Here is a 142,828-nt window from a genome sequence, read left to right as displayed (position 1 = left end):
TAACTTCGACCCCATGGCTTGGTTTTTGCTCTGACATGCACTGTCAACTGTGGGACCTTATATAGACAGGTGGGTGCCTTTCCAAATCATGTCCAACCAATTGAATTTACCATAGGTGGACTCCAATCAAGCTGGAGAAACATCTCAAGGATTATCAATGGTAACAGGATTCACCTGAGCTAAATTTGGAGTTTCATAGCAAAGGTTATGAATACTTTTTAAATTAAATGTTTAATGTAAAACAAAAAGTCAAGGAATACTTTCCGAATGCACTGTATACACCTAGCTAGCTGGTTGATGTTTTCCTTTTGCAACCAGGGCAGAGGAAAGCAACATTGACCTCCACATTTGCTGTGTACATTGATATGATATCCATAGTAAATGAAGCACAAGGGAACTCATGGGCACCCTTAAGTTTTTCACTTTATTTAAGGGGGAAATTCACCTTAAAATGTTTTATGCAACTGACTTAAAGTTAAGGAAACTTTAAGGGGAAAAGATAAAGGGGAAGATTTTTTATGCAGGCCCAAGACAGCAAAACAGGCAATGCACCTACAGGCTGAAACTAATGAAACCCAAATTAACCATATCAATTGTTGGGTATGTGTGTGAAATAACTTGGTTTTTATTTTATTTTTTTAGAGAAAAAAAGAAGATTTTTCTCTCAAATAGCTCTGTCATCTGAGGCACAAAAATAAATAATTTTCTATGACTGAGTCATTAACATTTACTAACATTGATTTGTCCCATTTCTTCTGACGGAATCTGAGGTAAATATTGTTTCTCGAAGTAGTGGATTAAAAATAAAAGAGGGAAATATTAAACATCTCTTACAATTTCCACAGAAGCCCTTTCTTAAAGAGAAGTTGTCTACTACTCTACATACCAGTGTTCTTCTTATTGAATATGTATTGAATAACTTTAAAAACAACCACATCACATGACCCGAAATTAACTACATACAGGTACATTTTAGTCTTATATATATATATGGATGGATAAAGGCCTCTTATATAACCTCTATTATGCATGTCTCTTTAACACATTGATCATGAAAATGGTCTTGCAAAAAGACATTGGCACAGCAAAAGGCAACAACAATGGCTTAACATCATTGAATACATGATGCACTCGGATACCACCATCACATATAGAATGTGGTGAATGCCAGACAATACAAACACTGTAAATTAAGTAATACATGCATCGTATAGTTCATATGTGATATCTGCAGTTGAAAGGCGGGTATAGGGAGCAGCCCATTTCCACGGTATCTTTGATTACATTTCTCTCCTCTTCACTATAATAAAACTATGGAGTCATTATGAGATCTCTCTGGCCATTTCCACATTCGCTTGGCTGATCATGCTGGGCTGCTCTACTTTCTGTGGCGGGCTGTCACCCTCCATCGGGGACTCATTGACTGAGCCCGATGGCCGCTCATCCAGCATCTCCAGTGCATCCAGTGTGGTTTGGACCCTCCGGACTCCGTCACGTCGCGCCTGTCGCACGTCCACACGTCCCTCTGGGTCCACTGAGTCCAGTGCCAAAAGCTCTTTGGTCAACAGCTCCTCCAGCAGCAAGTACCTCTTATCATTCTTCTTCCCATCAAAGCATTTCACCTCTTGCTCCAGTTTCGCCACTCTCTCCTCTATCTTTTGCACTTTAGCCAAGCCTGGGTGACACTGAGCGGCGGGCTCATTTTCTGATTTTGGGGGCAAGTCCTCCTGTGGAGCAGGAACAGCCACTGGCTCCTGGGCTTCTGGTTTCGGCGACATCTGGACTGTGATGTTTGCTGTCTGTTGCGGCTGCAGTTGCGGCTGTGGCTGGGGTTGTTGTGGAGGTTGTGGTTGTTGCTGGGACTGTTGTGGTTGTTGATACAGCTGTGGTTGCTGTGGTTGTTGGTACTGTTCAGGTTGTTGGTATTGTTGTGGCTGTTGGTACTGTTGTGGTGGTTTTTGGTACTGTTCAGGTTGTTGGTATTGCTGTGGCTGTTGGTACTGTTGTGGTTGTTGGTACTGTTCAGGTTGTTGGTACTGTTCAGGTTGTTGGTACTGTTCAGGTTGTTGGTACTGTTGTGACTGTTGGTACTGTTGTGGCTGTTGGTACTGTTCAGGTTGTTGGTACTGCTGTGGCTGCTGTGACTGTTGTGATTTTTGGTACTGTTCAGGTTGTTGGTATTGTTGTGGTTGTTTTGGCTGTTGGTACTGTTGTGGCTGCTGTGGGAGTTGTGGCTGCTGTGGCTGTTGTTGTGGTTGTTGTGGTTGTTGGTATTGTAGTGGCTGTTGTTGATAATGTTGTTGTTGCTGTGGTTGTTGTGGTCCTTGGTACTGTTGTGGTTGCTGTGAGATCTGTGGCTGTTGACGATGCTGTGAGTCAGCCTCTCTCTGCGCTGCTTGGGGATACTGAGAGATCTCCTGCTCCTGCTCCATTCTGTGGGGTGATTCTCTCTGTGGCACATGGTGGTGGACCTGGACCTGTGGAAGTAAGAAGGAATTATTCATCCTGAATAAACATTATGTCAAATTTGCCAGACTGGCATTTGTGGCTATGTATATGAGACTTTTTATTTTGAAGAATCCTACTGCTATTGGCTGACTGGCAATAGGCGTTGTGATGAGTGGGGAAAAAAGGTACCTGTGGTCTCTCTGTAATGACCTGTGCTCTGAGGGGAGACTGGCTCCTTATTTGCGGTGGGATATGGATGGCGGCAGTCTCGCGGTGCTGGGGAGGCACGCTCGGGGACGGGGAGGCTCGCTCCCGGGAAGAGGGTGTGGCTCCATGATGACTGCTCCAGTCCTCTGGCTGCAGTCGGTGGAAGGAGGGCTGGTGCTCTGAGTAAGCCGGAAAGCGCTGGGTGTAGAGAGCGGGATTGACAGGGGCTTGTTGTGGGTGACCTCCGGCCCTCTCGTGGATCACTGGGATGGGGATGTAACCTGCCTGGAGGCCTGTGCTGCTGGGTCGCGGGGGCTGGTGGAGGGGATGGCCCTAAGGAATGAAAGTCCAGTGTGAATCAGAGGAAGTAAAATTGCATACTCAATATTAGAAGTAGTCTAGAAGTAGCTAGAAGTTTTGTTTGATTCCAACATCAAACACGTGTGTAACTAGAACTTTCCCTGCAAATCCTCCAATGACATCAATGTATGGTTTTAGCAAATGGTAAGAGTTCATGCGCAGTAATCTCAATAGATAAAACAATCTCACCTCAGGTCCTTGTAAACTAGGCGAACAGGACATGCAAGGCTCAGGAGTAGAGCTCTCGGAGGAACCCTGCAAAGGAGATCTAGGCCTGCAGTGGAGCGTCGGGGTGGGGGAGGGTGTCCGCCCTTCTGCCCGTATATTTTGCAGAGCAGTCGGCTGGATGTAGGAGAAACACGGGTGTTGCTGACGGAGATCTGCGCCTTCATGGCAGACTGGGATTGGGATGTAACCCTGGCGGAGGGTGGGGTGCTTCATGTCCTTCACAAAGGCCTTCTGCATCTCCTGAGGACTCGGCTCTGGTGGCACACTTGGGCCATTTTGAGACAACTGGCTGACCTGAACAAGAAAACAAAGTCTGAATTAATACATGAATTAATACAAAATAAGTATGCGAGTGAAACTCTAACCCCAGAGGGAAGCAGTTACTGCCAATCCATCCATAAAACATTCAGTTAATGTATTCTACAAGGGAATGGTGTCCAACATCCCGGAAAGATTAGTTCTTTCTTCCAAACTGAGGAAGAAAGAGCAATTTAATATCTTAGGCTACTGAGATTAAATTGAGATTGATTGAAAAGAGCTGTTTGCTAGAGGCTGAAACAAATGAGTCTTCAATAGAATCTGCTCTGGCATCCAGGCTATAAGCAAACATCATTAGGTGCAATGTGAAATATCCCTGGGAGATGTAAAAAGTATCACCTCCCTGGACAATTGGAAGCGGAAACTAGTTCTTATCCAATTGCAAGTATGTGCCTGTCATAAGAAGCATGCCATCACTACTTGTGGATATGAAGATTATGCATTTGTTGGTTTGCTAGGCAGTATTTGCTATCATAAAACATAAATCCTATTTATCTTATGACCTCATATGGGTGTCTCACAGTAGAGACAAACTACTCCATGATGCTGCCTTGGTGATCACCAGGAAAACCAATTAAGAGTGAGACACCTGACAGTGACAGTGGAAAATAGTCTCTCTGTGATATCAATACATGACCAGTTTTGCTTTACCATGCAAATCTAATTAGCAATAAAGTATATTTAATTGTGAGTGATTTAAGAATACTCCAATATTTCCTTGCTTTCAGGCTATACATGTGTACTGGAGAGCACAAGCCATACTGCGCATACTGCGGTCCAACAATAACAGATTCGGTAAGGCCCACAAATACAATGTTCCTCAGCTCAAATATTTAGAAAAAAGATCTAGGTATTCTTGTTTGTGGTCAGAATATAACTGGTTCACCAACAATTATAACCTTAATGCTTTGTTGTCTTTTATGATTATGCTGTCATCTTATGCTTGCTTATATAAAGGACGTCACACTGCTTGCCTAGCAAGTATCGCTTCCTCCTAATTCGGCGTAACACTGTAGGCTCGAACCCAGGACCTCTGCCTTGCTAGCACACGTGACCAGTGGTGTAAAGTAAAAAATACTTTAAATTACTACTTAAGTTGTTTTTTGGGGGTATCTGTACTTTACTATTTATATTTTTGCCTACTTTAACTTCACTACATTTCTAAAGAAAATAATGTACTTTTTACTCTGTACATTTTCCCTTACCCAAAAGTACTCATTACATTCTGACAGGAAAATGGTCCAATTCACACACTTATCAAGAGAACATCCCTGGTCATCCCTACTGCCTCTGATCAGGCAGACTAATTAAACACAAATGCTTCATTTGTAAATTATGTCTGGCTATCCATAAAAAAAAAGATTTTAAATGTGACATCTGGTTTGCTTAATATAAGGAATTTGAAATAATTTACACTTTTACTTTTGATACGTAAGTACATTTGAGCAATTCCATTTACTTTTGATACTTAAGTATATTTAAAACAAAATACTTTTGCTCAAGTAGTATTTTACTGGGTGACTTTCACTTGAGTCATTTTCTATTAAGGTATCTTAACTTTCACTCAAGTATCATAATTGAGTCATTTTTCCACCACTGCACGTGACCACCCTACTGAAGCATCTTACCAGTCAGTGCCAAGCAAAAAGCTAGCTATTCACTGGTGCAAGTGGGAACATTGCAGGCTGAGAAGTAAGCTTCGCACATCCCCATGTGCTACACTTACATACTTCAACAAGGTGTGGCTCAAACTAAAATCAAACTGTCCAAACTGGAAGCATGTCCTACAGACAGAGCTGAAACAACAAACTTTATGTGTGGGTAGTGCGTGACAAAGCACCAGACTCCACTGGTACATGATGCAAAATAGCCTAGGTTTAGACAAGTGGGAGCAACCCACTGAGCAAAAGTCTATATAAGTCCAGTCTACACAGTTTAGCACGACAAAGACAAGTGTCCACAAGACTATGCAGGCCCATTGGACCTACCGCATTGGAACAGTCCCAAGCTCCTCATGACTATTTAATTTGTCTGGTAATAAATCATTCAAATTAATTAATTCAAATGATTCATTATTCAATTAATTTGAAATAAGTACTGTGTTGTACTTTTTAATTTACATCATTCCCATTATGCTTTTTTGATACAACAACAGTAGTTGTGAAACTCTGAACGACCTTTTGCCCTCTGCCATTTTGGCAGGGTCCCTGTACACTGCCAGCATCGCACCAATTTTATCTCCTGACAGCTGTGTCTTTCTAGCAGATTCTTAGTGACACTAACTTTGGACGGCAGCAAGTGTTGATCTTCCTAATGCAAGATGCCAACCTAGGGTCTGCTTCCCCAACCCTTCAACACTTAAGTTGACACAGTTCTTCAGGACACAGTTTAATGGTGTAAAACCATATCACCAATTTTTGTGATTTGTTCATTTCATGGATTGTAGATTACTTGGAGCTGTTATATATGCGCAGTAGGCTATTGGAGTTGGGTGGGTGATGAGCCCACCTCAAATCCCTTTTAAGGAAAAGTTTTAGTAACGGGTATACGAAATATGAACAAGCGCATTCTACATGGCCTAATAGGCTTTAAATAAACATTATGGAGATGTCCAAACACTCAAAGCCATGGCTTTACATATGACTGCAGTGCGTCATCAACCAACCAGCCACGCTTAGATCATCACACAAGAACATAACCTAACAGCCATTGCCCGTTATTTAACCCGTTATAATGGACGAGGGAGAGGGCTGGAGCCTAAAAGAGACAACATTCCATTGCGTTGGCGTATATGAAGTCTAAGCAGATACGAAGTTTGAGCAGTGGCAAGTTGTAACATATGGTTTCTAAATGTTAAAGAAAAGGAGAGAGAGAAGTTTAGCCTACTATAAATAGAATATGCCCACTCTGTCTTCCTATAATAAAAGCCAGTGCGTATCAGAGGCAGTGACCATAATTAACCACTGAAGCGCTTGGTCGACGGCCATGCCATATACTATATATATATATATATATATATATATCTGTGTTGTGTCTACCATGCTATCAGCAGACATTACATTTTCAATCCAACTTTCTATATCACACTAGCCCTCCCACGCTACACATCATTTTTACTCAATCTATGAGCCTACCTTTTTGACATCGTGTCTGGGGTCATTCCAGCTTGTTGTGCGATTAATGTGATCCACAAAAAAAGGCCATCCTGTCTGTGGGTCAATTTTAATTTCCCATCCTGGGGGTAGAGGGTCGTTGTTATTGGCCATATCTACCATTGGTGACTGTGTCTTCATGCTGCTCAAACTCCTTGATCCTTTATACTGTGCCATGTTATACAGTCAACGGATCCTTTAAAGATTCCGCACGGTGACGTGTGGGAAAGGGGGCTGGAAGTTTCTCGAAATAGCACCGTCAATGTTGGGATTGGGAAAAAAAATTGCCACCTCCAGTGTCTCGAGATTCAGGGAGAAGGTTCCAGCCTAACAGTGAGGCGATCTGGTATTTACGTTCAGGAAAGGAACACCTGTTTGTTTGTATGTATATTTTCCAATTTAACGTTACGCCATAGATTCCAATAATAGCGCTACTTCACACGTGGTGGTACAATGTATTCAGCTCAGAGCGTGGCTACAGTCATAAATGTATCGTTTGTCAATGGGTGGATTCGATAATGCTGAAACGCCGGGAACCGGTCTATGGCCCGTGACGTGAATTGGCAAAGCTGTGAGGGAGGAATGCACTCTTCTCAAATCGAACAGGAATCTGCGCCGCTCGGTCATGTTGTCAACAAGACAGCACGGTGCATCATCCAGAAACATAAAGCATTTGTTTTTCATTAAATATACGTTTGAATCAAAATCAATCACTTTTGCATGTGAAAACACAGACACCTACTCATTATTCTACGTGTAATTACGTGACTTTTGTTTTGAGCCGATTTCACCGTTGGCTTTGAACGGGCTCCTGGCTCACGTCCGGGTGGCAGCCCGGTTCCGAAACGAATGCAATCAACTTTCAACTGATGCAATTACATGCCAACCAGGGTGCTTTAGACAGATTAATCGAATCCCCTCAATGTTTATACAGTATCGCTTTAATTGACATTTTCAAAATAAAAGCCCCCAATTAGGTTTATGATGTTTGACAGATGTTGGCACAACAGGGATTCCACCTTCATCTCGGCTAGCGTATTTTACCGAGATGTTATAGTATAAGACTAGCCTACTCGAGATATCGGAATTGATTTTATTTTAGTGCTGACTCAAGTCCCCCTGTAGACTGCATGCGCATGGGCATGAGTCGGCTTCCTGACTCTCCGGTTAGCGCCATTTTCTTCCTCTTAGTTAGCTAGCTTAGCTACCGCATAAATACATTGATTAGGCCATCTTCTTGTTTATTTCAGCATACTCAGTTAGTTAGTCGGCATTCATACCAATCGATTTTTGAACATGGAAGACGAAAGCCACCCCAAAACGCTGTAAGTTGTCAACACAACAGCCACGACTTTGCCTCCTAGCTAGCTTGGCAATGTTAGCTAACTAACTGTTAACTAGCTAGATAACTATCGACCTCAACAGCTTCCTCATTTTAACCTCTCACTAGGCGAATCGGCATACTTTTTTTCTCCCCAGTGAAACAACGGTTACAAGACTATCCAGTAGGCTGATGAAAATATTCGTGAACTTATGCAATATTACATTGCATGGCACCATCAGCTCGCTAGCTAAGTTACCCAGCTACATAGATGACTAACGTTAGCTATCTAAATGTTATTGAAATGTCCCCATCATGGCTGGGATAATGTTCTAGTAGTTAGTTAGCTGATAGCTAACTAAGTCATGTCTTTCTTTAGCCGACTCAACTCCACGATTTACGAGTTGCGTTTAATGGACTAGCCTTTCTCTTGTCTGCATACTGAAGTGATGAGGAAAAGGTGTTATTTGAAACGAAGCTTAGCTTCCTAGTATCAAGACAAGTTGTTATTTATAGCTAACTATCTACTTTGGTTGGTCAACAAATAATAGCTACATAATAATTAGGCTATAATGAATTGCAAGAAGAGTGCCTTGGTCCTCGTCTTTTGTTGACTAATTAGGCCTAATCCCTTAAACCAAATAACACGTTCAATCTAACAACATTTCGTCCGATCTAGAGGCTATACACAGACCTTTTGTCTAGTGCCAAAAGGGGTCCCATAGACTCCAAGCCAAAAGATGTTCCCTAAATGGACAGAATATATATATATATTTTTCAGAAATGTCTTCATTGGACAGATATGGGCACACCTTCCCACAGTCATGAGCAAAATCATATTTGTGTGCTTAACTAAATGTTTGTGTAGTTAAATTTGATATTCAATAAATAACATTAAAGCCAATATTTGATGCAACTTAACTTATCCTATTCTCGCCTATCCTTAACCAACCTCCTAAGCAGTTGCTTGAAGTACTTAAGTGAAAATACATTAAAGTACTAAACAAGTCGTTTTTTGAGGGGTATCTGTACTTTACTATTTATATTTTTGACTACTTTTACTTCAATAAAATTATTTTTTACTCCATACACTTTCCTAGACACACACAAGTGCTCATTACATTAGTAATGCTGAGCAGTACAGGAAAATGGTTCAATTCACACTAATCATGCAACATCCCTGGTCATCCCTTCTGCCTCTGATCTGATGGACTCACAAAACACAAATGCTTGGTTTGTAAATTATGTTTGCGTGTGCCCCTGGCTATCTGTAAATTAAAAAGATTTGCTTAATTTGAGGAATTTTGATACTTATGTATATTTTTGCAATTACATTTACTTTTTATACTTAAGAATATTTCAAACCAAATACTTTGAATTTCACTGAAGTAATATTTTACTGGGTGACTTTTTTACTTGAGTCATTTTATATTAAGGTATCATTACTTTTACTCAAGTATGACAATTGGGTACTTTTCCCACCAATGCTCCTGAGATCACTAATTTGCCCCATCTTTTCCCTAGGTATGTTGGTAACCTGTCCAGAGATGTAACAGAAATTTTGATTCTTCAGCTGTTCACCCAAATTGGACCTTGCAAAAGTTGTAAAATGATCACTGAGGTAAGATGTGTTCTGCTCTATTAGCTATGATGACTTATGGAGACATTTGTGTTGCCGAGTTTCATTATCATGGATTATGCACTAGGTCAAGGAATTCAAGTCAGTAGACAGGGTACTACTGTTTAACTTTTTTTTTACTGTAACAGTGGTCATTGGCACATACCAGTTTTTCACATAATTCCATCCCTTTTTCCATTAAGTTTGAATCCATGTTGCCATTTGGTCTTTATTTTCGCACATAAAACTGAAAAGATTTGCATCATGTTGATAAACACACCATTACATTTACATAATTGCCTTGACATATCAAGGACAGGAAAGGTCATTTGTAATTAGCCTTACCCTTTTATAAAGCATTTTGCCTATATCCTTGCATAACCTAGCATTTATTTTTTATGCAGTTCTTTTTTTCAATAATTTCACTGTCACCCAAAATGGGTCAGTTTCAGCACCTCCCCTAAAACCGTCTAATATCCTACTTCTTGCAGTTACCGTAGTTACAGGGGGAGAAGGGTAAACATGATCTACCATGGGCTGCTGATATAATGGTTTCTAGTGGACCTGACCAATAGTTTGTCGACGTCTCCAGCGTAGCTGGGTGAGACGGTATAGGCTACCCTCATGACCAACAGTGCATTCGGAAAGTATTCAGACACCTTGACCTTTTCCACATTTTATTACGTTACAGCCTTATTCGTAAGTATTCAGACGCTTTGCTATGAGACTCAAAATTAAGCTCAGGTGCATCCTGTTTCCATTGATCATCCTTGAGATGTTTCTGCAACTTTATTGGAGTCCACCTGTGGTAAATTCAATTGATTGGACATGATTTGGAAAGGCACACCTGTCTATATAAAGTCCCACAGTTGACAGTGCATGTCTGAGGAAACCAAGCCACGAGCTCGAAGGAATGGTCCGTAGCGCTCCGAGACAGGATCGTGTCGAGACCCGGGTACCAAAAAATGTCTGCAGCATTGAAGGTCCCCAAGAACACAGTGGCTGCTATCATTCTTAGATGGAAGAAGTTTGGAAACACCAAGACTCTTCCAAGAGCTGACCGCCTGACCAAACTGAGCAATCCGGGGAGAAGGGCCTTGGTCAGTGAGGTGACTAAGAACCCGATGGTCACTCTGAAAGAGTTCCTCTGTGGAGATGGGAGAACCTTCCAGAAGGACATCCATCTCTGCAGCACTCCACCAATCAGGCCTTTATGGTAGTGGCCAGACTGGAAGCCACAACTCAGTAAAAGGCACATGACAGCCCGCTTGGAATTTTCCAAAAGGCACCTAAAGGACTCTGACCAGGGGAAACAAGATTCTCTGGTCTGATTCTCTTTTTATTTATTTTTTGTATTAAAAAACTAAATTAACCTTTTTTTAATTTAACGAGGCAAGTCAGTTAAGAACAAATTCTTATTTATAATGACAGCCTACCAAACCCAGATGACGCTGGGCCAATTGTGCGCTGCCATATGGGGCTCTCAATCACGTCCGGATGTGATAGAGCCTGGAATCGAACCAGGGATTGTAGTGGTGTCTCTTGCACTGAGATGCAGTGCCTTAGACTGCTGCCCAACTCGAGAGCCCAAGATTGAACTATTTGGCCTGAATGCCAAGTGTCACGTCTGGAGGAAATGTGGCACCATCCCTACGGTGAAGCGTGGTAGTAGCATCATGCTGTGGAGATTTTCAGCAGCAGGGACTGGGAGACTGGTCAGGATTGAGGCAAAGATGAACAGAGCAAAGTAAAGAGATCATTGAAGAAACCCTGCTCTTGAGTGCTCAGGACCTCAAGCTGGGGTGAAGGTTCACCTTTCAACAGGACAACGACCCTAAGCACACAGCTAAGATGGTACAGGAGTGGCTTCGGGACAAGTCTCAATGTCCTAGAGTGGCTCAGCCTTAGCACGGACTTGAACCCGATCAAACATCTCTGGAGAGACCTGAAAATAGCTGTGCAGCGACGCTCCCCATCCAACCAAACAGAGCTTGAGAGGATCTGCAGAGAAGAATGGGAGAAACTCTCCAAATACAGGTGTGCCAAGCTTGTAGTGTCATATCCAAGAAGACCTGAGGCTGTACTCTCTGCCAAAGGTGCTTCAACAAAGTACTGAGTGAAGGGTCTGAATACTTAGTTAAAGTTGGAAGTTTACATACACCTAGGTTTCAGTCATTAAAAAAAAAAAATTAAACCACTCCACAAATGTATTGTTAACAAACTATAGTTTTGGCAAGTTGGTTAGGACATCTACTTTGTGCATGACACAAGTACTTTTTCCAACAATTGTTTACAGACAGATTATTTCACTTAGTTCACTGTATCACAATTCCAGAGGGTCAAGAGTTAACATACACAAAGTTGACTGTGCCTTTAAACAGCTTGGAAAATTCCAGAAATGATGTCATGGCCGACGCTTCTTATAGGCCAATTGACATCATTTGAGTCACTCGGAGGTGAACCTGTGGATGTATTTCAAGGCCTACCTTCAAACTCAGTGCCTCTTGGTTTGACATCATAGGAAAATCAAAAGAAATCAGCCAAGACCTCAGGAAAAAAATTGTAGACCTTCCCAATCTGGTTCATCCTTGGGGGCAATTTCCAAACGCCTGAAGGTACCACGTTCATCTGTACAAACAATAGTCCGCAAGTATAAACACCATGGGACCACGCAGCGTCATACAGCTCAAGAACGAGACTCGTTTTGTCTCCTAGAGATGAATGTACTTTGATGCGAAAAGTGCAAATCAATCCCAGAACAACCGCAAAGGACCTTGTGAAGATGCTGGAGGAAACCGGTACAAAAGTATCTATATCCACAGTAAAACGAGTCCTATATCGACATAACCTGAAAGGCCGCTCAGCAAGGAAGAAGCCATTGCTCCAAAAATTAAAAAGCCAGACTACGGTTTGCAACTGCACATGTTGACAAAGATCGTACTTTTTGGAGAAATGTCCTCTGGTCTGTGGAAACAAAAATAGAACTGTTTGGCCAAAATGACCATTGTCCTTCGGCTTGCAAGCCTCCCCATTTCCCTCCAAACATTACAACATCCCAACCGTGATGCACGGGAGTGGCAGCATCATGTTGTGGGGGTGCTTTGCTGAAGGAGGGACTGGTGCACTTCACAAAATAGATGGCATCATGAGGGAGGACAATATATCCACATAACAGAGTCATCTCAAGACATCAGTCAGGAAGTTAAATGCTTGTTTTCAAATGGGTCTTCCAAATGGACAATGACCCCAAGCATACTTCCAAAGATGTGTCTGAAGGACAACAAAGTCAAGGTACTGGAGTGGCCATCACAAAGCCCTGACCTCAATCCTATAAAAAATTTGTGGGCAGAACTGAAAAAGCGTGTGCGAGCAAGGAGGCCTACAAACCTGACTCAGTTACACCAGCTCTGTCAGGAGGAATGGGCCAAAATTCACCCAACTTTATTGTGGAAGGCTACCTGAAACGTTTGACCCAAGTTAAACAATGTATAGGCAATGCTACCAAATACTAATTGAGTGTATGTAAACTTCTGACCCACTGGGATTGTGATGAAAGAAATTAAAGCTGAAATAAATCATTCTCTTCTATTTTATTCTGACATTTCACATTCTTAAAATAAAGTGGTGATCCTAACTGACCTATTTTTACTAGGATTAAATGTCAGGAAATGTGAAACTGAGTTTAAATGTATTTGGCTAAGGTGCATGTAAACCTCCGACTTCAACTGTATGTAAATGTGATATTTGTAATACATTTCCAAACATTCAAAAACGTTTGTCATAATGGGCTTGTGTGTAGATTTAGTTTCTCAATGTAATAATTTTTTAATAAAGCTGTAAGAAATCAATATGTGGAAAAAGTCTAGGGTTCTGATTACTTTTCGGATGTACTGTAGTTGAGTTGAGACGTGTTAGGTTTGGTGTCTTTTTCTTCCCCTCCTGAGTGACTCGTTCAGTCAGATGTTTCAGGTTATGTTTACTAGTCGAAATGGGATGTATTCCATTTCAACAAGTTCTTTCTCCTTTAATAAATGTATGATTCAGCCTAGTTCAGATATAAATTGTGGTGGGTTCTATATACAGTGGGGCAAAAAAGTATTTAGTCAGCCACCAATTGTGCAAGTTCTCCCACTTAAAAAGATGCGAGGCCTGTAATTTTCAACATAGGTACACTTCAACTATGACAGACAAAATTAGTCTTCCCAGCCTGGTGCAGGTCTACAATTTTGTTTCTGGTGTCTTTTGACAGCTCTTTGGTACTGGCCATAGTGGAGTTTGGAGTGTGACTGTTTGAGGTTGTGGACAGGTGTCTTTTATACTGATAACAAGTTCAAACAGGTGCCATTCATACAGGTAATGAGTGGAGGCCAGAGGAGCTTCTTAAAGAAGTTACAGGTCTGTGAGAGCCAGAAATCTTGCTTGTATGTAGGTGACCAAATACTTATTTTCCACCATCATTTGTAAATAAATTCATTAAAAATCCTACAATGTGATTTTCTGGATTTTTTTTTCCTTCTCATTTTGTCTGTCATAGTTGAAGTGTACCTATGATGAAAATTACAGGCCTCATCTTTTTAAGTGGGAGAACTTGCACAATTGGTGGCTGACTAAATACTTTTTTGCCCCACTGTACATACTGTGCGATGAATGCAATCAGATTAAATTGCTTCTTTTTTTTTTAAATAATAATAAAACAGACTTTGGCTAGTTAACCTTTGGCACACGTCCAAAAGAAAGAGGTTAGGGTTATGGAATCCCAGTCTTTTAAATATGATTGACATGATTTGAATTGGATAACATCTGTTGCATATAGCAGCACTATTCATAATACATGATAATCACCCAATAGAGTAACATGGTCACTCAGTACTTGCAATTGTATTCCAAATATGTTTGGCAATAATATATTCTCCTAATTTATTTATTTTCTTCTCAGCAACCCGATAGCAGGAGGATGAACTCTTCTGTGGGATTTTCTGTTTTGCAGCAGTCAAGCAATGACCCTTATTGCTTTGTGGAGTTCTTTGAACATAGAGATGCTGCTGCTGCCCTAGCAGCCATGAATGGGAGGAAGATATTGGGAAAGGTAATTTTTCCACTCTGCAATGAAATACTTTCTCTGGCTTTCTTCCTAAGAATTGCTGGTTCTTACCCTTTCACACAGGCTTTTAGGGACATGGAATGAATGCCTTTGCTCCACTTACATTTGATTGTTCTGTGACATGTTTTATCTTCAGGAGGTCAAAGTAAATTGGGCCACCACTCCAAGTAGCCAGAAGAAAGATACATCAAGTATGTGTTTACATTTTTAACTTTTTCCTGTTTTGCTCCAAAGTCAGTCGCTACATCAGGGACTAATAGTCATTATTTCTTGGCCGTTTCAGATCACTTCCATGTGTTTGTGGGAGACTTGAGCCCTGAGATCACCACTGAGGATATCAAAGCTGCATTTGCACCTTTTGGGAAAATATCGTAAGTTGCTTTGTGTTTTTAAGAATTTGATTTAGTATGTTTCCTCTGACTTGACATCCTCTGGAGATTGTTTTACTCAGTTATCTTTTTTTGATCATTTTAGTAACTTTAGAGTTCTTCTCATAAAAATGTTTTTGTAAGTGGTCCATAAACAGAATAGATGTGTAACCACGTACTATGTAATATATTATACATTGTAGAATAATAGTGAAGACATCAAAACTATGAATTAACACATGGAATCAGGTAGTAACTGAAAGTGTTAAACAAATCAAAATATATTTGAGATGCTTCAAAGTAGCCACCCTTGGCTTGATGACAGCTTTGCACACTCTTGGCATTCTCTCAACCAGCTTCACCTGGAATGCTTTCCCAACAGTCTTGAAGGAGTTCTTTAGTAGTGGTTCCTTTGCAGCAATTTGACCATGAAGGCCTGATTACACACAGTCTCCTCTGAACAGTTGATGTTGCTGTGAAGCATTTATTTGGGCCTTAATCTGAGGTGCAGTTAACAATAATGAACGTATACAGAGGTAACTCAGCAGAGGTAACTCGGGGTCTTCCTTTCCTGTGGCGGTCCTCATGAGAGCCAGTTTCATCATAGCGCTTGATGGTTTTTGCGACTGCACTTGAAGGAACCTTCAAAGTTCTTGAAATGTTCCGGCTTGACCTTCATGTCTTAAAGTAATGATGGACTTGGTCTTTTAACAAATAGCCCTATCTTCTGTATACAACCCCTACCTTGTCACATCACAACTGATTGGCTCAAATGCATTGAAGGAAAGAAATTCCACAAATTAACTTTTAAAAGGGCACACCTGTTTATTGTAATGCATTCCAGGTGACTACCACATGAAGCTGGTTGAGAGAATGCCAAGAGTATGCAAAGCTGTCATCAAGGCTTGGGTGGCTACTTTGAAGAATCTCAAATATAAAATATATTTTGATTTAACACTTATGGTTACTACATGATTACATATGTGTTATTTCATAGTTTTGATGTCTTCACTATTATTCTACAATGTATAAAATAGAGAAAAGCCTCGTGTAGGTGTGTCAACTTTTGACTGGTGCTGTAGATATAATTACTTTGACTATTGGTTGAAATGTAATTTTAAAGCATGTCACTCCGTCTTGATACATAAATCACTATGCCTTTCATTAGCCATTCAACTGTTTTGATCATTGTGAGAAACAGGATGACAGAAGTGACACAAGCTCTTCTCAATTGTCACGTATAATATGGATTTTGACTTTCAGTCTGTATCACCCCCAACTTTTTATTTTTATTTGAATGTGTCCGCTTTCTATTCTCCCTCATTCTTTTTTGATAAACAAAATGATGATGACAAATAGGCTTATAGGATTGGACAGGAGCTTGAAGGCTAACCACAAGGAACTGTACACACTGGAAACTCGGATGTAGACTTTTCTCATCTTATTATTCCTTTCCATTTGTAATTTTTTGTATTAACATGACCTAGTTTAGAATAACAAATTCCAATATTCAATATACAGTGGGGACTGATATTGACACCCTTGATAAAGATGAGCAAAAATGACAAAAATAAATAATTCAAATATCCACCATCATATTTTACCGTAGGTATGGGGTTTCTTTTCTGCTCATGCATTCTCATTGTCGTGAAACCCAAGACTGGTGTGCGTGGCCAAAGAGCTCTATTTTCATGTCATCTGATCAAAGCACCGGTTCCACTCTGTGCCAATGCCATTTAGCAAACTCAAGGTGTTTACATTTGTTGGATGACATGAAAATGGAGCTCCTTGGCCACACACAACAGTGGTGGGCTTGGCATCGAAATGAGAATGCATGAGCAGAAAAGAACCCCGTACCTACTGTAAAATATGGTAGTGGATCTTTTCATATTCTGGGGGCTATTTTGTTTCCACTGGTCAAGGGGCCCTTAAGATCAACTGCGATGAAGATCAATGATCAACTTTACCTAGTACCAGGACATTTTAGCCAACAACCTGGTTGCCTCTGTCAGGAGGCTAAAACTTGGCTGTAAGTGGATCTTCCAGCAAGACTAACTCCAAGCACACATCAAAATGAATCCGTAAAGAAATGGTTATTTGGCCACAAAATCAACATTTTGCAATCGCCATCTCAGTCTCCGGACTTGAAACCGATTTTGAAAACCTGTGGTTTGAATTGACGGGGGCAGTCTATAATGCAGATAAAGGATTCTGTTTGTAGGAATGGTCTAAGATCCCTCCCAATGTGTTCTCCAACTCATAAAATATTTGAGAAAAAAGCTCAATGCCAAGGTGATGTATTGAAAACAGGGGTGTCTAACTTTCACCCATACCTTTTTTTGGTTGAAAAAGTATAACTTGTTAAACAAATTGGCGTATACAATATAGCTCAGTATTTGAATTATTTTATACATTATCAAGGGTGTCCATTTTGGACCTGACCGTATATACTTTAGAACATTCTGGATTGCTTAGAATTGTTGCTAGTTTTATGCTCCGTTCCGAAAACTCTGAAAATGTAAATATTTTAACATTTACAGCTCTCCAAACTCCATATTGGTGGTAAAGAATTGACCAGGAAAAATAAAGAAATCTGTTATCGGGCCTTGTATGCTGGTTTAATTCCTTTTTTTGTCTTTGATATTTCTAATGGTAGAATGAGCACCATCAGCAAATATTAGGAATGCATGGTAATCCATAAGAAGTGTTTCTTTTGAGTTTGAGGATTATAATTGATGTAATATTTGACAGAGAACCCTTAACTGAATTAATCTGAAGAAAGAAGCAATTAAAATATCAGCATAGGTCGCATGTCTTTGTACTTACATTTTTTTCAAATGCAATATTACCTGTAAGCATTTGAGGATATAAAAAACAAACAAAAGTAAATAAGATATTTATGGGAGAATGTAGTCTATTTGCAGTTCAGTGTGTGTGGTTTTTGTTTTATGGATGCTATTGTCTTGTCCTTCCAGGGATGCTCGTGTTGTGAAGGACATGACGACAGGAAAATCTAAGGGGTATGGATTTGTGTCCTTCTATAACAAACTGGTAAGGCTCCAGTGCAGGAACACAAGATGAAGGTTATTTCTGTTTACTATTTTCTATTTTCAGTAGATTTGAGCTTTAGATAATTTAAACTTTAAAAAATAATTAAAGTAAATGCACATCGTGTTCTCTGTTGATCAAATTATTTTACTTAAGTACAAGTTGTAGTTTGTTTGATAGTTCATTATTCCTGTTGAATATCTATTCTAATCCATCCATCTAGTATGTAAAACATGTTATTAATTACACAATAGCACTTAGTTTATAGAATATGTATAGAAGCATGTAGAATCTGGAGAAGGAATTTTGTCTTTTGTTTAAATCGACAGGATGCAGAGAATGCCATCGTGCACATGGGGGGACAGTGGTTAGGAGGACGGCAGATCAGGACCAACTGGGCAACTCGCAAGCCACCCGCCCCCAAAAATGTGCAAGACAGTAAGTATGAGTGAGGTATGACTAATGTGTTTTATTGGAGTTGAAATGGGCGTTATGAGGCTGAATGCTCTATTGGCCCAGTTGGCGTATAACTGAGGGGGACATATTCCAGAGAGCTATTTTGTCTCCCCCAACCATTTTCATTCCACGGACTGTGTCGCTTAGTTCATAGAACCACAGTTACATGAGCAACCTCCAAAATATCCCCTAAATGCAATTGTCTCCAATGGAGCATTTTTTTGTTTTCTTCCTACAAATTTGGCTCCAACTTTTGAACAGTTGGGGCTATTATGACCCCATCCCTGAAAGCCACGACTCTCAGGAACACATACATTTACATTTCCATCTACGACCTTCACAAGTTGCGCAGGACACGTTAGAAGCTGGGTTCTCTTGTTATATTAGTCACTGACACACTCACCCATGTCAGCATTTTTTTTTTTTTAGCCTGATGACTCACACTAAATTCTTCCACTGCTCTGTCGTTTCGCTAGATACCCTAGTCTGAGACTGACATCATTAACTTGTTTGTCGTGATGAGGGGCGTTGTACAAAATAAAGTAATCAGCAATTGGATTGTCTCTTAACTGCCGCTTTACCCATGTGTGTTCTGGTTTTGGCCCAACCCATCTGTATCTGGACCAATCAGACGGCCCCCGAATGTGTGAAGAAACGAATGTCTGAGTGTGGCGTAGCGTTTGGCTGGAGCAAGGAGTCCGGGTAGTCAGGCAAAATTAATTTACCAATCTAAAAATGTCTCACCGGCTATCTGAACTTGTAGTACTCATGGTCGAATTACCGACCGGGGGGCCCCCACTGATTTTTGTTAGTCACTCTCAATCTGATATCATATTAAAAACTGCAAACATTACTCTACATGCCATGGCAAAATGTGTAGGGTTGCAGGAAATTAAGCTTAAAACAAAAAATGTCTCTCTGTTGTCGAGGGGAGTCTGTTTCCAAAATGTTTCACTTAGGGCCCCTTGAAAAGGCTCTGACTGCATGTGTGAGTGTGGATTTGGGGGCGCGGACACGTGAGCCACTGGCAGAGAGATTTGGAACTCTTTGTTGCTGGTCTATTAACTAATTTACCGCCTGGTAAATTTACCGGCAGGCCAAAACAGTCAGACATTTCTGGTGGTCTATTCAAACAGCTCTTAGGGCATTACCCCCCCCAAATGTTCAAATCACGACTACACCACTGGAATGCTCATATTCCTATTTTTTGTATGTTTATACCAGATGGCTCGAAGCAGCTGAGGTTTGAAGATGTAGTGAACCAATCCAGTCCCCAGAACTGCACTGTGTATTGCGGAGGAATCCAGTCAGGACTGTCAGGCAAGTTTGTTTAAACCTGAAAAGATACACACAGACTGTTTAGAATCATTAGATGTTGCTAACAAATACATTTTGGCAAACAAAGTTGACACTGGGTTGGCTGACAAAGGATGAATGTTATATTGAAATCTTTTTCGTTGCAGAGCACCTCATGCGACAGACTTTCTCACCCTTTGGACAAATAATGGAAATCCGAGTTTTCCCAGAGAAAGGTTACTCTTTCATCAGGTAATGTTTTGTTCTAAGTGAAGATTCCCTATTTTGTTAATGTACGATGTATTGCCTAATTTTTCCTGTAGATGGCAGTACTGGTACATGACTTAATGATAGAGCTTCCAATACGACACCAAAAGCCCCCACAATAATGTCTAGAATCAATCAGATTTAGTTGTGGAAGTAGTTAAATTATTTTATTACAACCTTGTTTGGTTATGCTTTATTGTAAATTTCATGCATAATCCGTTTTATAAATACATATACAGCTTCAATACAGGACTAAGATTTAATCCTACTACACCGACTCTGACGCTTGTCGGATGTGGCAGGGCTTGCAAACTATTACGCACTACAAATGCCTTTTATTTTCGCTTCGAGGCAAGCAACACTGAAGCATGCATGGAGCACCAGCTGTTCCAGACGACTGTGTGATCACGCTCTCCATAGCCGATGTGAGTAAAACCTTTTAAACGGGTCAACATTCACAAGGCGCGCGGCCAGACAGATTACCAGGACGTGTACTCGGAGCATGCGTGGACCAACTATCAAGTGTCATCACTGACATTTTCAACCTCTCCCTGACCGAGTCTAATACCTACATGTTTCAAGCAGACCAACATAGTCCCTGTGCCCAAGAAAGCCTAAATGACTTCCGCCCCTAGCACTCATGTCGGTAGCCATGAAGTGCTTTGACAAGCTGGTCATGGCTCACATCAACACCATCATCCCGGAAACCCTAGATCCACTCCAATTCGCATACCCGCATACCGCCCCAACAGATCCACATATGACTCAATCTCAATCGCACTCCATACTGCCCTTTCCCACCTGGACAAAAGGAGCACCTATGTGAAAATGCTGTTCATTGACTACAGCTCAGCGTTCAACACCATAGTGCCCACAAAGCTCATCACTAAGCTGGGACCCTGGGACTGAACACCTCGCTGCAACTGGATCCTGGACTTCTTGATGGGCTGTCCCCAGGTGGTAAGGGTAGGCAGCAACGCATCTGCCATGCTGATCCACAACATGGGGGCCCCTCAGGGTTGCATGCTTAGTTCCCTCCTGTACTCCCTGTTCACCCACGACTGCATGGCAAAGCACAACTCCAACACCATTAAGTTTGCTGACGACACAACAGTGGTAGGCCTGATCACTGACAACGATGAGACAGCCTATGGGAGGAGTTCGGAGACCTGGCCGTGTGTTGTCAGGACAACAACCATTCCCTAAACATGAGCTAGATAAAGGTGGATTGTGGACTAGAAGAAAAGGCGGGCAGAACACGCCTCCATTCACATCGACAGGGCTGTAGTGTAGTTGGTCGAGAGTTTCAAGTTCCTTGGTGTCCACATCACCAACAATCTATCATGGTCAAAACACACCAAGACAGTCGTGAAGCTGGCACGACAACGCCTTTTCCCCCTCAGGAGACTGGAAAGTTTTTTTTAACGTTTATTTAACCAGGCAAGGCCCTGAGTCCCCTGATCCTCAAACAGTTCTACAGCTGTACCATCGAGAGCATCCCGACCGATTGCATTACCGCCTTGCATGGCAACTGCTCTGCATCCGACCGTAAGGTGCTACAAAGGGTAGTGCGTACGGCCCAGTACATCACTGGGGTCAAGCGTCCTGCTTTCCAGGACCTATATACTAGGCGATGCCAGAGGAAGGCCCAAAAAATGGTCAAATACTCCTGTCACCCAAGTCCTAGACTGTTCTTTCTGCTACTGCACGGCAAGCGGTACCGGAGCGTCAAGTCTTGGTCCAAAAGGCTCCTTAACAGCCACTACCCCCAAGCCATGGTGGCCATTAATCAAATGGCGAACCGGATTTACATTGACAGCCCCCCTTTTTGTTTTTACACTGCTGCTACTCATGTTTATTATCTATGCACAGTCACTTTACCCCTACCTACATGTACAAATTACCTCAGCTAACCTGTACCCCCGCACATTGACTCCGTACCGGTCCCCCCGGTCTATAGCCTCGTTATTGTTACTTTTAATTATTTATTTATTTTTCAGTTTATTTAGTAAATATTTTCTTAACTCTATTTCTTGAACTGTATTGTTGGTTAAGGGCTTGTAAGTAAGCATTTCACGGTAAGGTGTTGTATTCGGCGCATGTGACATAAAATGTGATCTGATTAATAAAGGAAAAATCCATTAAACTAGCTTTTAGGTCTTTTTTTTCAGTAGTCCACTGTTGATACATTCCCAAAATGTTTGTATGCCAGCAGTCAAGTTTTCAACGTCTTGGACTTTCAAGAAGCAAAGTGTCACTTGCCAAGTCCAATATTTATTTTTTTACTTGACTGCTGACATGCAAAAAAAATTGGACTGTATCAACAGTGGACTAATTTTTAAAAATACCAAGAATTTTTGAGTAGAGTTATAAATTCTCTTGAATTAAATAGTATTTACTCATTATAAATAGTTTTTATTTTGTTCATGAAAGTTATTGTAAAGTGTGTTATTATTTGTGTTCTTGGAACTGTACTTATTACTTTCTTAGTGAACACTACAGGTAACTTCCCAAATTAAAAACATTGTCTTAATAGGCGCTGGGCAACCACAACCCGCCAGAACCGCTTTAATGCACCTTGGCATAGATTCTACAAGTGTCTGGAACTATATTGGAGAGATGAGAAACCATCATTCCACGAGGAAATTCCATCAAACCATTCAGTGCCCCACCTATGCCTTGTGGATGGGAGCATTGTCATCCTGGAAGAGATCACTCCCATCATAATATAAACGCTTCCCCATAGGTTGAAGGTGATCACTCAGAATGGCTGTGTATTTATTGGTGTTTACCTTTCCCTCCTAGGGGTTGAGTGACCATGCAAGATAAATGTACCCTAACACCATAACGTAGCCTGATTTACTCAAGGGTTTTCTTTATTTTTTACATTTACCTGTATATAAACCACACAACAACAAAAATCATCTTTCATGCTGCAAGTTTTTACTTTGCATTTTCATTAAACTGCTGAAATATATTTCTTGACCACAGTCTCTTGTTGACGTTTGTGTTCTTCTGACAGGTTTTCCTCCCATGAAAGTGCTGCCCATGCAATTGTCTCTGTAAATGGAACGTCCATTGAATGCCACATAGTGAAGTGCTACTGGGGCAAAGAATCCCCCGACATGGCCAAAAGCGTACCACAGGTATCTTGAATTGAGATATTGCTCAAATAAAATCGCTACATTCCCCATTGCACATTTATTTGCTTTACTCATCCAGAAAAAATGTGTCCTTCTCTGTATTTTTTTTCCTTTTATCTTTCAGGTGGAGTACGGTCAGGGTCAGTGGGGACAGTGGAACCAAATGTATGGGAGCCCCCAGGCCCAGCAGTATGGGCAACAGTACATGGCAAATGGTTGGCAAGTGCCTTCTTATGGAGTATCTTATGGACAGTCATGGAATCAGCAAGGATTTGGTGTAGAGTAAGTATAAAACATTTTGGACGTTGTGTAATGCTCTTGAAAGGAGTAGTCTTTCCAAAGTTGGTAGTTGGTAGAATATTAGGACAATTGGAGGTTTACACAGTTACAGCTACAGTAACCTTAACAATGCAAATATTATGGTACAGCTAGCTATATGGTCCTTTTTGATGGTAAGTTTACAAACATTTGATTGTGTTATGTACAATTGAAACTTGTATCTCATTATGGTAAGTGGTGAAATAAGTATAGCTAGTTCTAATTGTAATGGCTTAGCAGATTAAGAAAAGACTAAGTATTTACCTGGCTAAAAAAGGAATATAATATCTACTGTTTACAGGAAACTCTGTCTACAGATATATAGATGAGGTTGGGATGAGGTTGGGTGGGGAAAAAGGTTGGGTGGGGAAAAAGACAAATCAAAAACTCAAAAGGGGTGATTTTATATTAATTGGCAACAATTCTGATCAGATTGTGCAAACCGATCCTCAAGGAAGATTAATCCTTTGAAATATGCTATTGGACCAAAAACAGATCTCGCTAACTAATCTATAAAGGCCAAATAATGATCCCCACTTTTTCAAAAATGTATACAGTGCATTTGGAAAGTTCAGGCCCTTGACTTTTCACACATTTTGTTACGTTATAGCGTTATTTTAAAGTTGATTTCAAATGTTTTTTTCCTCAAGCTACACACACTACCCCATACATTTTTGAAATTTTTGCAAATTTATTGGAAATAAACAATGGAAATATTAGATTTTATATAAGTATTCAGACCCTTTACTCAGTACTTTGTTGAAGCACCTTTGGCAGTTACCCAAAAAGATCAGGACATTCTTCTCTGCAGATCCCCTCAAGCTCTGTTAGGGTGGATGGGGAGTGTCGCTGCACAGGTATTTTCAGGTCTCTCCAGAGATGTTCAAGTCCGGGCTCTGGCTGGACCACTCAATGGCATTGAGACTTTTCCCAAAGCCACTCCTGCGTTGTCTTGGCTGTGTGCTTAAGGTCTTTGTCCTGTTGAAAGGTGAACCTTTGCACCAGTCTGAGGTCTTGAGTGCTCTGGAGAAGGTTTTCATCAAGGATCTCTCTGTACTTTGCTCCGTTTATCTTTACCTCGTCCCTGACTAGTCTCCCAGTCCCTTCCGCTGAAAAACATCCCGCAACATGATGCTGCCACCACCATGCTTCACCGTAGGGATGGTGCCAGGTTTTTTTCCAGATGGGACGCTTGGCATTCAGGCCAAAGAGTTCAATCTTGGTTTCAAGAGACCAGGGAATCTTGTTTGTTTGTCATGGTCAGTCCTTTAGGTGCCTTTTGGTGAACTCCAAGTGACCTGTTATGTGCTTTTTACTGAGGAGTGGCTTCTGTCTGGCTACTCTCCCATAAAGGACTGATTGATGGAGTGCTGCAGAGATGGTTGTCCTTCTGGAAGGTTCTCCCATCTCCACAGAGGAGCTCTGTCAGTCACCATCAGGTTCTTGGTCACTTCCCTCCCAATTTGCTCTGTTTGGGAGGGCTGCCAGCTCCAGGAAGAGTCTTGGTGGTTCCAAACTTCTTCCATTTTAAGAATGATGGAGGCCACTGTGTTCATGGGACTTTCAACGTTGCAGACATTTTGTGGTACCCTTCCCCAGATCTGTGCCTCGACACAGTCCTGTCTCGGAGCTCTACGGACAATTCCTTCAACCTCATTGCTTGGTTTTTGCTCTGACATGCACTGTCAACTGTGGGACCTTTTATATAGACAGGTGTGTGCCTTTCCAAATCAAGTCCAATCAATTGAATTTACCACAGGTGGACACCAATCAAGTTGTAGAAACATCTCAAGGATGATCAATGGAAACAGGATGCACCTGAGCTCAATTTCGAGTCTCATAGCAAAGGGTCTGTATACTTACGTAAAGGTATTCCTGTTTTCTATTTCAAAACATTTGCAAAAATGTATAATAAACAGTTTCATTATGGGATATTGTGTGTAGATTGATACATTTTAGTCAGGCAGTAATTTAACAAAATGTGTAAAAAAGGGCTAGAGTCTGAATAGCTTCCGAATGCACTTTATTGACCTATTGAGCTCACAAGTAATGAATTATATTGGGAGATTTATATGTACCTCAATGGATCATAAAGGAAATCTCACTACAAAGTATCACCCTTGTGCGCTTAATGAGATTATGGATACATTAGAACTAGTGGATATATGGAGGCTGGAAAACCCTGACATGGTGAGATATACAGTACCAGTCAAAAGTTTGGACATGTACTCTTTCAAGGGTTTTTCTTGATTTGTACTATTTTCTACGTTGTAGAATGATAGTGAAGACGTCAAAACAAAAATGACATAACACATATGGAATCATGGAGTAACCAAAAAAGGGTTAAACAAATAAAAATATGTTTTATATTTGAGATTCTTCAAAGTAGCCACCCTTTGCCTTGATGACAGCTTTGCATATTCTTGGCATTTTCTCAACCAGCCTCATGAGGTAGTCACCTGGAATGCATTTCGATTAACAGGTGTGCCTTGTTAATTTGTGTAATTTCTTTCCTTAATGCATTTGAACCAATCAGTTTTGTGACATTGGAATACAGAAGATGTCCCTATTTGGTAAAAGATCATGTCCATATTATGGCAAGAACAGCTCAAATAAGCAGAAGTGTTTGATTGCAGCCCAAATAAATGCTTCAGTGTTCAAGTAATAGACACATCTCAACATCAACTGTTCAGAGGAGACTGCATGAATCAGGCTTTCATGGTCGAATTGCTGCAAAGAAACCACTACTAAAGAACACCAATAAGAAGAGACTTGCTTGTCCCAAGTAACACGAGCAATGGACTTTAGACTGGTGGAAATCTGTCCTTTGGTCTGGAGTCCAAATTTTAGATTTTTGATTCCAACCACTGTCTTTTTAAACCAAGGAGAGTGATGGTGCTGCATCAGATGAGCTGGCCTCCACAATCACCCAACCTCAACCCAATTGAGATGGTTTGAGAGCTGGTTGAGAGAATTCCAAGAGTGTGGCTGTTTTGAAGAATCTCAAATATAAACTATATTTTGATTTGTTAAACACATTTTTTTGTTTACTACATGATTCCATATGTGGTGTTTCATAGTTTTGATGTCTTCACTATTACTCTACAATTGATTAAATAGTCAAAATAAAGAAACTTGAATGAGAAGGTGTCCGAACATTTGACTGGTACTGTACATGGAGACCGACTGCGATCAGACCACCATATAATTGCTATCCATAGATCTCTTATACAATTTCCATTAGGATTGGGGTATTGGAAATGGAATCACAGAGAAAATAATTCATAATTAAATATTTTTTTGCACAACATGGGTACAGCACATGCCCTTAATGTATGGGACACTTTTTTTTAAATGGACTTTTAGAGGCCGTTCAATGTAATTACTCGTCATTACAACAAAAGCAGTTCAGGTCAAACGAGATTATACTAGACTAATAAAGAAAATAGGTGCATGTAGATGATAATGGAAACTACTAGAGGCACAAAATGGGTTGGAGGAAAAACTCAATGAATTGGAGGTACTTATTCAAGAAAGTGTCATTTTATTAAATATAACTGGAATTGGGTGGAAAATTTTGAAAATGCACTACATTTTTCTTGAATCCTCCACATAGAAATGCTACCAAAAATCTCCAGATCTCAACCCCATAGAAAATCTTTGGAGGGAGTTGAAAGTCCGTGTTGCCCAGCAACAGCCCCAAAACATCACTAAAAAAAATCACTAAACATCACTAAAAAATAAATGTCATTCATTCAGATCTAGGATGTGTTATTTTAGTGTTCCCTTTTTTTTTGAGCAGTGTACTTTTTTGTGTGTGTGTGTGTGTGTATGTATATATATATATATATATATATAAGAGAGAGAATGCCTGGATTGCTTTAATTCTGTTGAGTCTCTTATACAATGGGTTAAAGTTATGTACAGCAACCCCAAGTGTAAAATAGTCCATGGTTACTTCTCAAAGTATTGGGCTTTTAAGAGGAGTAAAAGAAGGCTGTCACGGAGCGGTGCTCTATTGTCCCTCTGAACTCAGAGGCTACTCAGACTGGTCTGTGCTCTTGGTTATCAACATTGCTCGCTTTGTGCACTGCTCCAATGTAACAGATGTACAAATCTAAAAACGGGGTCTGCATCCCTGCTCGCAATTACGGCTCAATTATATTTATAAAAACTGACAGAGGAATGGACGCGCATGGAGAGAATCAGGTGTGAGACTAGTGGTTGTTGCTTAAATTCAACTGGATGTATCAACATTTTATAACGGGGACCGGCAGGTTCTTTGGGTCAGTAGGGCTGGAAATGTTTTTTATTTTTATTTTACCTTTTAGGCAAGTCAGTTAAGAACAAATTCTTATTTTCAATGACGGCCTAGTGGGTTAACTGCCTGTTCAGGGGCAGAACGACAGATTTGTTCCTTGTCACCTCGGGGGTTTGAACTTGCAACCTTCCGGTTACCAACGCTCTAACCACTAGGCTACGCTGCCGCCCCGAATATGAAACGGTACTACGGTATTCTAAAACGTTGGTATCATGATGTTTTGATACTGTGATATTACCTTGGTGCTGGTATACCTTGCAACACTACATTGTGCGTCTTAACTTATTTTGAGAAATGCTAAGAGAATTGGTCAAAAGATTGATTTTTCATTAACTCAGCCATCTGATTTTACGTGTCCATTTTTAAACCACTGTAAATCAACTCCGCAGTGGCCTTGCTTTATTCTCGGACTGCTGTTGTCTTTTGTGTCATCCTCTGATCCCGTTCATTTCTGCTTGCAGCTATATTTTCAGTATGCAGTTTAAATTTTAACAGTGTGGAAGTTATAAAGTTCATGTGACTTTTACTCCTACTTTTCTGTCAACAATTCTCTCCTGAAAAACAGCAGTTTAGAGGCATTTTAAGGACAGTCCTGATTTTGTTTCTTGTTGACATTTGCTAGCATAGGTTTTCCAGTGTCATAGCAAGCCTGGGGAAATGGTTTGACTCCGGAGCCACACTAAACTATGACATCTTGTTCACAGGGATTCCATTCTGGCCGCAGCAGCACAGAACATTTCAAGGTGACTAACGTACTCGGTGCTTCACAGCCCAAAGCTTTCACTTACCAGCCTTTTGCATCGTGCTGTGACCCTTGTTGTGTGTACCTTCTCTCTTGCAGACAGTCCCAGTCCCCAGCCTGGGTGGGAGGGTTTGGATCCCCGGCGCCGTCCCAGCCCGGTCCTGTGATGCCCAACCAGGGAAACTTCAACATGGCTGGCTACCAGACACAGTGATCAGGCTCTCACTCTCATCAGTGGGAATCAGTGGACTTTCAGTTAGGAGAACATAAAGTAATTAACATTGTAATCATCTGGAGAGATTGTGTTTTTAAAGCAGAGAAGATCAGGAACAACAATAGTTTACCTCTTTTGAGGAAGCAAATGTTATTTATAAAGACAGGTAGGGAGTTGTTTTTATTGGCTGAAGATGTGTTGTGTACAAATTAAATGTCAAGAAGAAGTATGGGAGAGAAAAAAAACTCAGACTGAATTTTCACGCTTTTATATAGGGGATATCTTGGTAAAGATTTTTTGGATGAGTTTCAGTTGACCACTTAATGTAGTTAAATACAGACTTAATTTCATTTATATACCCTAGTTTGTCAGGACATTGCACAGGTACATATAGAAAGAAGTTGTACATTTTCAGAACATAATGCTCTTTAAATTGTTTAAAGAGTTTCTGATTTTTAAATCACTTTCTGAACATTTGATAGATATGAGTGAACACATTTTCTGTCTCCTGCTTTGAGGTTTAGCATTTTGGCCCAACAAAGCACATTAAAAGCACTTTTAGGGTCAAATTTGCTTTAAATCTTCAAAGGCATATGGATTTGTGTGCCATTATGTATATTTACATTTATTTACTTCACATTCTTCATCTCCCAACATTGTACTAGCTGAGTTTCTTGATAATGCGTGTAAATCTCTATGCTATTTTTTTTTTGCTTATACCTGTAAATGTCACGTATAATGGAGAAGGGTCATGGAAGGCCAAACGTGTGTGTGTGTGTATATAACCCTCGAACACCTGATTTGAATTGAGGGTTTCCAAGCATGTACTCTTTAGTATCACAGGAGCTCCACAAACCTAATGTTGTATATACTGTAGATGAGTGTGCAATGCAGGGCTGACATATTGAATCTATTCAATATAATTTACAAAGAAGCCTTAATTTAAATGTCAGTTACTGCACCAGTTTATTTTATTCAAGGAAGCTTCTTAGAAGGTTGAACTCTAGATTTTAGTGATGACTGATGATTTTATCATTTTCAAGTTGTGCCATTTTCAGCTAATAGCAGGAGACGAGTAATGAGCATTTCCTGGAGACATTGAGGGTGAATTGCACGTTTTTGAAAATGTATTATCTTGGTTGCTCAAAGTATTGAATGTAAAATGGCAATTGTTTTAATGACGAATAAAGTTCAGCAATTGACAATTCAATTTTCAATGTAAAAGGGTCTCAATAAAAATAATTATTGGAAGAAAATAATCTGTGTTCAGTGCGTTTACTGTAGTCTACAAGTCTCGAGCTATGTTTGCCTCAATCAGGAGTAAATATTCTAAAGCTAATGTATTATAACAACTTTCAAGATTAAGCCCAAGTAACTACTTGAAATACTACACTGCTCAAAAAAATAAAGGGAACACTAAAATAACACATCCTAGATCTGAATGAATGAAATATTCTTATTAAATACTTTTTTCTTTCCATAGTTGAATGTGCTGACAACAAAATCACACAAATGATCAATGGAAATCAAATTTATCAACCCATGGAGGTCTGGATTTGGAGTCACACTCAAAATTAAAGTGGAAAACCACACTACAGGCTGATCCAACTTTGATGTAATGTCTTTAAAACAAGTCAAAATGAGGCTCAGTAGTGTGTGTGTGGCCTCCACATGCCTGTATGACCTCCCTACAACGCCTGGGCATGCTCCTGATGAGGTGGCGGATGGTCTCCTGAGGGATCTCCTCCCAGACCTGGACTAAAGCATCCGCCAACTCCTGGACAGTCTGTGGTGCAATGTGGCGTTGATGGATGGAGCGAGACATGATGTCCCAGATGTGCTCAATTGGATTCAGGTCTGGGGAACGGGCGGGCCAGTCCATAGCTGCTGACACTCCAGCCACATGAGGTCTAGCATTAGGAGGAACCCAGGGCACCAGCATATGGTCTCACAAGGGGTCTGAGGATCTCCTCTCGGTACCTAATGGCAGTCAGGCTACCTCTGGCGAGCACATGGAGGGCTGTGCGGCCCCCCAAAGAAATGCCACCCCACACCATGACTGACCCACCGCCAAACCAGTCATGCTGGAGGATGTTGCAGGCAGCAGAACGTTCTCCACAGCGTCTCCAGACTCTGTCACGTACTCAGTGTGAACCTGCTTTCATCTGTGAAGAGCACAGGGCGCCAGTGGCGAATTTGCCAATCTTGGTGTTCTCTGGCAAATGCCAAACGTACTGCACGGTGTTGGGCTGTAAGCACAACCCCCACCTGTGGACGTCGGGCCCTCATACGACCCTCATGGAATCTGTTTCTGACCGTTTGAGCAGACACATGCACATTTGTGGCCTGCTGGAGGTCATTTTGCAGGGCTCTGGCAGTGCTCCTCCTGCTCCTCCTTGCACAAAGGCGGCGGTAGCGGTCCTGCTGCTGGGTTGTTGCCCTCCTACGGCCTCCTCCACGTCTCCTGATGTACTGGCCTGTCTCCTGGTAGCGCCTCCATGCTCTGGACACTACGCTGACAGACACAGCAAACCTTCTTGCCACAGCTCGCATTGATGTGCCATCCTGGATGAGCTGCACTACCTGAGCCACTTGTGTGGGTTGTAGACTCCGTCTCATGCTACCACTAGAGTGAAAGCACTGCCAGCATTCAAAAGTGACCAAAACATCAGCCAGGAAGCATAGGAACTGAGAAGTGGTCTGTAGTTACCACCTGCAGAACCACTCCTTTATTGGGGGTGTCTTGCTAATTGCCTATAATTTCCACCTGTTGTCTATTCCATTTGCACAACAGCATGTGAAATGTATTGTCAATCAGTGTTTCTCCCTAAGTGGACAGTTTGATTTCACAGAAGTGTGATTGACTTTGGAGTTACATTGTGTTGTTTAATTGTTCCCTTTATTTTTTTAAGCAGTGTATATATATGACTTGATACTACTTATAGTGTAAATACAATTAACAAATTAATAAAATAAAAACATTTTAATTTAAAGCATTTTTCTTTATTGACAACATTTAGGACATCAAGCACATAGTCTTATAACAGATACACAACACCATTGCAGTAGCAAGTAGGCCTACAGAAAATAGAAATCCCATTATGATGCTTGTCACAGTGCCAGACAAACAGAGTATCCATCTTCGTTAAAGCCCTTTTTCTACTTACCCAGAGTCAGATGAACTCATTGGGAGAATCTCCTGATTTTACTCGCCTCCTCAGCTCTTTGAAAAGGTTAAAGGTATACGAGGTGCGGAGTAGAAGAAATGTTGAAACAAATTCACTCTGCTTCACTTGCACGTTATCAGGCAAAAGATGTTGACAGTAGTGGAATCCCAAAATAAAGTGATTAAAAACTAATTGAGCTAGTTGTGCAAGACATTTTGTAGTAACGTTTGCTCAATGGCTGTAAGGTACAGCATAGCTCCTTTAATAGTCAGGTTACCTGACACAAAAAAAGGGTAAAACAGCTTTAAAGTAGTTCTGTCCTTGAGCTCTGTCTTTGAGCTTGTTCTTGTCTATTGATGTTCTGTATTATGTCATTCTGTATTATGTTTTGTGTGGACCCCAGGAAAAGTAGTCGCTACTTTTTCAACAGCTAATGGGGATCCTAATAAAATACCAATTACCAAAGTCAAACCTGCAGAATATTAGTCCCTAGGCTTGGGGTTTTGAAGACACGGCAGTTTTCCAAACTGATACAGTTAAAAAAAAAAGAATAGAATTAGAATTAATTAATAGAATAGAATTAGCTTGGAAAGGACAACGCATAGGTGACTGAGTGAGCTATGCAAACCTTGTTGTACAAAAGCACTTCATTCAACAGAGACACGACCCGATACCGACCACCAGCACGACCACGATTGTTCTGAACGCCCTCATCTTTGATTGGTCACTCCCTACCCCTTCCCCCCCAGCCCTGGACCATTCAGAGATCTCAGAATGGCCAAGCTGCAGAAGCACATGATCGTAAAAGCGAGTAGGAACATTCCCTGAAAAATGGTTTGGTTGGAAAGGATGGAAAGTACCACGCTACCACCCCCACCCGGCCCAGACTGATTCGCCAGACAACCCCAGGCTCTGCCCACTCGTTCCGGGGAGCTCTGAGCCTCAGTTAGGCCACAGGATGGACCACAAGCAGGTAGCGCTCCAGGCAGGTACATCAGTGGAACAGAGATCTACCAGATGTGATAAGGCCATTCTCTACCACGGTGATGACCATCAGTACAACCACATTCAGGTAGTGGCCAATTATTTTGCAGGACATTTCAAAGCTGTTGATTATCTCCATAGCAGCCAGGTTACAGGTGAATATGTCTGTTGTCGTTGCTTGTGCTGTGGAAACTGTTGGCCTGGTTCCGAACCACAGGACCCAGGTATTGAGGGGCAGGAGGAGGAAGTTGGACAATTAGAACAGCAGCATTCCGTTTCTGGAATCTGAACACTCGTAGACAGGGTGGAGGGGGAGAGAGGACGAAAACCCCTCCATAAAGAGGTCATCCATGGTGTCCTTGGACAAGGAAGGAGGTGAAAGAAAGAATGTGTGTGTGTGAACAGCCTTCATGTCTATTACTGAGGCAATCAATGTTATGAGTAACTAAACTATGGAAATTGCACTAACATGAATATAAAATTGGTCTGTCAAACATGCAAAATAATACCATAGATTTGAATTAAATAGATTTGAACAAACAGACTGTCTCACTCAAGTGTGAGTGACGGATTGTTCTCTATAAGTGATTAAATAGGGAAACCTACCCAAACAGATATACTGATGTTATAGCGTGCACGCACGCACGCACGCACACACACGCACGTCCTTGAAACATTTAATTGAAATATTGTAGAATTCCATTAAGTCCTATGGAGGACTGCTTCTTTTTGGGAGTGCCAATATGGCGGTGGCTTCAAAACATCTCATTGGCCAATACATAGCATTGGCAATCCAGGGTTTATGTACATTATTGGTGCCAGCTGCACTCCAAGAGAACGTAGAAAGCACTGGCATATGAATCAGAAACCAGGTTTCCATCCAACCATTTCATGCGCATGAATTACTTGACGCATGAAAAAAGTCACGACCGGGATGATGGAAACAGGATATGCCGTTACAATGTTACAAATGCCGACAGACAATTCCTTCGTTCGACGAACGAATGTCGGTACATTTTATTATGCGAGAAATGGCAGTGGGAACGCATCTATGTGCAAATATTGATACAATAACCATCATATCGAAGTAACTTGTGGTCCTCCCACTACGACTCGGGAAAACAAGCTGTTTTTTCAGGCTGCAGATTAAATCAATTATGATGAACTTCACAGGGTGGTGAAAGTGCACTTGATGAGCTCGATACTCATTCAAATATCGAGGGTCTTATTCTGATTTTTACTTCTATGAAAGGTATCTTTTATTTCATTGGAAGATTTTGCGGCCCACATACATTGATCCCTTCACCTACGGGAATAGTTTTGTTCTTCTATTATATTCTTAATGCCGGTAAAATTAGATGTAGCTATATTAAGTAATTAAGTGTTTTGGAATTGAAGAAGGAACAAATATATATTTTCTTTAAAGACTGTATTGGGCAAGAGAGATGGATTGAGTTGGGGAAAAAGAAAAGGAATTGTAAAGAAAGGAAGCATATAAAGTAAAGTTTCATGAATAAATGTCAAGATTTTCATTATAAACATAAGCATCTATAATGACTTACACTATACATTGTTATGGTGTAATCTGAAAAGTAGTCAAACAGTGGTTGTAACGTGTTATGATTAGCCCTCACGGGGTAAAAGATTAAGAAGGAAAAGCAATCTTACTATCTGACTTTATTCAGAAACATTGAGAGACACTTCATTGAGTAATTAGTTATGTACAACAGATACAATGAGCAACATCTTTGAATTGAGGCGAGTCTAGATCTTTACAGGAAGTCTATATACAGTGCCTTGCGAAAGTATTCGGCCCCCTTGAACTTTGTGACCTTTTGCCACATTTCAGGCTTCAAACATAAAGATATAAAACTGTATTTTTTTGTGAAGAATCAACAACAAGTGGGACACAATCATGAAGTGGAACGACATTTATTGGATATTTCAAACTTTTTTAACAAATCAAAAACTGAAAAATTGGGCGTGCAAAATTATTCAGCCCCCTTAAGTTAATACTTTGTAGCGCCACCTTTTGCTGCGATTACAGCTGTAAGTCGCTTGGGGTATGTCTCTATCAGTTTTGCACATCGAAAGACTGACATTTTTTCCCATTCCTCCTTGCAAAACAGCTCGAGCTCAGTGAGGTTGGATGGAGAGCATTTGTGAACAGCAGTTTTCAGTTCTTTCCACAGATTCTCGATTGGATTCAGGTCTGGACTTTGACTTGGCCATTCTAACACCTGGATATGTTTATTTTTGAACCATTCCATTGTAGATTTTGCTTTATGTTTTGGATCATTGTCTTGTTGGAAGACAAATCTCCGTCCCAGTCTCCGGTCTTTTACATACTCCATCAGGTTTTCTTCCAGAATGGTCCTGTATTTGGCTCCATCCATCTTCCCATCAATTATAACCATCTTCCCTGTCCCTGCTGAAGAAAAGCAGGCCCAAACCATGATGCTGCCACCACCATGTTTGACAGTGGGGATGGTGTGTTCAGGGTGATGAGCTGTGTTGCTTTTACGCCAAACATAACGTTTTGCATTGTTGCCAAAAAGTTCATTTTTGGTTTCATCTGACCAGAGCACCTTCTTCCACATGTTTGGTGTGCCTCCCAGGTGGCTTGTGGCAAACTTTAAACGACACTTTTTATGGATATCTTTAAGAAATGGCTTTCTTCTTGCCACTCTTCCATAAAGGCCAGATTTGTGCAATATATGACTGATTGTTGTCCTATGGACAGAGTCTCCCACCTCAGCTGTAGATCTCTGCAGTTCTTCCAGAGTGATCATGGGCCTCTTGGCTGCATCTCTGATCAGTCTTCTCCTTGTATGAGCTGAAAGTTTAGAGGGACGGCCAGGTCTTGGTAGATTTGCAGTGGTCTGATACTCCTTCCATTTCAATATTATCGCTTGCACAGTGCTCCTTGGGATGTTTAAAGCTTGGGAAATCTTTTTGTATCCAAATCCGGCTTTAAACTTCTTCACAACAGTATCTCGGACCTGCCTGGTGTGTTCCTTGTTCTTCATGATGCTCTCTGCGCTTTTAACGGACCTCTGAGACTATCACAGTGCAGGTGCATTTATACGGAGACTTGATTACACACAGGTGGATTGTATTTATCATCATTAGTCATTTAGGTCAACATTGGATCATTCAGAGATCCTCACTGAACTTCTGGAGAGAGTTTGCTGCACTGAAAGTAAAGGGGCTGAATAATTTTGCACGCCCAATTTTTCAGTTTTTGATTTGTTAAAAAAGTTTGAAATATCCAATAAATGTCGTTCCACTTCATGATTGTGTCCCACTTGTTGTTGATTCTTCACAAAAAATACAGTTTTATATCTTTATGTTTGAAGCCTGAAATGTGGCAAAAGGTCGCAAAGTTCAAGGGGGCCGAATACTTTCGCAAGGCACTGTATATATACACCTATCTAATTTTTTAAAGAATATTCTAGATGTAAACACATATAAAGTAGTCAAAAGATAAATAGTCTTAGTTGCATGTTCCAAGGGACGCTTGTCAATATTAAAGCACTTAAACTCAATTTAGAAGTTCCTGTATATTTAGGAATTATGCACATTAAGTCAGGTGCAAGGTACTTATATAGTATAGAATATTGTACACATACATTTAACTTTTGTCTTATACACAAATTCAGAAGATAAAATTGTTTTTAGAAATGGCATCGACAACAAACAAGATTAACACATCAGTCACAAAGCCCAGCACAAATGTATGGACAGTACAATTAATATATTAAGTTCCATGTTACATTATCTTATCCTCTCTCTCTCTGACTAAAATGGAATACATGTACAGTATATAGCAGAATTTTGAACATGAATTGAAGTGTTAATAACCTGTTAAGCCATTCACCATTGCCTTTAAATCAGTTAAATATGCTTCACATGTGGCTGTTGGCCATTGTCCAGCCTGTCCCAGGACGATCATAGGGGGCACTTCCTGCAGGAATGGTTGATCTCCAGGGTGCCATCTCAGCCCTCGTCCCTCTTTCCAGATATACCATAACATTCCCATCCGAAGCTGATTTTTCATTCTGGGGAAATGTACAGTAAACAAGTGGTCAACTCTTGCAAACTTTATTGAATAAATACCAAAAATGCACGACAGACAACCTGATTGAATACCAAACATGCTCGAGACTGAAAACCTGATCGAATACCCGAGCAGGAAACTTAGTTGAATATCAAACTTGCTCAACACAGAAAGCTTAATTGAATTCCAAACAGTCTCACATAGTTTTTGGCCACACTTGGTTTTCCCATTGTCTCCTTCCCATTAGTCCTGTTGCTCTCCTGCAGTTCCAGTTTCTCCATGACTATATCCATCTTGGTCATGATAGCAGCTACTGAGCGTTCTAGTTGGAGAACCTGTCTGACCAACCTTTGACTGAATAGAGGAAAAATAATTGCCATTAGAGTAGATGGTACACAATGAAAATGGTGTAATGCTGGACATGACTGCATGGATGTGTGGTTTGATATTTACTTCCTCTGATGCACTATAGATACAAAAGTATGTGGACACCCATTCAAATTAGTGGATTTGTCTATTTCAGCCTCACTCGTTGCTGACAGGTGTATAAAATCGAGCACACAGCCATGCAATCTCCATAGACAGACATTGGCAGAAGAATGACCTTACTGAAGAGCTCTTGTGGCTGAATGGAAGCAAGACACCACAGCAATGTTCCAACATCTAGTGGAAAACCTTCCCAGAAGAGTGAAGGCTGTTATAGCAGCAAAGAGGTAGGCCAACTCCATATTAATACCAATGATTTTGAAATTAGATGTTTGACAAGCAGGTGTCCACATTATTCTGTTCATGTAGTGTATTTCTAGAGTCTCATTTTAAAGATAATTGTTGTCTGACAACTACAATGCATGTACAGTTTACATCTCGACCTCAGTATGTAACCGGCTCTTGATGTTTCATAAGATTATAAAAAAGGTTGTGGATCTCATATGACACAAGTCAATTAGGAGTCATTCATGGTGCACGTACGTAGATGTTTGTTTGGACATATTTTTTACAAAGTGTCCATCTTTGTAAATAGTATCAGTTTCCTGAGCTTAGTCTCTCTTGATAGCCTATCTGATTTTGATCTGGGAGCCGAGATTACCCTGCGTTATACTCAATGCAAATATTCAACACACCTCTGGAAGTCCTCCTGTTCCACCAGAGGGTTACTTGGCTTGCCATGCTCATCTATATCCATCGTGGATTTCTCCAGAGATTCATTCCCATAGTTTTTTCCAAGGTTGTTGAGCTCGGCACAAAGAGCATCCTGAGGATAATGACATGAGAAAATGCATGAATGGATTTCTTTTATCATATGAATAGCAGAGGGGTTAGGTTAAATTGCTTGTTTAGCCAAGTCCACTAACCCTCTTCTCTTCCAGCTCCCTCTTCATCCTTTCTTGCTCCTCTTGGTCTAGAATTTGGTTTCCATCATGGTCGAATTTGGAGAAAGCTTCAGATATCTCATGGTCGGCATGTCCCAACCTGTAGGGTTAAGACAAGAGAGGAGAGTATAGACTAGAATCTGAACGCTATTGATTTATGTCTATGGATTTTTCTTCTGTCAGAGAGGATAGTGACCTACTCTTTCAGAGTTTCTCTAAAGTCTTTGAATTCTAGTTTGTTTGATCCAGATCGTAGTACTTTCTGAACGTCGGATATCTTCTCCTTTTTCAATTTCAATTTCATAAAGGTCTTCATGTAGCTCTGAAACACAAACATGTATGCATGTTTTTTTTGTTTTTTTTTGCATATGTCATATACACTGAGTATAGCGAACATTAGTAACATTGTTGAGTTGCATCTCCCCCTTTGCCCTCAGAACAGGTTCAATTCATCGGGGAATGGACTCTATAAGGTGTCAAAAGAATTCCATGTCGACTGCAATGTTTTCCACATTTGTGTCAAGTTGGCTGTATGTCCTTTGGGTGTTGGACCATTCTTGAAACACACGGGGAACAGTTTGGTGAGAAAAACCCAGCAGCGTTGCAGTTCTTGACACAAACTGGTGCACCTAGCACTACTACCATACCTTGTTCAAAGGCACTTACAATTTTTGTCTTGCCCATTCACCCTCTGAGTGGCACACATACACAACCCATGTCTCATTTGACTGAAGGGTTAAAAATCCTTCTTTAACCTGTCTCCTCCCCTTCATCTACACTGATTGAAGTGGATTTAACAACAATAAGGGATCATAGCTTTCACCTGGATTCCCCTGGCCAGTTTGTCATGGAAAGAGCAGGTGTTCTTAATGTTTTTGTATTTTGTATACTCAGTGTATATTTTATATTCTGATTTGTATCATATGCCATCTTACATTGGTATAATATATACCTGTTTACCTGTTTGATGATGTCAGTAATCTGCAGCTCATCCTTCTGGGATGACAGCTCTTCCTTGACCTCAGAATATGTGTCGTTGATGATAGCCAGAAACATGTTCTAGGGAAGAAATTCCATGAACATAAGATGGCAAGGTGTAGTTTACACTTCAAAAATCTAGTAGAAAGTATTTTGTTCAGTTCAACTTACAAGCAGCACAAAGAAGACAAAGAACACATAGGTGACAAAATAGATTGGCCCCAGGACTCTGTTGGCACGTTCAATGGCATCATAATCAAAATCTCCAAGAATAATCCGGAACTGTGTAAAGCTACAGAGAAAAAGGAAACCAATTAGAGTAATTGATCGATACTGTTTTCAAAATCTGGCCAATTGCTTGCGTGGGTGTTGGATTGTTATTTATTTACGAGAATAAGAACTATTTTTGGCGCTCTCTTACATGCACTTGACGAAGGTGCTGAAGGAATTCACCTCCGTACCAAAGAGCAAGTAGCCAAGCTGAGCGTATGCAAAGAACACGATGAAGAACATAATGGCGAATCCCATGATGTCTTTGGCACAGCGGCCCAGAGTAGAAGACAGCTGAGTCATAGTCTTATTGAAACTGATGTACTTGAAAACCTAGAGGCAAGAACAGAAGGAGTCAAACTTTGGGCACTGACAACAATGAAATGAAATGCATTCAAGTATTGATACATTCTGAGGAAGAAAGAAGTCATCTACCTTGATCCAAGCGAAGAACAAGTTCACTGCATTCATGTTGTTGTATTGTGTTTGCCAGAATGCAAGAAATTCAAAGTCTGCATAAATGCCAGGCTGTTCTAAGAGTTTACCAAGTAATTTGTCCACTTTAATGGTGCGAAAAACATTGAAGACGATTGCGACAATGGCAAGCTGTGGAAAAACAGATTTGTGTGATGTTCAGGTTAGGTTTATCATAACTCGTAAATCAGCATCAATCATCCCCTCTCAGCTATGTAGCTCACCAGCCACCACTGGTTGATATGTGACTGATGTGATTCTTGTGTTACTGAGTACTTTGATTGAGAATTATGTTTCAGCCTGTCCTCTCACCAGTATGACAACCACATCCAGAGTGTTCCAGATACTGCTGAAGTAGGAGAACCCGTGGATTCGGAGCTCAAGGATCTCCTCCACAATGTAGTAGAGGATGAACAGGCAGAACACCATCTCACAGCCAATGATGAAGTAGTCCCAGTAGGTGATGTAACGAATCAGCTTCACCGTTCTAATCTGATATGAGGGTATCGCTCCACCAGTGGCCGGAAATTCAACCAATAACCTGCAGAAAAAGGAATCACTTTTAACCACTGGTCATTTGTGAAAGAATACATGTATAATGTCCATATTTGGACATCCACGGAAGACATCCAAAGTCACCTGACTCAGTCCTAATATGGACACCATATACAGTGTCTATAGAAAGTCTACACTCACTTTGGATTTGTTCACAATTTATTGTGTTTTAAAGTGGGTTTAAAATTGATTTAATTGTCTTTTTTTGTCAACGATCTACACAATATATTCTGTAATGTTAAAGTGGAAAAAAAACAATGAATGGAAAATGAAACACTAATATACCTTGAGTAGATAAGTATTCCCTCCCCTGAGTCAACACGTTAGAAACACCTTTGGCAGCAATTACAGCTGTGAGTCTTCTTGGGTATGTCTCATAAGAGCTTTTCAAACCTGTATTTTCACACCTGTATCATGGCCAGACAGCAATTTTCATGTCTTGCCATAGATTTTCAAGCAGATTTAAGTCAAAACGTTAACTTGGCTACTCAGGAACATTGGTAACCAACGCCAGTGTAGATTTGGCTTTATGTTGTAGGTTATTGAAAGGTGCATTTGGTATGGTATTTTATTAGGATATTTCAATCCTCTGCCAGTGTCTGGTGTCTGGTGTAAAGAAGACTGAAGTAGGTTTTCCTCTAGGATTTTGCCTGTGCTTAGATCCATCACGTTTCTTTCATCCTGAAAAACTTCCCAGTCTTTACCGATGTCAAGCATACCCATACCCATACCATACAGCCTTATTCTGAAATTGGTTAAATACATTTAAAAAATAATCCTCAGCAATCTACACACAATACCCCATAATGACAAAGTGAAAACAGATTTTTAGACATTTTTGCAAATTTATAAAAAATAAACAATTGAAATACCTTATTCACATAAGTATTCAGACCCTTTGCTATGAGACCCGAAATTGAGCTCAGGTGCATCCTGATCAATGTTTCATTGATCATACTTGAGATGTTTCTACAACTTGATTGGAGTCCACCTGTGGTAAATTCAATTGATTGGACATGATTTGGAAAGGCACACAACTGTCTATATAAGGTCCCACAGTTGACAGTGCATGTCAGAGCAAAAACTAAGTTATGAGGTTGAAGGAATTGTCCGTAGAGCTCCGAGACAGGATTGTGTCGAGGCACAGATCTGGGGAAGAGTAGCAGAAATGTCTGCAGCATTGAAGGTCCCCAAGAACACAGTGGCCTCCAACATTCTTAAATAGAAGAAGTTTGGAACCACCCAAACTCTTCCTAGAGCTGGCCGCCCGGGGGAGATCAGGGAGGTGACCAAGAACCCCGATGGCCACTCTGACAGAGCTCCAGAGTTCCTCTGTGGAGATGGGAGAACCTTCCAGAAGGACAACCATCTCTGAAGCTCTGAATCAGGGAGGTGACCAATAACCCCGATGGCAACTCTGACAGAGCTCCAGAGTTCCTCTGTGGAGATGGGAGACCCTTCCAGAAGGACAACCATCTCTGAAGCACTCCACCAATCAGGCCTTTACGGTAGAGTGGGAAGGAGGTGGAGCTGCAGGTCAGGGAGGTGACCAAGAACCACAATGGCCACTCTGACAGAGCTCCAGAGTTCCTCTGTGGAGATGGGAGAAACTTCCAGAAGGACAAACATCTCTGAAGCACCCCACCAATCAGGCCTTTATGATAGAGTGGCCAGACAGAAGCCACTCCTCAGTCGAAGGCACATGACAGCCCACTTGGAGTTTGCCAAAAGGCACCTAAAGACTTTCAGACCATGAGAAACAATGGTCTGATGAAACCAAGAGGAAACTCTTTTGCCTGAATGCCAAGTGTCATGTCTGGAGGAAACCAGGCACCATCCCTACCGTGTGAAGCATGGTGGTGGCAGCATCAGGCTGTGGGGATGTTTTTCAGCTGCAGGGACTGGGAGACTAGTCAGGATCGAGACAAAGATGAACGGAGCAAAGTACAGAGAGATCCTTGATGAAAACCTGCTCCAGAGTGCTCAGGACCTCAGATTGGGGTGAAGGTTCACCTTCCAACAGGACAACAACCCTAAGCAAACAGCCAATATAATGCAGGAGTGGCTTTGGGACAAGTCTCTGAATGTCCTTGAGTGGCCCAGCCAGAGCCCGGACTTGGAGAGACCTCCCCATCCAACTTGACAGAGCTTGAGAGGATCTGCAGAGAAGAATGGGAGAAACTACCCAAATACAGGTGTGCCAAGCTTGTAGTGTCAAACCTAAGAAGACTTGATTCCGTAATCACTGCCAAAGGTGCTTACATACTTATATAAATAAGCTATTTCTGTTTTTAAAGTTTTTTAAATTAGCAAATATTTCTATAAACCTGTTTTTGCTTTGTTATTATGGGGTATTGTGTGTGGATTGATGAGAAAAATATATATTTAATACATTTTTGAATAAGTCTAACGTAACAAAATGTGTAAAAAGTAAAGGTGTCTGAATACTTTCCAAAGGTACTGTATGCATGTTTTGGAATATTTTTATTCTGTATATTTGTATTCTTTTCACTCAGTCATTTAGGTCACTACAAGTCACTACAATGTTGTTGATCCATTCTCAGTTTTCTCCTATCCCAGCCATTGAACTCTGTAGCTGTTTTAAAAATCACCAATTTACAAGCATTTCGCTACACCCGCAATAACATCTGCTAAACACATGTATGTGACCAATGCAATTTGATTTGATTTGACCTCATGGTGAGATCCCTGAGCAGTTTCCCTCCTGTCCTGCAGCTCAGTTCAGAAGGATGACTGTATCTTTTATGTGTTTGGGTGGTTTAACACATCATCCACAGCATCAGTATTAACTTGACCATGCTTAAAGAGATATTCAATGTCGGATTTGTTATTGTTACCAATCCCTACCCTTCTTTATAAGGTTTTCGAAAATGTTCCTGGTCTTTACAGTTGAATGAATCTGTACTTCAAATTCAGTACTTGACTGTGAGACCTGACATACGTTGTTTTTATGGGGGACAGAGGAAGGGGTAGTTCTACTTTTTTTTAATGTAAACCCCTACTATTTCACATAGAGTGAGTCATTATCAATGCTTGTTTGATTTGTTAAGCCAAATTTTACTTTCGTTTTGCCTCAACAAAGGGGGTGAATACTTATGCAATTACTATATTTAGTTCTTACATTTGTATTAATTTTCACTTTGACATTATGGAGTATTTTGTGTAGATCAATGACAAAAACATACAATTAAATATATTTACATTTACATTTGAGTCATTTAGCAGACACTCTTATCCAGAGCGACTTACAGTAAGTAGTGAGTGGATACATTTTTGCACTTTGTAACACAACAAAATGTGAAAAAAGTTCAAGGAGTGTAGACTTTCTATAGGCAATATACATGAGAACTTGTGAGAGAGTCTACAGTGGCGTTACTGCGTGAAGTGGTCTGTTCTCCCTACCTGATGACACAGAACAGATTGATGTTAGCGTTGTAAGTGGAGAAGTCGATGAACACGGCCCTGGTGCCATGGTCCAACCACAGGTTGTTATTCATCTCCATCAGGATCTCAGCACTCTCCTCCTTGGTCCTGTTCAGGTCCTGGTAGTACCCTCCACCGCTGTACGTGGTCAGCAGACCCCAGTGGGCCGAACCCTTTATCTCTTTCTCATTGTGGTATTGCCAGCTGCAGACATAGAGGAGAGAATGTATTTTATCATAGGCCTTTCAGATCTACAGTCAATCTTTTCAAAGTTGTCTTAATGTCTATTTGATTGACACCCAAATTGGTCTGAAAAAAGAAATAGGGTTCTTCGGCTGTCCCCATAGGATAACCCTTTTTAGGTCCAGGGAGAATCCTTTTTGGTTTCAGGTAGAACCCTTTTGGGTTCTATGTGAAAACGGTTCTACATGGAACCCAAAAGGGTTCTACCTTGAACCAAAAGGGTTCCACCTGGAACCAAAAAGGGTTCTTCAAAGGGTTCTCCTATGGGGACAGCCGAAGAACCCTTTTAGGTTCTACATGGCACCTTTTCTTCCAAGTGTATGGTGCAATAGGAGTCAACTACAGCCATGGCAGGACAAACAAGCATTGAAAAGAACATTTGAACTCACGCAGTTCCGTTAACAAGGCCAAAGTCCACCTCATCCTCCTTCTTCTCATTATAGACATCAAAGCATCCGGAGATCTCGTTGCGGAAGTCTTTGTGGACCTTACAGGAGTTGTTCATCACCTTGATCTGTCTCATCCTGGGTACCCCGAGCAGCATGTTCTCATAGTAGATGAAGGAGTGGTCCCCATTCTGTAGGGACTGGTCGTTGTACCATTTGGTCCAGTAGAGGCCGTCCAGCATTGGGCCTTGGGCATACTGTTCAAATAGAGGTAGGTAGGCCACAGCATGAACAGGTAGAAGCATTTATGATTTTTGTTGGTTTATAACAACACATTAGTATTTCCTTTAATGTTGTATTATTATTACTATCTTCTGATATCTTGATGTCACTTATGGACTTATGTCACATTTGTGCTATTCGTGATCAAAGTAATTGTATCGGTACAAGTTGATATCAGACAGTTCAATATTTCGGCAGGTTTAGAGCAGGGAGAGTACGTACCGTCCAGAAGTCTGCCATGCTGCTAATGGACTGAAACGTAACTCCGTTGCCACTGGGCGTAAGCACAAACAGGTCTGTCATGACTTTGGTGTAGTAGTAGGTATTGGAGCTGGTCATGCCATATGTCACTGAAAGACAACATGTAGCGACATTGTTATATCCAGCCATGGATTCATAATATCAGACTTTGCTCAGGGCTCAGTCAGACCACGTTGTCCTCTCAAAAGTCCAAGATAAGGAACGTCTGAAACAGACACGCAGGCCAGAGCGTCTCATTCAAGATTTGTCATTTAGTGAAAATCACATCACAGAAGTCAAATCACGTCACAGAAGTCCAAGTGGCACCGATTAGAGCAGGTCATTTGTTGAAGAGATGGCACACTGGGGCGACGCAAATAGTCATATCAAACAATGTAAATCCGCTGCAGACAAAGCAACAATGGCTTAAGCCCCATGCTCTTATCAGTGAAAGGCAGGAGCACTCTGTCTGTGTTCCTTTCAGTCGTAATGTCCCGCTGTACAATGCCTTTCAGCCAGAAGGGAGGGGGAGGGTATTTTATAATAGGGCACTAAAGCAGATTGAAAGAGCTGATGATAAATCAACACATTACACAGGTTTCAGTTTGCCAAAGGCACAGTGATCATTGAGATGCAGATTACACTCAGATAAGGCATACTTTCTGACTGTGTTGCCTATTGTCAACCAGTCTGCATCGTTACTAGATCTATGTACAAGGCACAGATCATACGTTTGCTTTGCTTACCCATGACCTGGCACACTCTGACACAACAAAAAGGGCAGGTCAGACTTCCAAAACAGAGCATTATATAGAAAATCATAAAAATACCAAGCTAATCCCTGCAACAACGTTTATTGTTCCTGAATTGTACCCGAACACTTGCTAAGTAACTCAAATAACACAATTACTGTTAGTCATAAAAATGAATTATTGTTTGAAAGTCCGTTTTTAAGACACGTGTACAGTAGCGGCAGACTTGAAATTATCATGTTACTATACAGTCATATCCTTACATTGAAATGTGTATTCACTCAATATACATAGCCATGAACAAAAAGAAACATGTATTGTTGACATACTTACATAGACATATGTCCACAAGGAACACCAAATAGACCAGTAATTCCCTCAGAGTGGTCCTAACAAACAGTTCCCGGTTGTCCGATGTATTCTCAGTCAGTGTCGTGCCCCACAGTCCTACATAAATGAAGAACATCCCACAATTTCAGAGAACTCTGAAAAGATATACTAATTTAAGGCCGTACACATTTCCTTCCATGACATGCCAAGGAAGGGAATAATTCCGGCACAGCATTAGTCTGTACATCATTTCAACTTGATGACATTGCCAGGTAAAATAATTCAAATGAAGCAAATACAAAATACAACAACAACCCAACGGTGGTGAACCAATTCCTACCTTTAAAAAATGAGCAGCATCCACCGCGTTTTTTACCAGAACCTGTCTCCTGCGGCTTGACCTCGGTTGGGAAAGGGCTCGGCGTGGTCGGTTTGCACATGCTGTCGAAGGAGCCTTGGGGGTACAGAGGCTGGGGGTTGTAGACGGTGCTGATAGCCCGAGGTATGGGTGGAGGAGAGCCACAGTACCCCTGGTTCACCCAGGAACCCTTCCCCAGGCTGTCCAACTCACACTCCACCTGTCCACTGAGGTGGCTCTCCGACCGGTTGTTGAGGCGCTGCATTGGTGCCTGGTTGGGATCACCTGGCCCCCACACTCCAATATGGGATAAAATTGCCGTAGGTTCTCAAGCGAGATGACAGTGAGGCAGGACCAGTCTAGCAAGCTTGTTAATAACCATCAACTGTCGGTGGGATCACTTTAAAGGGCCGATGACATAAGCATGGAAGAGGGAGGAGCTGGTGCTTTCTTGTGCACAATAAACTGCCCAGTTTAACATTGAATACATGACACACAATGCTCATTCTTCTATTAAAAGAGAGTTATTAGAATAGTGCACTTTTCTCATGTTCACTTTCTTCGGCAATAGGGGTGCTGAGAAAATGTTTGGGATGATTTGTTTCATGATGTTACTTCAAACTGACATAAAAAAAATTGGTCAAATAAACAATGACACATTTTCCTTAGAAAATGTAAGCGTAATGCCGATGTATCACTTTTAATGTTTGTTTCTGTGTAGCTCTCAAGAATTTCCATATTCCATAAGATGTTTATTTATTTATTTTAATTTCACCTTTATTTAAGCAGATGGGAATCTCCAGCTTCAGTGATTTTTGCAGTTTGTTCCAGTCAGTGGCAGCAGAGAACTGGAAGGAAAGGTAACCAAAGGGGGAATTGGCTTTGGGGGTGACCAGTGAGATATACCTGCTGGAGCGCGTGCTACGAGTGGGTGCTGCTATGGTGACCAGTGAGCTGAGATACGGCGGGGCTTTCCCCAGCAGAGACTTGTAGATAACCTGTAGCCAGTGGGTTTGGCGACAAGTATGAAGCGAGGGCCAGCCAACGAGAGCGTATAGGTTGCAGTGGTGAGTAGTGTATGGGGCTTTGGTGGCAAAACGGATGGCACTGTGATAGACAACATCCAGTTTGCTGAGTAGAGTGTTGGAGGCTATTTTATAGATGACATCGCCGAAGTCAAGGATCGGTAGGATGGTCAGTTTTACGAGGGTGTGTTTGGCAGCATGAGTGAAGGAAGCTTTGTTGCGAAATAGGAAGCCGATTCTAGATTATTATTTTTTCCAAACGTCACAACCTGTTAACCACTCAGTCATTCGCAATGGCAACAAATGCCTGCTAACAAATTAATTGACTATAGCTGCTGCAGTGTGCCTCTGATCTCCTGCCCGAAGACATGGAGTATAATAGGCCCTGGTCACCTCATTAGCATATACATTTTTGACCAACTGTCAAAAAGCATATTAAGTTTGCAAACAATCCACAAAGCTTCTGAATTTACCATGACCATCTGTGTAATTTACAGTGCCTTGCGAAAGTATTCGGCCCCCTTGAACTTTGCGACCTTTTGCCACATTTCAGGCTTCAAACATAAAGATATAAAACTATATTTTTTTGTGAAGAATCAACAACAAGTGGGACACAATCATGAAGTGGAACGACATTTATTGGATATTTCAAACTTTTTTAACAAATCAAAAACTGAAAAATTGGGCGTGCAAAATTATTCAGCCCCCTTAAGTTAATACTTTGTAGCGCCACCTTTTGTTGCGATTACAGCTGTAAGTCGCTTGGGGTATGTCTCTATCAGTTTTGCACATCGAGAGACTGACATTTTTTCCCATTCCTCCTTGCAAAACAGCTCGAGCTCAGTGAGGTTGGATGGAGAGCATTTGTGAACAGCAGTTTTCAGTTCTTTCCACAGATTCTCGATTGGATTCAGGTCTGGACTTTGACTTGGCCATTCTAACACCTGGATATGTTTATTTTTGAACCATTCCATTGTAGATTTTGCTTTATGTTTTGGATCATTGTCTTGTTGGAAGACAAATCTCTGTCCCAGTCTCAGGTCTTTTGCAGACTACATCAGGTTTTCTTCCAGAATGGTCCTGTATTTGGCTCCATCCATCTTCCCATCAATTTGAACCATCTTCCCTGTCCCTGCTGAAGAAAAGCAGGCCCAAACCATGATGCTGCCACCACCATGTTTGACAGTGGGGATGTTGTGTTCAGTGGCTTTCTTCTTGCCACTCTTCCATAAAGGCCAGATTTGTGCAATATACGATTGATTGTTGTCCTATGGACAGAGTCTCCCACCTCAGCTGTAGATCTCTGCAGTTCATCCAGAGTGATCATGGGCGTCTTGGCTGCATCTCTGATCAGTCTTCTCCTTGTATGAGCTGAAAGTTTAGAGGGACGGCCAGGTCTTGGTAGATTTGCAGTGGTCTGATACTCCTTCCATTTCAATATTATCGCTTGCACAGTGCTCCTTGGGATGTTTAAAGCTTGGGAAATCTTTTTGTATCCAAATCCGGCTTTAAACTTCTTCACAACAGTATCTCGGACCTGCCTGGTGTGTTCCTTGTTCTTCATGCGCTCTCTGCGCTTTTAACGGACCTCTGAGACTATCCCAGTGCAGGTGCATTTATACGGAGTCTTGATTACACACAGGTGGATTGTATTTATCATCATTAGTCATTTAGGTCAACATTGGATCATTCAGAGATCCTCACTGAACTTCTGGAGAGTTTGCTGCACTGAAAGTAAAGGGGCTGAATAATTTTGCACGCCCAATTTTTCAGTTTTTGATTTGTTAAAAAAGTTTGAAATATCCAATAAATGTCGTTCCACTTCATGATTGTGTCCCACTTGTTGTTGATTCTTCACAAAAAATACAGTTTTATATCTTTATGTTTGAAGCCTGAAATGTGGCAAAAGGTCGCAAAGTTCAAGGGGGCCGAATACTTTCGCAAGGCACTGTACCTCATCCCACATACACATACTCATTACAATTTAGTGTATGTTGAGGATGAGATACACTCGGAGCTGAAATAATGAATCATATCATCTTTGCACTGGCTTGGTTCATTTGTAACGACAAGCTTCCGTGAAAAAAAAAGACATTTTTTTGTCACATACACAGGATAAGTGCAGTGAACTGTGTTGTTTTACAGGGTCAACCATAGTTGTACGGCGCCCCTCGAGGAAATTAGGGTTAAATGCCTTGCTTAAGGGCACATCTGGAGCAGCAAATAATTCATTTTTAATCAGATTAATTGACTCATTGAGTTTAAATGAAATTATTTTTGACAATAAATATAGAGGAGACATAGGTACACTTATATGCATACCATCAAAGAGTGGGCCATCGACCAAAAAATGTAACAATGGACACAATTTTTTTTTAATTAAAAAATGTACATGCATCCTATGACATTTTCACATGCAAATCTATTGATTTCTATGATATATCTGTAGTGGTCAATGAATGTCATTCCATGAGAGGGAAACATTACTTTTCTAAACATAATCGTAAACTATACAAGTCTCATAACAACGGAAACATAAACAATAATATAGCCCACATTTTTGTGTATGGTAAAATAAAAAAGTTGTACTAATCTCAATCTCTAAAGATACGCTGTACTTCAATAGTTGAAATTACCGGAAATGATACAGACTTTGGCTTTGGAGGGACAATCTGCAGTTCAATAACAAAGGGCTACATTCAATTCGGACCGCTGCGTTGTCGTGCGATTGAAATGTGGAGTTTTTTTCCCAATTGAGCCGACATATGCAGCGTTTACCGTGCATGCAGTCCCCGTTTAAGGGGGGATTTAAAACACGCTATAGCTCCGATCTTCCGCGGTCCGGAGGGATGTGGTAGAGAAATGTAACCACATTCAATATCATAGACAGAGCTATGTACTGTATGCAAGGACTGACCATCCATTCTATCAAAATGATAGTATTATTCATGTTCTGAGGCTATACTGTGCTTGTTTACAATTGCATTGTTTACAAACACTGATGTAAAACAAGGTTATGTTTTGGGTTCTGATGGGGTACAACAGTTGAACTAAACTCATGAGGCATTTGTAAGTTATATTCTTAAGGAATCAATGGGTATATAGCATTATTTTAAGTAAAAAATGGAAGTTGCAATCGCAGATTGCCCCCCTTAAAATGAAATAATTATCGGATTAAATGCTATATGAAGAGATTGGTGGTAGTAACAGATTCTGTGTTTAGAGTCCAGCCATGGAGGTCCGTGCATCAGTGCCCCCGAACAGTGGAATTAGGCACAGCCATTGCCCAACAATAGAGTTTAATATCTCCTCATTGGTTGAACCTTTGGCAGGATCTGGCACACAGGCTTCAATAATCAGATGCCGCTTGTACCACGATGGCAACATTTAAACATTTCTAACGATCACTTTCCATCCCCAATTCTTGGTATTCAAACGAATGCAGGTTTGTTGTGGTCATACGACTATTCTAGGCGTAACTCCGTACAGTTGTGTTAAAGTAATATGGGACTTTTTATTATTACTGAATTATTACTGACCTGATTTATGTCATTTCTTGGGTGTGAGTCAGAGGTACAGTATAGGCCAACATCACCTCCTTATTCTGGTGCCAAAATATTGACAAGGCATTTGTGAAATAATAATCCCAATTACTAGTGATCCTGATTCAACCGTTCTGTTTAGCACTTTGTTCATTTCTGATAATGAAAGATTGGTTGATCAACGACATGACATGCATTATTATTAATGATGATGATGATCAATTGATTAGATTTGTCTAATGTTCTTCACTCGTTAAAAAAACGACATCACTCTTCACCTATTCTCTCACATTTGTGGGCCCCAAAAACGAGGCCCTTTTATTTGTTCATATGTTGGTCTACCATTGACGTAATCCCGTCTTATCTCAGGGCACAGGAGCTCCGGACAAAAGGACGGCGCACTGATCAGGGTGGTGCAGGACCAGACTGACCCGCCATCACTCTCACGTAGAACCTGACACATCAAAAGAAAAGAAATGCTGTACATTTTTAGGTCCCCTTTTGCACCCCCTGTTGTCTGGGGATACAACATAGATGAGATGGGGCAATTAAGATAGAAAGAGTTGAAATGGCTACGGTTAATGGATGTTTTGGGTACAGGATGTACATTCACATTTAATTCCCCAAATATATGTTATGATTGGTTACCATAACAATCAATTTACCTCCTTATTAGATGATAGACAAATACTGGCTCAGTTAAATGGAAAGTGACCTTCACCTGTAAAGTGCTCTGCTTTGATGTCTCCACTCAAGCCAAACAGAATGGTTGTTGGATGAGAACCATCGCTTGCTGACTTGGTCAAGGGATCCATGAGACGATCAAATATGTGCAAATGTACAAAAGAACAAAACTTGACACAACTCAAAAGCAATTTCAATAAAATAGCTAGCAACTTTTATTTCAGTAGAAAAACTATTATTAAACAAACACAGTTTTAAACACAGTTTAGACAAACTGAAGAGCACAAAAAAAACATGTAGAATTTCCAAAATGCCTACATTTCGTGGCTAGAGAACATTATGTTAACTAGACTCTATGGCAAAAAGTTTAACATTTACAAAAATAGATTCAAAATGTATCTTACCGAAGTCGTAAAATGTCACTGTTTTTTTTACACAATAACAATTGGGGCAAATAACTCCACTTGTAATCCTATGATTCGCATTCACTATAAATTACACAAAATTATGTCAGGGTCTCATCTGGAAGATTTGATACAAATCAAATCAAATTTTATTTGTCACATGCTTCATTAAAAACAGGTGTAGACTAACAGTGAAATGTTTACTTACCAACAATACAGAGAGAAAGAGAAACTAGAGAAAGCCAAGATGTCTGTGTTTACCAGGGAAGAGTTTACAGAGGAACCAACTCTTTGCTAAATCAATTACAGTACAGTACACTGAAATGCAATACAAGCTGTCAATTGCTTTGTTTGGAAGAATTTTAGATTAAACGTATGTCTAAACTTAATAATCATAAAATATAAACAAATGTCAATAAATAGATTTTTTATAAATTATAAATAAAAGCAATACAAATCTATTTATTGACTCCTGGGTTAGAGAATACGCCTGCATCATAAAATCAAGTACAGATTGTTGTTCACCTCAAACAACATGACTAGTTTTTCAGTTTTCCATCTAGTCTATGTAGGAACTTGGAGGCCGTCGTACTGGTAGGGAAAGGACGAATGCATGTACTCCTGTTCAACTGGAGAGCTGTACCTGATAGTACTGAAGCACTGATAGTTCTCTGGCTGCACAGAGTCAAACTGCAGGTCCAGCCACTGTCTGTGGGGGGCTTTGCGCTTCTGGGCGTCTGTCAGGATCCGGCTGAGGGCCATGATGTAGCTGAGGGCCATCTGCAGAGTCTCGTACTTGGACAGTTGCTTATCCTGGCCCCACTGGGGGACCACTTTACGGAGACGGTCAAAGGCTGTGTTCAGCCCCTGCATCCTCTTCCTCTCACGGGCGTTGGCTGCCATCCTCCGCCGTGTGGAACCATCATGCTTCTCTGGAGATCCAGACTTGGAATCAAGACTCTCGGACTCGGATCCAGAGTCAGATCCAGTGCAACTGGGCTGGTGGGACACCATGGTTTTGGTCACAATTCCACGATTCAGTTCACAAGTTTTCTGCTGGTTCTGTATGTTACCAAAACCTCCCAAAATGTGACGATGAGTCAACCAAGTCAAGTGGTGTGTTAACTAACCGCCAGACTGTTTTAAGACGTTTTCAAATTTCGCAAAGTCCCTCTTGTAGCTGTCCAAAATGGTCTGGTGTCGTGGTAGCTGTCCAAAGTCCTTGTCTAATTAAGCTGTGTATCGATGAAGCTGTATGTCTAGTGAACAATTTGAAGTTAATCCAAAGTGTTGGTCCTCTGCTAAGCCTAAACAGTAAAACAGCTTCTGTGTCTCTGGTCTTGGAGAGACTGAGGAACACACTTTTATATGACTCAGGAGATGAACAGGTGGCAGCAGGTGGAGTCCCATCCCATCCCTCATACCCCCCATCTATCCCCAATATTGCTTTTAACCCCCCTCCCCAATATTTCCCTCCCCCATCCTCAATATTGTTTGCTGGGATAGACACCAACGCAGACACACAAACACACACACACACACACACTCACAAAAACGCAAACAAATCCTTAATGAAATTCCAATTAAGTCAGCCTGTTCTATCTGGTCATGGCTTCACTCTGAGCCATCATGGCTTTACTAACAGCCATGCTTTTCAAACACAGAAATCTACCATCTGGCAATGAAACCTATAGAGCTGATTATCTTGGTTGAAATTCTAATCAGTGTAAAGACAGTGACATCAAAGGAAAATCTATAAGTAACAATTGAAAGTCTTATGTTCACTTTACTTCAATAGGAAATCAACATGTTGCAGTCGTACTTTCCATGATCTTTTTTTAAATTTTTTTTACGTTAGGCCTTTGTTTGCTGTGTATGGCATACGTTGTATTCAATGATTATAATAGCAGGTTATTTTGTCCCTTAAGTAAAAATGAGTAATTGAATTGCACAAGAGCTGAAGGAACAACAGATGTTAAATATAACATAGGGGAACTTCATTCGATGTCAACATTCATGACATTTGTTGTAATATAGATTATTGGGGCTTTTATGCAGCTTCTTTAAAATATCCATTTGTCAGATTTCCTTTAGAAAGTGAATTAATTATCATTGCTAAATATTATTTATTATCATGATTTAACATTTTCTTTGCGTGTGTTTATTGATTATGTATTTGTGATTTGCATTGCATACCTACATTTAGAAAGGACATTTGGGGATAATATGTCACTATAAATGACATATTAAAGGAAACACCACTTGTTTATTTACTCGCTTATCACAGGTTTCGTTCTTAGTCTCATAATGATAATATGGATAATCTCATTTATAATCTGAGACAGATTATCCCCAGAGAAGTAAGTGTAAGTGTGACCCCTAACCCCTAAATGGTTTAAGAGTGACTCCTAGACAACACCCTGCTCAGTTGCTCTTTTCACCGGCTGGGATTAATAAAATAAAAATAAAAAGATTTTGAGAAGGACAAAATCACGTACACACAAAATATTCTGACATGTTATTGGTCTTGTGAAACATTTTGTTTTGAATTTGATATTTTGGGTAGAGTTAGTGACGGGACATACATCACATGAATAAACAAGAAGTATATTCATTATTGCTATGGTTTATTAGAATGTACTAAAAGAGATTGCTCCAATATTGGGTGGCTATTGCTGGTCTGTTTACCAATGCTGTGTTCTTAATCAAGCACAGTATGTGGTATACATTAGTGTCCTTGTACTTACTGGGGACCATGTGTGAAGTAAATAATTGATCTGTCTAGTGGTCCGAGGAAATGAGACTTGACAGAATAATTTGTTTAACTGTCTGTCCTTTCCATCTGGTGCAAGTAAGTCCAACAACCAAGGGATGAATCTGACCAGGTCAACAGCCCCTCCCCTTCCATCCAAACGAACCCACTAAACACGAACCCACACAGTACATACCAACATCCCACGCATAGGCCTATAGCTAGCTTTAAATGCACTCAAATGTTAGACAGTCTTATTTCTGAATGGCATTAACAGATATGCAGAACGTTTGCATAAAATAATATGAGTAATGACTACAGCAATCCCGGTCAATATTTATTAGCTCTTCTCGTTGTGTTTACTTCCTGGAATAGATCATGTAACGTAATGCCGTAGAAAGGGATTTATACGTGAAAACCCAGGGTACAGAAGCATTGTGTATGAATCATGAATTACTGCTAGATGCCCAAGATGCTGCCTCATGCCTAGGTCATATTGGGTCATGGACACAAGCTCATGCTGTTTGGTCATTTTGGGGATGGACTGGTTTGCTGTGCAATTAGGCATATAATCCCATCTACCAGTTTGGTTCATTGATTACAGATGGATGTAGTTGGCCAGCTGCTGCTTGTCTTGTCTGTGGCCTATGTCTCAGACCGTCTCCGACCTTTCCATTTCTTCCAGCCTTGTTTTCCCACTCATTTGTGTGATTGGCTTGTCTGACAAGGACTGGTGGCTGGCTTACCCCCTCTGTCAAAAGCCATATGTCACAGAAAAAGGAGTGACCCGTCCAGATGCATGTAGATCTACTTGGAGATGACGGCCTCTGAAGTTTAAGAGTAGGGAAAGTGTAAAAAGTCAGTATTAGGGGCCGACAGTATGTTCGGTCAGATTTCGTCAATCTGATTAGATTAAATAATATACTCAAATTTAATTTAGAAATGGTTAAGAGCATGTTAGCACCAAGTTTAAACGAGGCTCCTGACTCCCTCTGTAGATGGCCAGGAAGATGTGATCCCAATCAGCTCACAATGCGTCTTTTAATCGTCTACACCTGTCTAAAAATGTGGGCACAATAACAATGTGGACAGGATCAGGATGCTTGTTAGCACCAGGTATAAACAGGGCTTCTATCTAAAAAACGGCACTTGAAACCACGTGACTCTTTACTCTCCTAAACCAACCACTAGCAAGTGTCCCTTCACAGCCAATTCATCATGGACATATCCGCAGCAGAGGGCCTATTACCTGAGACTCAAACGTCAGGGTTCAATCAAAGATAGAAACAGGGTCCATTATAGCCCCGTCCTGATCTTGTCTACATTTTGATTGTGCCCACATTTTCAGAAATGTGTCTACACATGGTTTAAAATGTACTTTTTTTTATCCCTCCACTGTGTCTGCAATACAGACTATTGTGGGTCCCTCCCTGTATGCAAATGATTTCATAGCAGAATCCAAATGCAGACAAGATCAGGATATGATGGATGTCAAAACCAGGTATAAACAGGGCTTATGAGGGGCATGACAAACATTTTAAAATTAGTAACGGTTTGAATAAAAGTACAGTAATTAAATAATGGAGTAGACTAAATCAAATTTGGTTTGATTAATTCATTATCACATTAATTCATTGCATAACGTTTTTGTCACTTCCACCCCTCATACCCACTTAACACAGTAGGACTATAACAACCATGTACCGAACCCCAGTATAACATGTTCATTTACCAATCAGCCCAACAAGTAGCAGCTGGTCAAATGAGGCTGGGGACTGCAATTAGGTCAAGTAAGGTGAATGCAATTTCATGCCTATTTGAACTTTTTTGCTCGTCTAATTGGTGTGATTAACATTGCTTAATTGGCTTAGCTGAGCATTGTCTCCTGTCTGGAATTGTGTATTGGTCTCAGAAGAAAATAAGTAAATAACAAGCTAATAAGCCTGAAACAAGATCTCACCTCATATTTGACAATAAACCAAAGGGAAGAGTAGTTGAGACCTAGCATGATATCCAATTAAATTGGATTATTGCACTGTATAACAGAGGTAAATGTAAATGATACATGTGTTGATTATCATGTTACAAATGTATACTCCATAAAAATGAATCTGGCTGATAATGAATTAGTCAATAATCCATATTAATAACAATTGTGAATGAGTGGATCAATGTTTGTTTTTTTAAAGGTAGGTGGAACAATACATTTTATTTTGCTAGACTCTGATTCTACGTAAAATTGAAATAATTAAAAAATAAAGATATTTCCATAAAATGTCATGCATTCATAATGTGTAAGACACATGTATGTACAAAAATATACATTATATATATATTTTTTGGAATAAATATAACTTTATTCTCAGGGGGAAAAAACTATTTTACATGGTGCAACTTGACATTTATTGAATATGTGTTCAAACATTTAATCTGTTATTCAATAATCGCATGTTAGCTACAAGGGTGTGTACAGTTCCATCAAAACGTCAAAACATAATCTCTCCCACACATACATTTCATTCCATCAGTGAATCCTGTTAAAGCACATGTGCCTACCAACAAACAAATATCTTTCCTGTCACTAGACCCACTAACATTGAAACACATGAGTATATTTTTCAAAGTACAACTATACTGCTGCATGAACATTATTGCATAAATTCCTGTCAGAATTTAGTTTTTCTTATTAAAATAACTTACATATTCAGTTACCTATCTCCATACAGCAGAAATAGCAGCTCAAATCCCTCACCTTAAAAAGGCATTTCTGTCAAGTAAACATCATGATAGTGTTTGAAATGCAATCCTTGGATAAGGCTCCTGGTGTACTGTTAAGCTACTGTAAGCACAACTATCCATTTACGAGGCAGTGAGAAGAAACAGAGACATTTTCATAATGCAAAAAGCATTGAGCAAAGCGCAAAAATGACCATAAACCCCATTCCAATCTGGCTTCATTTCAAACTGCGTGATTAAGAGGCGACTATTTATCTATTGTTCGGTTGACTAAAATCTTGTCAAATGATCGCCACCTGATAACACACATTTTAGCTGAAACGTTTCAAATGTAATCACACTGCAAGTTTATAATGAGGATTACAGTGTATTTTTTGCACTTTGCACAATGCTTTTGCACTACGAAAATGCCATCCTTTGCTTACAGTAGTTCACTTGCTTTTCCATATGCTATCAGTATGGACTCAAAACACAACAGGATCACAGTGCAAAAGTGTGCATTTACAAATCATGTAATTCGATGTGAAATATTCTGGTTTAATTGAACATCAAGGTGAACTCAATCATATTTTCAAACCAATTCTAGATATCAAATTGTAAAGACATATTCATAGTAGAGCTGGCTATATACACTGAGTGTACAAATCATTAAGGACACCTTCCTAATGTTGAGTTGCAACAGCCTCAATTCGTTGGGGCATGGACTCCACAAGATGTCGAAAGCGTTCCACAGGGATGCTGGCCCATGTTCACCAATGGTTCCCACAGTTGTGTCAAGTTGGCTGGATGTCCTTTGGGTGGTGGATCATTCTTGATACACACAGGAAACTGTTGAGCGTGAAAAACCCAGGCACTTAAATATTCTGTCTTGCCCATTCACCCTAGGAATGGCACACACACAATCCATGTCTCAATTGTCTCAAGGCTTAAAAATACTTATTTAACCAGTCTCCACCCCTCCATCTACACTGATTGAAGTGAATTTAACAAGTGACAACAACAAGGGATCATATCTTCCACCTGGATTCACCTGGTCATATTCATAGTACTTGCTACAGTGGGGAGTACAAGTACTTGATACACTGACGATTTTGCAGGTTTTCCTACTTACAAAGCATGTAGAGGTCTGTAATTTGTAATCATAGGTACACTTCAACTGTGAGAGACGGAATCTAAAACAAAAATCCAGAAAATCACATTGTATGATTTTTAAGTAATTAATTTGCATGACATAAGTATCTGATCACCTACCAACCAGTAAGAATTCCGCCTCTCACAGACCTGTAAGTTTTTCTTTAAGAATCCCTCCTGTTCTCCACCCATTACCTGTATTAACTGCACCTGTTTGAACTCATTACCTGTATAAAAGACACCTGTCCACACACTCAATCAAACAGACTCCAACCTCTCCACAATGGCCAAGACCAGAGAGGGTGTAAGGACATCAGGGATAAAATTGTAGACCTGCACAAGGCTGGGATGGGCTACAGGATAATAGGCAAGCAGCTTGGTGAGAAGGCAACAACTGTTGGCACAATTATTAGAAAATGGAAGAAGTTCAAGATGACAGTCAATCACCCTCGGTCTGGGGCTCCATGCAAGATCTCACCTCGTGGGCCATCAATGATCATGAGGAGGGTGAGGGATCAGCCCAGAATTACACGGCAGGACCTGGTCAATGACCTGAAGAGAGCTGGGACCACAGTCTCAAAGAAAACCATTAGTAACAAACTACGCCGTCATGGATTCAAATCCTGCACCGTACGCAAGGTCCCCCTGCTCAAGCCAGGGCATTTCCAGGCCCATCTGAAGTTTGCCAATGGCCATCTGGATGATCCAGAGGAGGAATGGAGAAGGTCATGTGGTCTGATGAGACAAAAATAGAGCTTTTTGGTCTAAACTCCACTCGCAGTGTTTGGAGCAAGAAGAAGGATGAGTACAACCCCAAGAACACCATCCCAACCATGAAGCATGAAGGTGGAAACATCATTCTTTGGGGATGCTTTTCTGCAAAGGGGACAGGATGACTGCACCGTATTGAGGGGAGGATGGATAGGGCCATGTATCGCGAGATCTTGGCCAACAACCTCCTTCCCTCAGTAAGAGTATTGAAGATGGGTTGTGGCTGGGTCTTCCAAGAACCACAGGAAACGTATAATCTCTGTGATTGCAAACAAAGGCTTCTGTACCAGATATTAAGTTCTGCTTTTCTGATGTATCAAATACTTATGTCATGCAATAAAATGCAAATTAATTACTTTAAAATTATACAATGTGATTTTCTGGATTTTTGTTTTAGATTCCGGCTCTCACAGTTGAAGTGTACCTATGATTAAAAATTACAGACCTCTACATGCTTTGTAAGTGGGAAAACCTGCAAAATCGGCAGTGTATCAAATACTTATTCTCCCCACTGTATATACACTTTGTCAGTTTGGCTTTCCTTTAGTGTATTTCTTTGATTTACATTTAATGCACATATATTTTATATAAACATTAAAATAAACTATCTTTATTTGACACAAATATATACGTTTGAAATAAAAACAAACCATACAACAACCACGTCCAAACGAAATAGTCAATTTGCTAAAGATAAAGAACAGGTTGAAGTGTATGATGATGAAAGTATGTCATGATCATCTACATTCAAAAACCTTCTCAATATCAAACTAACTAATCAAAAAGTAGAACAAAATGAACCATAAACAAATCAGACCTATCAAAAGATGATAGTGAACTAAAACTTGGCAAGTTTGTCTGTTTTGTGTGAATAAGACGCTTCAAATGATACAATTCAATAGGAATGGCAGAAAAACAAACAGAGCATTAGGTTGCCAGTTGTAAATCTAACCGTTTTTGTCATTGTAATTTCAATGTATCACATCAAATGTATCACACAAACCAGATGACACAAACTGCTAAGATTATAGTCCTGCTCTTCCATCCCACTGGCCACCACAGATTAGATGAACTAGTAGATTAGTCATTAGGAGGTGTTAGAGCAGACTCAACTCTGGGACCCAGTTTCCCAGACACAGATTATGCCTAGTCTTGAACTAAAAGCACTTTCAATGGAGATTCTCTATTGGGCATGCTTTTTAGTCCAGGATTTGGCTGAATCTGTGTCTGGGAAACCAGCCCTATGAGACTCCAGAGAAGAGAAGTTTGTAGACTCAAAGGGCCAGTAGTGATTAAAGTGGTGGTGGTGACAAAATTCTCAAACTTTCCTAAACTTTTGGAATTTCAGAAAAACCTGTGCATTATGGGAAGGTTACAGACTTTTACAACCCTCTGGTGAAGTGTGTCTGCTCCTCACAGCTCCTCACTCTCCAGCTGTGCCTCCACAGGGGAGCTGGAGAACAGGATGGGGCTATTGTCCGTCGTGGGGAAGGCAGATTTGATGTCCAGGCCTTGGCCGGTCAGCACTGCATAGCGACTGCCCTGCCGCGGAGCTTTTTTCATAGGCAAAGGGACCTGCTTATGCCACTGGGCTGCAGACAACAGAGACACAGTGCCTTCAGAAAGTATTCATACCACTTGATGTATTCAAAATGTTGTTGTGTTACAGCCTGAATTCAAAATGGATTACATTTTAACTTTATTATTTTGTGTTAATTTGTATAAGAAATTCTAAAACCATAATTCCATTTTGACATTATGGGTTATTGTGTGAAGGCCAGTGACACAAAATCTCAATTTAATCAATTTTAAACTCCGGCTGTAACACAACAAAATGTGGGAAAAGTCAAGTGGCGTGAATACTTTCTGAAGGCACTGTAGCGTTGGGTATTATTGTGCATTTATTTGATATCTTGATATATTTTAAGCACAATCATTAGCAACTATTAACTAATTCAAAACTATTACAATAAACACTGGTGGGTAAAATAAAGCTGTTTGAAAGTTGTATTGAATTGAACTTACCATAGATGTCTAGCCTGGCTGTGCATGAAACAATTCCAGCCTCATTCTTTGCTGATACGGTGTACCAGCCAGCATCCTCTTTCCTGGTAGGCTGAATCAGGAGGCAAACATATCCAGTGGCATCCTGGTGTATGCTAGAATCAAAATTCATCTCTTCAATTAAATGATCATAATAAATGTATATATTCACTGTGATCTATTTTTTTTAAATGTTTTTTTTTGTGTGAATAACAGGCAACAATATTCTAATCTCAAAAAGTCTAAGCTAATTTGGCATGTACCGACATCGCTAAGCATGGTTTTGTTTTGCCTCTTGTCTTCATGTGTTTTAATATAAGTGCACCCACAGGATGGGCAGTCACCTCTCTGGTTGGAAGGGGAGAGGTTAGTTAGGGAACACTAACCTGACTCTGGCCTTGGTGTGAGGAATGGTGTCGTTGTCTTTCTTCCAATAGATAACAGGTGGAGGCATGCCCAGAACCCTGCACTCCAGTCGGACGGGGGTGCCCTCTGCGATGCCTGTGTTCTGGAGCTTCTCCACAAACTGGGGGGCCTGCTTCATCTCTTTTTCTGAAAGGGCAAAGAATAGTTCTTCTCTGTCATGTACAATTACTACTACTTATTAATTCTAATGGCACACATCACTACAACAACCAATTCATGGTTTGGACTTTGTACTTATTCAAAAGCTCTCACTGATTACCTAGTCATCATAAATGCGTATAAATCTTTAATAATCATGAAATACTCATTTGTTATCATGAGGTACACTATTCGGGTTCATTGAAAATGCTTCATTGCTTTGAGAACTCTTACCCACAACTCTTAACTCCAGACCGAAGGAGCTCTGTCCTGCTTTGTTGCTGGCGATGCAGGTGTATGTCCCAGCGTCGTCCTGTTTTAGAGGGTCTATGACAAGGGAATGGACGCAGTTCTCCCTCACCAGCATCCGGTGGTAGACGTCTGGGTAGATGGGCCTCCCGTTGATCAGCCACATCAGCTCTGGGTTTGGTAGGCCACTCACCTGGAAAACAGAGAAACACACAACACTTCTTGTGAGATGTGTGCAGTCCTATCTATCTGCAAAGGCTATCCTAACTGGTTTATAGTAATGATCTTTTTTAATAGTCATTCTAAAATGTATTAAATGCCCATTGCTTATTTACAAGTCCAGGGTTATTTCATCCAGAGAGGACATACCTTGCAGTCTAATCTACAGACTCTGCCCTCGTGAGCCACCATGTCCCCTGGAGCCTGGAGGAAGTGAGGTCGGAAGAAGCGCTCCTGGGTTGGTTCACCCTCTTCTACTTCCTGTATGCGGGCCCGCACCCTGTAGGGATGTGCTGAACATGTTACAGTACATGTATATTGGCCCTGGTGTTGCTGAGATATCTTGTCATCTGCAATCGCTAATCGCTATCGCTAATTTTATTATGATTTTAAATGTTTTACTTAATTAGGCAAGTCAGTTAAGAACAAATTCTTATTTAGACCGCTGTGCCACTCGGGAGCCCATACAACGATGCATGAGATTCATGTTGCTATCATAGAGATAAAACAATGTATTTTTCTCTGATGGGTTTAACGATATATTGGTTTATGGTTGCTATGAGGGCTGTTCAACAGTAGTCTGGGCAATATGTACATCTGGGATCTTACTGTAAGTAGCCTCCACAAAACATTAAGAGCTGCAATCATGCTGGCTCTCCAACCTGAAGAGGGTTCTTCTTACCTCTGCAGATCCCAATGCACACTCAGTCAGTCCTGCTCACCTCTGAGAGTGAATCATAGGTGTCATTCGGTTTCGGAGAGGACCCGTTTGGATGATCAAATGACCAGAGCAGCTGATTCGTCCCTGGTGAGCATTCATTCATTAATCAACAAATCCGATTTAGTGAAGGGGTAAGAAAGGTGATTACAGGTGGTTCGGTTACCTGGGGGTTAGCTGCCATGACAGTGTAGTTGCCATCATCGTCGTTATTGGTGACCTCTATGTGTAGAACACAGGTTCCGTCCCCCTCTCGTATCTTCTTATAATGATCATTTTTCCTCAAGATCTGCTTGCCATCCTTGAACCAGTAAACCTGAAGTGGTGTTGAAGCGAAAGGGAGATTTCTAACAAACTTTGAGTATATGTCCAGATCCCGGGCGACCCCCAAATATGATCCAACATTTTTTATTTGCCTGGCGTTGGCAAATAAAACATTGACCGTCTGTGTGGTCCTGTGTGGCTCAGTTGGTAAGAGTGTTGATAGCGCAACACTAAGGTTGTGGGTTCAATTTCTGATGGGATCACATACTAAGAACCTTTGTACTCACTGTACTGTAAGTTACTTTGGATGAAAACAGTGTGGGTGAAAACATATCTAGAGACAATGGGCGTGCTGTCTCACCTTCGGTACGGGGATCCCCACCACTTTACAGGAGAACGTCATAGGGACACCCTCCATGGCCCTGAAGTTCCTCAGCTTCCTGTCGAATATGGGCGCGACGCACTTCCCTGTCGGGCTCTCATCGTGTTGTACCTCATCATCAGACTCTTCGACTGGCGTGCGCTCCAGACGGAACTCTATCTCACTCAACAGCCTCTGCTCAAAGTTGGACACTTTGTACTCCTAAAAAGACATGTCAGAAACTGTTTGGGTGAGTATTTACTTGAGTGGATTGACAGAGGAATCAGACCCAGAGCACAATATCACCACTAATCAATTGGGATATTGTATTAAAGGCAGGGTTGAACTCAATCCAATTCGAATAATCCTAATTGAAAAGTAATGAAGAACATTAGAATTCCAGTGGAATTAAATGGAATTGACATCCAACCATGGTTAAAGATGTACTCCTCAATCTATTTTGATTCAAAAAGTAGCAAAAAGAGGCAGTTACATTTACCAGCCTTCAGTTTACAAAGACAACTGTTCTGGTCTCACTGTGGGCCGAAAAAAAGATTGAGGAGTGCAGCTTTAAACCTTAAAATGTATCATGCAGTGGCATTCCTCTTATCACTCTCCCTTGGTATTGGACTGATCCCTACTACACAAAATACAACAGAAGTTGAGGGTAAAACAGAGAACAGAGAACACATTTGGACTAAAATATCAAGCTAAGCATTCCTGGCGAAAAATATCAAAGAACACATCATTCCAACAATTCAAATTCCAACAGATTTCTATCTTGATACGTCAACTTTTTTATTTTTCTCCTGAGGACCTGAGGTAATGGAACAGAAAAGATTAATGGTAGTGGTAATGTTAGTGGTATTTTAAATGTAGTGAAATTATGACAACATTACAACACAAATTACTTTCAGAGGAACAACAGATGGGACCCATGGCATCAGTTGAAATGTAACATTTGAAAGGAAAGTTTTTATGCACATTTCATATGCAAGAAACGTTGAAGGTTGCTCAAATCTTAGAATGTCATATACCTCAGCCTATTTGGGGCATCACATTACATGACTGTGGTCAATACGTATACCTTCAGTTTGGAAATTGTTTGGATTATTCATGCAATGGATATTAGTTAACACATACTTTAAAAGTGCCTGATTAGGATGATGAATTAACTACAGTGTTTGGATATATGAATATACATCCCATACATACCAGTTAAAAAAACGGTTTTGAACATTCACTAACACTTTACATTACGTTGCTGTTATACCTGTATAGTGACGCTGTAATTACTACACTCACAATACGTCATATTTTTTATCGCTTTGTAATTGCAATGGCCTTGAGTGGTTTTTTAGTTGTTACGCAAGTGGAATAAGGAATAGTTCCAATTCCTTGTGTAATTACAAAAACCAGTTCAATTCCATTAAGCATTTACTGAGGTACTATGTACAGTGCATTCAGAAAGTATTCAGACCCCTTCCTTTTCCCACACATTGTTATGGTACAGCCTTATTCTAAAATGGATGAAATATTTTGACAAAGCACATTTTTTTTATTTTAGCAAATGTATTCAAAATAAATACCAGAAATACCTTATTTATATACCTATTCAGACCGTTTGCTATGAGACTCGAAATTGAGCTCAGGTGCGTCCTGTTTCCATTGATCATCCTTGAGATGTTTCTACAACTTGATTGGCGTCCATCTGTGGTAAATTCAAAACCAAGCCATGAGGTCGAAGGAATTGTCCGTAGAGCCCTGAGACAGGATTGTGTCGAGGGTCAGATCTGGTGAAGGGTACCAAAAAAATCTCTGCAGCGTTTTAGGTCCCCAAGAATACAGTGGCCTTCATCATTCTTGAATGGAAGAAGTTTGGAACCACCAAGACTCTTCCTAGAGCTGGCCGCCCGGTCAAACTGAGCAATCGGTGGACAAGGGCCTAGGTCAGGGAGGTGACCAAGAACCTGATGGTCACTCTGACAGAGCTCCAAAGTTCCGCTGTGGAGATGGGAGAACCTTCCAGAAGTACAACCATCTCTGCAGCACTCCACCAATCAGGCCTTTATGGTAGATTGGCAAGACGAAAGCCACTCCTCAGTAAAAGGCACATGACAGCCCGCATGGAGTTGGAAAATATGGTGGTGGCAGCATCGTGCTGTGGGGATGTTTTTCAGCAGGAGGGCCTGGGAGAGTAGATGAATGGAGCAAAGTACAGAGAGAAATCAGATCCTTGATGAAAACCTGCTCCAGAGCGTTCAGGACCTCGGACTGGGGCGAAGTTTCACCTTCCAACAGGACAACGACCCTAAGCACACAGTCAAGACAATGCAGGAGTGGCTTCGGGACACATCTCTGAATGCCCTTGAGTAGCACAGCCAGAGCCCGGACTTGAACCCGATCAAACATCACTGGAGACTTGAAAATAGCTGTGCAGCGACGCTCCCCATTCAACCTGACAGAGCTTGAGAGGATCTGCAAAGAAGAATAGAAGAAACTCCCCAAATACAGGTGTGCCAAACTTGTATTGTTATTCCCAAGAATAATCGATGCTGTAATCGCTGCCAAAGGTACTGAATAAAGGGTCTGACTACTTAGGTAAACGTGATATTTCCATTTTTGATTTTAATACATTTGCAAACATTACTAAAAAACAATTTTTGCATTGACATTATGGAGTACTGTGTGTAGATTGATGAGGAAAAAACCCACAATTTAATACATTTTAGAATAAGGCTGTAACGTCACAGAATTTGGAAAAGGTCAAGGGGTCAAGAATACTTTCCAAATGCACTGCAACAACATGTTAATCTAATGTTGTCACCGGTGTAAATACAGTCTTTCTGCACAGGTTTAAGAGCAACTTAATGTAATGTGTTACCAAACGTTCTGAGCAAAGAAATGTTTGGGAGGGAGAGATGTTCGCTGTACCTCGTCATAGTTAAAGACAGTGGCAGGAATGTTTGGTCCGAGGGGTCTGCTCGCTGTTTTCCCCACAAAAGTAGTCTGCTTCTATGAGAAGATAGGGATGATTGATGAACACAAACACACTAATGGACACACACACGTTACTACCACTCATTTGTGATTGAAATGATCTGCATGTTGTTATATGGTAGACGTACTTGATGAATGAATATGGAAAATGAATGATTGGAAAAGGAATGATTGCTGATGCACTGCTGATCTCTCGGTTTAGATGAATGCATTTTCTAACTTCTTCCATATCGTTTCACATTGTATCACTTTGCTCCACTTGCGATGTAAAAGGAGAACAAAATAGAACTGTAATAAGAATGTCAGAATAGCAAATGGGAAGAAAGTGAGAATGCGCCATGCAGGAATGTGTTGGGTTGTAAAGAATTTGTAGAAGAATAATACTTTATTTATTTGAGATCACTCGGTTCCTTTGTTGGTTCCACTCCAAGCCACATTACTACATCAATCAAGTACTCGTTCATTTAGTTGCATATTCAGTCAATCTATTTATTTTACCTTTATTTAACTAGGCAAGTCAGTTAAGATCAAATTCTTATTTTTCAATGACGGCCTAGGAACAGTGGGTCAAACTGCCTTGTTCAGGGGCAGAACAACAGATTTTGACCGTGTCAGCTCGGGGGATTCGATCTTGCAACCTTTCGTTTACTAGTCCAAAGCTCTAACCACTAGGCTACCTGCCACCCCATAATGGAAGTACTATGCCTTAGGGAATAACAGTACAATTGAAGGGATATATCCGATACCTGTTGTACGTGACCACGCATAAAATCTTCATTGAACCTAAGCTTTTTCTCCATATCCTGGAGGAGGGTTTGTTGGCTGCTACGAATGTCAACATCTGACATGGGACGAGTGCTTGTAGGCAACTTCTTCTGCATGCCTTGAGGTGGCCTGTGGATCAAAACAAATGTATTAGCAAAAATGTATTTTACAATATGTAAAACTGTAATATGATGAATTGAAGTGTAAGGTAAGAGGTCCAAAGTTCCCAGAGTTTTCCAAAATCCCGGTTGCAGGATTCCGAGTTGAAGGATTCCACCCCTGCTTATTCCCTCCCAGTTCTAGGAATCCTCCAACAAGGATTTATAGAAAAACCTGGGAACGTTGGGAATGTTTCCCGGGAATTCAGGAACCATAGGGTCTTACCCATGGGCACTCCTGGGCAGGCCCATCGAGTTGGTGGCTTGTGTGGTGTGTAGAGAGGGCAGGACAGAGCTGAGGAAGGCCACATGGTTCTGGATGGGGCTGGGGGAGGAGGTGCTGGAGGTCGGGGACGCTGCCTGTGGGGGTGACTGCTGTGGCAGGGTGAACACAGAGTTGAGGTAGGCAGCAGGCAAAAGGGTGGGGGAGGTGGGGGAAGACATGAAGGAAGGGGGGCTAGTCGGTGACTTGAGGACTCTGGTGGGGAAGACTCTGGGTTGTGGAGAGAACAGGTTGGGGTTGGAGGAGTTGAGCTCGGCAGCCAGCTCGTGGAGCAACGGAACTGGGGACTCTGTAGGGGAGGGACTCCTGACTGGAGAGAGGGGAGTCTGGGCAGTGATAAACTCTTTTGGCCTAGCATAGTTGAAGCTCTGCGAAATGGGAGCCAGGTTGAGGAGGGAGGCATGAGTTGTTCTAAGAAGGGGGGAGGGGGAGGTGTTCTGCATGGTTGTAGGGGCCCTGTTGAAAGCTGCAGGGATGGAGCTGAGAGATGCTGTGGGGGCTGTATTCAGATGAGGTATGAGAGGTGTGTTAAACTGGGGTACGTGAATAGATTTAGGCAGGGATAAGGGGGCTAAGTTCAGCTGGGAAGAATGGGTGGTGTTTTGCAGGGTCATATAGGGTGGGGATGCAGGGCTGGTATGCAGGTGGGGTGCAGGAACAGTACTCAGCAGAGGGGCAGATGGAGGGGAGCTCATACAAGATGAAGCTGTCTTCAGTTGAGGAGGGGATGGCAGGGTACCCATAATGGGTGCAGGAGGGGCTGTGTTCAGTAGTAGTGCAGAGGTAGTGTTTATTGCTGGTACAGGGCTTGTGTTTAGCAGGGGTGAAGAAGAAGAAAGAAAATAAGATTGGGTTGCGTATGGGTTCAGTAGGGGTGCAGAGGCAATGTTAAGCAGGGGTGCAGGGGCACTAGTGTTTAGCTGGGTTGCAGGGGTAGTGTTCAGTGTTGTCACAGGGGTGAAGTTGAGTAAGGGTGTTGGGGCTATGGTCAGTATGGGTGCGGGGTGGGTGGAATGCAGGGGCATGGGGGTAGATGAACGGGGTAGGCTTTGCTGGTGCTGGAGCTGGGGCTGGGGCTCGGGTTGCTTTCGGGCTGGCCAGGCAGATGCCTCCGGTTGACTCTGGGTGGCTCCGGTTGGCTCAGTGTCCGTCTGCTGCTGCTCCATAAGCACCTGGTTGTGTAGAAGCTGCAGCTGGACAGGGTCTCTGAGAAAACAGAGATGGAAGATGTTAAGAACATTAACACTTTACATACTGAGTATACACAACTTTTTTTCTTTCCATAACATAGACGGACCAGGTGAATCCAGGTGAAAACTATGATCCCTTATTAATGTCACTTGTTAAATCCACTTCAATCAGTGCAGATGAAGGGGAGGAGACAGGATAAAGAAGGATTTTTAAGCCTTGAGACCATTTGAGAAATGGATTGTGTATGTGTGCCATTCAGAGGGTGAATGGGCAAGACAAAAGTTTTAAGTGCCTTTCAACGAGGTATGATAGTAGGTGCCAGGCGGTTTGTGTCAAGAACTGCAGCGATGCTGCATTTTTAACACTTAACCGTTTCGCATGTGTAACAAGAATGATCGACCACCCAAAGGACATCCAGCCAACTTGACACAACTGTGGCTTGACACAACTGTGGGAAGCATTGGAGTCAACATGGGCCAGCATCCCTATGGAACGCTTTCGACACCTTGTAGAGTCCATGCTCCGACGAAATTAGGTTGTTCTGAGGGCAAAAGGGGGATGCAACTCAATATTTGGAAGGTGTTCCTAATGTTTGGTATACTCAGTGTATAATAAACCTAGCCTGGTCCCAGATCGGTTTGTGCTGTCTTGCCAGCTCCTATGGCCATTGTCACGCCAAACAACAGAAGTTGCCAGGACAGTATAAACAGACTTGAGATCAGGCTATAATAAAAATCATATTTTGTTTGTTCAAAAGTCTTAATGTGTTCGTCACCAAATAACTACAAATACTCTAAACACAGTTCCCTAAAAGGTAATGACCACAATGTGCCTTTCAGGGGCTGGTTGGGGAAATAGTCTGCCCTTTTAAGGTATAGGAACATCCAGACTCTAAACACACTCTGCAACTGGAAATGTCAGTAATGTGCTGTATCATGATTGGTATAAGAAAAGCTTTCATTGCAACATTATCCTAGCATTTTTCACATTCGTTTCACATTCAATATCAGTCACTTTGATAACATAAAGTGAAAAGGAGACAATAACTTATCAATAACTGAATCAATAACAATTATTAACACTATGCAAAACACTTCACCTTAGAGGCAGACGTACTTCTTTCTTCCCGACAAAAAAATGACAAACACAATGCCCGTGTGCAAAGATTTCTAGCATGCACAAAAGCATAACATTGCACTTACATTAAGAAATGACCATCCTCAGTTTTTTGTAGTTGTAATCTCCACATAGTTAAGCACAGATATGTATTCAGTAGACAAATGAAAACTGAGCACGTCAGATAGAGGTGGGAGGGTCTCCTCTCGAGCTCCCTAATGTTAGCTGTTCTAAATACAGCCCACACAACTCAAGCTGCTTGCTTTACTTCAAAACAAGGACCGTAAACGCAAAAATACATCCTGAAACCAAACACTTTTTAGAATTACTTTCAGAATAAAGCGTTTTCATCATAAAATCAACTGTCGGTGCAAATTTAGGGAAAAAAAATGGTGATAAAACTAATAGTTTGTTGTCTGACTAGATATTTAACAGTTGTCACCATATCATGTGAGGCTGTCACTCTGAGTCTTGGGACTAGTCTTAAGTTAGGATTTGTCTTAAGTTAAGTGATACAAAATACATTGAAGAATACTTAAGAAATATAGCTGCGAGCAGCAATGCATGGGGTTCATCGGATGACAGAAAGGACACAAGATCAGCTGGATAACAAATCAAGCACTCTATTATTTAGGAACTATCTTCCTTTATGTGCAATCAGTGAAAGAATTACCATGTTGATTTAAATCTCAGTTGGTACACCCCACATTAGCCTTCCAAAATACTTCAATACACTCTCACAGCTGAAATACTGTGCAAGTAGCAGGACTTCCAGTTTCTAATTTCACCGAATAATAGATCCACCTTCACTAAATTCAGACCATATAATAGGGCAAAAATAAGTGATCATACAGATATACTAATCACAATATTTCACATTGTTTGTCTGCATAATATAAACGTGACATTAACGTGCATGAGACAAAATCCTCTTGAACAGTAGTTATTGCTCTAGTATGAAATCTAGGTTAGATTAACCTTTTAATTTGAGGTGTACTGTCATTGTAGTTAGTGGTCACTACTGGTTTAAGATCCGATTCGAGAGAAACTGTCCGCCATGTTTTGTGTTTTGGTAAGGGCTCGGAGAGACGTTACGCAACCTAGAAACCTCAACCAATCACCCAACAGATATTAATGCCTCCAGGTATCCTACAAAAGGCAATTCTGCATGTGATAACACAGCATCTCCCCAAAACAGATGTTTTAGCATATTAGCGTATAGTGTGACCATGTTTGAATGCATCAACATTCTTTTCTCACTCTTTAAGGACTATTGTGATGAGCTCAAAGACCACATTTTGATCGAATAAGACTTTTAGTCCATGAGAATAAGATTTTTTTACGATTACTTTAAGCATTAGTGTCAAAAAAGTGAATTGTTAATAGTTTCCTTATTTTTTTAAGATATCAATGCCAAACTTAAAGCTGCAATATGTAATGTTTTGGGCAAACCAACCAAATTCATATAGAAATGTGTGTTTTAGATCTGTCATTCTCATTGACCGCAAGTCTAGGAAGTGGTAGATCTGTTCTATGTGCACTATTGCTATGCTTCCCGTTCTTAGGTTTTGTTTCTGCATCTTTTACTTTTGGGTTTGTACACCAGCTGAAAATACAATATTTTTGGTTATTAGAAAGATATTTCAAATTGGTTTAGATTGTACAATGATTCTCTACACTTGTTTGGTAAAGTTAAATTAGGGGAACTATTAGAATTTTAGCAACCAGGGAATGGAGCAATTTCTGCATATTGCACCTTTAAAATGGTACATCATGGTTCATCCTGACCCTAAAACGTTTCAAGTTGATAGCATTGTGAAGTGGATTGAGAAAGGATTGAAATGGGCATGAACAATCTGACTTTCTGATTTATCAATAACTCAGATAATGAGGTTTTAAGCGAGACTGCTTATTACAGCACCACCTATAGACAATAGGTGCTATTCTTGTCGAACAAGTTACCCATGGCCTCCAGTTTCTGTGTGACAAATTAGAAAAAAAGTCACCAATCTATGCTTGAGTTATTTGACAATATCAAGCAAAAAAATGAATCTAAGCTTTGCTGTGAACCTCTAATTAGAATACTCACAGTTTGGGCTTGGCCAGGACTGGAGGTGGTTCCTTATTGGCCAACTGTGACATATCTTCAAATGAATGGCTATCGGATGTTTCACTCTCGTTGTCTGTCTCATTCTCAGGCAGTTTAAAGTGCACACGGAGGCCTACCCTGGAGCTGGACCTGGGCCCGTTGTGGCTCACCAGAACCCCAGGCTTGAGGCAAGAGGAGGTGGGGGGATCAGGGAGGTTTACAGGGGGAGGGGGCTCAGGTTTATGGAAAGGAGTCCCTTCCACCTTAGGACTCAGGCCAACGGCAGGGTCTGATAACACTGAGAAGGCTCTGGAGTCATCATGGTCAGTCTTGGGCTCAGGAAGTTCCCTGCTGGAGCTAGTAGACAGATCTGAGTGAGGGGTGCTCAGGTAGAGTGGATCCAGACAAGATGTGCTGGAGCTACGGGTGCCTATCCTGGGGCTGCTGCCCAGGATTAGTGGGTCCAGACTGGGCATGCTGATGCTGACAGGGTCCTGGCGCAGCATGCTGGAGCTCAGAGGATCTAGACGGAGGGTACTGGTGCTCAGAGGGTCCAGTCGTAACGTGCTGGAACTGAGCGGATCCAGGCGGATGGTGTTGGAGTGAGGCTTGATGCTGTTGGTCACAGGAACCTCAGCTTGAGGCTTTAGACTGGGAGGAGTGAGATCTAATGAAAAGGGCTCTGGGACTTGTGTGGACTTGTGTGGAGTTTTCACGTGGTTGTTGTTGGTGTTATCATTGCCTAATGAGGTACAGAGAGAAGGATAAGTACAGTACCTAGTGAAAGTCTAAACACCCCTTGCACAGTTTTCCCATTTTGCTGCCTTGAAATGAACTCCTACTGATCTACATAACCTACTCCACATTTTCAAAGTGAACAAAAAATTATAGAACATTTAAAAAAAAATATATACCTGTGTATATATATATATATATAGTTATATATTTATATATATTTAAATGACGATTTCTTGATTATGTATGTCTTCACAACCCAGAGTTAATACTTGGTAGAATCTTACTCAAAATAATTCACAGGTGTAATTGCTGCCAAAGATGCTTCCACCAAATCTTAGGGCAACATTTATCCATTGTTTTGGTCAAAATTGCTGAAGCTCAGTAAATTTAGTTGGGAATCATTGATGGACAGCAATATTGAAACCTTGTCTCTGATTTTCAAGCAGATTTAGTCAGGACCCAGGACTGAGACTATTCTGGCGTATCTTAGATATTGTAATTGTCCAGCTGAAAAATAAAACTATTTTCCAGGGTTAGGTTTACAGAAGACTGAGGCAGGTCTTCCTCTTACTTTTTAACTGGGCTTTGCTCCTTTCTATTTATTTTGATCCTGACAAACTCCCCAGTCCCTGCCAGTGACAAGCACACCCATAATATGATGCTGCCACCACAAAACTTTAAAGTACTGAGGGTTTCACTCTGTAATGTGTTGTATTGGATTTGACCCAAACCTGAAGTTTTTCATTTAGGCCAAAAACTTTAATTCTTTCCCATGTTGTCTTGCACTATTACTTAACGTTCTTGTTGCAAACAGAATTGATCATTTGGAGTGGATTTTTACTTTTTCATACAAGTATGTGGAGTGAATGCAATGTTGTTGATCCTTGCACAGTTTTCTCTCAGCTCAGCAAATGAATTATGTGTCTGTTTTAAAATAATCCTAAACCTGATAGTGGTGTCCCTGAGCAGTTTCCATTTTCCAGTTTCCATGGCCAGACCTTTGCAGTGTCTGGGTGATATGATACACCATCCACAGATGAATTACCATACTTGACTACACTCAAAGGGATATTCAGTGTCTTCAAATTATTTATTAACCTCCCCTGATCTATGCCTGTCTAAAAATGTATCCCAGACATGCTTTTAAAGCTCATTGGTGGCTCTGAGGTTGAATCATTGTTTGACATTCAGAATCCAATTGAAGGACCTTACGGAGACAGGGGAATTTGTTCTCAAATCATTCAAACCAAGTGCTGAGCAATTAGTGATTTTTAAGGTCAGTTGAGTTTCGGTTCTACTATAAAAAAAATAATCACGGTTATTGATTTCGGTTACGATAATGTTTTTGATCATTAACTGCCTATGTGGGTTCAATGCTGTAACATAGAATAAAACAATTAATAAATGTTCAGTGATGGTAGTCACTGCCTATTACTGCTTTCACTTATTGACAATCATTTATTCACATTACTTTACTTGAATAAAATATTTCAGTTGTTGTGTACATTACATTTGTTTTATTTGATGGCTTTATTATTACATTCCAAGTCATCATCTCGTTTCTTTAGAGCTGCTACCTATGCTGTCTGACAATATCACCATTTTAGTAGTTCTTGAAAGTAAACTATACTTTTATGACCGCTGAATACCAACTATCAATCAATTAGATCATGTATTTTCAGGTAGAGATACCTCGCGAAGCAACTGCTCTCTATCCCACTCAATCTTGCATTCTTCTGTCTCTTCTCTCTTTGTCTGCCCCACACTAACCTACTGTAGCAGGCGTAAAAGAAACACACCGACCGGACAAGTAGGCCCGCAATGAAATATGGTCATTGTAGTTCATTACAGCGTTTTCTGCAGTAAACTATGTATGTATGTATGTATGTATGTAATATTGGCCTATTGTAAACTACAACTCCCTACTACATCGCACAGTTCGGTTTGATCATCTACAAAGCTCTCCCTCGCCCTCCATTTGGTAAATCTGACCACAATTCCAACATCCGCACTGAGCTAAAGGCGAGAGCTGCCGCTTTCAAGGTGCGGGACTCTAACCCGGAAAGAAATCTTGCTATGCCCTCCGATGAACCATCAAACAGACATTGCGCCAATACAGGGCTAAGATTGAATCATACTACCCTGGCTCCGATGCTCGTCTTATGTGGTAGGGCTTGAAAACTATTACAGTCTACAAAGGGAAGCACAGCCGCGAGCTGCCTAGTGACAAGCCTACCAGATGAGCTAAATCACTTATATGCTCGCTTCGAGGCAAGCAACACTGAGGCATGCATGAGAGCATCAGCTGTTCCGGACAACTGTGTGATCACGCTCTCTGTAGTCAATGTGAGTAAGACCTTTAAACAGGTCAACATTCACAAGGCCGAGGGGTCAGACGGATTACCAGGATGTGTGCTCCGGGCATGTGCTGACCAACTGGCAGGTGTCTTCACTGACATTTTCAACATGTCCCTGATTGAGTCTGTAATACCAACATGTTTCAACCAAACCGCCATAGTCCCTGTGCCCAAGAACACTAAGGCAATCTGCCTAAATGACTACAGACCCATGGCACTCAGGTCTGTAGCCATGAAGTGCTTTGAAAGGCTGGTAATGGCTCACATCAACACCATTATCCCAGAAACCCTAGATCCACTCCAATTGGCATACCGCCCAACAGATCCACAGATGATGCAATCTCGATTGCACTCCACACTGCCCTTTCCCACCTGGACAAAAGGAAAACCTACATGAGAATTCTGTTCATTGACTACAGCTCAGCGTTCAACACCATCATACCCTCAAAACTCATCACTAAGCTAAGGATTCTGTGACTAACACCTCCCTCTGTAACTGGATCCTGGACTTCCTGACGGGCCGCCCCCAGGTGGTGAGGGTTGGTAGCAACACATCTGCCATGCTGATCCTCAACACTGGAGCCTCTCGGGATGCGTGCTCAGTCCCCTCCTGTACTCCCTGTTCACCCACAACTGTGTGGCCGGGCACGACTCCAACACCATCATTAAGTTTGCAGACCACACAACAGTGGAATTCCTGATCACCGACAACGACGAGACTGCCTATAGGAAGGAGGTCAGAGTCTTGGCCGGGTTGTGTCAGAATAACAACCTATCCCGCAACATAACCAAGACTAAGGAGATGATTGTGGACCACAGGAAAAGGAGGAACGAGCACGCCCCCATTCTCATCGTTAGGGCTGTAGTGGAGCAAGTTGAGAGCTTCAAGTTACTTGGTGTCCACATCACCAACAAACTAGAATGGTCCAAACACACCAAGACAGTCTTGAAGAGCGCACGACAAAGCCTATTCCCCCACAGCTGCTACATCGAGAGCACTGGTTGCATCACTGCCTGGTACGGCAACTGCTCGGCCTCCGACCGCAAGGCACTACAGAGGGTAGTGCGTACGGGCCAGTACATCACTGGGGCTAAGCTGCCTGTCATCCAGGAGGCCCTGAAAATTGTTAAAGATCCCAGCCACCCCAGTCATAGACTGTTCTGTCTACTACCGCATGGCAAGCAGTACCGGAGCGCCAAGTCTAGGACCAAAAGGCTTCTCAACAGTTTTTACCCCCAAGCCATAAGACTCCTGAACAGGTATTCAAATGGCTACCTGGACTATTTGCATTGTGTCCCCCCCAACCCATATTTTACACTGCTGCTACCCTCTGTTTATCATATATGCATAATCACTTTAACCATACCTACATGTACGACCTCAATTAGCCCGACTAACCGGTGCCTGTATATAGCCTCGCTACTGTTATAGCCTCACTAGTGTATATAGCCTCACTAGTGTATATAGCCTTGCTACTATATATAGCCTCACTACTGTTATTTCTCACTGTCTTTTTACTGTTGTTTTTATTTCTTTACTTATCTATTGTTCACCTAATACCTATTTTTTACTTAAAAATTGCACTGTTGGTTAGGGCCCGTAAGTAAGCATTTTACTGTACTACCTGTTGTATTCGGCGAACGTGGCAAATAAACTTTGATTTGATCTGATTTATCTCTAGAGAAACTGCTCAATGTGTGCAGTGAGCTCACAGAAGAAAACCTGAACAAAATGGAATTCAATTCATTGAACCAACATCGGTCAAAATAACCAACATTCCGGTTAATGCTCAAGCACTATTAAAACCACAACTATGTCAAACTGATGGATTGTTGTGGGATTTTGTCTGAAAATATTTGCTCCTTAACTTATTTAGATGTGCCAAGGCAAGTGGTGTGAAGACCTTCAAAAACAAGACTTCTATGTTTTTTTTATTTATTTCTATACTTTTTCATTCACTTGGAAAATGTGGAGTAGGTTGTGTTGATCAGTGAACATTTTATTCATAGGAAATCAATGGGAAAATGTATGGGAAAATGTCATCCTTTTTAGATGCAAACTGTTCAAGGGTGATTCTATTTTCACTAGACACTGTAAACATAGTCTCCAAATACAATCTTACTCATAGAACTGTCAAGTCTTAACCTTGTTTGCAAGCCAGTGACGTTACCTTTCACCCTTAGTGCAGCAATACTGGATACAGTTCCATATTTGTTGCTTGCAGTGCAAGTGAATGTTCCAGAATCTTCAGGGAAGACCTCAGCAATAACCAAAGTGCATATTTCCTCTAAAGGGAATACAAAAATGAAGGAGATGAGGGGAGCACCAGCTGAATGTCACTGTTGAAGTTCAGGCAACATGACTCATAGATTAAAGGGCTGAGAAGTTACTAGAACAGCATTGCAGCTGTACTATGTAGCTAACCTGTCCTTACGTATACAGTATGCACAGTGAAAAAGAAACAGGCAGCAAGCCTCTACATTGTAAAATATGTCTGAATTTCCATTTATAGCTATTACTCAATATGCTGTCTAAGTCACAGAGAACTAATATGCATTCATATAATGGATATGCTGCACAGGAGGCTGCTGAGGGGAGGAAGACTCATAATAATGGCTGGAATGGAGTCTATGGAATGGAATCAAGCACTGGAAACCATGTGTTTGATGTGTTGGATACCATTCCATTTATTCTGTTCCAGCCATTACTATGAGCCCGTACTCCCCAATTAAGTTTCCAGCAGCTGCCTGTGATATGCTGTGAGTGAGCAGTTTTTCCAATGGCACAGCAGCTACATGTTTCCAATCCCGAGTGCTTCCCTGTGTTTCAGACACTCTGAAAGGCTCTGTGACCATGTTAGTTCAACAGACACAGGTTGTAAGCTTCCTTATAAGGTTGAGTTTTAGGAGGCGAAGCAAACTGGCTGTTACTCAGAGGAGTTACAGTAGCTACAGCCCCAGCCAGATACTGTAAACATCTTGGAAGAGAAATGGTGTACACTGTTTCATGGAAAATGTCACTTGGGCTACAGTAGGATGTTGACTTTCTGAGGGAAGCACCAGTCGTGTTTTCAAAATATAGTACTGTATCTAATGCTGGTATATTGCGAATACAATTTACTATTCAGTAACACACCACACCAAATACTTTGATACATGCAGAAATATGCTCCATCTTAAGATTGTACAATTATATTAATTGTACCATGACAGTCTCTCCTTTGCATAATTACGTACCTGATTCAGCCATGGATCGAGGCTCTAAAAAATAAGAAAATGCTAATATATATATAATTGTTTAAAATCATAGAGCTACTCATATTGCCTTCTAAAGAACTTACACTCTGTTTTTTCACTCTGCTTTAAAAGTTTATTTGAGATACTTTCACAGTTTTCAGAATGCTTACGTTGAATCATTTCAAAGATGGCTCCATATCAGTGGAAATGTACTACTGAACTAATACAAGACAATTGTTGTACATCACAGAAAATACCATAAGATGAATGTACATTATTCTGAAACATAGTAAAGGAGTAAAGGAGTTGGACTTACTCTTCTGCAGGATCCTGAAGTCAGGGGAATCCTCTATGATGGTTCCTTCTCTGTACCAGTCCACCTTGGGGGAGGGCACCCCTTTAACACGACACTCTAGCACCACCAGCTGGCTCTCCGACGCCAAAAGGTCCTGCAGACTCTGACGGGCCAAGTAGAGTGGGCATCCATCCAGTTCATCATCACACAGACAAAACGTACAATTTCTTAAGTACATAACCTTTAAAATATACTACAGCGCCTCCAGAAAATATTCACACCCCTTTGACGTTTTCCACATTTTGTTGTGTTACAGCCTGAATTTAAAAAGGATTCAATTTAGATTTTTGGTCACTGGCCTAATACACAATACCCCATAATGTTAAAGTAGAATTATATTTTTCATAATTTTTTTAACAAATTAATAAAAATTGAAAAGCTGAAATGTATCGAATCAATAAGTATTCAACTCCTTTGTTATGGCAACCCTAAATACGTTCAGGAGGAAAAATTTGCTTAACAAGTCAGATAATAAGTTGCATGGATTCACTGTGTGTAATACTTTTTGAAAGACTACCTAGCTATGATCTGTTCTCAACAAGGCACTAAAGTAATACTTCAAAAAATGTAGGAAACCATTCACTTTTTTTCCTGAATACAAAGTGTTATGTTTGCGGCAAATCCAATACAACACATTACTGAATACCACTCTCTATATTTTGAAGCATAGTGGTGGCTGCATCACGTTATTGTAATCGTTAAGGACTCTGGAGTTTTTCAGGATAAAAAAAGAAACGTAATGGAGTTAAGCACAGGGAAAATCCTAGAGGAAAACCTGGTTCAGTCTGCTTTCCACCAGACTCTCGGAGATGAATTCACCTTTCAGCAGGACGATAACCTAAAACACAAGGCCAAATCTACATTTGAGTTGCTTACCAAGAAGACAGTGACTGTTCCTGAGTGGCCGACTTAAATCTATGGCAAGACCTGAAAATGGTTGTCTGGCAATGATCAACAACCAATTTGACAAAGCTTGAAGAGCTTTTTTCTGTGGCCGACGTAAGTAAATAATTGAAGCATGTTACCCCTCGCAAGGCTGCCAGCCCAGACGGCATCCCTGGCCGTGTCCTCAGAGCATGCGCAGACCAGCTGGCTGGAGTGTTTACGGACATATTCAATCTCTCCCTATTCCAGTCTGCTGTCCCCACTTGCTTCAAGATGTCCACCATTGTTCCTGTACCAAAGAAAGCAAAGGTAACTGAACTAAATGACTATCGCCTCGTAGCACTCACTTCTGTCCTCCATGAAGTGCTTTGAGAGGCTAGTTCAAGATCATATCACCTCTACCTCACCTGGCACCCTAGATCCACTTCAATTTGCATACCGCCCCAATAGATCCACAGACGATGCAATCGCCATCGCATTGCACACTGCCCTATCCCATCTGGACAAGAGGAATACCTATGTAGAATGCTATTCACTGACTATAGCTCAGCATTCAACACCATATTACCATCCAAGCTCATCATTAAGCTCGAGGCCCTGGGTCTTGATCCCGTCCTGTCCAACACCTCCACTTCACTGATCCTCAACACAGAGGCCCCACAAGGGTGCATGCTCAGCCCCCTCCTGTACTCCCTGTTCACCCATGACTGCGTGGCCACGTCTCCAACGTAATCATCATGTTTGCAGATGACACAACAGTAGTAGGCCTGATTACCACAATGACGAGACAGTCTACAGGGAGAAGGTGAGGGCTCTGGGAGTGTGGTGCCAGGAAAATAACCTCTCACTCAACGTCAACAAAACAAAGGAGCTGATTGTGGACTTCGGGAAACAGCAGAGGGAGCACTCCCATATCCACATCAACGGGACAGAAGTGGAGAAGGTGGAAAGCTTCAAGTTCCTCGCCGTACACATCACTGACGATCTGAAATGGTCCACCCACACAGACAGTGTGGTGAAGAAGGCGCAATAGCACCTCTTCAACCTCAGGAGGCTGAAGAAATTTGGCTTGGCCCCTAAAACCCTCACAAACTTGTCGGGCTGTATCACCAACTGGTACGACAACTGCACCGCCCGCAACCGCAGAGGTCTCCAGAGGGAGGTGCGGTCTGCCCAATGCATCACCGGGGGCAAACTACCTGCCCTCCAGGACACCTACAGCACCCGATGTCACAGGAAGGCCAAAAAGATAATCAAAGACAACAACCACCCGAGCCACTGCCTGTTCACCCCGCTATCATCCAGAAGGTGAGGTCAGTACAGATGCATCAAAGCAGGGACCGAGAGACTGAAAAACAGCTTCTATCTCAAGGCGATCAGGCTGTTAAATAGCCATCACTAGCCAGCAATCACCCGGTTACTATAATAATCACTGACCACTTTAATAAATGGAGCACTAGTCACTTTAATAATATTTAAATAATGTTTACGTACTGCTTTACTCATCCCATATGTATATACTGTATTCTATTCTACTGTATTTTAGTCAAAGCCACTCCGACATTGCTCGATCTAATACTTATATATATCTTTAATTCCATTCTTTTACTTATAGATTTGTGTGTATTGTTGTGAATGGTTAGATACTACTGTACTGTTGGTGCTAGGAACACAAGCATTTAGCTACACCCGCAATTACATCATCTAAATATGTGTATGTGACCAGTAAAATTTGATTCTATTTTTTTTTAAACATATATTATATGCAAATATTGTACAATCCAGGTGTGGAAATCTCATAGAGACTTACCCAGAAAGACTCACAGCTGTAATCACTGCCAAAGGTGCTGCTACAAAGTAAATGTCTGAAAACATGTTTTCACTTTGTAGCCGTCGGGTATTAAGTGTAGATGAGTGAGAAAATACATATATTTAATGCATTTTGAATTCAGGCTCTAACACAACAAAATGTGGAATAAGTCAAGGGTTATGAATAATTTCTGAAGGCCACTATATGTATGATAATATCATATTTGTTGATTGATGGTGAAGTTGACATTGTATATACTGTATCTTCTAATTATTAATAGTATGGATGATATTAGTAGGTTACCTTTGTGAAAACAGGGGCTGCGATGATCGGCCTCCCGTCTAGACCTTGAGGATAGACGTCTAGACCTAGGTGATAGCTGTCACCGTTTAGGTTCTAAAGAAAGAAGAAGAAAGGATTCCATAATTTAAGTAACCAAACATAAATATACATTACTGTTAAGTACTTGAATAACGATCGCTGTGTAGAAAGGAAAGTTAGACATATTTCAGATATCTGGAATTCCCATTTCTATGTTTGCAGTATATTCAGCGGCCAGAGGGTTTTCAGCAGAATATTACCTCAGATAGAGTCGTCTGTATGGGAGCCACCTGGGCAGGAGGTGTAGAGGAAGCCACCTGGGTCAGCGGTAGTGCCGTGGTAGTGACTGTCTTTGTCTGTGATGTTGTGGACGTCACTGGGACAGGTGACGTTGTTGACACCTCCTGCGCCAGTACTGACACTATGTCCACAGGTGGTAGATCTAGAGTACAGACTAACTGGACAGGTAACGGTGCTGACGTCTCCTGGGCAGAGGACAATGTAAACGTCACCTGGGTGAGTGTTGCTGTCACCTCCGTAACAGGAAGGACAGTAGTAGTTACCTTGACAGGTACAGATGCAGTGACTACCTGGCAAGACGTCAGTGAGGTGGCCTCCTGTGGATGTTCTTTAGTACAGATGGGTGTGTCTTCCTCACAAACAGACACAGCACCGACCACTGAATGTAAAGATGGAGCAGTCGGTTGAGCTGGGGTCCTCTGCAGCCTTTAGGTTTACAGGGGAAACAGGATACATTGTAACTAACCAGGTCACACTGGGCTATAATTATTTTTACAGTGTTGAAGTTACATACAGTGCCTTCAGAAAGTATTCATACCCCATGACTTATTCTACATTTTGTTGTGTTACAACCTGAATTCCAAATAAATGACACATAATGACAAAGTCAAAACATGGTTTTAGAAATGTATTGCAAATGAAAGAAATAACTCATTTATATAAGTATTCATCACAACCCTGAGTCAATACTAGAAGCAACAACTACAGCGGTGATTCTTTCTGGGTAAGTCTGTAAGAGCTTCCCACATCTGCATTGTACAACATTGGCCCATTATTATTTTCAAAAATTCTTTCAAGCTCTGTCAAATTGGTTGTTGGCCATTGCCATTTTCAGGTCTTCCCATTGATTTTCAAGTAGATTTAAATCAAAACTGTAACTCGGTCACTCAGGAACATTTGTGGGCTCCTGAGTGGTGCAACGGTCTAAGGCACTGCATCTCAGAGGTGTCACTACAGACCCTGGTTCGATTCCAGGCTGTATCATAACCGGCCGTGATTGGGAGTCCCAAAGGGTGGCGCACAATTGTCCCAGCATCATCCGGGTTAGGGTTTGGCCGGGGTAGGCCGTCATTGTATTTGTTCTTAACTGACTTGCCTAGTCAAATAAAGGTTAAATTAATAATAAAAATGGATTTGAACCAAGTTCTCCTCTAGGATTTTGCCTATGCTGAGCTCCATTACGTTTATTTTTTATCCTGAAAAACTCCCCAACGATTACAAGCATACCAATAACATGATGCAGCCACCACTATGCTTGAAAATATGGAGAGTGGTACTTAGTAATGTGTTGTATTGGATTTGTCCCAAACATAACACTTTGTATTCAATACAATTAGTTAATTGCTCTGCCAGGTTTCTTGCAGTTTTACTTCAGTGCCTTGTTGCAAACAAGATGCATGTTTTGGAATATTTGTATTCTGTACAGGCTTCCATCTTTTCTCTTTGTCAATATATTAGTATTGTAGAGTAACTACAATGTTGTTGATCCATCTTCAGTTTTCTCCTATCACAGCCATTAAACTATTTAACTGTTGTAACGTCACTATTGGCCTCATAGTGAAATTCATTAGCGGTTTCCTTCCTCCCCGGCAACTGAGTTAGGAAGGACACCTGTATCTTTGTAGTGACTGGGTGTATTTACACACCATCCAAAGTGTAATTAATAACTTCACCATGCTCAAATAGATACCCATCTACCAATAGGTGCCCTTCTTTGTGAGGCATTAAAAAACCTTCCTGGTCTTTGTGGTTGAATATAAGTTTGAGATTCACTGCTCGACTAAGGGAACTTACAGATAGTTGTATGTGTCGGGGTACATAGTTGAGGTAGTCATTCAAAAATCATGTTAAACACTATTATTGCACACAGAGTGAGTCCATGCGACTATTATTGCACACAGAGTGAGTCCATGCAACTTATTATGTGACTTGTTAAGCACATTTGTAGACCTGAAATTATTTAGGCTTGACAAAACAAAGGGCTTGAATACTTATTGAGTCAAGACATTACAGCTTTTCATTAAAAAAAAAAGGCCGCAATCTGCATATTATTATGGCCATCGAAATGTTACCTATTAACATCAGACTCAACAATAATATCAAGGGGTTAGAAGTCCAGGGTTTAGAAACAAAGGTGTCATTGTACGCTGATGATGAATGTTTTCTATTAAATCCATAGTTTTGATCCCTCCACAGCCTCATAGAGGATCTAGATAATTTTGTGGACCTCTCTGGATTACCAAATTATGATTAGTTTACTATATTACGTACTGGATCACAATTTTTAATTTTATTTTACATTACCGTGTAGTTTACCAATAAAATGTTCTGACGGTGGAGTGGCCATCAAGGTATTCATATCCCAAAAGAAAGAAATTATCTCACTACAATACATTTTAATAGAAAGTTAGCAAAACGAGACAAGATCTTGCCACCATGGAAAGGAAAATACCTGTCTATTTGTGGAAAAATCACCCTTATTAACTCTTTAGTCATATCCCAGTTGACCTATTTGCTTATGGACCTGCAACTAACAACTTGTTTTTTAAATTATATGAGCAAAAGTTATTCCATTTTATTTGGAACGTCAAGACCTCTCACTAAAGCCTCCAGTCATACAAAAACAATACTTAAATCCAAACTAGTTCTCTAGCAGACAGGCAAGAATGGCTCACCCCTTGTTCAAGAATGTAATTTTTCCCTTTATTCATTTACCAACCTCTCACTTTCAGTTATTTGAAAATGAAATGATCTCCAAAATATCACTATTTTTAAAATAAGCCATATAAAGTTGGTTGCAATTTCAGTTTAATCCACCAGAAAAGACAGAAAAAATATTACAACAAATATTATGGTTAAACTCAAATATAATAATTGATATAAATACATTATAATTATTATAATAATAATTATTATTATAATTATATATTTTTTTATGGTATACACTCTTTGTAAATAATATCATAAATAGGACTGGTGAGGTTATTTCACACACTCAGCAAACAAAGAAGTGTCCTCTCATGGTCAACTGCATTTGTTTTCAGCAAACTTAACATGTGTAAATATTTGTATGAACATAACAAGATTCAACAACTGAGACATAAACTGAACAAGTTCCACAGACGTGTGACTAACAGAAATTGAATAATGTGTCCCTGAACAAAAGGGGGGAGGGTCAAAATCAAAAGTAACAGTCAGAATCTGGTGCATCTCCTCCTCATGGACTGTACCAGATTTGCCAGTTCTTGCTGTGAGATGTCACCCCACTCTTCCACCAAGGCACCTGCAAGTTCCCGGACATTTCTGGGGGGAATAGCCCTAGCCCTCACCCTCCGATCCAACAGGTCCCAGACATGTTCAATGGGATTGAGACCCGGGCTCTTCACTGGCCATGGCAGAACACTGACATTCCTGTCTTGCAGAAAATCACGCACAAAACGAGTAGTATGGCTGGTGGCATTGTCATGCTGGAGGATCATGTCAGGATGAGCCTGCAGGAAGGGTTCAACATGAGGGAGGAGGATGTCTTCCCTGTAATGCACAGTGTTGAGATTGCCTGCAATGACAACAATCTCAGTCCGATGATGCTGTGACACACTGCCCCAGACCATGACGGACCCTCTACCTCCAAATCGATCCCGCTCCAGAGTACAGACCTCAGTGTAATGCTCATTCCTTCAACGATAAACGTGAATCCGACCATCACCCCTGGTGAGACAAAACTGCGACTTGTCAGTGAAGAGCACTTTTTGCCAGTCCTGTCTGGTCCAGCGACGGTGGGTTTGTGACCATAGGCGATGTTGTTGCCGGTGATGTCTGGTGAGGACCTGCCTTACAACAGGCCTACAAGCCCTCAGTCCAGCTATTTTAGACAGTCTAAGCACTGATGGAGGGATTGTGTGTTCCTGGTAGAACTCGGGAAGTTGTTGTTGCCATCCTGTACCTGTCCCGCAGGTGTGATGTTCGGATGTACCGATCCTGTGCAGGTGTTGTTACACGTGATCTGCCACTGCGAGGACGATCAGCTGTCCGTCCTGTCTCCCTGTTGCGCTGTCTTAGGCGTCTCACAGTACAGACATTGCAATTTATTGCCCTGGCCACATCTGCAGTCCTCTTGCCTCCTTGCAGCATGCCTAAGGCACGTTCACGCAGATGAGCAGGGACCCTGGGCATCTTTCTTTTGGTGTTTTTCAGAGTCAGTAGAAAGGCCTCTTTAGTGTCCTAAGTTTTCATAACTGTGACCTTATTTGTTTACCGTCTGTAAGGTGTTAGTGTCTTAACGACCATTCCACAGGTGCATGTTCATTAATTGTTTATGGTTCATTGAACAAGCACGAGAAACAGTGTTTAAACCTTTTAAAATGAAGATCTGTGAAGTTATTTGGATTTTTACGAATTATCTTTGAAAGACAGGGTCCTGAAAAAGGGACATTTCTTTTTTTGCTGAGTTTATATGGAAATGTCTGCTCTATCCAAAATAACAACCAACTAATTGCAGCATTACTGTAAAATGGAAGAGGCAAGTGGAAGGGGGAGAAAGGTAAGGAACTTGCCTGTTGGCCCTGCATTAAAGACCAAAATTGGTTAAAGAAAATTGTGATAAATAAAAATGTATACTAGTTTCATTTATGCAGCAAAAAATTGATAGCTGTGCCATCCAGATTGCAAAATATTTGGGAAGAAATTTTCGATGTACCGATTCTATGGCACATGGTTTATGAACTGATGCACAAAATGACGCCGAGAGTTTTTCAATTGGTACCCTCCCCCAATCCTGTCTCGGAGCTCTACGGACAATTCCTTCGACCTTATGGATTTTGCCCTGACATGCACTGTCAACAGTGCGACCTTATATAGACAGGTGTGTGCCTTTCCAAATCATGTCCAATCAATTGAATTTACCCCAGGTGGACTCCAATTAAGTTGTAAAAACATCTCAAGGATGATCAATGGAAACAGGATTCAATTTCTCAAAGTCTCATTAGCAAAGGGTCTGAATACTTATGTAAATAAAGTATTTCTGTTTTTTATTTTTAATACATTTGCAAAAATGTCTACAAATCTGTTTTTTGCTTTGTCATTATGCAATATTGTGTGTAGAATGATGAAGAATTAAAAAAACAAAAACATTTTAGAAATAGGATGTAACGTAACAAAATGTGGAAAAAGGGAAGGGGTCTGAATACTTCCCGAATGCACTGTAGGTGGGAGGGGTTGAGGGGAGCTGAAGGGTGGGACTAAAAACAAAGAAAAGATAACCAATGTGAAATATTATGTGTCCGTAAAAATGTATATAGTCTGTATAAGCTGGAAGTAGAAGCCTAAGTGTTGTTGTCCATTGATGTACTCTCATTAGGGGAGGGGTGGTAGGGTTAGGGGAAAATAATAAAGGAAAATATATATATTTTTTAAATATATGGGGTATTTGATCATGCAGACAATAACATTGATAGAAGCCAAAATCTACTTGCGATATTCAAGCTGATCCATCCCAAAAAATAAATAATAATTTGTAATAATTTAGAAAAACACAATTTCCCCTTGACATTGTGGGCTATTGTGTGTCTAGGCCAGTTACAAAAAAATCTCAATTGAATCCATTTTAAATTCAAGCTGTTACACAACAAAATGTGGAAAAAGTCAAGGGTATATGGATACTTTCTGAAGGCACTCTATGTGCTACAGTGAGGCCTCTTACATTGCAGAATTGAAGTATTTGAATCTTGCTTTCACTGCCGCAATTAAATGCTTTCCAATTCTATTTTGAGTAGAGGAAGAGTAGTGTACTCACTGTGCTACATGCTCAAAATGTTGTTCCCCCTCCGAATCTGTAGAGGAGGCACCTGTAAAACACATAAAAGAGAGTGATGTAGAGCTCAACAGTAGGGATGATCTTAGTATGATTGTCTATATTAATATGTTTTAATTGAAAATGAAACATTTGAACCAGAAGAGAAACAAATGAATTACATCAGCATTACATCTTTATGTGACGATGCACTCTAGATGGGTCACTTGACTTGAAGGTCTAAACTCAATGGTCACCTTCGATGTAGATTTCTGCAGATGTCGAGTCTGTGCCATAGAAGTTGGAAGCAAAGCAAGAGTACCGCCCTGTGTCTTCCTCGAATGCCTCGGCAATGATCAGAGAGTGCAACTCGCTGTTGTTGATGATCTGAATGTCAGGGCAGTTCTCCAGCTCCTTCCCCTCACAAAACCACCTGGACAGCCACAAAATGCATATGCTCCTTTTAGTGTCATCATCACATTAGGGATTGAGGCCATTGAGCATAATCAGTCAAAAATAATCGAACCGTTTCAACTTTAAAATATAAATTTATGTGATATTTGAAAAAAACCTAACAACTTTTCTGCGTTAGCAACTCTCCGACAGTCATAACTCATTAGTGTATGTGGTGAGTGTCTTGACCCAGTGTGTATGTCAGGCCAACTGTCAGTAAGTGTAGCCACAATCTTGGGAAAAAAGTTCTGGTGAGCTCTATTTCACTTTAAAACAAGATGCCACCACAACACCCTACAATGCCAAATGAGCACTTAGTGGCAATATGGATTGATGTAAATTGTAAACGAGCAAAATTCTTAAGATGACAAATTGGCTACTGTTCCTGACTGTGACTGTGGCATTTCTACACCTAAACATATTTAGGCTTTCCATAACAAAAGGGTTACCTACTTATTGACTCAATACATTTCAGCTTTTCATTTGTAATTCACTTGTAAAAATGTCTAAAAACCTCATTCCACTTTGACATTATGGGGTATTGTGTGTAAGCCAGTGACGCAATATAATATATTTCAATATAATATTTTTTTTCAATTCAGGCTGTAACACACTTTTTACATTTTTAAGTCAAGGGGTGTGAATACTTGTTGAAGTACACCCCAAAAGATGTGATATAGAAAAGGTCTCGCTACTTTTACATTTTTTTTAAACTTCAATATTCCGTTAGAGATGTTCAAGAGTGAATTTACATGAGGTTGTCTTTCAGGCTAGGTGTAGAAACTGGCTATTAGTTCCAGTATGATATCAATGGAGTCCTCGACCTGCTAGAATGGAAACATCATAAAGACACACTGATCAGTGAGATGATTTAAATTCAAGTGCATGTACTATATTTAATACAATATCAAAGTGTGCCAGTGCCACAGAAAAAAAAAAGTTTTGGTTTAAATGTAAGAAATTCGGTGCCAACATAGTACAAGTGCCTACACAGGCCACATTGACATTTTAAGATTGTCATTATCTATCATACTTCCAGTATTAAAGTTGGGATTTTGAAAAATTTTTAGAAAATCATTCAAATTACTTCAGCATATGTATATTGAAACGCATTTCAGAATGAAATTGCTTAAAAGCATATAGTATTGCTAGAGTATTTGACCTGTACTGTAAGTCCAAATATGTCAAATATATGATGCAACTCATTATCTTTTGTGAACTACAGATGTTTCTGTATCGTACTATATTTAGTCTATGGACACATGAGGTTACTGTTTTTTACACATTTCAAGAATCAAGTCATGTGAATAACTGTTCAAATGATCAGATCTTAATCATTTTGGTATATATACAGAACAAAAACATACAACACAACATGCAACAATTTCAAAGATTTTACTGATTTACAGTTCATATGAGGAAATCAGTCAACTGAAATAAATTCATTAGGCCGTAATCTATGGATTTCACATGACTGGGAATACAGATATGCATCTGTTGGTCACAGATGCCCATACCATAACCCCACCGCCACCATGGGGCATTCTGTTCACAATATTGACATCAGCAAACCGCTCGCCCACACGATGCCATACGCATGGTCTGTGAGGCCGGTTGGACGTACTGCCAAATTCTCTAAAACGACATTGGAGGCAGTTTATGGTAGAGAAATTAACATTAAATTATCTGGCAAAAATGCTGGTGGACATTCCTGCAGTCAGCATGCCAACTGCACGCTTCCTCAAAACTTGAGACATCTGTGGCATTGTGTTGTGTGACAAAACTGCATATTTTTAGAGTGGCCTTTTATTGTCCCCAGTACAAGGTGCACCTGTGTAATGCGCTGTTTAATTAACTGCTTGATATGCCACACCTGTCAGGTGGATGGATTATCTAGGAAAATGAGAAATGCTCACTAACAGGGATGTAAACAAATTTATGCACAACATTTGAGAGATTTAAGCTTTTTGTGCATATGGAACATTTCTGGGATCATTTATTTCAGCTCATGAAATATGGGACCAACACCTTACATGTTTGCGTTTATATTTTAGTTCAGTGTAGATTGTCAGGACCAATATACTGTGCATTCGGAAAGTATTCAGACCCCTTCCCTTTTTCCACATTTTGTTACAATACAGCCTTAATCTAAAATTGATTAAATACATTTTTCCCTCATCAATCTGCACACAATACCGCATAATGACAAAGCGAAAATATGTTTTTGGGAAATGTTGCAAATGTATTAAAAATGAAAAACAAAAACCGGAAATATTAGATTTACATAAGTATTCAGAACCTTTGCTATGAGACTCAAAATTGAGCTCAGGTGGATTCTGTTTCCTTTGATCATCCTTGAGGTGTTTCTACAATTTGATTGGAGCACCTGTGGTACATTCTATTGATGGGAGAAAAAAAAAAATTAAACCGTTATTTAACTAGGACAAGTCAGTTAAGAACAAATTCTTATTTACAGTGATGGCCTACCGCGGCCAAACCCTAACCTGGATGACGCTGGGCCAAATTGTGCGCCACCCTATGGGACTCCCAATTACGTCCGGTTATGACACAGCCTGGAATTGAACCAGTGGCGCCAGTCTGTAGTGGCGCCTCTAGATGCAGTGCCTTAGACCGTTGCACCACTCAGGAGCCCCCAGTGTTCCTGACTGGCCAAGTTACAGTTTTGATTTAAATCTACTTAAAAAATCTATGTCAAGACCTGAAAATGGCAATGATCAACAACCAATTTGACAGAGCTTGAAGAATTTTGAAAACAATAATAGGAAAATGTTGCACAATGCGGGTGTGGAAAGCTCTTACAGACTTACCCAGAAAGAATCACCGCAGTAATTGCTGCCAAAGGTGCTTCTAGTATTGACTCAGGGGTGTGATGAATACTTAAGTAAATGAGTTATTTATTTCATTTTCAATACATTTGCAAACATTTGTAAAAACATGTTTTCACTTTGTCATTATGTGTAAAGAAAACCGATTTAATTGATTTGGAATTCAGGTTGTAACACAACAAAATGTAGAATAAGTCATGGGGTATGATGAATACTTTCTGAAGGCACTGTATGTAACTTCAATACTGTACAAATTATTATAGCCCAGTGTGACCTGGTTAGTTACAATGTATCCTGTTTCCCCTGTAAACCTAAAGGCTGCAGAGGACCTCAGGTCAACCGGCTGCTCCATCTTTACATTCAGTGGTCTGTGCTGTGTCTGTTTGTGAGGAAGACACACCCATCTGTACTAAAGAACAGCCACAGGAGGCCACCTCACTACCGTCTTGCCAGGTAAACCTGGACGACGCTGGGCCAATTGTGCGCCGCCCTATGGGACTCCCAATCACGGCCGGTTGTGATTCAGCCTGGACTTTAACCAGGTTCTGTAGTAACGCCTCTAGCCCTGAGATGCAGTGCCTTAGACCGCTGTGCCACTCGGGAGCCCCATGATTTGGAAAAGTACACATCTGTCTATATATAGGCCCCCACAGTCGAGGTCGAAGGAATGGTCCGTAGAGCTCCAAGACAGGATTGTGTCGAGGCACAGATCTGGGGAAGGGTAGCAAAACATTTCTGCAGCAATGAAGGTCCCCAAGAACACAGTGGCCTCCATTATTTTTAAATGGAAGAAGTTTGGAACCACCAAGACTCTTCCTAGAGCTGGCCACCTGGCTAAACTGAGCAATCGGGGGAGAAGGGCCTTAGATAGGGAGGTGACCAAGAATCCGATGGTCCCTCTGACAAAGCTCCAGAGTTCCTTTGTAGAGATGGGAGATTTTTCCAGAAGGACAACCATCTTTGCAGCACTCTACCAATCAGGCCTTGATGGTAGATTGGTGAGACAGAAGCCACTCCTCATTAAAAGGCACCTGACAGCCCACTTGGAGTTTGCCAAAGGGCACCTAAAGGACTCTCAGACCATGAGAAACAAGATTCTCTGGTCTGATGAAACCAAGAATGAACTCTTTGGCCTGAATGCCAAGCGCCACATCTGGAGGAAATCTGGCACCATCCCTATGGTGAAGCATGGTGGTGTCAGCATCATGCTGTGAGGATGTTTTTCAGCGGCATGGGCTGGGAAAATAGTCAGGATCGAGGAACAGAGCACGTACAAAAAGAGCAAGTGCTAAGTGATCCTGGTCCAGAGCCAACCACAGGAGTATTCAGGAGCCCGCTCTCTAAATGACTGTAGGCAACCTGCTGCTGTTGCTCTGCTAATCGTTAGATGGGGGAAGGAGAGGAGGTAGGGTGCACACATGGGTAACTGGGGGGTCCTGCCTTGATAGGGTAACTGATTAAAAAAACTGCAAAATAAATAAATGTGGCTTGTCAATTGTGTGAGTCAGGGGCTGGGCCCAAGCCCATAGGGAGCCCAATAGGGGGGAAAAAAGAAAGAATAATTGTTTTATTTATTTATTTAATTTTTTATCCAACCACAGGAGCCCGCCCTCAATGTTGAAAATACACCAGAGAGCATAAGGCACTGCATCGCAGTACTAGAGGCATCACTACAGACCCTGGTTCCATTCCACCCTGTATCACAACCGGCCGTGATTGGGAGTCCCATAGAGCGGCGCACAATTGGCCCAGCGTCGTCTGGGTTAGGGTTTGGCCATCATTGTAAATAAGAATTTGTTCTTCCTTGACTTGCCTAGATAAATACATTTTTAAAAAAGGAAACACCGACACAGTTTTTTAAAAGGGTATTTGGCCACCACAAGCTGCCAGAACAGCTTCAATGCACCTTGGCATAAATTCTACAAGTGGACCTAAACCATGCCAGAACAATACTTTGTAGAGCCACCTGTTGTAGCAATTACAGCTGCAAGACTCTTGGGGGTATGTCTCTATAAGCTTGGCACATCTAGCCACTGGGAGTTTTGCCCATTCTTCAAGGCAAAACTGCTCCAGCTCCTTCAAGTTGGATGGGTTCTTCTGGTGTACAGCAATCTTAGTCATACCACAGACTCTCAATTGGATTGAGGTCTGGGCTTTGACTAGGCCATTCTAAGACATTTAATTGTTTCCCCTTAAACCACTCAAGTGTTGCTTTAGCAGTATTCTTAGGGTCATTGTCCTGCTGGAAGGTGAACCTCCGTCCCAGTCTCAAATCTCTGGAAGACTCAAGAATTTCCCTATATTTAGCAGCATCCATCATTCCTTCAATTTTGACCAGTTTCCCAGTCCCTGCCAATGAAAAACATCCCCACAGCATGATGCTGCCACCACCATGCTTCACTGTGGGGATGGTATTCTAGAGGTGATGAAAGGTGTTGGGTTTGCCTCAGACATGGCGTTTTCCTTGATGGACAAAAGCTACATTTTAGTCTAATCTAACCAGAGTACCTTCTTCCATATGTTAGGGTTGTCTTCCAGATGCCTTTTGGCGAACATCAAACGTGTTTGCTTATTTATTTCTTTAAGCAATTGCTTTTTTCTGGCCACTCTTCCATAAAGCCCAGCTCAGTGGGGTGTTTGGCTTAAAGTGGTCCTATGGACAGATACTCCAATCTCCTCTGTGGAAATTTGCAGCTCCTTCAGGGTTATCTTGGGTCTCTTTGTTGCCTCTCTGATTAATGGCCTCCTTGCCTAGTCTATGAGTTTTGGTGGGCGGCCCTCTCTTGGTAGGTTTGTTGTGGGGCAATATTCTTTAAAACATGTAATAATGGATTTAATGGTGCTCCGTGGGAAGTTCAAAGTTTCGGATATTTTTTCATAACCCAGCCCTGATCTGTACTTCTCCACAGCTTTGTCCCTGACCGGTTTGGCGAGCTCATTGGTCTTCATGGTGCCACTTGCTTAGTGGTGCTGCCGACTCTGGGGCCTTTCAGAACAGGTGTATATATACTGAGATCATGTGACAGATCATGTGACAGATTAGATTGCACACAGGTGACTTTATTTAATTAATTATGTGACTTCTGAAGGTAATTGGTTGCACTATATCTTAGGTAGGGGCTTCCTAAAAAGGGGGTGAATAAACATGCACGCACCACTTTTTTTGTTCTTTTTTTTCTTCAAAACAAGTTATTTTTTTAATTTCACTTCACCAATTTGGACTATTTTGTGTATGTCCATTACATGAATTCCAAATAAAAATCCATTTAAATTACAGGTTGTAATGCAACAAAATAGAAAAAATGCCAAGGGGGATGAATACTTTTGCAAGGCACTGTATATCATATTATTTGTATCCCTCATTTACTCAAGTGTTTATTTTATTTTAGCAGATACCAGTTGCCTACAGTTGGGAAGGCTGCAATTTGGCCAGCATTGGTGCCAAATATACAGCTTGTTGCTTTGTGGCCATAGACATAATCCATAGAAGGGTTTTAGAACCTCTTACCCTGGCAATTTGACTATTGAACTTATGGGTACACCAGCAATGGCTGCCAGTCCTGACTTGAATCGGAACTGCCATCTATGGATTCTATTTCTATGGTTGCTTGTAGCTGTCTGTTTGCCTTTTTAAAATACAATTGAGGGAAAAACGTACAAATGCCTACTGCTGAAAAGAGAAGACTAATCTGTCTGTAGACTCCCAATGTTTAGCAAACAGCAGCACTGTTTTTCAAAGTAGCTCCTCTTGAGACTCATCCCAAACCATCTCAATTGGGTTGAGGTCGGGTGGTTGTGGAAACCAGGTCATCTGATGCAGCACTCCATCACTCTCCTTGGTTAAATAGCCCTTACACAGCCAGGAGGTGTGTTTTGGGTCATTGTCCTGTTGAAAAACAAATGATAATCCCCAATGATCACCCGACCTTAACCCAATTGAGATGGTTTGGGATGAGAAGGACCGCAGAGTGAAGGAAAAGCAGCCAACAAGTGCTCAGCATATGTGGGAACTCCTTCAAGACTGTTGGAAAAGCATTCCAGGTAAAACTGGTTGAGAGAATGCCAAGAGTGTGCAAAGCTGTCATCAAGGCAAAGGGTGGTTACTGTAATGGGAATTTTAATGGTTGTGCTTTTCTTTATAACGAATTGCTGTGTTCTATTCATGTGCTGTTCTATAAACCAATTTCTGTGTTTATGCAAGTGGCTGACTGTACAAATCCTCACTATCAGTAGCTGCAATTTGTCAGTACGCCCAGACCTTGTTTTGAGAACGAACGACCGTGTTTTTATTTTACTTGTACCTTTATTTAACTAGGCAAGTCAGTTAAGAACAAATTCTTATTTTCAATGACGGCCTAGGAACAGTGGGTTAACTGCCTGTTCAGTTTTCAGAACAGACTAAAGATATCTCCGTTTCAAGGTCTCAGCTTAGAGAGGAGAAGCCTTGTTATTGTTCTGTCACATGTTATGAAACAGTATTGGTCGGTCACATGAATGAAACAAAAAGGTAATGATTAATTAATTAATTAATCAATTAATTAATTCACTAAATCATGAAAATATAACTTGTCTGTGTATAGCTGTATAAAAGACAACTGCTGGGTCTGCTCAGGAGGAGCTCCTGATTGACATGTGTACTGTGGTGCATTGAGTTGGTTGAAATCTCTCCAGGGCAGTGAAAATAAACAATGACTCACTTAAGATTGACTTCGAGTGTCCCCATGTAAGAATTTTTCTACAACACTACTTTGAAGAATATAAAATATATTCTGATTTGTTTAACACTTTTTTGGTTACTACATGATTCCTTATGTGTTATTTCATAGTGCATGTCTTCACTATTATTCTACCATGTAGAAAATAGTACAAATAAAGAAAACCCTTGAATGAGTAGGTCTGTCCAAACCTTTGACTGGTACTGAATGTAGGGGACATCACTGGAAAAGCGTGTCATTTCTAATGAGTAAGGTTCTAATTTGAAAGTATGAGTAGCAGAGGAGAAGGCAAAGACTGCGTAGACTGCCTGGCTGCTGCACCTGTCAAGGCTATTTTCCCTCCAGGCCCTAGCTTAGAGAGGAAAGACCCCCCGACAGAGAGTCCCAAAGTTAAAGGGACTATGACTGGGTGTCCCAATCGTATACACACAATACTAAACATAGACTGAGAATAGACACAATACTATTCCCTGACACACCAGAGCTACTAAACCATAGAAGGTGATACCGAGCATGCTTAATACTGAGAGAACATAACCATGACGTCAAGAACTAACGCAAGTTAACACACCAACTGATAGACGGCAAAGTTTATTTGCCACGTGCACAGGATACACCAGGTGTAAAACAGCACGGTGAAATTCTTTCCCAAGAATGCAGTGATAATATTAATATAGATCAAATACAAAATAGAATTAAAAAAACATAAGTTGAAGAAACATGAGAATGCAAGTATATTCAGGTCAGTGCCAGTACCCTATTCATTGTGCAGTGGTACTGGAGTGGTTGAAGAAGGTTTATACCATAAAAAGTGACCGGTAGTAGAATATACATATAAACAGGGCTGAAAAATTACAGGTAGCAGGAATATATAAATACTTATGGTAAAATACTAATGGTAATACATACAGTACAAGTCAAAAGTTTGGGCACACCTACTCATTTCAGGGTTTTTCCTTATTTTTACTATTTTCTACATTGTAGAATAATAGTGAAGACATCAAAACTATGAAATAACACGTGGTGTACTGTAGTAAACAAAAAAGTGTTAAACAAATCAAAATATATTTTAAATGTGAGATTCTTCAAAGTAGCCATCCTTTGCCTTGATGGCAGCTTTGCACACTCTTGGCATTCTCTCAACCAGCTTCATGAGGTAGTAACCTGGAATGCATTTCAATTAACATGTGTGCCTTGTTCAAAGTTAATATGTGCAATTTCTTTCCTTCTTAATGTTTTTGAGCCAATCAGTTGTGTTGTGACAAGGTATTGTTGGTATACAGAAGATAACCCTATTTGGTGATGCAGAAAAATGATGCAGAAAAATTTATCCATGCTTTTGTCACTTCTAGGTTAGACTACTGCAATGCTCTACTTTCCGGCTACCCGGATAAAGCACTAAATAAACTTCAGTTAGTGCTAAATACGGCTGCTAGAATCCTGACTAGAACCATTTTTTAAAATCATATTACTCCAGTGCTAGCCTCCCTACACTGGCTTCCTGTCAAGGCAAGGGCTGATTTCAAGGTTTTACTGCTAACCTACAAAGCATTACATGGGCTTGCTCCTACCTATCTCTCTGATTTGGTCCTGCCGTACATACCTACACGTACGCTACGGTCACAAGACGCAGGCCTCCTAATTGTCCCTAGAATTTCTAAGCAAACAGCTGGAGGCAGGGCTTTCTCCTATAGAGCTCAATTTTATGGAATGGTCTGCCTACCCATGTAAGAGACGTAAACTCGGTCTCAACCTTTAAGTCTTTACTGAAGACTCATCTCTTCAGTGGGTCATATGATTGAGTGTAGTCTGGCCCAGGAGTGGGAGGGTGAACGGAAAGGCTCTGGAGCAACGAACCGCCCTTGCTGTCTCTGCCTGGCCGGTTCCCCTCTTTCCACTGGGATTCTCTGCCTCTAACCCTATTACAGGGGCTGAGTCACTGGCTTACTGGGGCTCTTTCATACAGTCCCTGGGAGGGGTGCGTCACTTGAGTGGGTTGAGTCACTGATGTGATCTTCCTGTCTGGGTTGCCCCCCCCCCCTCCCTGGGTTGTGCCGTGGCGGAGATCTTTGTGGGCTATACTCGGCCTTGTCTCAGGATGGTAAGTTGGTGGTTGAAGATATCCCTCTAGTGGTGTGGGGGCTGTGCTTTGGCAAAGTGGGTGGGGTTATATCCTTCTTGTTTGGCCCTGTCCGCGGGTGTCCTCGGATGGGGCCACAGTGCCTCCTGACCCCTCCTGTCTCAGCCTCCAGGATTTATGATGCAGTAGTTTGTGTGTCGGGGGGCTAGGGTCAGTTTGTTATATCTGGAGTACTTCTCCTGTCCTATTCGGTGTCCTGTGTGAATTTACGTGTGCTCTCTCTAATTCTCTCTTTCTTTCTCTCTCTCGGGGGACCTGAGCCCTAGGACCATGCCTCAGGACTACCTGACATGATGACTCCTTGCTGTCCCCAGTCCACCTGGCCGTACTGCTGCTCCAGTTTCAACTGTTCTGCCTTATTATTATTTGACCATGCTGGTCATTAATGAACATTTGAACATCTTGGCCATGTTCTGTTATAATCTCCACCCGGCACAGCCAGAAGAGGACTGGCCACCCCACATAGCCTGGTTCCTCTCTAGGTTTCTTCCTAGGTTTTGGCCTTTCTAGGGAGTTTTTCCTAGCCACCGTGCTTCTACACCTGCATTGCTTGCTGTTTGGGGTTTTAGGCTGGGTTTTTGTACATCACTGAGATATCAGCTGATGTACGAAGGGCTATATAAATTTGATTTGATTTATGATTTGGTAAAAGACAAAGTCAATATTATGGCAAGAACAGCTCAAATAAGCAGAGAAACAACATCATCATTACTTTAAGACATGAAGGTCAATCAATACAGAACATTTCAAGAACTTTGAAAGTTTCTTCAAGTGCTGTCTCAAAACCCATCAAGCGCTATGATGTAACAGGCTATCATGAGGACTGCCACAGGAAAGGAAGACCCAGAGTTACCTCTGCTGCAGAGAATAAGTTCATTACAGTTACCAGCCTCAGAAATTGCAGCCCAAATAAATGCTTCACAGAGTTCAAGTAACAGATACATCTCAACATCAACTTTTCAGAGGAGACTATGTGAATTAGGCCTTTACCGTTGAATCGCTGCATAGAAACCACTACTAAAGGACACCAATAAGAAGAAGAGACTTGCTTGGGCCAAGAAACACAAGCAATGGACATTAGACCAGTGGAAATCTGTCCATTGGTCTGATGAGTCCAAATGTGAATTTTTTGGTTCCAGCCATCGCATCTTTGTAAAATGCAGTAGGTGAAATGATGATCTCTGCATGTGTGGTTCCTACCGTGAAGCATGGAGGAGGTGGTGTGTTGGTGTGGGGGTGCTTTGCTGGTGACACTGTCTGTGATTTATTTAGAATTCAAGGCACACTTAACCAGCATGGCTACCACAGCATTCAGCAGCGATATTTTTCAACAGGATAAAGACCCAACACACCTTCAGGCTGTATAAGGGATATTTGACCTAGAAGGAGAGTGATGAAGTGCTGCATCAGATGACCTGGCCTCCACGACTGTGGTGGGACTGATCACCAACGCCTCATCATCGTCGGTGATCAGTCCCACCACCGTCGTGTCATCAGCAAACTTGATGATGGTGTCAGAGTTCTGCGTGGCCACGCAGTCATGGGTGAACAGGAGTACAGGGACTAAGCACGCACCCTTGAGGGGCCCCGGTGTTGATGGTCAGTGTGGCTGATGTGTCTACCCTCACTACCTGGGGTCAGCCCTTCAGGAAGTCCAGGATCCAGTTGCAGAGGGAGGTGTTCAGTCCCAGGGTCCTGAGCTTGGTGAAGATCTTGGAGGGGGCTATGTTGTTCAATGCTGCACTGTAGTCAATGAACAGCATTCTTACATAAGTATTCCTTTTGTCCAGGTGGGTGGGGGCAGTGTGGAGTGCAATAGCGATTGTGTCATCTGTGGATCTGTTGGGGTGGTAGACGAACTGGAGTGGGTCCAGTGTGTCTGGGATGATCGCGTTGATGTTAGCCACGACCAGCCTTTCAAAGCATTTCATGGCTATATATGTGAGTGCTAAGGTGCAATAGTAATTTAGGTAGGTTACGTTGGCACGGGGTTCTTGAGCGAGATTATACAGTTGTCCGGAACAGCTGGTGCTCTCATGCATGGTTCAATGATGCTTGCCTCGAAATGAGCATTGATTTTTCCCTTTGTAATCCGTGCTAGTTTTTAAGCCCTGCCACATCTGTCGAGCATCAGAGCCAGCACAGTAGGATTTGATCTTGGTCCTGTATTGATGCTTTTCCTGTTTGATGGCTCATCTGAGTTTGTAGTGGAATTTCTTATAAGCATCCAGGCTAGTGTCACGCTCCTTGAATAATAACAGATGTGAGAGCTACAGGGCGGTAGTCAGTGGCAGATAGCCTTAGACTTCTTCGGAACAGGAATGATGGTGGTCAGCTTGAGATGTGGGGTTTACAGACTGGGACAAGGAGAGGTTGAAAATTACTGTGAAGATGCCTGTCAGTGGGTCTGCGCATGCTCTGAGAACGCGTCCTGGAATACGGTTCAGCACTGTGGCCTTGCGAGTGTTGACCAGATTAAAAGCCTTACTCAAGTTGGAGAGCGAGATCACCCAGTCCTCTGTGACAAGGAGGGGGCCTCATGCACGGCTCAGTTTTGTTTTGTCGAAGCGTGCATAAAATGCATTGAATTCGTTAGGTAGAGGAAGCATCGTTGGGCAGATCACGGCTAGGTCTTCTTTTGTAATCCGTAATGGACTGTAGCCCCTGCCACATGCTTTGATCGTCGGAGTCAGTGTAATAGGATTCCACCTTGTTCCTATATTGTCCTTTTGCCTGTATGGGGGTTCTGCAGAGGTCGTAGCAGGACTTCTTCTATGCGTTTGTGTTCTCAACCGTTGACTCTGGGTTCGCTGTGATAGGCCTGTGTGCGGTAGCTCTGTCCTTTAGTTAGTGAGTACCTCTGTGTTAATCCAGGTCTTTGATTGGGGGGGGACATCGTCGGGGATGCATTTCCTGATGAAGCCAGTGATGGAGATGGTTAGCTCTTTGATGCTATTGGCGGAGTCCTGGAACATATTCCAGTCAGCACTAGCAAAGTAGTCCTGCAGCTTAGTCTCCACTTTGGTGGACCATTTCTCTATGGAGCGTGTCACAGATACTTCCTGTTTGAGCTTCTGTTTGAAAACAGGAAGCAGGGGTATTGAGTCATGATCTGATTTGTTGAAGGGGGACGAGGGAGGCCTTGTATGCTTACTTGTGGGCATCACATGTTTTAGTGACGTAGAATGAAAATCAGCGGCAACAAGAAAAGCAGCCTCCGGGTGCTTGGTTTCCTGCTTGTTTATAGCTTCGTACAGTTTGTTAAGTGCCATCTTGTTGTTGTCCTGAGGTGGAATATATACAGCAGTCATGATAACAGATGAAAACTATCGGGAGGTAGAAGGGTCGGTATTTGACCATAGTGTATTCCAAGACAGGTGAACAATAGGTTGAGACTTCCACTGTGCTATAGTTTGCCCTTCCCTCTCTGGATTTCCCCGAATCCATTGTCCTGTCTGCTCAGCGAATGGAGAATCCATCGCGTTGGATAGTCATTGGGGGTATCTCTCAGAAAAACTGAGAATATTCCAGTTAGAAGAGTCCAGTTGATAGCAAATTTGTGATCGGAGGTCATCAATCTTATTATCGAGTGACTGGCCAATAGAATGGAGGGAAGTGGTGGAAGCTTTTCCCTTTTGCCCTAGTCTCACCAAGATGCCAGCTCTTCTGCCTCTTTTTCGCTGCCGATTCCTCTTGGGAAGCCCAAAGATTGGGTCGTAAGGTATACAAGAACCCAGGGCAGAAATATTTGTAACTACACATTTTATTCCATAGACACTTCTTTACATGTCTGTTCTCAGCAGACACTCAGCATCCCGGAGTCGCCTCTTCCACTGTTGACGTTGAGACTGGTGTTTGCGGTTACTATTTAGTGAAGCTGCCATTTGACGACTAGACACTCTAATGTACTTGTCCTCATGCTTAGTTGTGCACCGGGGCCTCCCACTCCTCTTCCTATTCTGGTTAGAGACAGTTTGTGTTGTTCTGTGAAGGGAGTAGTACACAGCGTTGTACGAGATCTTCAGTGACTTGGCAATTTCTCGCATGGAATAGCCTTGATTTCTCAGAACAAGAATAGACTGACGGGTTTCAGAAAAAAGTTATTTGTTTCTGGCCATTTTGAGCCTGTAATCAAACCCACAAATACTGATGCTCCAGAAACTCAACTAGACTAAAGAAGGACAGTTTTATTGCTTCTTTAATCAGAACAACAGTTTTCAGCTGTGCTAACATAATTGCAAAAGGGTTTTCTAATGATCAATCAGACTTTTAAAATTATAAACTTGGATTAGCTAATACAACGTGCCATTGGAACACAGGAGTGATGGTTGCTGATAATGGGCCTCTGTACGCCTACGCAGATATTCCATAAAAAAATCTGCCGTTTCCAGCTACAATAGTCATTTACAACATTAGCAATGTCTACACTGCATTTCTGATCAATTTTATGTTATTTTAATGGGCAAAATATGTGCTTTTCTTTCATAAACAAGGATATTTCTAAGTGGCCCCAAACTTTTGAACTGTAGTGTATATATAAGATAAAACATGTTTTACCAGTCAGGGTGTGGTGACTGGACTTGTATACTATGCAGGCTACATTTTTACATTTCAGTCATTCAGCAGATGCTCTTATCAGACCAACTGGGGTTAAGTGCCTTGCACAAGGGCACAGACAGATGTTTCACCTAGTCGGCTAGAGGATTCAAACCAGCAACATTTTGGTTACTGGCACAATGCTCTTAACCACTCGGCTACCTGCCGTCAGACCACCTGTAATTATGTAATCCTACGGTACTATGCCTTCTGCTGACCTTTTCAGAACATTCCAAATGACAACAAATGTGTAACGATAGATTTTGACCAATAAACGTTTAAGATTTGAATGTCTATTTCAGACACTGTAACATCCATAACGGAGGGTGTAAGATCCATAACAGTCGTTTTCTTTCCTCTGTAAAGTAATAATGGAAATAACCACATTTTCCAAATTTTTGTTTTTGTGTTCAGCCAAACCTTTCCTTCGACATGGCTATCCATGTTTTGGCCTAAGACTTACAAATTCAGACTTTGGCTTATATGTTCAGTCTCACCAAAAAAGCTTGCCCATTTCATGTAACATCGATGATGCTTCCTTCTTTGCTTCTTTTCTACAACACGCCAACACTTAGAAGTCTGTTTTCTGGGGAAATTTACTCCCACCAAAGGGTTCCATAGACACACACATTTACATTTTGTTTTGTCCATTCTGTGAGACATTCAAATTGTGATTTGCATGCAAATGTAATGTCCATAATGCAGGAATCACTCTTCTGTTATTTCTTGGCAAATAGGCCACAATCCGTGTTCAGATATTTAAGAGCATTGTTATGTGCTGATAAAAACCCATTGGCATTTAGAATGCTGCGTACACACACTGGCACACAAACACTGTTATGATCGAATGTTCCAGACATTAAACAAAATACACAAACAGGGGCACCTATAAAACAGGGCGTCCGGAAGAGTTAGAGAAATTTGCATTTTTAAGTGAGTGTATACTGTAAATACTAACTCAGGGTCATGGTTGTCCTGATCAGCTGGGCACAGTCGTCAATTCAACCATGAAATTGAAATTGTGATTCAACCAGTGTGTGCCCAGTGGGGAGGCATATTTGAATATTTGCATTCAAATTCAAGCCCAAACAAAGCAAATATGACTGTTTGCTTGTCAGTTTACAATTGACAAAATACCTATAAGAAGTGCTTTTCTTATTGTCCTTCTTTTCTTTGAAACAAAATCAATATATATTTCAAAATGTGTTGAATAAGTACTCCAGCAAAAATACTGGAGTGTTCCTATCTGACAACGTCAACAACATTCTGAATATCAAAATTGGGCCACTTTACATCATACTGCTTACTCACCCTCGATTCCTGTGCTTCTTTCATATGTCCATTTAGATTATGTCTTCAACAGGAAAATAACGCATTTGTACTCAGATTCTGCTATGTGGTGAGTAATCGCCTGTTTTAAGGCTCATATGTGCTTGCTGACCACACTGACCTACCGGCTGACTTCTCATGGTATTACATTTCAATGAGGCAAATTTAGAATCGTTTCAGAGAGACTGCAAGAGCAGATCCACCTCCCGGGGAAAGCATGGGGCATTCAAATCAGCTAGCTAGTAAATCACAATAAAACGTGTGTACTACCACCTTGTGTACAACCTTGTGTACTACTATCAAAGTACTACCCGAGTTTACAGTACCTTTTCACTTTTTATTTTTATTTTTTATTACTAGTCTATATTTTTCCATTTAACCTGAAAGTAGTCTATGGGGATGGGATAAAGTTTCATCAACTGTTCAGATTTGTTACAAAAGCCACTGCTAACTTTAGCCACTGTAAAGCTAGTTAGTTAGAAATGGCTATTTGAACTGTGGATGAAAGTTTCTCCTTGCCCTATAGACTACTTTGAGAGTATGTTGAAAAATAAATGTAAAAAAAATAAATAAAATTGTGACGATATCCTTTAAATGAAGATATGCATCTATGGCTACAAAAACACTAACATTGTAGTTGAGTTTGAACGTTTGGTTTCGCCTTACCGGACTTCGGGCATGGGGAGTCCTTGAACAATGCAGTCCAGCTGGACCTTGCTGCCCTCCGACACCTCCCTGCTTTTCAGTTTCTGGATGAAGTGAGGGGGCTCACAGATGGGGTCGGCTGTGTACACTCCAGGGGTGATCTCCACCAGGGCAGGGCTCTCAGCCTCATCCACTTCATCCTCCTCCAGCACCTCAGTGTCATCATACTGCTCCTCAGTAGTCCTGCAGTCCTGCATGGGGAAGTCAGCGTGCCCATAACCCGGATCCATGTCCAAACCTTGGGCCTCTGGCGGCTGATTGCAGAAGGGATTAGCAGGCCTCTCCATCTCCATTTCGAAGTCTTGGAGAAGAATGGGCCGTTCCCTGTCGTCTGCGTTCAGGGAGTAAATGCTCCCATCGGCTTGGCCCTTGTTGGCTCTGCTCCTATGAGCTTTGCATGATCGGGGCCGTATCCTTTTGGAGCTGTTTGCCTTGAACAGAGAGGAGAGCTCCTCGATGAAGTCCGCTGCCTTGTTGAGGAACTCCTTCTTGGACTGGTTCTCCAGGCCGAACGCCGGGGTGTTCCTCCCCCCAGCCCCTGGTCTCTTAATGTCCTCCCGGTTGTCCTTCACTGCAATATCTTGGATGATGGACGGTGGGAATGACTGTCTGTCTGTCCTCATCGAGTTGTCCTGGATGGACGGTTGGGACGGCTGATATATCTGTTCGTCTGTCCTTATAACATTGTCCTGGAGGGACAGAGGTGGGTATGGCCGTCTCTCTGGCAAGAATGTCGGGTGTGTTGGTAGGGGTTCTTTTAATTCCGGATCAGGCTGGGTGTCGGGAGTGTCGGAGGTGGCAGAGGGGGAGGCCTTGACATCTGACCTCTCTTCGCGGGCCTCGGGTCCAATAGCCTGACAGGCCAGGTTAACACTCTTATCCAGTTCTTCCTGACTCAGGAAGGCTGAGAGGTCTGGGAGCTGGTGTTGCGGCTCGTCCAGCCCCGCAGAGTCCGCCATCTTGCCTTTGAGGGGCCCGTAGACCAGGCGCCGTGAGGAGGAGTCGGAACGACTCATCTCGCTGTGTCTCTGGTGTGCTCGTGCTTCGGCCAAGTAGTTCTCTCTCAAGAGCTGAGATAATGATGTAGGCTGGTCCACGCTGTTCTCTTGCATGCTGTGGGGGAATAAAAGGGTTTAAACAGTTTATTTTAGTGTATCAGTGTATATTTGTATTCCCCCCGTGAAACAGTATAATTTAAATAAGTTCAGTCAATGCTGCTCCCATGAACTTAATATTTGACAGAACGAATTAAATGTTGGTAAGATCACAGAATACTTTGGAAGTAATCTCAATATGATTAACAATGTGGACTCCACTCGTTGGTCATAAAACATTCCTATTTTAGGATGCGCTTCTGCAGTACTACCTTTCTCTTTCAATTGCAATGGAAATTCACAGTACCCCATGCACAAATGCCACCCCCACAAAAACTGTTGACACACAGTGTCATTCTTTGGAATCGGTTTGCTAGGCTTAACATTCGTGGGGTCATAATTCTTTCACAAAATCAGCAAGCAGCCACATGGCTTGGAGTTAGGGCACAGCTACAAACCTGACTAGGGAGTGTAATTGGTCAATATGACTAATTGTTTCAATAACATACCAAATATCTTGTTTCATTATTCATTAGCAGAAGGAAAACAAACACTAGACTCGAGTCTAGAGTAATCACACCCATTTGAATAATAATAAAAGCATGCCAACGTGTTTCAACCCAGTGCTAAACCACAATGCATTTGATACCTATTAAAATACTCTTTTCATTTCAAAACACCTTAAACCTCGTGGCCCCAGACAGAGATTAGTTTCATGCATGGACATTGGATCTCACCCAACTTGGATAAGCATTGCTGTTTTCGGTGCATTTAAGACATAATTTTCCTTCATGCCCTTTAAAAAGCTTTTTGACACTAGCTCCAAGTAGTTATTGAATCCAGAAACGGGATAGGGTACACAGATGCTACTGACACTCAAATCTGCGCAATTAAGAGAGGCAGCAATGCCCCTTCCAACAGACTTGCAGCCACAGCTGTTGTGTACATGAATCCTTTGCAAACAGCCTCCAAGCCCCCCCCCAAGTCATATCTAATTATAGTAAGGGCTCAGTTTACATGAACAAAATCAAGAAAAAAAACTGTTATCCTCATCTTCTGTGCACTCAAAAAGAATTTGATCACTTACCAAAAAAATCTAATGACACAACCAAATAATTTTGTTTGAGTTTGAGGGAGACACTGAACACTGAGAAAAAGCAACAATACCCACCCAGGTTCTTGTTAGAACTATTCAAACGTAAGTCACTTCAAAATCAATAATATAAGCCTTAAGCCCATGCTTGCCCAAGGAAGTGGGTCTATGTGAAATGTGCTGAGAGTTTACTGTACACAAATTCATTGGTGGATGATGTATGAACCCAAATGACAGTCAATAGGACACTTATGAACGACAGGTAACAGGGTTTGGGTGTTTTACCTTCAAATAAACCCCAGCGGGAGCTTGTGGTAATCCTCGGAGCGCACCTTTGCTCAAAGAGAGGCGATTCTGGTCTTCCGTTGGTGGTGGCCACCTGGGAAAATGTGAACACAAGAGGCAGCTTCCCCGGCCGGCTTCCCAATTACTTGAACAGAGTTAACCTTGGAGTTTACTGGGACATGTGGAGGCGAGTAGCTAGGGCAACCTGTCACCAGTAAAAGTAATAACATTTGTGAGTGCACTAGTCGCAGGTTATTTTGGGGTGGCCCGGACCATGTGTCTGGGTGGCGTCTAAGCTCATTGGCCAGTGGAGGCGTTCTGGATAGGGATCCCTCCTCCGGCAGCACATACAGTAGTCTGTCAAAGCACAGCCACTCCACCGAATTAGAAGCTCCTTGTGGAGCCTCCGGACACACTAATGTTAACCGGCAGGTTACTGGTGTTTATTAACAACAAAGTGCGTGCTCTTGGTGAACTAGTTGAACGGGCATTACCATAGAGCCCCACCACTCTATATTTGATCTCATGAACATTGATATCTTGACTATGACTTCCTAATGATTATATACACACAGAGTCTACAAAACATTCAAAAACCCTTCCTAATATTGAGTTGCACCCCCTTTTCCCTCAGAAAAGCATCAATTTGTTGGGGAAAGGTCTTTACAAGGTGTCGAAAGCATTCCACAGGGATGCTGGCCCATATCGACTCAAATGCTTTTGACACACATGGGAAAATGTTGTGAAAAACCCAGCAGCGTTGCAGTTCTTGGCACACTCAAACTGGTGCATCTGGCAACTACTACCATAACTGGCCCATTCACCCTCGGAATGGCACACACACACACACACAATCCATGTCTCAATTGTCTCAAGGCTTATAAAGTCCTTCTTTAACCTGTGGATTTAATAAGGGATCATAGTGTTCCCCTGGATTCACCTGGTCAGTGCATATCATTGAAAGAGCAGGTGCTCCTAATGTTTCATATACCCAGTGTATCTATACTGCATCATTCAACTCAGGCATGCCTTTTTCAGCAATAAATAAAAAATAAAAAAAACGTATAATTGGCCTGCTACAAAGATAACGTATCAGAGAAGAGGTCCAGCAATATGCCTTTATTTCAGTGCTCGCTCTTAAACAATGCTTAGACAGTAATTACAACTTAATGAATGCCATAATTTCACGCATCTGAGTATCCTGTGTTGATTTCCTCCGTTCTCCTGCATTGTTTAAGCCTGTATTTATTTAATTATTTGAGCCTTTATTCACAGTACTAATTAACTTAGGAGAAACTCTGCCTGGTGTATATTTAGTCCATCATTACTCCGCCCACAAGATCCAACCAAACCCCAGTGATTCCACAGGTGATAATATACATCATTTTCAAGATGTGTTTATTGAAAGTAAAACTGTACATAAGACAATGAGTGAGTCATCTCCAACGTCCTCACAGGAAACAAACACAACCAAGCTCGAGCATCACATTACACTTAAAACAGTGCAAAGAGCTGTATCAAATACTTTCACTCAACATAAACATGTAACAAAGGAAGGTCAAATTGATCATCATCTGGGCAACTTGAGAGAACAGCGGGAACATTCGACATCCACCTACTGTACATCATTTGACATCACTGTAACCAAATTCACAACATTTTCAAAATTTGATTGTAATCAATTGGCTCAGTGACTTGATATAATGCGCAGGCTAATGCCGCAACATGGTGAGACTGACGCCATCATTTCTGGAGTCACAATGCAACTTTTAATAACAGGGAATAAAATGAATCATCTTTAGCGTGCTTGGCAAATATGATTTGGTTAGACAACAACTCAATAAAAGCGAAATGTAATCCTTTAAAAAATTATCTACACAACCTTTTCACAGTTATAACCTAAACTTTACTCAAAATGTAATGGAACATGCTTTGCTGCTTTTTGTACCCATTGAGAAAGAAATACTATGTTATGCCTGCCAGATGTTATTCTGTAAATCCCAGATAAACAAGACTTGGGAGGTGGATTGGTTTAAAGTTGCCATGATAGAGATTTTAAATGTTAAGTCAACTAACGGGATATTTAGTTGTGTTCCAAGATTACAAAGACAAGCCCCTTTAGCTTAAAAATCACTAGGGAGAATCAAGACTGACCTGACTGATACAAAAGGGACACAATATTAGTTAAACAAGAGACAGGAATCAAGTGTTCTACACAACAACAAATGAGGAATAGCAGCAGACTGTCAGTTACTCAATCAGATCAGTAAGACCAATAGGAGATCCGGGTGGTCCTGGTTAGAGATCAGGGCCATGTTCATTAGGAACAAAAAGAGGGGGAATTTTTTTTTTTCCATTGTAAAATATATCTGTCCATTTTCTTTTGTTGCCGCATGCCCTAATGAACACGACCCATGATTGACACAGTATACAATATGTGGTGAAACTGGGATTCATGCCCATCCACCTGTTTTTTTTATTGTATTTATTTAACTTGGCAAGTCAGTTAAGAAAATATTCTAATTTACAATGACGGCCTACCCCGGCCAAGCCCTAACCCGGACGACGCTGGGCCAATTGTGCGCCGACCTATGGGACTCCCAATCGCGGCCGGTTGTGACACAGCCTGGAATCAAACCAGGTCTGTAGTGACACTTCTAGCACTGAGATGCAGTGCTTTAGACCGCTGCGCCACTCGGAAGCCTAAAATGGCATCTGTTAGGCAACTTGAATATCCCAACCAAGCAGAGCAGAAGGCACACTTTAATGGAAAAATAAGAACCCATTAAACCTCGTAGTATCTTAACAATAAAGAAGATGAATTTATCATCAAAAACTGAAAGAACAATGATGCACCATCATGAATTCACTGTGCTTTTCAGAGGAGGCAAAGAAACAGTGTCCACTACAACTCGCGTGGGTCAAAAATGAAGCTTGGCTGACGCTCACCCACTTCACTCAGCATCAGAGAATCTTCGTCATTCACAGTGTTTTGTCAATTTGGGTTGAGCCAGGTCGCCGACGGTCAGAGCATCTGCATAAAAAATAAAAAAAATAAACAACCAGTTACTCATATTTGTGTACATATTTTTTTCAATAAGTTTATTTGCATCATGATTCATAATCAAAGTTACATTTTTAAAGTCAATAGCAAGCAATGTATGCATCATCCTTATTCTATGCAGACTCCTCGCTGGCTCTCTTGCGAGACTGGTCACCTCTGCAAAACAAAAAGAAAGCTTAATCAAAAACCAGGGCTGTGTTCATTTGGGGCACAACCGAAGAAAATGTTTAGTAGCTACTATCTTGTCTCATCGCTACAACTCCCGTACGGGCTCGGGAGAGACGAAGGTTGAAAGTCATGCGTCCTCCGATACACAACCCAGCCAAGCCGCACTGCTTCTTAACACAGCACGCATCCAACCCGGAAGCCAGCCGCACCAATGTGTCAGAGGAAACACCGTGCACCTGCCAACCTTGGTTAGCGCGCACTGCGCCCGGCCCGCCACAGGAGTCGCTGGTGCGCGATGAGTCAAGGATATCCCTACCGGCCAAGCCCTCCTTAACCCGGACGAGGCAAGGCCAATTGTGCGTCGCCCCACGGACATCCCGGTCGCAGCCAGTTACGACAGAGCCTGGGCGCGAACCCAGAGTCTATGGTGGCACAGCTGGCGCTGCAGTACAGCACCCTTAACCACTGTGCCACCCAGGAGGCCTCATTTTTGTTTTCTGTTGCAAAATGTTTTCCTAATGAACACAACCCTGGCGGGAGGTTAATTATTTTTTTTTGCTAAACTCTGACTTATAACACTCACCTGGGAAAACCATTCAGAGATAGCTCCATTTGTAGTTTCTGGTCACGAGCAGCATAGTCAGAGAGCTGGGATTCCACTGTTGGGGGGTTGATTTGAGGAATGAATCCAGAGAAGACAGCTGGGGCTAAATGTGCCCAATCTGAAACAGGTAACCAATAGTCATTGTGGGAAACCCACAAATAGTGCTTAAACGCATATTTCTACAATCGTGCTCGACAGTTACAGTAGTTAAACGTAATTTTACAAGTGGATGTAACTATTTCGTTAGCAGCATTTGTTGTAGCATTTGAAAAAGAAAGAACGCGCTCACCGGGCCAAAGAGTATACAAGCCTTTGACCACACTGGCCATTGTTGAAGGTCTGACTTGAAAAGGCATGGAATGGGCTTCGAGGAGAAGAGCTAAAAGGAAAAACAGAGAAAGATAATTAACAACAACACAATTTTAAGTCATGAGTCATAAGCTAAATAGTTTTGGGTTTGGATTGCAAGGCATGGTGTCAGTTCGCCAGTCCACTGTACTCACGTATTAATGTGTCGACATGTTTTTCTGCAACATGATCGGTAAAAAGCTTCATGAGATCTTCTCGCAGGTCTCGGTTTAGCTTCGTTTCAATGTAGAACTTATTCTTAGAAATTAGGAAGAAAAACATGCGTGTCTGAAAGGAGTATATGATTATGGTCTGCTCTGACCATTGACAGGGTAGGCTACATTTGTATCTGGGAAACTGGCTCAAAGAGATGAGCAGCTTATATGGGTACATACCATGTAGATGAATACGGGAACTATGCATTGAAGAGCATCTGTGTACCGAGTCAGAGCAATGTTGAAATTCTCAATTAAATTCCGTGGTGGACTAATCTGATAAAAGAGAGGAAAAAAATATCAGTGTTAATTTATCAGGTTATTATGCACTTTTTGGGGGTGAAACAAGAGATACTATCTGTACTTGTCAATTAAACACTTTTTTGTTTTGTTTTCCCATGGCAAACCGTTTTGGTACAGTATGGTACATAGATCCCGGATTCCATGTTTCCACTTACTTGAAGATCAGAAGAGACTTGTTGAAGATGGGTAGTAATCTTCAGCATCAAGTCTTTGTACAGTAGCTCAGAGTGCTGTTGACAAACACACTTGTACACACAGCTGAAACAGGGAAAGGAAAACAACTTAAAAACGGACCAGTTGCAATAGCTCCCCTCTAAGGTCTCAAACATGAGTACGGCAGTTCCACGTGTTCATTTCTTTCAAAAGCTACGTGAGAAATCAACACAGTCACACTGTTTGAGTCTCACCTGTAAATCTGCTCATATGAAATGGAGATGTGGTCCATGGGGTTTTGTATTAGCAGGTGGTCAATGGCTTTCTCCAGGTTCGGCCAGTATGTGGTTCTATAGTCCTCTTCGGTCATTGCATTCATTACTGAACCACACAATGATGAAAGAGGAGGTTATTTTCACAATGACTTGAGCCGTCACAAATATATATCTTCATGATTATGGGGGGTCAATTACTTTATGTCAAGCTCACCTGATTGGTAGGGTTAAGCATTCATAGTAATTGAAAATGGTGAAAAACATCACTACATTCCCATTTAAAAAAGTGTTAATATAGCTGTAATACTATATTGTGATCCATTTTAGTCTGATTAATATTGTAAGGCAAAATATTGTAGTTGCGCAACATTGCGATGTTGACGCATGGTTCATTTTCATATATTCTGAGTCTATAGCATTGATTATTCAAATCGACACGAACATGAAATTATGGCTGATAGTACATTTGTTGAAAGTAACAAGTATTACAAACCAGAAACATGGAGATTAGACAGATATTGTGTACTTCTCGCCAGCTGTTACTTCCGTCCCAAGGCTGTGTTACTCCCACCCAGCATGCAAGTACAAGAGTAAAATTGCAGTAGTTCTGTTCTCAGTCTATTTCATGTCAACTCCTTTACCCTAGAAATGTAATTACAGTTGCTAATGGTGGAGGACATACAGTGCATTCGGAAAGTATTCAGACCCTTCGACTTTTTCCACGTGTTACGTCACAGCCCTATTCTAAAAACGGATCCCCCCCCCTCTCATCAATCTATACCCAATACCTCACAATGACAAAGCAAAAACAGGTTTTTAGAAATGTTTGCAAATGTTAAAAAAAATACAGTATTAGTCAAAACGTTTGGACACACCTACTCGTTCAAGGCTTTTTCTTTACATCTACTATCTTCTACATTGTAGAATAATAGTGAAGTCATCAAAACTATGAAATAACATATATGGAATCACATAGTAACCAAAAAAAAGTGTTAAATCAAAATATATTTTATATTTGAGATTCTTCAAAGTAGCCACCCTTTGCCTTGATGACAGCTTTGCACACTCTTGGCATTCTCTCAACCAGCTTCACCTGGAATGCATTTCCAAAAGTCTGGAAGGAGATCCCATATATGCTGAGCACTTGCTGGTTGCTTTTCCTTTTCCTGGGTTGAGGTTGGGTGATTGTGGAGACCAGGTCATCTGATGCAGCACTCCATCACTTTCCTTGGTCAAATAGCCCTTACACAGCCTGGCGGTGTATTTTGGGTCATTGTCTTGTTGAAAATCAAATGACAGTCCCACTAAGCCAAAACCAGATGGGATGGCTTTTCGCTACAGAATGCTGTAATAGTAATGCTGGTTAAGTGTGTCTTAAACTCTAAATAAATCACAGACAGTGTCATCTGCAGAGCACCCCGACACAATCACACCTCCTCCTCCATGCTTCATGGTGGGAAACACACATGCGGAGATCATCCGTTCGCCTACTGTACTCTGCGTCTAACAAAGACACGGTGGTTGGAACCAAATATTTCTAATTTGGACTCAGACCAATTGAAAGATTTACACCGGTCTAAGGTCCATTGCTCGCGTTTCTTGCCCAAGCAAGTCTATTCTTCTTATTGGTGTCCTTCAGAGGTTGTTTCTTCACGGTAATTTGACCATGAAAGCCTGATTCACTCAGTCTCCTCTGAACAGTTGATGTTGAGATGTGTTTGAGCTGTTCTTGCCATAATATGGACTTTGTCTTGTACCAAATAGGGCTATCTTCTGTAAACCTCCCCTACCTTGTCACAGCACAACTGATTGACTCAAACGCATTCAAATCAAATCAAATGTATTTATATAGCCCTTCGTACATCAGCTGATATCTCAAAGTGCTGTACAGAAACCCAGCCTAAAACCCCAAACAGCAAGCAATGCAGGTGTAGAAGCACGGTGGCTAGGAAAAACTCCATAGAAAGGCCAAAACCTAGGAAGAAACCTAGAGAGGAACCAGGCTATGTGGGGTGGCCAGTCCTCTTCTGGCTGTGCCGGGTGGATATTATAACAGAACATGGCCAAGATGTTCAAATGTTCATAAATGACCAGCATGAAGAAGGAAAGAAATTCCACAAATTAACTTTAAACAAGGCACACCTGTTAATTGAAATGCATTCCAGGTGACTACCTCATGAAGCTGGTTGAGAGAATGCCAAGAGTGTGCAAAGCTGGAATCAAGGGAAAGGGTGGCTTCTTTGAATAAACTATATTTGGATTTGTTTAACACTTTGGTAACTACAGACATGAAGCTTCGCATTCAGGCCTTTTCCTGAGGAGTGGCTTCTGTCTGGTCACTCTACCATAAAGACCTGATTGGTGGAGCACTGCAGAGATGGTTGTCCTTCTAGAAGGTTCTCCCATCTCCACAGGGGAGCTCTATCAGAGTGACCATCAGGGTCTTGGTCACCTCCCTGACCAAGGCCCTTCTCCCCTGATTGCTCAGTTTTGCAGGGCGGCCAGCTCTAGGAAAACTCTTCTTCCTAGTCTTCTTCCATTTTTGAATGATGGAGGCCACTGTGCTCTTGGGGACATTCAATGCTGCAGATATTCTTTGGTACCCTTCCCCAGATCTGCGCCTCGGACACAATCCCGTCTCTACGGACAATTCCTTCAACCTCATGGCTTGGTTTTTGCTCTGACATGCACTGTCAACTGTGGGACCTTATATAGACAGGAGTGTGCCTTTCCAAATCATGTCCAACCAATTGAATTTACCATAGGTGGACTCCAATCAAGTTGTAAAAACATCTCAAGGATGATCAATGGAAACAGGATGCACCTGAGCTCAATTTCGAGTCTCATGGCAAAGGGTCTGAATACTTATGTAAATCTGAAATTTCCATTTTTTTTTATACATTTAAAAAATTTCCCCGAAACCTATTTTTGCTTTGTCATTATGGGGTATTGTGTATAGATTGTTGTGGATTTTTACTTTATCCATTTTAGAATAAGGCTGTAACGTAACAAAATGTGAAAAAAGTCAAGGGGTCTGAATACTTTCCGAGCTTACTGCATATAAGTTGTTTTCCATAAAATATTGTGTAATTATGGGAGAAAAAAAAGTTGTGTCCCGTTTCTCTCCAAAGTCATGTCATATAAAGTGAAAACTGCAGGTTTCAAACAATTAAGGAAGAGGAAAAATAGTGATGCTAATTATAGGCAATAACTGTCTTCTGTCAGGTGGAAAGGCTTTCTTTAAAACCTTCTCAATTGAATGTTAACTAGCTACAAATGTAGCATATGCCTACCAGAATGATATCATGATTATTTGCATCAATCCACAGGCAATTTGTTTTGCGAACTCCATCTCGTGCACACTGCAGAAACATGCTAACCAAACAGTGCTAGGTGCCTGCGCACTTGTGACTGAGAGCAAAAATCTTGAAAAAAAAGAGAAAAACCTGTAACCTGCGTATTTCTGACTCAGTTGACATCCATTTCAATAGTAGTCCTACTATTAGCCTACTTGCACAGTACAGCCTGGATTGGACTAGCCCAATATTGGACTAATGGGGCCTAACGTTAAATTACTCCAATGAACTTAAATTATCTCTTTAAAAAGGGCAAATTGCCTATGGAAACTATCTAAACATGAATCGATTCTCAATTGCTGTACAGTTCTAAAACATAAATCCCTCTACTTTCATATCACATCAAAAGACTTTCACAAAAGCCAAATACACACTTACTGTACACTGTTTTAACACAGTTGCAGGTGACCGTATTTTTCAGTGACAACACCTTTGTGGCGTCTGTCTTCCGTTTACATATGTGTTCAGAGAGGCAGATACAGCGCCTTGCGAAAGTATTCGACCCCCTTGAACTTTGCGACCTTTTGCCACATTTCAGGCTTCTAAACAAAGATATAAAACTGTATTTGTTTGTGAAGAATCAACAACAAGTGGGACACAATCATGAAGTGGAACGACATTTATTGGATATTTCAAACTTTTTTAACAAATCAAAAACTGAAAAATTGGGCGTGCAAAATTATTCAGCCCCTTTACTTTCAGTGCAGCAAACTCTCTCCAGAAGTTCAGTGAGGATCTCTGAATGATCCAATGTTGACCTAAATGACTAATGATGATAAATACAATCCACCTGTGTGTAATCAAGTCTCCGTATAAATGCACCTGACTGTGATAGTCTCAGAGGTCCGTTAAAAGCGCAGAGAGCATCATGAAGAACAAGGAACACACCAGGCAGGTCCGAGATACTGTTGTGAAGAAGTTTAAAGCCGGATTTGGATACAAAAAGATTTCCCAAGCTTTAAACATCCCAAGGAGCACTGTGCAAGCGATAATATTGAAATGGAAGGAGTATCAGACCACTGCAAATCTACCAAGACCTGGCCGTCCCTCTAAACTTTCAGCTCATACAAGGAGAAGACTGATCAGAGATGCAGCCAAGACGCCCATGATCACTCTGGATGAACTGCAGAGATCTACAGCTGAGGTGGGAGACTCTGTCCATAGGACAACAATCAGTCGTATATTGCACAAATCTGGCCTTTATGGAAGAGGGGCAAGAAGAAAGCCATTTCTTAAAGATATCCATAAAAAGTGTCGTTTAAAGTTTGCCACAAGCCACCTGGGAGACACACCAAACATGTGGAAGGAGGTGCTCTGGTCAGATGAAACCAAAATTGAACTTTTTGGCAACAATGCAAAACGTTATGTTTGGCGTAAAAGCAACACAGCTCATCACCCTGAACACAACATCCCCACTGTCAAACATGGTGGTGGCAGCATCATGGTTTGGGCCTGCTTTTCTTCAGCAGGGACAGGGAAGATGGTTAAAATTGATGGGAAGATGGATGGAGCCAAATACAGGACCATTCTGGAAGAAAACCTGATGGAGTCTGCAAAAGACCTGAGACTGGGACGGAGATTTGTCTTCCAACAAGACAATGATCCAAAACATAAAGCAAAATCTACAATGGAATGGTTCAAAAATAAACATATCCAGGTGTTAGAATGGCCAAGTCAAAGTCCAGACCTGAATCCAATCGATAATCTGTGGAAAGAACTGAAAACTGCTGTTCACAAATGCTCTCCATCCAACCTCACTGAGCTCGAGCTGTTTTGCAAGGAGGAATGGGAAAAAATGTCAGTCTCTCGATGTGCAAAACTGATAGAGACATACCCCAAGCGACTTACAGCTGTAATCGCAGCAAAAGGTGGCGCTACAAAGTATTAATTTAAGGGGGCTGAATAATTTTGCACGCCCAATTTTTCAGTTTTTGATTTGTTAAAAAAGTTTGAAATATCCAATAAATGTCGTTCCACTTCATGATTGTGTCCCACTTGTTGTTGATTCTTCACAAAAAAAGGGGGCCGAATACTTTCGCAAGGCACTGTAGCTAATTAGCACAGGTAGTCCACTCTGTCTTCTGAAAACAAGTGCTATAACATGGAAATATGACCATGTGGAAACCATAACCCTATAAAAAGGTGTGTATGAATTCAACCTTTTGTTTTTAGGAAATAATTGATTGGGGATATTAAAAATAAGGTCCTTATGCTTCCAAAACAAAACTGAAAGCGTTGCATGTTAATGTTCAGACTGAACTTTGCACGCTTAACAAAACCTTCTCCTACAGAAGACACCTTCATCCAATGACTTATGTGTAATGTAATGGAACTGAGAGTCATGATCGAGGGCTAGGGTTGGCCTGACTGAAAGACCAAAATGTGATTCAGAGTACATGCTACCTTTGCTCATATAATTTTTTTCACACAGGGAGATTTTCCTTCACCGGGTGAGCCGTTAGTGAAATTTTGTATACTCACTTCTCCAGGCACAACTACACCACTGATTCCAAACAAGGACCTTCCAACCATAGGGTGCAAAGGTCATAACAGTCATTAACGCTCGTCTGCTTCCCGGGGCAAGTAAAAAACATTGTTGGACAAGAGGATTATAGCTATATTGCGCAAGTTGACTGCTCCACGGCTCCCGTTTTTTCAAACTTTTACAGGTGCACATTTGAGAGCATCCTGCTGGGCTAAATATTTTTTGGGGAGGGGGCTATTTTTGGGGGGAGGGGGTTGCCTGTTTTGCATGTTATTTTGGCATTAATACATGTCACATATCAGTTTGCAAACAGTGTAAAACAAATTATAACCATTAAGCCGCATACAAACATGTTCTCTTTGCTTTCTTGAGTAAGGCAGCTCCAAAATTAAGTCGTTTCAGCATAGCTCAGTGCTTTCTGTTGTGGTGGGGCAGCCAGCGAAAAATACAGAGCTTAGGGGTTGGCAAAGTTCTCTAGTTGCACCGTGATTGGCTCAGTGTTCTGTCGCTCATGTGGACACTACGTGTGGCCACAGATAAAGTTATATCTACAGTAGCTTTTATTGGACTGATCAAGTCAACATCATACTTTCAAAATCTTAGCTAGCAGTCATCATCATGATTCAAGACGACAATCCACTAGCAAATCCTTTTCAAGCCTTGTCATATGAAGAGAAATTATAGATATCACATATTGGGGCATTGGAGATAAACATTACACAACAAGTTGGAAATCGCAAATTCAACAATGAGTGGTTTGGAAGGAATCAGTGGCTAACTGCAAGCATTGCAAAGCAATCACTAGCTTGCTATTCAGTGGAGTGGATGTGTGAGCCAAGTCTGGGTTTAAGGGAGAATGCCAGACTTTGATGACAAAGTTTGATGACAATTTGCACATGAAGGACCGCCGCACCCCCTTCCTGTTCAAGTGTGCACAGTACAACAAGGTGAGTCCAAAAATGTCTTGTATGCTGCTTCATAAATGATGACATATGCCAGGGAGTTATGTATACTGTAGCTAAGAAAGTTATACTAAGTGTGTGTAGTAAGCTGTTAGTAGCCCATGTGCCTCACCCTAATAATTTGGTTCATTTTCCCTTCATAATTTATCCTATTGTTTTTACTTGGTGGTGCACATGTAGCCTATAGCCTGTTTTAGAGAAATGTTATCATTGAATATTGTAAGAGCTTTCATTGTCTGCTTAGATGCCCACTTTATTTATTCTACGGTTCTGACTTGGTGTACAGGGAGAATACCATAAGAACGGCCCATGTTCTGAATTCTTTCGCTGTACTTTTCAAAAGTGCTGAACAAATAGTTATATTGACTACGTCTGTCCTAGCTCCATCAATCATGTCTTAATCGAAAATGACGGATTGCCTCTTATCCGCTCCCGCTCGTAGTCCCCTTATGCCATAGTTTGTACATCTCAATTGTCAATAGAAACCACATTTGTTTAAGCAAGTCAGCCATATCAGCTATGTTTTTTTAAAGGCACTAAATGAGGCTGAATGAACTGTTTCGCTGCCAGACAAGGCTCCGCTGATAGCCAGGTGTAACAGTGCTAAGGTGTTTGGGCTGCTGTTGGGACAGCTTTATGTAGGCCCTAACAGTTTGTGAGAGCACCGTTTGTCACCGCTGTAGTCCAATTAATGTATTGTGGATTTGCTGGCATGCAAAGCCACCACCAAGATCTACATGCTAAAATCGCCACTGCTCCTATGTTGTCAAGATCTCCCCTGAACACTGAATATTTTAACCTTACAATTAGATAAACATCTGAGTTAGCTACTTCACCCATCTCAGCCATTTGATCTCTGGTTCATTGAATGAGGGAATTATTTTATTAAGTATTTGGTTGTAATTGCAATGTTTGCAGGGTTGTGAACCCTCCTCCTGGAGAGTCAAGGAGAGCTACTGGGTGTGCAGACTTTTGCTCCAGCCTTGCTTCAAACACACCACATTGTAAAAAAGAAAGAAAAAAAAGCAGCTGCTCAACAGGACCTTAATAAACCTGACTCTGGTGTGTTTGAGCAGGGTTGGAGAAAAAGCCTGCACACCCAGTAGCTCTCCAGTTGGAGGGTTGACAGATCAAATGTTTTATAGAGTATCCCACCAGCACAGTATTTTACGTTGTGGGGAGTTAAGTGCCTTACTCAAGACCACAATGACAGGAAATATCAACTGCCTTCCATTGTCAATACCAGAATGAAAGTTATTTAGCTCTTCCTTGCATCACACAACAAAATGTGTCACCTTTTTGGACCATGGTGTTACAGACCTTTTTTTGGTGGGGGACAAGTGACTTGAGCTTTGGACAACTATAACAATCAGGACACGTGGCTAAACAAGTGAATATCAGGCCCTGGCAGTAGCCAAACTACTCCACTGACGTGTAGGCCAAAGGCAATGCAATGGCAATAACTTAATTGTATGGCAAGCTACATCCCCATCCCATGCCAGTCCAAAACATGATAAACATTAGGCCGTCATAATTAGTGCTTTTAATGCTGATGCTTTAATGCTGATGCTTTCAACTTACGAAACTTTGAGGCTGAGTTCAGGGTCAGTTTCCCTGCGATGGACGCCGCCGATGGGCTGTCAGTCTCGCTGGTGTCACTGCTCACGCTGCTCGAGTCTGAATCCATGAACTTTAAACCGCTGCTGGAACTGGAACAAACCTTTGAGTGGTTCTCCTGCGCAGCTACATCTCGCGTGGCTAGACCCGGCGAGATAGATAGGGGCTGGGGTACATCTGACAGTTCGTTCCTGAGATAGAGGACTTGTCCACTGGCACTGTTCGCACAGTAATTATGGTTGTAGTCGTCATTTAGAACAAAACAGTCGTCTTCCATGTCCTCCATGCTTTAGCCTTGCAAGTTGTCTGACGAAAATCTTCATGAATTTCACGTTCGATTTGAAAATTTGCGTTTTTAGAGCACCATCCCTTTACACCTTGTACGCTAGCTGCTGCATGCAAAACTGTTTTACGACACTTTGCAGCATTTTCTTTTAGGCAGAGCCTGAACTGGGGCAGAAGGGCAATGTAGTTAAAAATCATGCAATGACTACAATGTGCTTTCAGTTCACTTGAACGTTAACTATATTGCGGAGCGGTTTGTACGTTTCCCCAAAACGTTCTTGAACAGACTTCGCGGTACGTTTTCTGCCGTTTGGTGTATAGCGCGGTGTGGCCAGAGATATTGAAAGGAGGAGATCGCAATCCAAATTGGAAATGAATGGAGGAACGTGTAACGCCTTACCAAGCAGACTGTCGACCAATTGCGTTCACGTTGTCATGGTGCGTCACGCGGTTACTAAACGAATCGTCACACAATCTCTTCTCTAGTGCCGCGCTCAAAGGTATCTCTGGTGTGGCTTGAAGCAACGACTGACGTATTTAAAGGACAGTGGTTGTGCTGACAGCGTTCCCCAAACCCTTCCCGTTGTTCAACTGGTCATTCAGTACAGCACCGTTCCATTGAACGTTCCACAACGCAATGTACGCAGGCCAAGATTAGGATGACATTATTTTGACAACAATAGTTTGACACATGCCATTTTGACCGAATTTTTATTAGTAATTTTAGACAAAAACACAACTCTTTCTGTGTGACTTTTGCAGGCATAAGAACTTTAAAAACATAGGCCTATACTGTAAATACAGTATACATTATCAATTAAATACAGGCAGTCATATTTACATAAAGGGTAACCTCAAATGAGACTATGTGCTATATTATGGCCTATTTGTTGGTGTATGGTGTTATTAAACCAAATATAAATATAGCAGATACATTTTTAAAGAAAACATGAAAAATAAATGTTTTGATGTAAAAAATAAACACTGCAGAGCATAACAAAAGCTGACTCTCACACATCAGCATACCGATTATAAGAACTCTTAAATGTAATTGTAATCATCTTAGTTCATCCATGTAAATGTTGTCCCTCCATTTGCGTAAAACCAGCTCCAATGGCGCTGTTGCAGCATCTGAACTGCATGCACTTACCTGTAGTGGTCTTCTCAAACTAAACTTGGACATCAAATGTCAAATAGCATGCAACTCTCATATCTATATCCATTTTCTACACAACAATGTGTTGTCACACCTTGTGATTAATTAGACTATTTCTGTGTTCACATGAAAATAAGGAAAAGGCCTACTATGAATGAACATTTTAGCAATTTAACTACCAAGATCAAGCTCAAAACAAAACAAATATTTGAATTTCATTCGAATGAGTTGCTTAAAAGACTAAATTTGGCTCATATTAAACTTATCCCAGAACACTTGTACAGGGTCTCAATGTTAGGGCTGGACATTTCTCAGGAAAGAGGAAATAGGAGCAAATCAGTCACATCGACCAAATAGCTCATACAACCGAGGAAACATGAACAAACGTGTCAAACAACTGAAAAGGAAGGAAAAAAAGTGACATTTGCTCCAATGAAAGCTCATTGAACACAGATAAGGCTTTATGTTTGCACAACGTATAACGTTTTCAATTTCATTTAGAAAACCATCACCTGCTCTTTGCTGAGTATGTCTCTTACATGTTACAAAGTACAAAAATAATAAAAGCTCGACTGTAAAAAGTAGCTGCCAAATATCGTAAGGAAAACAATGCCACCGCTCAATATATTCTTTACACTTCAGGTGGTGGGTAATATGAAGACAAGGTTTTTAAGATTTTATGCAAAAACTGTTGGGTGTATGGGGGGGGATTGTTCTTTGGTCTATGTTTTTTTTCTGTTGCTTTCTTCACCATTAACCTTCTGAAGTGGATTAGTTGAGTTGAGCTGCTGTTTATTTAATTGTAGTACACAAAACGTGTAAACAAACCACCTGCAGCTTGTTAATGTGGTCAGACAGAAGAGAACGAAGAACGAATTTTCAGCACATGCATGCAAAAGTATCAACGCAATCTAGACTTTATGAAAAATGTATAATAGGAGGTGCTGTGGGTGGACAAAAATATACAAAACAAATATTTTTTAAAAAGACTGCAAGTGCTTTGTTTTTCTAAAGGTCTGTGGTGTTCTGGACATTTTTGTCTGTACTCTCCATCTGCTTCACACTCGAAGTGCCCTCGCAGGCTTGCTTGTGTGTCACTATGTCAATGAGGCAGCCCTCGCCCTCCTCTGCTGGTGTGCTCTGGTCCTCCTCGGCATCGCTGTCTTCTTCCTCGTCGTCCTCCTCCTCCAGGCTGGAGTCCTCACTGTTGCTCCCGCAGGAGCTGGATGTCTCGTCCTCCGAGTTGGAATACACTTCTGCCCCGTGGAAGATGTAGTGATTTGGTGCTTGGAATAGGTATTGAGAAGCTGGGAGAAAAGACATTGAATTTAGGATGAATTTTACAATATGGAAACACGTTTTGTCGTCATAACATGACAAGACGTATTATCATCAAAAGGTTGTGGAAAAATAATTTCACAATTTTGCACAAAATCTGAGGTAAATTAACACTTCAAATTTTACTCTCAAGGCGCTTGCTGATAGGACTTCGACTGATTCGACTCATCCAGCATCGTCGGCGAACTTCAAGGTTGACATGTTGGTCATTTAATCCAGAGGGGTCTTCCCTTTGCGTGTCCGCTGACGGAGAATCTGAATTCTCCATTCTCTCCTCATTGGGGGACTGAGTCTTTGAACAAGGCTCTTCTGGAGCCTCTGGGACAATCTGCACTTTTGGACTAGGCTCTAATGGCACTGCATCGAATTCAAGAGTGTCTTTCGGACAGGGCTCTGTCGCTACTCTGTTGACTTCCAGGGTGCCTGTGACATTCTGAGTCTTTGGACAGGGTTCTGTTGGTACTCCAACTCCAAGCGTGTCAGAGACATTCTTTGTCTTTGGATAGGGCACCGATGGTACTCCATCAACTTCAGATGCGTCTGTGTCATTCTGCGCAGTCGGACAAGGTTCTGTTGGTACTCTGTCGCCTTCTGGAGTGTCTGTGACCGTATGAGTGTCCGTCTCCTCTGAGGCACCGAACGATGAGTCTGTGTGACGGGTCTTCTGTTCTTCTTCTGTTGGCTTACTGTGAGTGGACAAGGCCTCACAAGGTGTCTGTGACCGCGGGGGTTTCTCTGTGATCTCACTGAGTCTTAAGGAGTTGTAGCACAGTTGCTCAAAGTCTCCGCCCAACCGATGGCAGAGCTCGTTAACGATGACGTCACAGTCCCCAAGTAGCTCCACGTCAAAGTTGAGGTGAGGCAGCTGCTCCCGATTAATCAGGACTTGAGGCACTTCATGAGGAATGGAGGCTGGATGGAAAGAGAGTTCACCTGTTACACATGCATAGCTCGAGATCAAGACTAATACTGGTAATAACATGATAACATTGGTAATAGCATTGCTCATCTTGGGCATCTAAAAAACCAACACATTTTATTTTCAACATACTTGGGATGAGAGCCACAGGTCGCACTTTCAGTGAGGACCCAATGACAATAAGGAGGTCCACTTCATCCTTATCCTGCTTCATTGCTCTGTGGAATAGTTCTGGAAGATTCTCTCCGAAGAAGACAATATCTGGCTTCATGATCGCCAGGGGAATATCTCGACACCGTGGACAGTGAGGGACAACCTAGAACAGATATTTGTATTCAATATGAAAACAAAAAAAATAAATGACAATTCAGCAGACTGGATGCTACTGTACAAGATAGGCTGATAACTTCAAAATGCCACAAGTCTGTCCAACAGTATACATAAATTCACAGATTTGACACTGGTGAATATTAATAGGAACCATTCTTGCCAATACCTGATTAAAAATGTCTTCCCTTACAGCCTCACAGTCAACCTTGTGTTTACAGATGAGACAGGAAGCGGTTGCAAAAGACCCTGAAATACAGAAGAGTTTGTGGTTAATATTAGACCCAGAACCATAAAACAATTAGCATAGTATTATATGTTTGACATAGACTGAGTATACAAAACATTAGGAACACCATTCCATGACAGACTGACCAGGTGAAAGTTATGATCCTTCAGTGTAGCTGAAGGGGAGGAGACAGGTAGGAGGACTTTTAAGCCTTGAGAAAATGGAAACTGATTGTGTGTGTGTCACTCAGAGGGTGAATGGGCAAGACAAAACATTTAAGTGCCTTTGAACGGGGTATGGTAGTAGGTGCCTGGCGCACTGGTTTGAGTGTGTCAAGAACTGCAACGCTGCTGGGTTTTTCACACTCAACAGTTTCCCATGTGTATCAAGAATTGTCCACCACCCAAAGAACATCCAGCCAATTTAACAACTGTTGGAAGCATTGTCATCAACCTGGGCCATCATCCCGTTTGGAATGCTTTTGACACCTTGTAGGAGTCCATGCCCTGACAAATTGAGGCTGTTCTGATGGCAAAAAAGTGGGTGTGACTCAATATCAGGAAGGTGTTCCTAATGTTCTGATCACTGTGTATATTACAGTATGTACCATGACACTGGATGATCCTCTGAACCCCAGCCACTTGTTCAAGAGTGTCAATGTTTTGGGTGTAGTTGCGTAGTAGCTTTCCATGCTTGCCCAGCATAGATATGAATTTGTGACAGGGCGAAGGTTGGAACTGTCCAGGATAGATCTCCTACAAGAGAGCAGAGCAATCATAACCATCTCACATATCAAAACAAGTGATAGTAATCATTTAAATCAAATATGCTGTACCAGTCAGAAGTTTGGACACACCTACTCATTCAAGGTTTTTTTGACTGGTACTAATACACACACACAAAAATACACACTCAGGGTCCAATTTATTAGGTACACCACCCAGTTCACAAAAAATGGCTCGCTCCTACAGACAGTGAGTCACGTGGCCGTAGCTTGCTATATAAAGCAGGCAGACAGGCGACTACGGTTTAGGGTTTACCAAGAACGGTGCGACAAACAAACATCCAGTCAGTGGCAGTCCTGTGGGTGAAAACAACTTGTTGATGAGCGAGGTCGAAGGAGAATGGCAAGGATCGTGGAAGCTAACAGGCTGGTTACAAGCAGGCCAATAACGGTGCAGTACAAGTGGTGTGCAGAACAGCATCTCGGAACGCACAACTCGTCGGTCCTTGTCCCAGATGGGCTATTGCAGCATACGACCACAACGGGTTCCACTCCAATCAGCTAAAAACAAGAAAAAGTGGCTCCAGCGGGCACGCGATCACCAACACTGGAAAAACATGGCCTGGTCAAACAAATCCCAGTTCCTGTTTTGTAATGTTGATGGCAGAGTCAGGATTTGGTGTAAGCAGCACGAGTCCACGGCTCCATTTGTTTGGTGTATATGGTACAGGCTGGTGGTGTAAAGGTGTGGGGAATGTTTTCCTGGCACACGTTAGGTCCCTTGATACCATTTGATCAATGTTTCCATGCCCCGAAGAAATCAGGCTGTTCTGGAGGCAAAGGGGGAGGTCCGACCCAGGACTAGATGGGTGTACCTAATAAGTTGCTCCTGTATATATGCACAGTTGAAGTCGTAACTTTACATACACCTTAGCCAAATACATTTAAACTCAGTTTTCCACAGATCCTGACATTTAATCCTTGTCAAGATTTCCTGTTTTAGGTGAGTTAGGATCACCACTTTATTTTAAGAAAGGTGAAATGTCAGAATAATAGGAGAGAGAATGATTTATTTCAGCTTTTATTTCATTCTTTACATTCCCAGTGGGTCAGAAGTTTACATAAACTCAATTAGGGGCGGCAGGGTAGGCTAGTGGTTAGAACGTTGGACTAGTAACCGGAAGGTTGCAAGTTCAAATCCCCGAGCTGACAAGGTACAAATCTGTCGTTCTGCCCTTGAACACTGTTCCTAGGCCGTCATTGAAAATACAAATTTGTTGTTAACTGACTTGCCTGGTAAAATAAAATTAGTATTTGGTAGCATTGCCTTTAAATTGTTTAAACTGGGTCAAATGATTCAGGTAGCCTTCCACAAGCTTCTCACAATAAGATGGGTGAATTTTGGCCCATTCCTCCTGACTGAGCAGGTGTAACTGAGTCAGGTTTGTAGGCCTCCTTGCTCGCACACGCCTTTTCAGTTCTGCCCACAAATGTTCTATAGGATTGAGGTCAGGGCTTTGTGATGGCCACTCCAATACCATGACTTTGTTGTCCTTAAGCCAGTTTGCCACAACTTTGGAAGTATGCTTGGGGTCATTGTCCATTTGGCAGAACCATTTGCGACCAAGCTTTAACTTCCTGACTGATGTCTTCAGATGTATCCACATAATATATAGCTTCAATATATCCACATAATTTTCCATCTCATGGTGCCATCTAATTTGTGAAGTACACCAGTCCCTCCTGCAGCAAAGCACCCCCACAACATGCTGCTGCCAACCCCGTGCTTCAAGGTTGGGATGGTGTTCTTCGGCTTGCAAGCCTCCCCCTTTTTCCTCCAAACATAACAATGGTCATTATGGCCAAACAGTTCTATTTTTATTTTATCAGAACAGAGGACATCTCTCCAAAAATAACCATCTTTGTCCCCATGTGCAGATGCAAACCATAGTCTGGCTTTTTTATGGCGGTTTTATAGCAGTGGCTTCTTCCTTGCTGAGAGACCTTTCAGGTTATGTCGATAAAGGACCGGTTTTACTGTGGATATAGATACTTTTGTACCATATTCCTCCAGCATCTTCACAAGGTCCTTTGCTGCTGTTCTGGGATTGATTTGCATTTTTCGCCCCAAAGTACATTCATCTCTAGGAGACAGAATGCGTCACCTTCCTGAGCGGTATGACGGCTGTGTGGTCGCATGGTGTTTATACTTGCTTTCTATTGTTTGTACAGATGAAGGGGTTTGAACTTGCAACCTTCCGGTTACTAGTCCAACGCTCTAACCACTAGGCTACCCTGCCCACCTTCAGGTGTTTTGAAATTGCTCCCAAGAATGAACCAGACTTATGGAGGTCTACAATTTTTTTTCTGAGGTCTTGGCCGATTTCATTTCGCTTGACATCATGGGAAAAGAGGCACTGAGTTTGAAGGTAAGGCCTTGAAATACATCCAAAGGTACACCTCCAATTTACTTAAAAGGCTATTTGACATCATATCAGAAGCTTCTAAAGCCATGACATCATTCTCTGGAATTTTCCAAGCCGTTAAAAGGCACAGTCAACTTAGCGTATGTAAACTTCTGACAATTCATGTCAGAATTGTGATACACTGACTTATAAATTAAATAATCTGTCTGTAAACAACCGACTTGCCAAAACTATAGTTTCTTAACAAGAAATTTGTGGAGTGGTTGAAAAACTAGTTTTAATGACTCCAACCTAAGTGTATGTAAACTTCAACTATATACACTACTCAAAAAAATAAAAGGGAACACTTAAACAACACAATGTAACTCCAAGTCAATCACACTTCTGTGAAATCAAACTGTCCACTTAGGAAGCAACACTGATTGACAATAAATTGCACATGCTGTTGTGCAAATGGAATAGACAACAGGTGGAAATTATAGGCAATTAGCAAGACACCCCCAATAAAGGAGAGGTTCTGCAGGTGGTGACCACAGACCAATTCTCAGTTCCTATGCTTCCTGGCTGATGCTTTGGTCACTTTTGAACACTGGCGGTGCTTTCACTCTAGTGGTAGCATGAGACGAAGTCTACAACCCATACAAGTGGCTCAGGTAGTGCAGCTCATCCACGATGGCACATCAATGCGAGCTGTGGCAAGAAGGTTTGCTGTGTCTGTCAGTGTAGTATCCAGAGCATGGAGGCGCTACCAGGAGACAGGCCAGTACATCAGGAGACGTGGAGGAGGCCGTAGGAGGGCAAAAACCAAGCAGCAGGACCGCTACCTCCGCCTTTGTGCAAGGAGGAGCACTGTCAGAGCCCTGTAAAATGACCTCCAGCAGGCCACAAATGTGCATGTGTCTGCTCAAACGGTCAGAAACTGACTCCATGAGGGTGGTATGAGGGCCGACGTCCACAGGTGGGGGTTGTGCTTACAGCCCAACACCGTGCAGGACGTTTGGCATTTGCCAACACCAAGATTGGCAAATTCGCCACTGGCGCCCTGTGCTCTACACAGATGAAAGCAGGTTCACACTGAGCACGTGACAGACGTGACAGCCTGGAGACGCAGTTGAGAACGTTCTGCTCCTTGCAACAACCTCCAGCATGACCGGTTTGGTGGTGGGTCAGTCATGGTGTGGCATTTCTTTGGGGGGGCCCGCACAGCCCTCCATGTGCTCGCCAGAGGTAGCCTGACTGCCATTAGGTACCGAGATGAGATCCTCAGACCCCTTGTGAGACCATATGCTGGTGCGGTTGGCCCTGGGTTCCTCCTAATGCAAGACAATGCTAGACCTCATGTGGCTGGACTGTGTCAGCAGTTCCTGCAAGAGGAAGGCATTGATGCTATGGACTGGCCCGCCCATTCCCCAGACCTGAATCCAATCGAGCACATCTGGGACATCATGTCTCGCTCCATCCACCAACGCCACGTTGCACCACAGACTGTCCAGGAGTTGGCGGATGCTTTAGTCCAGGTCTGGGAGGAGATCCCTCAGGAGACATCCGCCACTTCATCATGAGCATGCCCAGGAGTTGTAGGGAGGTCATACAGGCACGTGGAGGCCACACACACTACTGAGCCTCATTTTAACTTGTTTTAAGGACATTACATCAAAGTTGGATCAGCCTGTAGTGTGGTTTTCTACTTTAATTTTGAGTGTGACTCCAAATCAAGACCTCCATGGGTTGATAAATTTGATTTCCATTGATCATTTGTGTGATTTTGTTGTCAGCACATTCAACTATGTAAAGAAAAAAGTATTTAATAAGAATATTTCATTCATTCAGATCTAGGATGTGTTATTTTAGTGTTCCCTTTATTTTTTTGAGCAGTGTATAAAATAACTCAGCAAAAAAAAGAAACAACCTGTGTTTATTTTCAGCAAACTTAACATGTGTAAATATTTATATGAACATAAGATTCAACAACAGACATATTGAACAACTTCCACAGACATGTGACTAACATAAATTTAATAATGTGTGTGTGTGGGGGGGGCAAAATCAAAATTAAGTCAGTATCTGGTGTGGCCACCAGCTGCATGAAGTACTGCAGTACATCTCTTCCTCATGGACTGCACCAGATGTGCCAGTTCTTGCTCTGAGATGTCACCCCACTCTTCCACCAAGGCACCTGCAAGTTCCCGGACATTTCTGGGGGGAATGGCCCTAGCCCTCACCCTCCGATCCAACAGGTTCTAGACGTGCTCAATGGGATTGAGATCCAGGCTCTTCACTGGCCATGGCGGAACACCGACATTCCTGTCTTGCAGGAAATCATACACAGAACGAGCAGTATGGTTGGTGGCATTGTCATGCTGGAGGGTCATGTCAGGATGAGCCTGCAGGAAGGGTACCACATGAGGGAGGAGGATGTCTTCCCTGTAACGCACAGTGTTGAGATTGCCTGCAATGACAACAAGCTCAGTCCGATGATTCTGTGACACACCGCCCCAGACCAGGAAGGGACCCTCCACCTCAAAATCGATCCCGCGCCAGAGTACAGGTCTCGGTGGAACACATTCCTTCAACAATAAACGCGAATCTGACCATCACCCGTGGTGAGACAAAACTGTGACTTGTCAGTGAAGACACTTTTTGCCAGTCCTGTCTGGTCCAGCAACGGTAGCTTTGTGCCGATAGGCAAAGTTGTTGTCGGTGATGTCTGGTGAGGACCTGCATTTACAACAGGCCTACAAGCCCTCAGTCCAGCCTCTCTCAACCTATAGCGGACAGTCTGAGCACTGATGGAGGGATTGTGCGTTCCTGGTATAACTCGGGCAGTTGTTGTTGCCATCCTGTACCTGTCCCACAGGTGTGATGTTCAGATGTCTCGATCCTGTGCAGGTGTTGTTACACGTGGTCTGCCACTGTGAGGACAATCACCTGTCCATCCCGTCTCCCTGTAGCGCGGTCTTAGTCGTCTCACAGTACGGACATTGCAATTTATTGCCCTGGCCACATCTGCAGTCCTCATGCCTCCTTGCAGCATGCCTAAGGCACATTCACACAGATGAGCAGGGACCCTACCCTGGGCATCTTTCTTTTGGGGTTTTTCATTAACAGTAGAAAGGCCTTTTTAGTGTCCTAAGTTTTCATAACTGTGACCTTAATTTCCTAGCATCTGTAAGCTGTTAGTGTCTTAACGACCATTTCACAGGTGCATGTTCATTGTTTATGGTTCATTGAACAAGCACGGGAAACAGTGTTTAAACCCTTTACAATGAAGATCTGTGAAGTTATTCGTATTTTTACAAATTAGGGTCCTGAAAAAGGGACGTTTATTTCTTTGCTGAATTTATATACAACACTTTAAATCCACAAACCTTAGCAAACTTGAAAAAGGGCCTTGGGTCTCTTCTGAAGTACTCTATATCAAACATTGCTTGAGGGTCTGGAAGATCTGGGAAATCTATTGCAAGCCTTGCATAAATGCCATCTCTGGATCGAAAGTCTGGTATTCCACAAGAAACAGACACCTGAGGAAAAAACAACAAACCATAAGTTCTAATACGGCAACTGTGAAAGCTATACAAATAGACACAGCAAAACATAATGTAGGGTGTCCAATTAAAAATACATTTTTTGACAAATGGCTTAAATATGTACATTTTTCCAAACCTCATGTCTATCATAATCCGTTCAAAAGGAAATTTTACCCTTGTATGATGGCCAGAATTAGGGTGACTAAATCAAGAGACCAGAAAGAAAAAAAATAACATTCTGGAAAATGTCATTGCGCCAGCAAGCTGGATTCTGTGCAAAAAATGAAGGCTACTGGCTACCTGTCAGGCTCACTTTCCCCATTGAAATTGTCATCATTCTTCTCAAATCCGCAGGACATAAAACAGAGGTAAGATGGATATCGATTGAGACATGACATGTACTATTTTCATATTTTACTATACATTTTCCATTAATTAGACATTTGTTTTTCAAAAATGTCTCACATCAAATGGCAACAGAGCATATATAGCTTTTCATTTTCAAAGCCGTTTCACATTTAATTCAGCTCGGGTCATGCCAATTTGCGACCTGCAGAAACAAACTTGGAGGACGACGACCACAAAATGTGAAATATTCAAAAGTTGTCACGAGAAACCTGCATCGCTATGTCAACAGAACCCGTTACTTATCGGACGTATTAGGTTACAAAGTCTAACTTTTGGATATAATGTTAATGATACGTTTGAGGAAAACCCCACTGACGATTAAGAATATGAATAATCGTACATCTTGGTAAAAATGTATTTCATAACATAAGGAAGTGAAATTTCATCACCAAAGCACATTTTCACCCACTCTGGGCAGAGTGGTTGGACACCCCACTTAATGTGTTCCCTGCAATACATACTCCAGCACCAGTAAGCACAAGGATCTTTTTGCTTTCATGGAGTATCCGAACCACATCCTCCAGGGTGTTTATGTCTTTCCGCTTCTTTCTTTTAGGAGGCTCCGAAATGTTGATGATGATCTGCCACAGCGTCATGTCATCCAAGTCTGGTGGAAGCACAGTCTCTGGAGGAAGCAAGTCTTTCAATATTGTTCTTGGATCGGTCTCTCTCATGATGTGTTGCTGGATAAAACTGTAGGAACCTAATTTTTGAGAGAAAAAAAAACAACATCAATACATTTAAATAGCTTAAAACATGTTATTGTATCTTGAACATTACCTGGGTTGCATTTAATTGTGTACTAAAACTGGTGTATTAAAAAAATAGGATTTATTTGTCATGTTGTACCTATCTGTGGTTGAGGTGTCCAGTCACTGGAACTTGCATGTGAGGATCGGTCATCATCCTCATTGACACCGTCTGGGGAGGCAAATGCATTTGGGTTTAAGCTCCTCATCATCAGGGTCAAGACACTCAGAGGACACGATGGGAAGTGATCGTTTTGTTGATTAATTTAATGAACAGTATCTACTCCGAAAACAACTAAATTATGGACTGTATTTTTGCATTTCTTAAAATTTGCAATAAAAACTAAAATGGCATAAAATGACTAGCGAAATAGCCAATGTTGATAGTTAGCTAGCTCTCCCGCTAAATGTAGTTACATTTTTATGGCTCGGTGGGTAAAAGCATTGGCTAATAAAGTCGTATATCTTGCGTAATGCACGCAAAGTTTGCTCGTTTCAAACTTCAGGCTGACGTGCTGCGGAGCTACCTAGTAGTAACTTAGTTACAAAGCTAGCCCAATTGGTATCCAACTAGGCGGAGCAATCTAACGTTAACCAGACACGCAATGATCGAGTGCGCCAAAAAACTTGGCATACTAGCTAGCTAAATGATCCTACCTGCAGGCTCCGCCGTGGGTCCAGACGCCTTGTCTAAATTCACTACACTTTCCTGAGGCTCGAAGACCAGCAGCCCATTGTCTCCGCCTGGTGCTGCTGCTGAGGCCTGTCCTACCGACATCACCGGCTCGATCTCCTTCTCCTTTGGCTGCGCAGAAATCGCCGCCGCCAAACTCTCACCAGCCTCTGGCCCATACGTAACTTGCTTAGTCTGAACAATTTTGAGTCCACATTCTATGGCCATGCTCATTTTGGCCTTTTTTGAATCTGGTTCTTCATTAGTTGAAGTGCTGGAACTGGCTCCAACAAGGATATTCTCCCCGTCCGCCATCTTCAGCTGATAAAGCCGCTGTGTACTGTGGTAAAACATTCTTCCGCGGTCGACAGCTGGTTATTTAAATGGCGAATGTGATTCGCTCTCCACCAGTAGTTGTGGCGAAGAGTTTCTAAACCCAGAGGCGCAACATTGCGTGAGTTCCGGGAACTATTGAGAAACAGAACCAACAGACCAGGCGGTGGTTTGGGAAGTCATTGACAGAAGTGCAAAATGTTTCCTCATTTGTTCATTTTCCCGAAATCTAAAGGCACAACCTAGATTCAATTTTATTGGTCACATACACGTGTTTAGCAAATGCTATTGCGGGTGTAGCCAAATGCTTGTGACCAAGTAGTTGAACATGTTATTACTCCAACGTCGTGAAAGTCACAAACAGACACGTTTTCTTTTTCGTGAAAAATTATATCGAAGGAGTGCGGTTTGAGGCATGCACAACGGCATGCACATGCGCAGTTCGGCGCAAGAGCCGTTTCTACGCATGCGCGTAGCTAGCCAATGTGACACCTACAAGTGTGATCGGGGAGAAGCAATTTTAGCCTATCTTCATACTGTACCTACTGTCTGTCATCTTTGGTTGCGGCGGGAGCGACACTTCAGCACGTCGATGACGTCAACAACAACAAAATGTTTCGTGTGCGTATTTATGTTTAGCTGTGAAATGGTCATTGATTGATATTAAATCAGCAAATTGCGCATTTTAAATCAACTAAAGCTATTAGCGTTAGCTGGATAATATTGCAATAATCAGTGACATATCGTGGTTCTTCTCCGGTTCTTTAGACTTCTAGCTGTGCCGCGCCGTTAAAATAAAGTCGACCTGGAACGCGCAACACCGCAGCCATCAGAGCAGTCAGGCTAGCTAAATCAGTTATTTTCAAAGCTTATATAGCTAATATAAATCAGAATGGATGATATTTTAAATTGCAAACCAGAGGACTTGGACGATTATTACGGGTTACTCGGATGCGATGAGTTATCTTCGGTAAGAGTTTGTTTTCCCAATAGCAATAACGTTAGCAAGCTAGGCTAAATAAATGTTACCGACTTGTTGCGAAATGGATATCATACTGTACAGTGAAAGTGGCGTAGCTTGGTATAATTTCATACACCTTTTGTCAAGTGACTGCTATAAGATTTTTATTGTCAGTTCAACCAGCTTTTAAGGCCATGGCAAATGTAACATAATGTATATGGGTGAAACTTTAATGATGTATCTTTGTTTTTAGACAGAACAGATTGCCAATGAATACAGAGTAAGGGCCTTGGCATGCCATCCAGACAAGCACCCTGATAATCCAAGAGCAGGTAATGGATGAATTCTGTGTGATTGTGCCCGTCTTGTGTATTGTGACAGGTGATGATTGTCATGTACAGTGCCTTCAGAAAGTATTCATACCCCTTGACTTATTCCAAATGTCCAAATTGATTAAATATGTTTGTTTTTTTATCACCCATCTACACACAATACCCCATTGTGAAAACGTTTTTAGACATTTTTGCAAATTTATTGAAAATAAAATACAGAACTATCCAATTTACATAAGTATTCACAACCCCTGAGTCAGCACCTTTGGCAGCGATTACAGCTGTGAGTCTTTCTGGGTAAGTCTCGAAGAGCTTTCCACACCTGGATTGTTCAATATTTGCCCATTTTATTATTTTCAAAAATCTTCAAGCTCTGTGAAATTGGTTGTTGATAATTGCTAGACAAACGTTTTCAGGTCTAGTCATAGATTTTCAAGCCTCTCGGGAACATTCACTGTCTTCTTGGTAAGCAGCTCCAGTGTAGATTTGGCCTTGTGTTTAAGGTTATGTCGTGCTGAAAGGTGAATTCATTTCCCAGTGTCTGGTGGAAAGCAGACTGAACCATGTTTTCCTCTCGGATTTTGCCTGTGTTTAGCAACATTCAGTTTCTATTTTATCCTGCATTACCACATTTTTTGCAGTATTACTTTAGTGCCTTGTTGCAAACAGGATGCATGTTTTAGAATATTTTGTATTTTGAACAGGCTTCCTTCTTTTCACTCTGTCAGTTAGGATTAACTACAATGTTGTTGATCCATCCTCAGTTTTCTCCTAAAACAGCCAATAAAATGTTTTAGAGTCACCATTGGCCTCCTGGTGAAATCCCTGAGCGGCTTCCTTCCTCTCTGGCAACTGAGTTAGGAAGGATGTCTGTATCTTTGTAGTGACTGGATATATTGATACACCATCCAAGGAGTAATTAATAACTTCACCATGCTCAAAGGGATATTCAATGTATGCTTTTTATTTTATTTTTACCCATCTACCAACAGGTGCCCTTCTTAGCGAGGCATTGGAAATTCTCCCTGGTCTTTGTGGTTGAATCTGTGTTTTAAATTCACTGCTCGACTGAAGGACCTTACAGATGTGAATGTGTGGGGTACAGAGATAAAAAAAAATATTTAAAAAATAGTTCACCTTTATTTAACCAGGTAGGCTAGTTGAGAACAAGTTCTCATTTACAACTGTGACCTGGCCAAGATAAAGCAAAGCAGTGCGACACAAACAACAACACAGAGTTACACATGGAATAAACAAACATACAGTCAATAACACAATAGGGGAAAAAATGAGGTACGGTAGTTCCCAAGACAGAGACTGTACTGACCACGAGTCACCAGAGATGCCTTCACCAGATACAGTGCCATCTTCAAGATGAGGTTGTCATTCAAAAATCATGTTAAACACCATTTTTGCACACAGAGTGAGTCCATGCAACTTATTACGTGACTTTTTAAGCACATTTTTACTCCTGAATGTATTTAGCCTTGCTGTGACAAAGGAGTTGAATCCTTATTGACTCTAAGACATTTCAGCTTTTCATGTTTTATTCATTTGTAAACATTTTGAAAAACATAATTCCACTTTGACATTATGGGGTATTGTGTGTAGGCCAGTGACCAAAAATCTCAATTGAACCCATTTTAAATTCAGGCTGTAACACAATGTGGGAAAATGTAAGGGGTGTGAATACTTTCTGAAGGCACTGTATATTAAAAAATGTGGTCGCAATAATCCTATCCATGCTCATCATGAAGTCCACATTTTGTTGCAGTGGAAGAGTTTCAGAAGTTGCAGGAAGCCAAGGAGGTTTTGTGCAATGAAAAGAGCAGAAGAAACTATGATGTATGGAAAAGAAGTGGAATTACCATACCATTCCATGGCTGGCTAGCCCTTGGCGACTCTGTCAAAACTGTATGTATGTTATTATAATTATGATCAAACTGAAAACATACATTTTATACACTTTCATTGATCAAATAATTGGGAACTGGTCCGCTTGTTAATTACACGTCATAATATTGAGCCGGAATCGCCGCAATACAAAGAGTTGTCAAACTTTACACTGCCTAAATGTAGTCATGTGACCTAAGGTCAAGTATTATGTAACAGATGAGTCCATTAAAAAAATGCATCCTGTGTTGAATGCATACATTATATTATGTTAAATGCACATTGTTCACCTTGTACTTTATCTGGTGGTGTTTTTTCATGTTTGGGTACGTTGCTCTCTGTCCTCAGTCAATGCATTGGGCTGTGAGGACCAAAAAGGAGCCCATGCTGGAGAGCTCTAAAGCAACATTCCCTAACAGTTCCCAAGACAGAGACTGTACTGACCACGAGTCACCAGAGATGCCTTCCCCAGATGCAGTGCCATCTTCAAGTGAGCACATAGCCTAGTTTCTTAATTTTTCAACGATTTTCATGTTTACGGGTACTTTTGCCAACCTTATAGTTAGACAGAACTAAAATCCAACATGTAATATTTGTTCTTGTAATATACTTATGGGAATATAATGCTTCAGATTGAGGCTCTTGAGGTCTAATCTTAATTGATTTAAATGTCTTATTAAATAAGTATACCTTTTTTTATTTTTTTATCATATTTCTGATGTCCCCATTATCCAGGTGACTACTGCCATCGCCATTTTCGCTGGGCTTCCGACTCCCCATCCAGTCTTCTGCGGAAATTCAGAAATTATGAAATCTAAATGGAAAGATAAAATGATCAGCCCTGTCTATTTCCTTGTGAATAATGTTACTTGTTGGTTCCCACACTCACAATAATTGTATGGAATTGCTAAACTAATTGTCTTTTATCTATCAGGTGTAACTTATTAGACCCTCTATAGAAAATGTATACTGAAAATACCCTAGTTTTGCCATGGCCTAGGCTCTAGGGTATGGGGCATATATATTATTTGTGTACGGTCTATGGCATGGAGCCTGGAATGGACCTATTTAGCTCGTTATCAAAATGTCCCAATAGATGTCATTATGTGAAGTATAATATTTTTGTAGTGTTGTATCCTTGTACATGGTTGCCTTTTTAAAATTATGTAAATGCTCTGGATGGTATTTTCACATCTAATAAATGTTATGTATTCAATATGCTGATTTTAGTTTGGCTTCATTTCTTATCTTATTACTTCACAAACATGGGGACAACCAAACGAATGATTAAGTATTGCATTGAAAATGTCAATTTCAAGCGTGAACAACTTAAAGCTAAAACCATTAGCAACCGGCAATCATACAACTGTCACTGCTTGGATGTAGACTCATTACAAGGCCATGAAACATTTAAACTACTCTTAAATATATTCGTAATTTACTCAAATGTTTTGAGCATAGGTTCAGATTAATGGTCATACGGTGACCTTGACGCGCGAAGCACTATTTTTTGTGTGTGTCCATGCCAGTAAATTCTGTTGAACATTGTCTACTATAAAACGATATCAAAAATAAATAAACACATAAAAATCGAAAAAGTGTGCCCCTGTTGGCTTGCGTTGCTTATCCGTTTTTAATTGGCCACTTCATAAGACCGTTACTTTGTGAGTGGACCGTTGACTCCGTCAATCAAGTCAAGGTTGGAAATAAATGGGGTCATTTCAGTCCAGCAGATTGTTCAGATCACACGCGGTAGTTTAAGCGAAAGTGAATTCATTATGGCAGGCAGGTTTTTACTCCGTACCTGTACAACCTTGCAATTGGCAAGAAACAATGTTGTGGCAAGATCACTGCCACGCACTATGACCACATTAAAAGGTACGTGTGAGCGTAAATTTAATTTGTGTGTGTAATATACATTTAATCGGTTGTGGTCCGTCGGGAATGTCCATCAAATCGAATAACTAATCTGTGTTGAAGTATTTGACTTGATAGAATAAACAATATTATGACTGCTCTGCAAGTATATCCTACAAGGCAACACTTCGCATAGGCACCACATTTGTAAAAATAGAATACCAAATCACGGAATACACGTGCATGACGCATTCATAAAATAACTACCAATTTCACTGTTATTAATTGTAAAATGATGCTACTGTATTTAGAAACACGAAACCTACTACATTTGTTAATAACTGAAGGTCATTTGGATTTTAACCACTGGAAGGCCATTTGATAGACCCACCTTCTTTGGCAGACATTCGTTGATTTGGTGCCAGGTATATCTTAACATGGAGGACATGAGTTGTGTGTGCTTGTGGACGTGCAGTTTGACTCATAACTATTACATGCACTCTGTTCAGAGGTAACATGATTTTCTTGTTCTGATAAACATTATGCCCTTAATTTGAATGTCAAGTAGTGTATAAAGTCACAGGTGTCACACTAACGGTCTCCTTCCAGGGATTCCAACCGATGAGGAACAGGCCACTGGACTCGAGCGACGTGCCTTGCAGGCACTGAAGAAAGGAAAGGTCATATCTAGATAGCATACAGTGCATTTGGAAAGGATTCAGACCCCTTGACTATTTCACATTTTGTTATGTTACAGCCTTATTCTTAAATGGATTACCCCCCTCCCCTCATCAATCTACACAAACATCCAGAGATGTTTGCCTGGGTTCAAGTCCTGGCTCTCGCTTGGCCACTCAAGGACATTCAGACCTGTCTGCATTGTCTTGGCTGTGTGCTTAGGGTCGTTGTCCTGTTGGAAGGTGAACCTTCGCCCCAGTCTGAGGTCCTGAGCGCTCTGGAGCAGGTTTTCATCAATGATCTCTCTGTACTTTGCTCCGTTCATCTTTGCCTTGATCCTGACTAGTCTCACAGTCCCTGCCGCGGAAAAACATACCTACAGCATGATGCTGCCACCACCATGCTTCGCCGTAGCGATGGTGTCAGGTTTCCTCCAGCGGTGATGCTTGACATTCAGGCCAAAGAGTTCAATCTTGGTTTCATCAGACCAGAGAATCTGGTTTCTCATGGTCAGAGTCCTTTAGGTGCCTTTTACTGAGGAGTGGCTTCCGTCTGGACACTACCATAAAAGCCTGATTGGTGAAGTGCTGCTGAGATGGTTGTCCTTCTGGGAGGTTCTCCCAATTCCACAGAGGAACTCTGGAGCTCTGTCAGATTGACCATCGGGTTCTTGGTCACCTCCCTGACCAAGGCCCTTCTCCCCCGATTGCTCAGTTTGGCTGGGCGGCCAGCTCTAGGAAGAGTCTTCGTGGTTCCAAACGTCTTCCATGCTGCAGACATTTTTTGGTACGCTTCCCTAGATCTGTGCCTCAACAGAATCCTGTCTCGGAGGACTACGGACAATTCCTTTGACCTTGTGGTTTTGTTTTTAGCACTGACATGCACTGTTAACTGTGGGACCTTAAATAGATAGGTGTGTGCCTTTCCAAATCATGTCCAATCAATTGAATTTACCACAGGAGGGCTCTAATCAAGTTGTAGAAACATCAAGGATGATCAATGGAAACAGGATGCACCTGAGCTCAATCAAGTTATGTTTTATGTTTTTAATAAATTAGCAAAAATGTCTAAAAACCTGTTATCACCTTGTCAGTATAGGGTATTGTGTGTAGATTGAGGATTTTTTTCCCAAATCAAAATAATTACAATAAGGCTGTAACATAAATGTGGAAAAAGTCATGGGGTCTGAATACTTTCCGATTGCACCGTATATTTGTTTCAACCTATTGATGTCTGCTTCAATTCAATAAGATTGATGTGTTCATACCAGTACTTTTTTTTTTTTTTTTAAATAAAAAATAAATCAGGATCCTTGGAGCATTCTGAAACCCAAGGAGTATGCTGGAACCAAAGAAGACCCTCACATTGTCCCAGGCATTAGTGACAAACGGCTGGTAGGCTGTCTGTGTAAGTACCATACTTTCATGCTTTAAAATGTTCTCAAAATAATATAACATGTGCCAACACTTGTGATTATGTACCATAGGTGAAGAGGACAACACTGCCATTGTATGGTTTTGGCTCCACGAGGGGAAGCCCCAGCGCTGTCCCGAATGTGGGTCCCACTACCAGTTTGTCCGTCATGAGCTGCCCCACTGAAACAGCCACCAAGCTCCTTGCCACTGGACCAGGATAACCTGCCTCATTAACTCACCCTCTACCCTGAACAATGTGTGCATTTCAGCTGATTAATATGTAGATTAACATTAAAATACTGTCAATTTGAATTGTCTCGAACAGGCTATTTTAATCTTCATATTCTTGGAGCGCTTATTTTGCCTTGTTAGAAAATGATTAAACACATCAGATATATGGGCACTTGGAGGTTGAAAGGAGGGCAACGTTAATATGCATTCTATACTGAATAAAAATGCAACATGCAACAATTTCAATGATTTTACTGAGTTACAGTTCATATAGGGAAATCAGTCAATTTAAATAAATTAGGCCCAAATCTATGGATTTCACAACTGGGCATAGGCCCACCCACTTGGGAGCCAGGCCAACCCACTGGGGAACCAGACCCAGCCAATCATAATGAGTTATTCCCACACAAAAGGTCTTCATTACAGACATAAATACTCCTGTTTCATCAGCTGTCCAGGTGGCTGGTCTCAAACAATTCCGCTGGTGAAGAAGCCGGATGTGGAGGTCCTGGGCTGGTGTGGTTACATGTGGTATGCAGTTGTGAGGCCGGTTTGACGTACTGCAAAATGTTTTAAAACATCGGAGGCAGCTTATGGTAGAGAAATGAACATTCAATACTCTGGCGGACATTCCTGCAGTCAGCATACCAAATTGCACACTCCGTCAAAACATTTGGCATTGTGTCAGTGACAAGACTGCACAGTTTAGAATAGCCTTTTGTCCCCAGCATAAGGTGCACCTGTGTAATGATCATGCCATTTAATCCGCTTCTTGATATGCCACATCGGTCAGGTGGTTGGATTATCTTGCGAAATAAGCTTTTTGTGCGTATGGAAAATGTCTGGGATATTTTATTTCAGCTCATGGGACCAACACTTTACATGT

At 41.4% G+C, this 142,828-nt stretch overlaps 9 protein-coding genes across 18 annotated transcripts; 3 read left to right on the top strand and 6 right to left on the bottom strand.

Annotated features, from left to right (window-relative positions):
• Positions 1-405: 405 nt before the first annotated feature.
• On the bottom strand, positions 406-6,896 carry bag3 (BCL2 associated athanogene 3). The gene is made up of 4 exons (XM_024424405.2): positions 6,696-6,896; positions 3,205-3,537; positions 2,638-2,988; positions 406-2,477 (listed from the first exon to the last, which is right to left on the bottom strand). Exons 1-4 carry the CDS (start codon positions 6,888-6,890, stop codon positions 1,323-1,325), a joined length of 2,034 nt encoding a protein of 677 aa, XP_024280173.2. The 5' UTR covers positions 6,891-6,896; the 3' UTR covers positions 406-1,322.
• Positions 6,897-6,969: 73 nt separating this feature from the next.
• On the top strand, positions 6,970-30,185 carry tial1 (TIA1 cytotoxic granule-associated RNA binding protein-like 1). 4 transcript variants are annotated; one of them, XM_042323471.1, is made up of 13 exons: positions 6,970-7,094; positions 9,559-9,655; positions 14,640-14,738; positions 14,890-14,944; positions 15,037-15,124; positions 18,097-18,172; positions 18,499-18,607; positions 19,850-19,945; positions 20,089-20,173; positions 23,211-23,334; positions 23,456-23,613; positions 28,675-28,713; positions 28,812-30,185. In XM_042323471.1, the coding sequence occupies exons 2-13, from the start codon at positions 9,644-9,646 to the stop codon at positions 28,924-28,926; spliced, it is 1,056 nt and encodes a 351-aa protein (XP_042179405.1). In that variant the 5' UTR covers positions 6,970-7,094; positions 9,559-9,643; the 3' UTR covers positions 28,927-30,185. The 4 variants fall into 4 exon arrangements, with proteins under 4 accessions (XP_042179405.1, XP_024280177.1, XP_024280176.1 ...); XM_024424409.2 differs by having other exon boundaries at positions 6,971-7,094; positions 14,589-14,738; XM_024424408.2 differs by lacking the exon at positions 6,970-7,094 and adding an exon at positions 7,842-8,038.
• A 6,660-nt stretch (positions 30,186-36,845) lies between these two features.
• pkd2l1 (polycystic kidney disease 2-like 1) lies at positions 36,846-47,167 on the bottom strand. The gene is made up of 15 exons (XM_024424404.1): positions 46,802-47,167; positions 46,465-46,578; positions 45,362-45,489; positions 44,861-45,114; positions 44,208-44,432; positions 40,542-40,770; positions 40,191-40,361; positions 39,907-40,088; positions 39,657-39,777; positions 39,468-39,566; positions 38,708-38,829; positions 38,490-38,607; positions 38,259-38,389; positions 37,338-37,491; positions 36,846-37,138 (listed from the first exon to the last, which is right to left on the bottom strand). Exons 1-15 carry the CDS (start codon positions 47,082-47,084, stop codon positions 36,986-36,988), a joined length of 2,484 nt encoding a protein of 827 aa, XP_024280172.1. The 5' UTR covers positions 47,085-47,167; the 3' UTR covers positions 36,846-36,985.
• Positions 47,168-52,284: 5,117 nt separating this feature from the next.
• atoh7 (atonal bHLH transcription factor 7) lies at positions 52,285-53,796 on the bottom strand. Its single transcript, XM_024425382.2, has one exon. The coding sequence runs from the start codon at positions 53,486-53,488 to the stop codon at positions 53,039-53,041; it is 450 nt and encodes a 149-aa protein (XP_024281150.1). The 5' UTR covers positions 53,489-53,796; the 3' UTR covers positions 52,285-53,038.
• A 6,518-nt stretch (positions 53,797-60,314) lies between these two features.
• Positions 60,315-108,169, bottom strand: LOC112252793 (myopalladin). 5 transcript variants are annotated; one of them, XM_024424400.2, is made up of 22 exons: positions 107,932-108,169; positions 105,421-106,572; positions 88,933-89,108; positions 88,679-88,730; positions 83,178-83,313; positions 82,848-83,072; positions 82,570-82,662; positions 79,533-79,674; positions 79,217-79,240; positions 78,151-78,267; positions 72,885-73,626; positions 68,432-69,694; positions 68,029-68,176; positions 67,217-67,297; positions 64,283-64,504; positions 63,824-63,973; positions 63,662-63,744; positions 63,090-63,219; positions 62,706-62,913; positions 62,294-62,459; positions 61,890-62,023; positions 60,315-61,456 (listed from the first exon to the last, which is right to left on the bottom strand). In XM_024424400.2, the coding sequence occupies exons 2-22, from the start codon at positions 106,569-106,571 to the stop codon at positions 61,278-61,280; spliced, it is 5,622 nt and encodes a 1,873-aa protein (XP_024280168.1). In that variant the 5' UTR covers position 106,572; positions 107,932-108,169; the 3' UTR covers positions 60,315-61,277. The 5 variants fall into 5 exon arrangements, with proteins under 5 accessions (XP_024280168.1, XP_024280169.1, XP_024280171.1 ...); XM_024424401.2 differs by having other exon boundaries at positions 82,848-83,069; XM_024424403.2 differs by lacking the exon at positions 67,217-67,297.
• Positions 108,170-109,312: 1,143 nt separating this feature from the next.
• On the bottom strand, positions 109,313-122,226 carry cacul1 (CDK2 associated cullin domain 1). Of its 2 annotated transcripts, XM_024424399.2 has the most exons (9): positions 121,446-122,222; positions 113,041-113,167; positions 112,789-112,891; positions 112,511-112,606; positions 112,271-112,373; positions 112,057-112,146; positions 111,747-111,885; positions 111,066-111,151; positions 109,313-110,965 (listed from the first exon to the last, which is right to left on the bottom strand). In XM_024424399.2, the coding sequence occupies exons 1-8, from the start codon at positions 121,765-121,767 to the stop codon at positions 111,109-111,111; spliced, it is 1,023 nt and encodes a 340-aa protein (XP_024280167.1). In that variant the 5' UTR covers positions 121,768-122,222; the 3' UTR covers positions 109,313-110,965; positions 111,066-111,108. The 2 variants fall into 2 exon arrangements, with proteins under 2 accessions (XP_024280167.1, XP_024280166.1); XM_024424398.2 differs by lacking the exon at positions 111,066-111,151 and having other exon boundaries at positions 121,446-122,226.
• Positions 122,227-122,460: 234 nt separating this feature from the next.
• LOC112252789 (NAD-dependent protein deacetylase sirtuin-1) lies at positions 122,461-134,788 on the bottom strand. The gene is made up of 9 exons (XM_024424393.2): positions 134,227-134,788; positions 133,670-133,741; positions 133,282-133,523; positions 132,254-132,406; positions 126,343-126,490; positions 125,676-125,755; positions 125,312-125,495; positions 124,387-125,172; positions 122,461-124,229 (listed from the first exon to the last, which is right to left on the bottom strand). The coding sequence occupies exons 1-9, from the start codon at positions 134,594-134,596 to the stop codon at positions 123,931-123,933; spliced, it is 2,334 nt and encodes a 777-aa protein (XP_024280161.1). The 5' UTR covers positions 134,597-134,788; the 3' UTR covers positions 122,461-123,930.
• A 280-nt stretch (positions 134,789-135,068) lies between these two features.
• dnajc12 (DnaJ (Hsp40) homolog, subfamily C, member 12) lies at positions 135,069-138,977 on the top strand. Of its 2 annotated transcripts, none has more exons than XM_024424396.2 (5): positions 135,069-135,196; positions 135,790-135,868; positions 137,643-137,782; positions 138,110-138,251; positions 138,497-138,977. In XM_024424396.2, the coding sequence occupies exons 1-5, from the start codon at positions 135,188-135,190 to the stop codon at positions 138,577-138,579; spliced, it is 453 nt and encodes a 150-aa protein (XP_024280164.1). In that variant the 5' UTR covers positions 135,069-135,187; the 3' UTR covers positions 138,580-138,977. The 2 variants fall into 2 exon arrangements, with proteins under 2 accessions (XP_024280164.1, XP_024280163.1); XM_024424395.2 differs by having other exon boundaries at positions 135,070-135,545.
• Positions 138,978-139,458: 481 nt separating this feature from the next.
• Positions 139,459-142,023, top strand: LOC112252791 (cytochrome c oxidase subunit 5B, mitochondrial). The gene is made up of 4 exons (XM_024424397.2): positions 139,459-139,639; positions 140,228-140,298; positions 141,604-141,703; positions 141,783-142,023. The coding sequence occupies exons 1-4, from the start codon at positions 139,540-139,542 to the stop codon at positions 141,893-141,895; spliced, it is 384 nt and encodes a 127-aa protein (XP_024280165.1). The 5' UTR covers positions 139,459-139,539; the 3' UTR covers positions 141,896-142,023.
• The last annotated feature ends 805 nt before the right edge of the window (positions 142,024-142,828 follow it).

This window comes from Oncorhynchus tshawytscha, linkage group LG06 (genome assembly GCF_018296145.1).
Source record: "Oncorhynchus tshawytscha isolate Ot180627B linkage group LG06, Otsh_v2.0, whole genome shotgun sequence".
Classification (NCBI taxonomy): domain Eukaryota; kingdom Metazoa; phylum Chordata; class Actinopteri; order Salmoniformes; family Salmonidae; genus Oncorhynchus; species Oncorhynchus tshawytscha.
The sequence above is the reverse complement of the archived record's forward strand: the minus strand, read 5'-3'. Positions and strand labels throughout refer to the sequence as shown.

Coding starts and splice junctions, on each gene's coding strand:
- dnajc12 (XM_024424395.2), top strand. CDS start 135,468: ATGGATGATATTTTAAATTGCAAACCAGAGGACTTGGACGATTATTAC. Junction 135,546..135,789: donor GATGCGATGAGTTATCTTCG/GTAAGAGTTTGT, acceptor CTTTGTTTTTAG/ACAGAACAGATTGCCAATGA. Junction 138,252..138,496: donor AGATGCAGTGCCATCTTCAA/GTGAGCACATAG, acceptor CCCATTATCCAG/GTGACTACTGCCATCGCCAT.
- bag3 (XM_024424405.2), bottom strand. CDS start 6,890: ATGGCACAGTATAAAGGATCAAGGAGTTTGAGCAGCATGAAGACACAG. Junction 3,538..6,695: donor CCAGACACGATGTCAAAAAG/GTAGGCTCATAG, acceptor TTTCTTGTTCAG/GTCAGCCAGTTGTCTCAAAA. Junction 2,478..2,637: donor TCATTACAGAGAGACCACAG/GTACCTTTTTTC, acceptor TTACTTCCACAG/GTCCAGGTCCACCACCATGT.
- pkd2l1 (XM_024424404.1), bottom strand. CDS start 47,084: ATGCAGCGCCTCAACAACCGGTCGGAGAGCCACCTCAGTGGACAGGTG. Junction 40,362..40,541: donor TGGATGTGGTTGTCATACTG/GTGAGAGGACAG, acceptor GTTTTTCCACAG/CTTGCCATTGTCGCAATCGT. Junction 37,492..38,258: donor GAACAGGAGGACTTCCAGAG/GTGTGTTGAATA, acceptor TCCTCTATTCAG/TCAAAGGTTGGTCAGACAGG.
- atoh7 (XM_024425382.2), bottom strand. CDS start 53,488: ATGGTGTCCCACCAGCCCAGTTGCACTGGATCTGACTCTGGATCCGAG.
- tial1 (XM_024424406.2), top strand. CDS start 8,010: ATGGAAGACGAAAGCCACCCCAAAACGCT. Junction 8,039..9,558: donor GAAAGCCACCCCAAAACGCT/GTAAGTTGTCAA, acceptor TCTTTTCCCTAG/GTATGTTGGTAACCTGTCCA. Junction 23,335..23,455: donor TGGCCAAAAGCGTACCACAG/GTATCTTGAATT, acceptor TTTATCTTTCAG/GTGGAGTACGGTCAGGGTCA.
- LOC112252789 (XM_024424393.2), bottom strand. CDS start 134,596: ATGTTTTACCACAGTACACAGCGGCTTTATCAGCTGAAGATGGCGGAC. Junction 125,496..125,675: donor GGGAAGACATTTTTAATCAG/GTATTGGCAAGA, acceptor TATCTGTTCTAG/GTTGTCCCTCACTGTCCACG. Junction 124,230..124,386: donor TATCAGCAAGCGCCTTGAGA/GTAAAATTTGAA, acceptor CTTTTCTCCCAG/CTTCTCAATACCTATTCCAA.
- LOC112252793 (XM_024424400.2), bottom strand. CDS start 106,571: ATGCAAGAGAACAGCGTGGACCAGCCTACATCATTATCTCAGCTCTTG. Junction 69,695..72,884: donor GTCCTGGCCAAGCCCAAACT/GTGAGTATTCTA, acceptor CTGTTTTCTCAG/AGACCCTGTCCAGCTGCAGC. Junction 61,457..61,889: donor AGCCAGGCTAGACATCTATG/GTAAGTTCAATT, acceptor TGTTGTCTGCAG/CCCAGTGGCATAAGCAGGTC.
- LOC112252791 (XM_024424397.2), top strand. CDS start 139,540: ATGGCAGGCAGGTTTTTACTCCGTACCTGTACAACCTTGCAATTGGCA. Junction 139,640..140,227: donor CACTATGACCACATTAAAAG/GTACGTGTGAGC, acceptor GTCTCCTTCCAG/GGATTCCAACCGATGAGGAA. Junction 141,704..141,782: donor ACGGCTGGTAGGCTGTCTGT/GTAAGTACCATA, acceptor TATGTACCATAG/GTGAAGAGGACAACACTGCC.
- cacul1 (XM_024424398.2), bottom strand. CDS start 121,767: ATGGAGGACATGGAAGACGACTGTTTTGTTCTAAATGACGACTACAAC. Junction 112,892..113,040: donor TCATATGAGCAGATTTACAG/GTGAGACTCAAA, acceptor TCCCTGTTTCAG/CTGTGTGTACAAGTGTGTTT. Junction 112,607..112,788: donor AAGTCTCTTCTGATCTTCAA/GTAAGTGGAAAC, acceptor CTCTTTTATCAG/ATTAGTCCACCACGGAATTT.